Raw genomic sequence first — 104,020 nt, 5'->3', positions numbered from 1 at the left:
TCAATTAAAACAGTTGAAACGGAAAACAAACAAATATGACGATTCAAAGTTTATTTCAGAAAGCAATCGATCACATATGAAAACATTAATATTCACATTTATAATTATAGGATAAACACATATTTCGTTCATTATTATTCAAATTATTATAATATTTTATTAAAATACATTGATGTTTAACATTGGAATTTCCTGGATTTTTCAGTTACATTAAAGATAATTTTCATACTGAGCACTAATATTCAAGTATTTATTAACAAATTTAAGACCAGTGAGTGAATAAATTGAAAAAAAAATGTTTAAAAACATTATAAATGATGGTCCGTAAGTTTCTGAAGATGGTCCGTAATGTACCTAAATCTGGTCCGTAGTGTCCCTAAATCTGGTCCGTAATGTCTGGTCCGTAATGTCCATGGTCCGTAGTGTCCGTGACCCTTGTGAACAACACTTATAGATAGTCAGTTAATGTAGATCTCTTTTTTCTTTTTTATTAGAAGTCTTTAAACTAAGTTGGCCTTTTTAATAACATGTACTGTTTCCGTGGCCTAGTGGTAAAGCATCCGCCTACGTTGCGAGAGGTCTTTGGTTCGATCCCCTGCCGCGTCATACGTTGTCCAGATTATTTAACAGCCGTTGAACAAAAGGGAGAGCACTGCGGTATTGGTTCAGAGTTTGGTCGAAAACGCCTCAGCAAAACTGTTGGCTGTCCCTTAATGAAAGCAGTGGTATAGAAGTAAAGGACTTTCTTTGCTTTGGATCTCAGGCATTTGTGTAAGACACATTAGAATATTACTATCTTGCCAGTGATGAAGAAAATTAATTACTGTCCAACCTTCAAACTTACAAGTTTATGGCATTGCCAATGACTTCACTTCGACATTACATTAGACTCTAAAATAATTCACCAGTCAATTGTAAACACGGCCTCCCAAAGTCCAGGGAATAGCGGGGACTTTGACTGTCGGCCCAGCCAAGGCCCAAGCCCGGGTAAAATCCCAGCACTGTGGAGACGAACTGATAGTAAAATCTGCGCCAAATGTCCTCGTACCCCAGGAACCCTAGGTGAATTCTCCGCTATATTTCGCGCGAAGACAAAACCACCGCATTCACCCGGCACTGCGGGGCCACCCGGAAGGTAAAAACATGGCACGTTTCCCCGGCTATCCCCGGTATACTGCCGGACCTGGGGGAGCCATGGTTACGATTGACAGGTGCATAATAGATTGTGTTATACGGGATTCTTCAAATCCACAAGATTCTTCAAATCCCTAACAGAAGGATTTGCCATATCGAAAATCGTAAAAAAGATCTGTAAACGTACAATTATTGAAACTATATTCAACAGCAACTGAATGTTTTTTGTATTTATTGCGCAAAAGTCATACTTGTACAGAAATGCACAATAATGAATATTATATTTTTCAAATTCAAGTACATGTAGATTTTGGTCATGCCCTAAATGTGAAAGTCTCCCAGGTTGAGCAAGACCTGGGACAACACTTTATTGACAATAGTGTTAATTAAAATTCATTGTTAAAGCTTAATTTTCTTTTTGACTTCCAAGAAATTTAGTTAGGTTGAGCTCCTTGTCACTTACTACAGATTCAGGCATTTTCTAGTATTTCCATAGAGTTCTGAGCATTCAAAAAATAAAATAAAATGGTTCTTGTTAATATAACTTTATAAATGATGATTCTTCTTAATGGTTAGGTGCAAGTCTTATTTCAGAAGAACGCTAGGTACACATTGGTACTGTTTTTAGCGCGCTGAAGCAATTATATTGATTTTGCCTTTTTTTAGACACAGAAAAAAAGACTCTTAAATACAGTGCCTTACCACATTTTTTTTTTTAAAAATCATAAAAAAATCATTTTTAGTTGGATCTTTCTTAAATAAAAGTTTTTGTATTCTAAAGCCTTGAATAATATGATGCATCAAATTGGTTGATGAATTGTTTAAGAAAATCATTGGTCCATGCTATCAATAGTTCAACTTATAACCTTTACTGTAAGTTTAAGAACATGTGTTTTGGTTGTTTAACTGTACACATACAATTCAACATACCAAAAAATGTTTGTTTCTAGTTTCCTGACTACATAATTGTTTTATTGTCATCAGACAATATTCGCGAGAGCCTTATTAAATTGAGGTGAAGTGTGACCCTAGTTCCAATAATTGTACATGCATGTAGTTCTGCCTTCCATTTAACTTTAATGTAGATATTTATTTTTTTGATGTTTACTACAAACCCAAATGATAATATATAACGTGTTCACTCATTTTCTTTAGCTACATGCATGTGGATATTTTTTTTTAACGATTCTTATTTGGTGAATCCCTCAGGGATAAGAAGAATCCCATTTTGAACATCTATTATTTTAGACTAAGTGCAGGAAATGTACTCTTAACAGCTTAATGTAAGGTAAGGTGCAACTAAATTGTTTTGTGACCAAATTGTCAATCTAAACTTCTTATATGTTCTCATGTTGTTTCTGTGTGTAACTGTTGAATTTCTGTTGTCATATTGTCTATTTATGATTTTGTCGCTGTCAAATAAAGCCTCTAAGGAGAGCAAGATCTTCACAATGTTGGAGCTCAGGGGATCAGAACATTTGTGTTAAACATCATATTGTTCATTTCTTTTCTGTTTCAGAATAATGTTGTAGAAAAGCAGGTAGCTTAAACCCCTACTAATAGGAAGTGATCTCTGATGGAGAACCAGAGTCGTGAGGTAGAGGTTGTCATTATCGGGGCTGGGATATCGGGGCTGACTGCCGCATACCGCCTAAAGAAGAAGGATCCACACCTAGATGTTTTGGTTCTGGAGGCTAAAGGTATAATATTGATGGACTCGTTAATTTTGTGACTGATAATGTCAAATTATGTGCATTTTCCATTGTTTCTATTTGGGTCTTCTGTGCTTATTAAAATGAGTTTATTTTATATAACTTATAAATAGTGTTTCCCCAAAGATTTATTTAAAAGTTCACTGATGCTGCATTTTGACATACTGTATATTTCAAGTTCTTTGATGGTCATTAAGACTAGTGTAAGTAAATCACACTCCACATGATAAGAAACACAATGAATGCAAAGTAATGACAAATTTAATGACTTTTGATAAAAGTTTCAAAGTTAGATTATTTCTCCATAATATGGACATATACAGATGAAATAAAATCTAAACACAATACATCAGTAAACACATAACCACGATATTTTTAAGTACACAGGTAACATAAAAGTCACAAAGAAAGTCGCTTGGTTCCCACCGTGTTATAGTTGAATCAAGCTCTGCCTGTGAAAGGATGTCAGTACTCGGACACCTGATATGGCCCTGAAGGAAATACTGCTTATAAATATATAAGGCAATATGATGTTGCTCTGACTGTCTAGCTATTCATTTAACTTAAAGCTGAGTGGACAGCCCAGTAACATAGTCTTGTTAGAAAAGATATCATGTTTAACTCACATCGATAAAAAATATAAATGATATTTTGGCTCCCTTTTAATTTGGGAATTCGTGGCCACGTAGCTGTGAAAAAACATAGTTTGATTTATTTTTATCTGTATCTAAATCATGTGCTGTTTTTAGCTTTTTATGTTTTAAGTGAATTAAAATTTATAAAGCAAAATTGCATTAACTTTTATTGTGCGCCTTTAAATGGTTAATAATTGAAAGCAATATAACTTTATTTATTATGTTTTCATAAGGCCAAAAAAAACAAATTGTTTGTTTAGGGTAACCTTCCCCAAATTTCTAGCTAGGGTAGGTAGGGATTTTTATTTTTTTTTCAAAATCTGTCATAAGTTCACAGTGTTTTCTTGCACATGGCAGTCTTTCCTACATTACTGTCATTGCCTGACTTTGTTTTATCATATAAACAATAATTCTGATTAAAATCTGCCTTTATCCACCCTCCGTAACTCTCTATTCGCTAACAAATATTTGTTTTGCTCAGAAACAGAAAAAATAATTAGGGTCGGCGCATTTTTATAGGTAGGGTCGGGTTACCCGAAACAGACATAAATTTTTTGAGGCCTAATGGCAAAATGACAATGAAGCGAAATATGTTTTACTTTGATAAGAATGAATTCTTTTTATCAGCTTGTTCAACTTCAGAGCGTGTTGGTGGTCGCACACTGACAGTCGAGATGAAGAGTGCTGATGGCTCTGATCACTGGGATCTTGGTGGACAGTGGGTTGGCAGGTGGGTCATGTGTTATTGTTTCTTTAAACCTTGGACAAACAAGCTTGGACAAACAATCAAACTCTTTAGTGTGGCTAAGAACTGTTAGGTGCATAGTTAATTGTCCCAGCTCTGGTTCTTCTCAGCATAAAACTGTTTTACCGCATAGTAATTGTGTAAATGCAGGAAAAGGAAGATGTAGCACCATTCTAAAACTTTTTGTCGGGTAACATTGTTGTATATTTACGTCTAGATTAATAAACACAACAAACTACAACAACAACCCATTTGTGTACTATTTGTCTTTGCTTAGGTGCCAGCCTCAGATTATGGCTCTACTCGAAGAGCTGGGCCTTGAAGTTTACCCCCAGTATATTAGAGGCCTCAAGTTCCTGCAGGTCGGGCGACTCTCCAACATTGCCAGCTATTCCTCTGACATACCAACTCTGCCTCTCATGGGGCTCTATGATCTACACAGGCTGCTCAGTATGGTACTAAAAAACTGTAGACTATTATTTTAAACCTGCTAGCTTTTGATTTTTGCAATTTTATATGAATTTATTATGTCGTAAATTTAATAACTATATTAAAAAAACAGTGCGTTTGGCATGATCAGTACATGACCCCTACATGATCTTGAGGAATCAGGTGAGAGGTCAAGGTCACAGTGACCTTGAATTCAAAAAGGTTGTCCGAGTGATATCTTGACCGCACTTTCACCTAAGACCCTTAAACTTGACATGAAGGTTGGGCATGACCAGTAGATGACCCTATTGAATTTGAGGTAATCTGGTTAAAGGTCAAAATCATATTGACCTTGAATGCAAAAAGCCTGTCTGAGTGATATATTGACAATGCTTGCACACATGACCCTCAAACTAAATATGAAGGTTGGGCATGTTTAGAAGAGGACCTTTCTTGACTTTGAAGCTATCAGTTCAAAGGTCAAGGTCACAGTGACTTTGAATACGTAAAGTGAATGGAAGTTGAACTGATTTTAAGGTAATCAGATCAAAGGTCAAGGTCACAATGGCTCTAAATGTGTAAAGCTTGTCCAAGTGGTAACTAGACAATGCATTGACCTATGGTCCTCAGACTCAACATGGATGTTGTCATTTTGGGGTCATTTGATTTGGCATGACCAGTAATGGTTATTGACCCATTATGTCCAAAGGTCAAAGTCATAATGACCTTAAAGGTGAAAATATTGTCCAAGTGGTAACTTGACAATGCCTGTATTGATGGTCCTTAAACTTGACATGGAGGTTGGGCTTGACCAGGAGATAACCCCTATTGATTTTAAGTTCATCAGGTAAAATCAGCTGGCATTTTGGTCCATGCAAATTTTGACCAAATATTCCGGAAAAAATGGCACTATTAAAGAAGGGCATAATGTTTGGCCAACATCTCTTGTTATAGTTAGTTTTTAGTTAACTTTTGTAATGCATTTTATAAATCTTTTTTATTAATAAATGCAGTATGCTCTTAATTTCGAAAAATAAAATTGAAAAATATTGCAAAAATATTTTTTTTAGACGGATAAGATGGCACTTGAAGTGAACCCGAATGATCCCTTTTCTTGCCCAAAAGCTGCTCGCTGGGACTGTGAGACCTTGGAAACCTTCATAGACTCAAAAATCTGGACAGAAGGTATAAAACACCTATCACAGTCATTAATACATGCCTATCACTGTGTAAAAAAAAATGTTTAACAATTTAGCTGTATCTTAGAAATTAATTTAAAAACAGATTCTAGGGAGCACTTTGCAGCTGGTCTTTCAAAGAAATTCAAGATGGTACGATTTTTGAATATGATGTCTGCATCGACATTTCGACATGATGTGTTTCGAAAATGCTAACACAGAATCTGTGTATGAACGCTGAAGCGCCTAACTAACAAAGATTGCTTATCTGCTCCGGATCCCCAGTGAATGCTTGATTCAAAGTAATATTTTAATCGCTGTCCATTTCAAGCGTCTATGTAATACAACAAAGTTGAACAAACACTGATGTATTCCAGAAGTAAAAAAAGCAGGCTTAAATAATTAACAAAGTTTGTTTTACGCTTTGGAAATAATTTGTCTGAATTAAAAAGGTTTGGTGTCACCTATCAGGGGAGTGTTCAGGGTAATTAATCATATTCTTTGGCAGCTATATTTTTTGTGTGTATTTTAAACATCAGTTTTGATGGCCTCCGAAGTCATTCTATACCCTTAAATGTTTTGTTTGCATTTCTGCATGTTTAGCTGTAAAAGACCTTTTGCGAGCCTGTATGCGGACAATGTTCGGGGTTGAGCTCTCCCAGATATCCCTCCTGTATTTCCTCACCTATGTTGCCTCGGCTGGAAATATGAAAAACCTCATAGAAGCAACAGAAAATACTGCACAGGAATATAAAATAAAGGTTTGTCTTGAAAATGACAGCTCAAATTACCCACTATGTTGCATTTGCAACACAATCCTATGACAGACATTCCAAAATGATGTTAATCAAGTTTCTAAACCTTAGTGGTGTTGTTATTTAAAACTTGTTTAAATTTTAGTCTCAATTTTTCATGATTTTATCAAGTTTGTTGCAAATTAGTCTTGTAACTGCAGTTGCTATCTTTCATATTGATTCTTGAATACATTTTTGTTTGTTTAAACATTACAGGCAGGGCCCAGATCTACAGTTTGTTTAAACATTACAGGCAGGGCCCAGATCTACAGTTTGTTTAAACATTACAGGCGGGCCCCAGATCTACAGTTTGTTTAAACATTACAGGAAGGGCCCAGATCTACAGTTTGTTTAAACATTACAGGAAGGGCCCAGATCTACAGTTTGTTTGAATATTACAGACAGGGGCTCAGATCTACAGTTTGTTTAAACATTACAGGAAGGGCCCAGATCTACAGTTTGTGTAAACATTACAGGCAGGGCCCAGATCTACAGTTTGTTTGAACATTACAGACCGGGCCAAGATCTACAGTTTGTTTAAACATTACAGGAAGGGCCCAGATCTACAGTTTGTTTAAACATTACAGGAAGGGCCCAGATCTACAGTTTGTTTAAACATTACAGGAAGGGCCCAGATCTACAGTTTGTTTGAATATTACAGACAGGGGCTCAGATCTACAGTTTGTTTAAACATTACAGGAAGGGCCCAGATCTACAGTTTGTTTAAACATTACAGGCAGGGCCCAGATCTACAGTTTGTTTGAACATTACAGGCAGGGCCCAGATCTACAGTTTGTTTAAACATTACAGGCAGGGCCCAGATCTACAGTTTGTTTGAACATTACAGGCAGGGGCCCAGATCTACAGTTTGTTTAAACATTACAGGCAGGGGCCCAGATGTACAGTTTGTTTGAACATTACAGGCAGGGGCCCAGATCTACAGTTTGTTTGAACATTACAGGCAGGGGCCCAGATGTACAGTTTGTTTAAACATTACAGGAAGGGCCCAGATCTACAGTTTGTTTAAACATTACAGGCAGGGCCAAGATATACAGTTTGTTTGAACATTACAGGCAGGGGCCCAGATATCCAGTTTGTTTAAACATTAAAGGCAGGGGCCCAGATCTACAGTTTGTTTAAACATTACAGGCAGGGGCCCAGATCAACAGTTTGTTTAAACATTACAGGCAGGGCCCAGATCTACAGTGTGTTTGAACCTTACAGGCAGGGGCCCAGATCTACAGTTTGTTTAAACATTTAAGGGTAGAGTCCAGATCTACAGTTTGTTTAAACATTTAAGGGTGGAGCCCAGATCTGCAATTTGTTAAAACATTTAAGGGTGGAGCCCAGCAGATAAGTGAGAAGCTGGTCAAGCATATCAGCAAGGAGAATGTGTTGCTAGGGGAACCAGTTTCCATGGTAACTCAGGCTGGGGACAGTGTAGAAGTCATTTCAAAGAAGGGGAACAAGTACCGATGCAAGAAAGTCATACTTGCTGTTCCTCCTAGTCAGATAGGTATGCTAGAACATTAAGCTTTTACAGATTAAATATTCGATTGAAATATTTTGAAATAGCATAAGTGATAAATCCCATTTTCTTTTGTTTTTCTATATAAAGTATATACAATGACTTTGGTATACTTGATCCTGGAATTATGCAATCAATTTTATCAATGTAAATAACTGAATCACGTTTGAACCCTTTTTATGTCTACATTTTCTTAAACGGTATACACTCCAGTAACATTACTTGATACAAATTAAATCATTGCAAGATTGAAAATCAATATTAATGTTGCTTGTATGTCTCTTATGTCTGTATTAAAAGCATTATTACTTTAAGATTAAGATTATACTTGTAACTTTAATACAGTGTGCATGTTTTTTGATACACTTAATCATGAAAAGGGACATAATCAAGTTCTACCTATGGCATATGGGTGGGCGGGCATCTTTGTATGTGCAGAATATCTCTGCAGCCATGTCACTTAAGTGACTACAAAGTGATGACCCTTTAATTGGCAATTACTGTACAGATTTTTCTTGTCGGATCAATAACTTTGAAATCCTGTGTTCAATCATCACCAAATGTGTATGATTATTATAACTCTGTCTGGTTTGATAACCAAGGCGCTATAGTCACTCCACTGTTATGACTCTTGAAGTGGGAAAAACTACTTTTATAGTGTCCGCACTTTAAATTAGGGAGGCTAATGTAGGACAAGTTATCCCCAAACTTTATTATATTTTACGACTGTAAGCGCTGTTGTTATTTTATTTGTTTTCTTTATTGCGATATGGTTTAGTTATAATCTCTCTTTGTTACAGGAAGGATGGAATTCAATCCAACTTTACCTGTGGAAACAAGGGAGATAATCAAAAGAATGCCTCCATCCAATGTCATAAAGTTTACAATTACATTTCCCACGGTATGTTTTGACATGTTAGTTAATGTTGTTGTGCAGAATGTCTATACTGGTTGATGGCCATAATCCGTACACTGTAGGAGGTTTTTTACAATTATCTTGGATAGTTTTTGTTGTTGTATGTTAAAATTTTGAATGGAACATCTACGGCTAATGTGTTAACACCTGTCAAACTACCGGTACAAGTAAACAGTCTTATTTATTGTATATCAAGAATAATTCATTTTTAGCTCGACTATTCGAAGAATAGGTGGGCTATACTACTCGCCCCAGCGTCGGCGTCAGTGTCGGCGTCGCGTCTGGTTAAAGTTTTAGGGCAAGTTGGGATTTTCACTTATAAGTCAAATACCCTACATTCAAATTTCAATTGACTTAATACTTCACACAGTTGTTCAGGGCCATCACATGATGAGGTTAGATAACCCATATTATTCTTTACACAGATTATGGCCCCTGATTGACTATGGAACTTAGGTTAAAGTTTTAGGGCAAGTTGGAATATTTATTAATAACTTCTATATCCTTTGTCCAATTGACTTAATACTTCACACAGTTGTTCAGGACCATCACACAATGAGGTTACATAACTCCATATTATCCTAAATACAAGTTATGGCCCCTGATTGACTTAGGTTAAAGTTTTAGGGCAGGTTAAAGTTTTAGGGCAAGTTGGGATTTTCACTTAAAACTCCAATACCATTCATTCAATTGACTTAATACTTCACACAGATGTTCAGAGCCATCACATAATGAGGTTAGATAACTCCATATTATCTTTTATACAAATCATGGCCCCTGATTGACTATGGAACTTAGATAAAGTTTTAGGGCAGGTTGGGATATTGTTTAAAAACTTCTATACCCTTCATTCAATTGACTTAATACTTCACACAATTGTTCAGGACCATCACCCAATGAGGTTACATAACTCCATATCCTTAATACAAGTTATGGCCCCTGATTAACTTAGGTTAAATGTTTAGGCTAGTAAAAGTTAAGGGCAAGTTGAGATTTTAATAAAAAAACTTCTATACTGTTCATTAAATGCACTTAATAAAATTCAAAATTATTTGCGACCAACTTACAACAAGAAACATAACTCCGTTTTAAGCCTAAATACAAATTAGGGGCCTTGAATTTATTTATTTTTAATTTTTTTTTTTTTAATTTCCTTTGAAAGGCATATTTGTATATTCTAAACAACATTTTCATAATGGGAAATCAAGTTATTTGAATGACTTGCGTCATTGTTTGGGCGGGCTGGTGGGAGGGCAACATCAAAGTCACCTTATGTATCGAATAATTTTAGTTAGGTTTGACATAAAGAGACCAAACTTGGTATTATTACATCCTTATTGTATTCTAAGTCAAAGCGGCGTAGTCGAGGGCGCTGTCTTAAGATGGCTCTTGTTAATATTGAAATTTAATCACCCTTTAATTTATGGACACGAATCCCAAACACTTAAAAAAAATGTAGTTTTTTCTAAAAGAATACAGTCACCATTTTAAATAAGTTTTGCTAAATTTTGACAAAAGGATGTAGAAACAGATGAGAGTTTTAGTTTAAACCAAGATGAAATTTTGATTACTGGTAATAATTGTTTGCTATCTTGTATCACCACTTATCTGCCAAACTATGTTTTGTTTACACTGTTTTTCAAATCACCCTATTCACAAATGTAAAGTGTTAGTTTTAAATAAAACAAAAAAATATGAAATGTAGGTTTAATAAAATAACCTTCTACATTTTGACCTTTAGAACAATGAATGGCATATTTTAGAAAAACACTCAATGACACAAGAAGAAAATTGTTGCTTTAGCAATCGTCTGTATTGATCTAGAATATTGAATAATTGATCACCTTAAGAATAAATGCATCTTTTAACAGGTTTTCATGATTTGGATACTGTTTTGCAGTATAGTTCAAACTCATATCAATATCAAGTATGTGTATCGCACTTGCAAGATCTTGAATTGCTCCACTGATGTCAGAAATTTACTTAGTCCTGTATATTTGCTCTCTCTGTGCAGGCATTTTGGCGTGTGGCGGGGAGTTCTGGAGAGGTTGTGAGTAACGGTGGTGCGAGTATGCTGCCTAGCTGTGATATGGGGCCACTTGGAGTGGTGTATGACGCCACCTCAAGTAACGCCCAGCCTGCCCTCTTGGGCTTCATGGGAGGGCTCCAAGCTGTACAGTGGCAGAAGATGGAGGTGACTGTTCAAAAATAATCCTTATACATGTATAAATAATATGATAGGGCAAAACTTGTAATTACCACTGAATGCTAAATTCTAGGTTTAAGAAGTTTGAAAGATATTGTGGTGCAATAGACATGATGCTATTATCATGTCATCTCAATTCTCAATTAATTTATTGTAAAGTTGGTTCAGAAAAAGCAAAACAGCCTTTAAAATTTCCTGGTCTTAGTGCTCTTGGTGGTTTCTTTTTATTGGGTTAACATCAGAGCGGCTCAGTGTCATATTAATTGGTGGGAGTTATACTTGTAATGAACTGCAACTACAATATGATTATGTAATTAAGGATGAAAAAATGTCAGAAATAATCAAATTTTATGAAAATGTTTTATCCTAAGACATCCTTAGATTTCTTTATGTAAATAAATTGTTTGCTGAAATTTCAGCTTGAGACCCGAAGATCAGCAGTATTAAAGTCCTTGTCTGAGTTTTTTTGGTACCGAAGTGTACAAGTATATAGAGTACAGGGACTTGGTTTGGGACACTGAGCCATACAATGAGGGGGCTCCAGTGAGCTGTGTGGGCCCAGGAGCCATGAGGTTCTACGCCAAAGGGCTGAGGGAGCCCTTCGATAAGTGAGTTCAAATACTGTGTGCTATGACATGTCTGTATGTTGTTTAATGCTTTAGACATTTTGTAAAGATTGAAGTTGGTGATACCAGTGAGGAAGAAAATCATGAAAATAAATATATTTTGAATTTGTGTATTGTTTAAGCCATTAATCAAGTGGAAATGAAGAAAATATTTTTCAAAGCAAGATGCCAGTTTAATTTGTAATACTGATTTTTACTGGCATATTCATTTTGTGTGAACAATATGAATACAAACTTGATATAGGTTTATAATTTATCACTTTTCTATCATGTAGAATCCACTTTGCTGGTACAGAGTCAGCCACCATTTGGTGCGGATTTATGAATGGTGCTGTGCAGGCGGGCAGCAGGGCTGCCTTGGAAGTCTTATATGACCTTCGACCCCAGTTGGTGGCTGCATCAGATATCCAGGTCATTGGAGGTCATAGAAGTGGACACAAACAAGGTCAAGGTCAAAGTCTCAGTGGAAAGGTTGTGAAATGGAGCCTAGGCCTTGGGATTGCTTTAGCGGTCATCTTCACGGCAAGAAAGTTCTATAATAGCATGTCCCCTGCATGAGAGACATGCTTTGTTTACTTTGTGTTCATTATTGGAGTAGTTTCACCTATTCCAAGTTCAACATTGTAGATTGTTCAAATTTCACCATGTTTTTTTGCATTTTTTTTTAATCTAATTTACAAATTCATTCTACAATTTAAATTCATTAGTACGATAATGTTTTCCTTTATTTTTTATATTAACGAAATAAATTATTTATAGGAAAAAAATGTAACTTAAACCCTTGTGAAATTTAAGCAATCTGCATGTTCAATAATTATAATGATGAAAACAAAGTATTTGCAATGCTTTGAATACCTCCCCAAGGAAGTGTTAAATTACTTACTTATGTATTAAAGCCATTGACTTACTATCTGAAGGTGGTGTTTTTTAACTGAAAACATATATTTGTATTCAGACCTGATCATGAAATTGTACAGATTCACATTGTTTTTTTTTATGTTACCAATGATAGTCTGTGATCTCTATTTGCGATTTCTGTGATAAGTTGACATTGTGTTTGATTTCTGATATGAGGAAATGCTTTCTGGCAATGTAGGTTTAATGTAATTAACATTCTTGCAATATTTTCATTAAGCAGTTAAATAAGTATTATATTATTCTCCTCAAGTGGCAACCATAAATGAACCTTAATTTCTGCAGTACAGTTGTATAATTGTTTTCGGAAGTGCTGTACATTGAGAGTGGTGGTCCTAGTGCTTACAAGGAAGCCTAGGATGGAAGGTACTGGGGATTGAAGTTGGGACCAAAACTGATTTGGAAATAATAAAACAGTTTTTATTATTTTAATTAATCAGTTTCATAATCAGAAGTAGAGATATGCATGAAAAGGAGCCGTTGCCAAATTTTATTTTAAACTGATAATTATGTATTTACTTATAAATAGAAAACGACATTGGGCTCATCATTAATCTCATATTGCATTTGCTTTGAAAACATCACTCAGACTTTCCCTTCAGTCTGAATATCAGATGCCATTAATATTACTAATAATGATGATGGTGTCTTGATTTGGGATATACAGTTCTCCAGACCAGTAAACCTCAATAGTTAGCCAGTGTTTTTCACCTCTTTGGGAACATTTCCTGATTGTTTTTTCGTGAAAACCAGCAAATTGGGGAAAGTGTGAAACATGGTCATTGGGAAATATTATTGTACTTGCATACAGTGACTAAAGGACATGGTCATTGGGAAATATTATTGTACTTGTATACAGTGACTAAAGGACATGGTCATTGGGAAATATTATTGTACTTGTATACAGTGACTAAAGGACATGGTCATTGGGAAATATTATTGTACTTGTATACAGTGACTAAAGGACATGGTCATTGGGAAATATTATTGTACTTGTATACAGTGACTAAAGGACATGGTCATTGGGAAATATTATTGTACTTGTATACAGTAACTAAAGGACATGGTCATTGGGAAATAGTATTGTACTTGTATACAGTAACTAACGGACATGGTCTTTGGGAAATATTATTGTACTTGTATACAGTAACTAACGGACATGGTCATTGGGAAATATTATTGTACTTGCACACAGTGAAGTAAGGACATGGTCATTGGGATTTTTAGCTCACCTGCGCACAAATGGCTCAGCGTGAGCTATGGTGGGCTGTCTGTCATCAACATTTTTCTTAAAAAACGTCTCATCCTTAACCACTGGGACAATTTTAACCAAACTTCACAAGGATGTTCCCTGGGTTTTACTCTTCCAGATTCCTTTAATAAAAGTGGTTACATGCAGAACTTATGGCAATGTAAAGGAAAAACTTGGAATTTTCTTTCTTTTTCTTTTTATGCTTTTATCTTTTTATGATTGGAAAAGTTTTAAATGAAGAACAGATTGAAAAATTTATTCTTATCATCTATCATATTTCAACATCAATGAAATACATTTACATGTGGAAACAACTTCAGTAGACATAGAACAGTATCAGAACAGGGTCTTTCCCAGAAAATATTTCAGGCTTAAAGGGGCTATACACCGTATGATAAAATAGCCCCCAAAAAAGAAAATTTTCGAAACCTGAAGTAAACTTGACATTGATGTGTACAATGCATTGAAACTTACTAACTGAAGTACCACATAGTTTACAATTTATTTAAGTTTAGCAGTTATTTCATATTTTCCATTAAAAAAAATACTGGGTATGTCTACCAGGTAAAATTCATTCCTAATGCGTGATTGGCTAGTCGGTGTTATCACGTGATATTACCGAGGTAGGTGTATAGCTTTATTATGTCACCCAGAAAGCCGTCGTAGCTCAGTGGATAAGATGCTGGACTGCAATTTTGGCGACATGGGTTCGAACCCGGTCTCCGACACAATATTTTTTTTTACATTTTGGTACTTTTTTTGCAATTATCATATCAAAGTGTAACACATTCTATTAAATAATTGTCCCGAGATTCTTTTTTTTGGTGCCAATCTAGTGTACAGTCCCTTTAAGTCCTGGGCTTAGCAATTGGCAGGGGTGGGTGCAGGATGGTGGGTACTCCCGTCCACATGTCAATTTTTTGTTATAATTTCAATGCCAAATGGCACATTTTGGTGCACTCTAAAAAAAAATATTATTCAATAAAGACAAGCATACAAAATCATTATTATCATATTTATTTCCTTGTTATAAGACATAAATAAAATGATATGAATAAATATAATAAAAAGGTCAACACATTATATATCAATAAATACTAGGGATGGCAACGAGTACCCGAGTAATCGATCGAACGTCCGAGTACTCGAGTACCAAATCACTACTCGAGTACTCGGAAAAAAAATCTATTAAAATCACCAAATACACGATTTACAGATAAAATATCAGATCTGGTTAGTTGCCAAGAGGACAATTTACGGTCCCTCTAATCCCCGCTGTGTATTTTAGTCATTTATTTATATTTATATCATTTATTGTTAAAATACGTAATGAAAGTTTACTTAAAAAGTGAAAATGAACAAAAGTATGACCAACGCACAATATACGTCATTAACGATACATGTATATACACAATCATGTCTTCGCGAACACATATTCAATTTTTCCGAGTACTCGATCGAAAGATCGTCCGAGTACTCGAGTATTAATTTTACTACTCGTTGCCATCCCTAATAAATACACAATACATATTAATCATGAATCAATATATTTAAGAATAGATATAATGTGAATAGATATTAAAAAAATCAATAAATAGCATGATGTAATGTCTTCAGAGTTGTGAGGAATCACTCTAGGACGATACATTTTAATACTTCTAGAATTACATGTTTGCTATGGTGCTATCAGCAGAGAACTGAACTCAATTATACATTTTGTAATATTTGTAGGTGGTGCCAATAAAGCTAGGCATGCTTGACAGGTTGACATTTAAATGACAGATAACAAATAATAATAAATAACAAAAAGTAATTGCCTTTTTTAAATTCAAAGATCAACCTTTTCTTTTGGGTGCTGACAGTAGTTTCGTGTTCATGGGTCATCCAAAGAAAAGCTCATATGGAGTTTGCTTTGTACTTGTATGCGGTGTTGCGGGGTAATTTCTCAGATATGAGTGCATCGCCTGGTTCGATGGAATTTCTTCTGTAGTTGCTGCTGGTATGGCTTTGCAGATGGATTTATTAAACCATTCAACTTCTGCATTAAATTTTTGCTTGCGGCCACATTGGAGTTATCTTTCTGTGTTTAAAACCAATATATAAAGTGAAATGTGTAAATTCATTCCCATTCCTTGGTGGATTGTTGTCCATTTTGAGTACTTTTTTTTTTCCATATTCAGACATTCTTTTATATAAGATAGGTAATATTGTCTTTGCTGAAAGTGACTTTAACTATTGGGTATCTGGAGTATTCGTCAATATATATCAATAGATAATCTCCATGTATATATCGAACACTATGAGGAATTAATGAGCAGTTCTCGAGTATTTGTATTGGTAGATGCCAGACATGAGTGGCAGCTTTTTCATTTTAGTTCAACTTGCTTATCTTTGCCCTGACAATACTCCTTATCTTGTAACAACTGATTTTCACTTTAATGATCTTGGTATCAAAAGTTTTGAATCATGAAGTAATGTGTCTAAACGCCACAGACTCTCAACAGTTCAACACAAAGACACTGTTTATCGAGTTCCATGTTTTTATTCAGTGATAACAACATACATAATTCAAGTAAGACTTAACATACGCGATCTGGCTAACTCCAGCTCGCCCCAAAATCTCACTACGTAGCCCATGTCCATATGATACGGCTATAAGGTTGCCTACCATGCCGTATGATATAACAAATATTTGGAGGAATTCTCAACATAATTTCAAGTCCAAAAACAAGTGCAAGAATTATGTTTCATTCTTCATGTCTAAACACAATAGCATCTCACACTGCATTGTATATTGAAAGATTTTTCTTGGATAATGTCACAGTTATGCTCAACAAGCATTTGGTGTTGCCTGCAAAGATATGGGCGTATGGTCAAAGTAAATCAAGTAGTCTTTCATGAAACATTTTATTCTACAAGATCTAAAGGTATTCAGCAAGAAGCATAACATAAAGCAGGGTTTGGAGCATGTGCACATTTTGTTAAGTGATTGTATTTCCTGTAACGTTTCTGTTGCTTTCTTATTAAACACTGATGATCGAATGTTCGTTCAGTCCTGTAGTGATACTTCCCTTTGTGGAAATTAACTGTATATTTCTCTCCCAACACAGAGCGGACATATATATATAATGACATAAAACAACTCACCAGGATATGATACAATATACTATGCTTAAAATATATAACAGTTTTGTGTTAAACTGTGTGTTATTCAACAAATTGAAAGTATCACCAAACTTTACAGTTTTGACGTTCAGATTATGAATGGTTAGAGGAAAATAGAAAGTTAATCTAGTGCGATGAAGATATACATATCGACCAATGAAACTGTAAATTAAAGATATAAAACCCGTTTAAGACATCATACCCGTACAGAACATTGTACATACATGAGGATTACATGGACTAAACGAATGAAAAGTTCATGGACAGCACAAATGACAAAACAAAACGAAATGCTGGGGTGGAGTTGACCTGTTTACACACTCCCCCACTTTATTGAAAATGTCTCTGACATTTCTGGCTGTAAGTTACGAATACACATGTTATGTAAAGTGTATCATATTCTCAAAATATCTGAAGTATCTGAAAACTGATAATAAGGAATGCATAAAACCCTGAAAGTAATGGTGTTATTTTTTAAAAATAGCATGTTAATTAAAAGCACAATCGTATGTTGCAACTACTATACTATGTTTGTTTTTTGTACATTTTGTGTATTTTGGGGCGGTGGCCTTTATTTACTTGAATAAAATGAATTGAATTGAATTGAAATTGAATTGTATATGACAACAACTAAATGAGAAAATAGTTTCTCACTGAAATAAATGTTGCATCATAAATTATTTTGCAATAATTAATGAATACATAAAGTACTTTAATAATTCCATCGAAGGGTTGTCAGGCCTAAAATAAACCACTGCTCAGGATTTCTGAAAATCACCAAAGAAATAGCAAAATTGTTGCACAAGAGGTTAGAAAAAAACAAATTAAAAGACAATAAATTATGGATTAAGAAAGTACTACTAGTTTAAATAAACCTTATACAATAATGACATGACTATAACAAGATTAGGCTACTTAAAATACAGCAATTTGAAATAACGCTTAAATATAAAATATAACGTCTTTAGCGAGCTGGGATTATACCCACTCACCGAAACATTCGGGGGAACGTTTTGAACACCTCGGTCTGGGAGTAGGAGTAGGCATTGATGGTGTCACGGGAATATGAAGAGGAACTTATGAGCTGTGTTGGCGAGTATGGAAAGAAATAGGAGACTGAAAAGAAACAGGTGAATGAATTTGAAAAGAAGGAGAATTGCCATTACTGTTTGTGGGTGGTTCAGGAGCTGGTGAATTGGGATTTTGCCTACGGCTCAGTGGCCCTCTGTTGAATGATATATATTGCAGACAAAGATGAATCGGAGGAATTCGTGTCTCCATCGTACTCAGACTCAGAGGCCTGAGGAGGTACTGACCGCATTCTGATCTTTCGAAAAGGTTTGGGTTTTTGATCACCAACTTCGGCATCTTCTGGCTCTGGCACGGAGATAATAGGAAGCAGGAGATTTTGGTGCAAAGTACGCATTGGTCCCTTGCGAGACTGGAGTTGCACTTTGTTCTGACCTTCATATGGAATATTTAGTACTACATATGTGTCTTTCTCCCAGCCAGTTACTGTCGCCCTTGTCCATTTACTTTACGTACAAAAACGATATCGCCTTCTGCAATTCTGTTTTCTCTGACTTTCTGGTCGTACTGAACTGTTGCTCTGCTCTCTTCCTTGCTGCTTCTTCAGCTTTCCTGTAAGCGTATTATAGGCGTTCCTGCAGCTGTGATACATAAGAAGCATGGTTTTCACCATCCCCATTCACCGATGCAGTGCCTAAGTATGCATCTACAGAGAGAGTCGTGGGTGCCACCGGAACATTAGGAAACGGGGGCTAAACCCTGTTTAACTGCTCTTCGTTGCGTTGTAAGACTAGACTATAGAGAAGGAATAAACACAGCCCAATGTGATTTTGGTCGTCAGCCAAGGTACCCAACATACAAAGGCGAGTGTAGTATAATCTCTCAGCCGAAGGATTTCCCATAGAATGGAAGGGGGTTGTTCCGGTCTTTCTCACATTGTCAAGCTTACAGAGTTCTTTAAAGACGTCGGTCTTGAAGTTGCGTCCCTGGTCTGAGTGGAGCTGCTCTGGAAAGGAGTAATGGACTATGAAGTTTTCATAAAGAGCTTTAGCAGTCGTGGTAGCTTTCTGATTCATACAGGGAATAGCTTTGGCATATTGTGTAAAGTGATCGGTGATTACCAAAACGTCTTCATATCCATCTTTTGACCTCTCAAGTTTGAGATAGTCAATACAGACAAGCTGCATAGGTCTCGAGGTTTCAATGCGAACAAGATTAGCCATGGGAAAAACTGGGGTCTTGCTACAAACACACAGACGACAGGATGAAATACGACTGCCTGGCCAGTAGAAACACTGACGTGCGAGCCAAAGGGATTTCTCACGACCAGGATGACATACATCGTCGTGAACACCACAGAAAGCAATAGTCCAGTAAAAAGGTGCAATGGAAGCAGAGACACCAAGACAAACAGCTTTTATCTCCTCCCCATTATGTAAATTGGTTAAAATATAACATTCAATGAACAAAAAATGAAATATACGATTCCCCTTTGAGTCCAAACAGCTTATGAAAATCTGTAAACAAGATGTGCTCCTAAGTTTATGTTTATTATGCTGATGTCATTTTGGTATTACCTATTTATTTATTTACACATATCACAACCTTTTGCCATTATATACACTTGAAAACTTAAAACCAGGCTAAATGCCAATTATTAGATGGCGGTCATGAAACCCGCTTTCTTTCTGGCTCAAGTGTGACTATATTTGTTGCTGTCGGTTAAAGTTACATACCCATATTTATACACAATTTTCAAAAACAGACAAGCTCAAAATGTAATTGACTGTTTGGACTTTCCACAGCATGTAACTGATGTTGATTGCCTAGATATTGGTTCAAGCTCATTCTCGACCACACCACTAGCAACCGAAGCATAAAGGTTTAAAACACTTGAACTCTCGTTGTTTTTTCTTTGCACGAACAGGTGATCCAAGAAAACCCTCAAATGCATTAAATGTCTCTTGAGTAGCCACTTCAGTGGCATGTTGGCTCTCTCCCGTTGATCCACATGTAGACTCGGAACTTTCAGTCCCCTCCATGATGGTCAACCAAGGCTTTAATACAGTAGACGTCACGACGGGGATATCAATAGGGTAAATGCATGAGCTCTTGAAGCTTTTGATGACAGTAAGAGGCCGGTAGAAGATATGCTTCTTTCAGAAGTTTGCCAAAGTTATCCTTGCTTACTGGGGTTGATGGATTTTCAATGGAGTGTGGCGTCTCAGGATCTGTTACCACCATCTGTTTTTTAATGGCCCGAACACTCCTTTATCTAGAGGCTGCATTTTGTCAATACAGACAAGCTGCATAGGTTTCGAGGTTTCAATGCGAACAAGATTAGCCATGGGAAAAACTGGGGTCTTGCTACAAACACACAGACGACAGGATGAAATACGGAGTGGCATTCGGAACTAATCTATACAACTATATTCCCTTTTACATGGCAAACTCAAAGGCTCCCATGTTAACATGGCTACTTATGCTGTCAATCAGCAGTATTATAGCCCTGTCCCTGCCACAGTATTTGTTGAATTGTTCAAGAAATCCCTTGTATGCTACATAATCCATCCATTCCTTCGATTTATAGGCAATGCCACTGTTCTCAATGGATTGAAGCTTCATGGACAGCGTGCTGGGTACACAAATTAGGGAGGTAGCATGGTACCATCTGATGACCCTTAGAACATCACATTGATCCTCTATTTACTGTGGCCTCCTGTCATATGTGGCACTTGAAAACTCTCTGTTTAGCTCATTTGATTCTTTGAAAAAAGATGCGCTATTGTCGTCACTTGATTGTCGTCATTGTCGTCGTCAGCGTTGGTTCAGTTTTGCGGGTCACTTACATGGAAACTATCAAAACTGTCACTTTGAAACTTTGGAAACTTGTTCATATAATACCCTTCTTCACATTGTACCCTAAAGACGGTGAGTTTTGCCTGTTTTTTTGGGGGGGGGGGGGGATGAATTTTGATGGATTTTGGTTGATTTGGAGAATTGGACATAGCTTATTCAATTTTTGTTAGACTGATTTCAATTTTATTCACAGACAATAAATGGATAATGCCTTCAATAGATCAAATGGTTTTTGAGTCATACATTTAGAAGGGGATGGGGGATATTTTAGTATTTTTGGACTGTGTAATTTTTAGCAAATATTTCTTTTTTTAAGTTAAGTTTTGCATTTAGGTCACTTACATGGGAACTATCAAAGCTATCACTTTTATAATACCTGTAATATTAAGTGTGCTGTACGACTACAAGTTTAATACTGACGACTTTTAACAGTATATGCAATGATTGGGTATGCGAATGAAACAGGTCTGTTCCAATAAACATATTCTGTTTCAACAAATGTATTACATTTCCCTTCTTTTGAAAATATTAAAATGCAATATAAAATTCATTGTTTAAGACTTATACATGGGTGAAAGTTACAAATTTTCAAAATACTGAAAAATTAAGCTAATTTCCCTCAATACTTAAATTCTTGCTCATTAATCAAGAACTCATTTAACTCTGTAACTCATTCAATAAAAGTTAAAAAATGAAAAACAGAGTAAAATATAAGAATCATATTAAATTGTGTTTTGTATTTTTATCAAGTTAAACAGCACATTAAATAACTTGTACATACACTGTACATACATATATAAAATATATACAACAATATTGCTAAGAAAATATTTACAAAATATTATATAAAGTCTCTAAACTAAATGTTCACTGGTCTGCCCATATTAATTACATTCTTTTCCACTTGGTGTCCCAACAGAATCACTAGTGGATATAAAATATATACAATATATCGCTATGGAAGTATTTACAAAATATTACAAAGTTCCTAATAATTTAATTCTTTTCCACTGGCGTCCACCACTAGAACCACTAGTGGCTTTCCTTTTGCTGTTTGCTATTCTGTTTTTCAACTTCACAAACTTGTCAATTATTCTGGCTTTCTCCTATTTCAGCATTTGAATAGAGGTGTTCAATTTCTCTGTCCTTTTCTCTTCCACTTCTTCCCTTTTTTTATGCCCCCACAAAGTGGCGGCATATAGGGTTGCCCTTGTCCGTACGTACGTCTGTCTGTCTGTACGTACGTACGTCCCGAAGATTGTTTCCGATCTAATTCTTGAAAACCGTTTGTCCAATCCTCACCAAACTTTAAACACATCTTTGTGACCATAATATCTTGATCAAGTTCGATAGTCATGGAAATCGCTTTAGTCATTTAGGAGTTACGGCCCTTTTTTGCCAAAAATACTTCAAAAATATATGTTTCCAATCTAATTCTTGAAAAGTATGTGTCCAATCCTCACCAAACTTTACATACATGATTGTGACCATAATATCTTGATCAAGTTCGATAGCCATGGAAATCGCTTTTGTCATTTAGGAGTTACGGCCCTTTATTTGCAAAAAAAGACTTGAAAAATACGTCCCGAAGATTGTTTCCGATCTAATTCTTGAAAACTGTTTGTCCAATCCTCACCAAACTTTTAACACATGTTTGTGACCATAATACCTTGATCAAGTTCGATAGCCATGGAAATCGCTTTAATCATTTAGGAGTTAGGGCCCTTTATTTCCCAACAATACTTAAAAAATATCTTATCCGATCTAATTTTTGAAAAGGATTTGCCCTTGTGCAGATTATCCTGAATAATCATTATGGCTTATTTTCTGTGACAAAAAATCGAAGTGGGGGCATCCGTGTCCTATGGACACATTTCTAGTTTCAGAAAGTCTTGATATTAAAAATGAGTATACATTTATGCAAGCTTTTGTCATTCTCCTACTAGCTGTTATTTTTGTGCATTTTTCAGCTCTTATCTTTAGGGAAGTCTTGACAATGGCCACAGCTTCATGGTTGACCACTGTTAGCTGGGTCCTGTCTTTTTCTATGATGTCATCCATGATATTGAATGTGGGTTCAATCAGAGGTCCGCTAAAGATGGTCAGTAGAGCCATCACAAGCTTCTTCAGCATTTGGGTAGCAGACCTCTGTGAAAGTTTTTAATTGAAACACTTTGGTCCAGAAGCCAGTATCAATTCTGTCCTCCTCATTGAACTCCCACCTCACATCCTTCACATGTGGATCAACACAGTACCTGTCAATCTCTTCAGCTAGTTGCCCATTCTGTTTGTCAGTGAACACATTTGGCAAGCAACTAGCTAATCGCTTTAAGACACTAGAGGTTTGATTGTGGTTGACTAAGTCTGGGTCCAAGGCAGTCATCAAACGGAGTATTCTGTTGCAAGTGGCATTTTGAGCATTTTTTGGCAGCCATGACATATCCATTTCGGAGGTTAGTATACAGATTTTCAGCCCAGTGCCTGCATGATTTGTCTAGATTTGTCTATTCTTGCTTTGTTGAGTTCAGTATATGCATACTTCCCTACACCAATACCTCTGTCCGGTTTTTGGAGAGTTCTGTCTGTGACATCTCATTTCATCAACTTAGTGATACTGTCTGGAATTTGCTCAGGTTTCATAAACATTCTAAACAGTTCTGTGGCCACCTCTGTCATTCTAGTGTGAAGAGTGTGAATCAAGGGTTTTTCACTCTGGAACTGTTTCACAAACCCTCGAAACATATCCAATAGGACCCTTAACAGATTGATCTTAACCAGTGTTTCCCACCCATTATGGAAAAGACTGCCTTGCGCTCATTGCTGGTGACCGACTTGTGCTGCCTCTCCTGTGACAGCTGAAGAAGGATGATGGCTGTCTGTGCTTGGTCGGAGACAAATTTGAGTTGATTTTCTATGTTCTTAATAGTATTAAGAACATAGTTAATTAACTCAAACTTGTATGTACTATAACTAGTAAATATATGATAATTAATGATAAACATTCGTTTACAAATATCTTCCAAATTAAAAGTCAAAACAAATATATAACTAAAACACAATATTATTAGACCATCACCGTATTTAATGTTCATCTAATCTGCTAATTATTCAGATAACAATTTCACAGAAGCGTGTGATTATCTGTTTATACTATGTGCCTGTCAAGTACTGATCATTCTGATAACGAGTGCTTGGCTTCATAACTCTCCCTGACCATGTTACAAGGACTTTCAATAGAGTATTGGCTAACGACCTACAATTGTAAAAAGGGAGCTGCTTGTTTGCCGGTTTGTCAGTACTATGTCATATCTGGGGCACTTGTTTGCTAAGATATTTGGTTCAAAATCGGACAGTGTTTCTTTTGTCTTGATTAACAATTGTCTATTTCGGCGATTAATTACACTGTTCTGTGTTTGTACATTGTATGACCTCACACCTTGCTTTGAAACAATTTTACCTGGAACACATTTCTTTCCAGATTGAATTGTTACTGCATCATTTATCTGAAGTGGTGTGAGTTGCTTAGTGGTCTGTCAAAATAGTGTTTAGCTTTGATTTGAAGTCGTGCTTTGGCAATACAATGGACTTTGTTCTTTGTCCCATAAAAAGTTGTGATGGTAAATATCCACACTCTAATGGTGTATTCCTGTACTCCAAAAGAAATATGTGCGGGTCTTTGCCTGTTTCATTGGCTTAAGTCAGGAGTTTCTTTGCGATCGGAACACCTTTCTCTGCCATGCCGTTTGACCTACTGTGATATGGAGATGAGGTAACATGTTCAAATCCCCAATCGTTTGCAAATTCATTAAACTCAGTTGATAAAAACTGCGGTCCATCGTCGCTCATACAAGTATCAACCAAATTTTATCACAGGGGGAAGGGGGCGAAATTACTAATTTTAGGGGCCGAAATGATCAAAATGGAGACTAAATGACTTGACTGAAAATCTAAATACTGTATAATTCTAATGCTCACCATCGAGCTACAGTAAAAGCCATGTATTGGATAAAACAAAACATTGAGAATGCAAAATAAAATCATTTCACTATGTATAAATATCTGTAACACGTATACAAATATGGATTTGATGAATTACCATTGCAAAATATAAGTGAAAATAACCACGTGTTTCCGCAAAGTTTTCACACATGTATCATACTCATCGTCCCCATCTACCTCGGTTAGAGTAAAATAATTGTCCTGAACAGCTAGTCCTGCACTATGCAACAATAAGGCTCTTTCTGCTTTGCATCAGTTATCCCTTTCATCGTTGCAAATAAATCGAAAGCACGCTCCCATCTAACCCAAGCTTGACTTAAGTGGGTGGGGTTTACATTTGGATCAAATTTGTCCACTCCTAGAACATCAACCGTCGCCATTTTCCTGTTCTGTATTTAAACATAGGTTTGCCGTATTTAATCATTGGTTCTGCTCCTCGTCGCCAGTTGTTGCGTTGGGTTATGGTGCGTTGAAGTACAATTCGAAAACAGTTTAACTTTTAATCAACTACATATTTTAGGTTCCAGACAACATACATCCATAATGATGCAGTGATGAAACATACTCTGGTGTGATTTTCTTTGACCCTTCTACTGTTCAATGTACTGAGTCGCATTCCATTTGCGAGTGTCCTGACAATTAAAATTCCTGGCTGATAATTTGCAAATTTGAACGTGTACAGCAATGATGCAGTTACTGTTTTGTTTTCCTTTTGTTTTGTGTGCGTGTGTTCAATGTTCACTAATGTGAAATAATAACTAAGAAACACAAGTGTGCTCTAACTATTTACTATGAACTACGCTAAGCAATGTAAACCAACAGACTGACCAAGAATACTCAGCATGCAAGAAGATAAAGATATAAAGTGTTGTCTGTTTGTAGAATCTGCAACAGTTACATACTGATTTCGATTCTGTCCTCCACAAGAGCATGAAGAAAGTTGCTATTTCGCATGATCCTCTTTTGCATTGTGTTTCATCCCAAACATGACAAACAACTTGTTTGTCACCAAGATAATATATGGTCAAGTTGAAACAACATAGTTTCCTTGAATAGTAAAGTTCATTGACTAAAGAACATGGTGTTGTAAGTACAGCCTGTAGTTCAAATGTAGCAACATAAATGCCTCTGTCTGCCCTGGCTCTATCTTTGTCTTTAGATCTCTCTTCGCACGCTCTATCTTTCATCTTTTGATGTTCGTCATATTCATGCTGCACCGAGACATCAATTGTCCCAGCCTGCTTTCTTCTTTCGAAGATTGTACACAAAGAACACTGATCCTTTTCATGCCCCCGAAGGTGGGCATATTAAAATCGCACCGTCCGTCCGTCTGTCCGTCCGTCAGTCCGTCCGTCCGACTCAATAACTCAGAATATTATGGACATATTTTAAAATAACTTGCCACATGTGTTCGGCATACCAAGACGACGTGTCGCGTGCAATAACCGTGTCCCTACCTCTAAGGTCAAGGTCACACTTAGGTGTTTATTCCCAATGGAATGCTGCATATAAGGACATAGAGTATAGGTTGTCGTGTCCGGGCTGTAACTTTCCCTTGTATGGACAGATTTTAAATTAACTTGCCACATGTGTTCGGCATACCAAGACGACGTGTCGCGTGCAAGAACCGTGTCCCTACCTCTTAGGTCAAGGTCACACTTAGGTGTTTATTCACAATGGAATGCTGCATATAAGGACATAGAGTATAGGTTGTCGTGTCCGGGCTGTAACTTTCCCTTGTATGGACAGATTTTAAAATAACTTGCCACATGCGTTCGGCATACCAAGACGACGTGTCGCATTCAAGAACCGTGTCCCTACCTCCAAGGTCAAGGTCACACTTAGGTATTTATTCACAATGGAATGCTGCATATAAGGACATAGAGTATAGGTTGTCGTGTCCGGGCTGTAACTTTCCCTTGTATGGACAGATTTTAAAATAACTTGCCACATGTGTTCGGCATACCAAGACGACGTGTCGCGTGCAAGAACTGTGTCCCTACCTCTTAGGTCAAGGTCACACTTAGGTGTTTATTCACAATGGAATGCTGCATATAAGGATATAGAGTATAGGTTGTCGTGTCCGGGCTGTAACTTTCCCTTATATGGACAGATTTTAAAATAACTTGCCACATGTGTTCAGCATACCAAGACAATGTGTCGCGTGCAATAACCGTGTCCCTACCTCCAAGGTCAAGGTCACACTTAGGTGTTTATTCACAATGGAATGCTGCATATAAGGACATAAGAGTATAGGTTGTCGTGTCCGGGCTGTAACTTTCCCTTGTATGGACAGATTTTAAAAATTACTTGCCACATGTGTTCGGCATACCAAGACAATGTGTCGCGTGCAAGACCCGTGTCCCTACCTCTTAGGTCGAGGTCACACTTAGTGTTTATTCACAATGGATTTCTGCATATAAGGACATAGAGTATAGGTTGTCGTGTCCTGGCTGTAACTTTCCCTTGTATGGACATATTTTAAAATAACTTGCCACATGTGTTCAGCATACGAAGATGAGGTGTCGCGTGCAATAGCCGTGTCCCTACCTCCAAGGTCAAGGTCACACTTAGGTGTTTATTCACAATGGAATGCTGCATATAAGGACATAAGAGTATAGGTTGTCGTGTCCGGGCTGTAACTTTCCCTTGTATGGACATATTTTAAAAATTACTTGCCACATGTGTTCGGCATACCAAGACAATGTGTCGCGTGCAAGACCCGTGTCCCTACCTCTTAGGTCGAGGTCTCACTTAGTGTTTATTCACAATGGATTTCTGCATATAAGGACATAGAGTATAGGTTGTCGTGTCCTGGCTGTAACTTTCCCTTGTATGGACAGATTTTAAAATAACTTGCCACATGTGTTTAGCATACCAAGATGAGGTGTTGCGTGCAATAGCCGTGTCCCTACCTCCAAGGTCAAGGTCACACTTAGGTGTTTATTCACAATGGAATGCTGCATATAAGGACATAAGAGTATAGGTTGTCGTGTCCGGGCTGTAACTTTCCCTTGTATGGACAGATTTTGAAATAACTTGCCACATGTGTTCAGCATACGAAGATGAGGTGTCGCGTGCAATAGCCGTGTCCCTACCTCCAAGGTCAAGGTCACACTTAGGTGTTTATTCACAATGGAATGCTGCATATAAGGACATGGAGTATAGGTTGTCGTGTCCGGGCTGTAACTTTCCCTTGTATGGACAGATTTGAAAATAACTTGCCACATGTGTTCGGCATACCAAGACAATGTGTCGCGTGCAAGACCCGTGTCCCTACCTCTTAGGTCGAGGTCACACTTAGGTGTTTATTCACAATGGAATTCTGCATATAAGGACATAGAGTATAGGTTGTCGTGTCCTGGCTGTAACTTTCCCTTGTATGGACAGATTTTAAAATTACTTGCCACATGTGTTCGACATACCAGATGATGTGTCACATGCAAGACCCATGTCCCTACCTCTAAGGTGAAAGATACACTTTGTGTTTATTCACAATGAAATGCTGAATATAAGGACATAAGAATGTAGGTTGTTAAGTACGGGTGGTATTTTTTTATGTTCAGAGGCAATTTAAAATAACTTGCCATATGTATTTGTTTCATCTTTAACTTTTCATGTACTGACCTTGTTCATAGGTCAATGTCACATTCGGGGGCATTCGTCACATACTGTGACAGCTCTTGGTTGGTTTGTAAAAGGAGATATTGTATTTTCACATTCTTTTGTGTATAGATCCCACATCTTCTTTATGTTTAGTTCATGCGATAAGTAGTCTTTTCTGGATGATTTGCGTTTGTAGTGGGATTCCATCGTTGGGAAAGATTCAATGTGTTTTTTGACAAAGGTGACTCTTTCAAAATCTAGCTTGTTGGCTGAACTTGAGGTCCCTCTTCTATCACTCTCAGCGAATGAACCATGTTTTTTCATTGCTAGAGTGTAGTATATTACTTTCCTATTTATATCTAGTGTTCTGGTAAAAAAAGTCCTTGCAAACACGTTCTTTTCTGTCATTATGTGTGAGAAAGAATTTCTGTGATACTGTTTTCTTTCCTTTGCCTTTCCAGCTTGGTGTGCCTCTTTCAACCATTTCACAAATGAACTGCTTTTGACGCTCATAACTATCCAAAGTGTTATACAGTGTAAAAATGCCTTCCCTTTGTTCCTCTGTAAATTTATCACCACATTTGAGCGTACATTTTATACAGTTATGAGCCTGAACCTTTTTAGCTGCGAATCTTTTTCTAGTTGCAGATAATTATTCTTTCCCTTTATTATTTTTTTTTTCTCAGGTTTCTTTTCCATTTTTCATTTTATCTTTCTGCTTGAAATTCTTTTCTGGACTTTGGTATGATGCCTGTTTGTGTGGGGTGGTTTCAATATGCATAGTCGAACTGTGTGACTCATCATGATTGATATATGAGTCTGATTCAACAAGAGGTGAAATTATGTTTATTTATAGAATGTCAACATGATCCCTGTCGTCATTTGAATAAGATTTTACTCCATCGTAGTGTTTCTGTCCACGAAGTGCTAAATAAGCGAGGCAAATGATTTTGTTCATTGCTTGCTCAGGTTTGATCTCATTGACTGGTGTTGATACTGAAGTTTAATACATTCTTACAGTGCTTTCTGTAATGTTTGCCACTGCCAATGGAGCAAAATCTGCTATATCTAAATCCCACTGACCATTTGTCTTCAACAAATCAACGTCTCTAAGAAGCGCTTCTTTAGAATTGCCAATATGTTTGGCCAAAAATGACATGTATTTATCAGCATTTTCAACTGACCGTTTAGATTCTTCATTCTGCGAACAAATTGGTAACACATACTAACTATCTTGTCAAGAAACTAAAAGTTAAAGATGAGCACTTTTAGATGAAATCGGAAGAATACAAGTTACCAAACTATATTGAATATAAACATATTTGTATTAATATTGTGCTTATTTTGTTTCAAGCATGTTTCATCAGCTATCGCTGTATTGGTATAATAGCATTTAAAATGTTGAGCATAATAAGAAAAACATACTTTTATTTACAGGTGTAGCCATTATGAATATATCACGTGGAGCTTGTTTTCTTCCTCAAACTGATATGAAAGTAATTAACTGCATCTTACGTTGTTAACACTTTCTTTGCTTGTTATCTCTAAATGGAGGAAACAACTGGCCATAATTAGATATTTGATACTTGATATAAGCATCTGGATTGTGTATTCATTCTGGTGCAAAAATGTACCAAGTAAACAATTTTTATTTATAAATACTTTTGAGTACGTTCTCTTTCAAAATACAAAAAGGCACCATGTGTCAAATGGCGCTTTGTTGCATGACATTTTTTAAATTTTTATTTCATAACGTATGTGCAAAAAGGTACCATGTGTCATATGGTACATTTTTGCATAGATTATTCATCACTTTGTACCTTTTTGTAAACAGAAAATGAAAGATATTCACTTGATACCTTAATGTTTGTTTTCTTTATATCTTTACACTGATAGTAATGTATATATAATATTTTCACATTATGAAGATTTCATAAATTTACAATGAAATATGCCTGACTAGGGTTAATGAAATGTCAACGGGCTAGTGTCTCGAAATCGTTCAAATACAGTTAACCTGCAGCCCAGCGCATTTTAACATCATGAAACACCCTCGAAATGTTAAAATAATATATTTCACTGAAAAAATAAATCGAACCACAACCACGTTTATTTCTGTATATCGATATGAGGATGCTCACTTGCCCATTTCTTAATTGCTGTACGCAATTATTTGCACGTTCCCAATTAAACAATCCTAATATTTTCCCGTCTTACCCTCTTATAAATCAATTCATCACTGAACTCAGAGAATCTTATTTTTGATTGTTGTACTCACCGAAGTCCACTTTTAGCATTTTCCGACATTTTGGAACACTGATGACTCTCGGTCGAAGCAGGGTTGAAAATGGTCAGGGTCAAAAGGTTAAATGACGTCACCAGAGTTAAAGCTCTTGCCGTTCATGAGGAACCCGTATGACTCTAGTCGGAACTCGGGTTCGTCGTGAACTTAGCCAAAAGCATGTAAGTGAAGAGTAACGTTTGTATAGATTTGAAATGCGACGTTTTAGACGGCGCCCTGTTGGACCGATTTGTATGCAGGTGGCAGAATAAAACATACTACATATTTCCCCCTGTAAGAGCATCTAGTGTTTATGTGAAACTAAAATAAACCAGGGTTGTTCGTTGCCTGAAGAGCATGACCAACACATAGAGATTACTTTGACCGATGGCATTATACACATTAACAATGTTAGCGTTGTCGTTGGTAATCAATAGTTTTGATGCCTTGTAGGCTGAGTCTTTAAATATTGTTTGCACATCGATCATGATTTTTACATGAATCCTATTGATTTTTGGGTGTGTATATCAAAGGTCAAGACCACACATCTCAGTCTCCGTATTCTTCTTTTCGTTTAAGGTTGCCACTATAAGACTAATTACATAGTGTGAACACCAACGGCAATATTCCACGAGTATCTGGTGAAATATTAACTTTAGGGGTTCACGAGGTGAAATATATTGAGATCTTACACTATAGCAAACATTTTTTTCCTTTTGTTATATACCTAAAATGTGTGTAAAATAATTTTTAATTGTATGTTTTGAGAAAAGCGCGCAAATTTGTATGCAAAAGTAACATCATTTCGGAAATGACTTGGTTGATAAGGACATGAGAATAGGCTTAAATTAAATTAAACCAGTCAATGATATCAAATTGACTGATTGAAACAGTGCAATACCAATTTTATTTCAACGATATTTTTTTTTATAAACTACCTTTAATAAATTAAAATCTTGTATAGCTCGAAACAGTTGTCATTTGTACCGCACTGAAGTGCATGTCCTATTATTGGATGCGTTTACTTATTTATAAGCGGCTCTAATTAAACTTTTTTTTCAGAAGAACAATGATAAATTGTAATGATTGTTATAATTAGATTTGTAATAACCTTACTTTAATTTATTTCACCTCTCAGTGACTGGACCAATATGTTATTTAAATGAAATGTCGTTTATTTCCAAATTACATTATGATTGTTATTATAAAATTGAAAATAAAAGAAATATGAATGGTAATGAATTTGTTGTCAATGTATATAGTGACAGTGCTATACTCAATAATGTATGAAATCATCAGCTGCTTCTACAACGTGTAAGGTCTGCCCGCGCATCTGTACAGTGTGTAAGGCCTGCCCGCGCATCTGTACAGTGTGTAAGGCCTGCCCGCGCATCTGTACAGTGTGTTAGGCCTGCCCGCGCATCTGTACAGTGTGTAAGGCCTGCCCGCGCATCTATACAGTGTGTTGGGCCTGCCCGCGCATCTATACAGTGTGTAAGGCCTGCCCACGCATCTATACAGTGTGTAAGGCCTGCCCGCGCATCTGTACAGTGTGTAAGGCATGCCCGCGCATCTATACAGTGTGTAGGGCCTGCCCGCGCATCTATACAGTGTGTTGGGCCTGCCCGCGCATCTATACAGTGTGTAAGGCCTGCCCACGCATCTATACAGTGTGTAAGGCATGCCCGCGCATCTATACAGTGTGTAGGGCCTGCCCGCGCATCTATACAGTGTGTTGGACCTGCCCGCGCATCTATACAGTGTGTAAGGCCTGCCCACGCATCTATACAGTGTGTAAGGCCTGCCCGGGCATCTATACAGTGTGTTGGGCCTGCCCGCGCATCTATACAGTGTGTTGGGCCTGCCCGCGCATCTATACAGTGTGTAAGGCCTGCCCGGGCATCTATACAGTGTGTAAAGCCTGCCCGGGCATCTATACAGTGTGTAAAGCCTGCCCGCGCATCTATACAGTGTGTAATGCCTGCCCGCGCATCTATACAGTGTGTAAGGCCTGCCCGCGCATCTATACAGTGTGTAAGGCCTGCCCGCGCGTCTATACAGTGTTTAAGGCCTTCCCGCGCATCTATACAGTGTTTAAGGCCTGCCCGCGCATCAATACATGTGTAAGGTATGCCCTTGCATCTATATATAGTGTGTACGGTCTACCCTTGCATCTATATATAGTGTGTAAGGTCTACCCGTGCATCTATATAGTGTGTAAGGTCTACCCTTGCATCTATATATAGTGTGTACGGTCTACCCTTGCATCTATATATAGTGTGTAAGGTCTACCCTTGCATCTATATAGTGTGTAATGTCTACCCTTGCATCTGTATAGTGTGTAAGGTATGCCCTTGCATCTATATATATTGTGTGTAAGGTATGCCCTTGCATCTATATATATTGTGTGTAAGGTCTACCCTTGCATCTATATATAGTGTGTAAGGTCTACCCGTGCATCTATATAGTGTGTAAGGTCTACCCGTGCATCTATATTGTGTGTAAGGTCTACCCTTGCATCTATATATAGTGTGTACGGTCTACCCTTGCATCTATATAGTGTGTTAGGCCTGCCCGCGCATCTGTACAGTGTGTAAGGCCTGCCCGCGCATCTGTACAGTGTGTAAGGTATGCCCTTGCATCGTTATAGTGTGTAAGGTCTGCCCTTGCATCTGTATAGCTTGTAAGGTCTGCCCTTGCATCTATACAGCTTGTAAGGTCTGCCCTTGCATCATTATAGTGTGTAAGGTCTGCCCTTGCATCTATCTATACAGCTTGTAAGGTCTGCCCTTGCATCTATACAGCTTGTAAGGTCTGCCCACGCATTCATACAATTTGTAAGGTCTGCCTGTGTATCTTTACAGTTTGTAAGGTTTGCCCATGTATCTTTACAGTTTGTAAGGTCTGCCCATGTATTTATACAAGTTTGTAAGATTAAAATATTAAGGTGCAAATATACAGTGTGTTAGGTCTGCCTATGCATCCCATGTTGTTTGTAAGGTCTGCCCGTGTATCTATACAGTTTGTAAGGTCTGCCCTTGTACTATATATGTAGATTGTAAGGTATTCCCATGCATATAGAGCGCAAGTGTTGAGAATATTGGTCAGTGCATACTAATGATGAAAGGAAGAGACAGATGGCACAAACGTTCACCACCTTTGAATTATGAAAGATAACTCTTATAAGATAAGAGTACTATATTTTGTTTTGTATCTCCCTTTAAAGCTTGTAAATTCTACATGTGTATTAAACCTTGACCCTTGTACTTTCAGTTTAGAATTAAGTTAGCAATGCACTATCTTGTGTAGAATATGATAAATATTAATGTTATCTTGAAATAAACAATAAGGTTATTTTCCTACATATGGATAATTAAAGGGAAATTGATCTGCGATTCACTATCTTTCTTTCTGAATGTGCTGAATATCATAATATACATATAAAGTTACTTGTTTCTGATGATCTTGTAATATCTATCAAGTTGAACGCAAAGGCCAAGGTTTAAAGCACATGTTTTGGACCTGCGGCTATTAAAGGCCTAACTATAGAACATGTCAACAAAAGAGGTTGATGTGGTGATAGTGGGTGCAGGTATAGCGGGACTGTCGTGTGCCAGGTACCTGCTGAAGAAGGATGAAACACTCAACATTGTCATCTTGGAAGGCAAGGGTAAGTTTTTCTCGGCTAAGATCAATTTTGCTGGTAGAGCATTAATACTGCCAGACTTTTTATTGGTGCATAATAATAATAATAATTTCTTCCATCGTTCGGGATGTTTAACCTTAGAGTATGATTGCCAACTTATAGAAATTATGTTTTGATACTGTTTAGGTGAGGTACTCATGTAATTATTTTTTAAATTATAAAATGTACTCATGATTTGCTTACCTTATTTTATAGTTTAAAGTGTTGAAAAAGGATCGTACATATACTTACTATGAATAGAGATATCTCAATTAATAACAAATCGATCATGTTTCCTTTTCATGTAAGACATACATATATTATGAAACAGTTCTTAATTATGAAATTGCGTGTCTCGCTTGTCATTTCTGATCGAGTTGGTGGGCGGACCTTGTCAGTTCCCCTGAAGACTGATGATGGCACGAACACCTGGGATCTTGGTGCTCATTGGGTTGGCAGGTATGCTCTCGATGCTAGGCAGAACAGTTCTTAAAAATGTTCCTTGTAGTTTACTTCATTAAATGCAGTCACATAATAAAGGCATTATTGTATAGTTTCAATTTTGAGAGTAGTGGGTGACGTAACTGTGTTGAACCATGTTGTCAATGACAACGTTAAATAACTAGCACGAGTATGAGTGAAAAGCACTGTAATTGTTCCGCACTACAGTAAAGGCATGGTGTAGCTCCGCAGTTAATGTATAAACACAAAAACACACTCTCGAACATGGTACAAGCCCTTGTATTGTTATCTACATTTGAATGTTCTGCCTTTGGTCTGCCAGGTGCCAACCACATATAATGAGGCTCGTTGGGGAGCTTGGGTTGAAGACCCACGAGCAGTGTATCCAGGGGAGGAAATTCCTGCAAATAGGAAAAGACAACTCTGTCAGGAGTTATGCGTCAGATATTCCCACATTACCTCTTTTGGACCTGCTAGATCTTGACAGAACCATGAAAAAGGTTAGTTATTTAAGAATTCAATAAAAGATTTACATGGTCTTGCATTATTATCCTAATACTCTTTGACATTCATGTCAAATCTGATCAAATGTGTGGAGAGCAAGGTTTGCAAAACGCTATGTATGTGTAGAATATATGTTAGAAGATATATGGTTAGAAGACTTGTATGTCATTTTCTTACGTTTTGGTTAAGTTTGTTTTTGTCTGTACTGTTTATTAAACCTAACAGTTAGACAGCCTAGCTCGAGAGGTTGACCAAAATGACCCATACAGCCACAAACGTGGGCCAGAGTTTGACCAAATGACCCTCCAAACCTACCTGAACAACACATGTTGGAGGGCTGGTGAGTAGAAACTTTAGTGTGTACAGTCCGCCAAAGATAATTTAAGGTTAACAAACACCAATTACAAAAAAAAACAGCAAATTAGGAAAATTTAAGGATGACACCATTGCAAAAGTCAACCTTTTATTTTAAGTATTTAAGGAAACCATTACGAAACTTAATAACAAAATATGAAGGAATTTCATAACATTCATATGCAGTGTAAATGAAATGTTAACACTGCTTGTAAATTCGTGTTATATCTTCATGTAGTCTCTATATTACAGAATCGAAAGAGTTGATGTGCATAGCAGTACGAAGTACCCTTGGTGTAGAGGCACATGATATCTCAATGCTCTACTTTCTGACATACGTGTCCTCTGCTGGGGGTCTCAAACAGCTCACCGAGGCCACACCCTATACTGCACAAGAATACACTATACAGGTAGCTCTTGGTTGGTATAGTAGTGGACAGACAATATAAAACAAGTAAAAGGTTGAAATTCTAAGCTTGCTTGAAGTGTATTCTATGACATGCGAGGCAGTCTTTATTGCGCAATACTTTGCCTTTGCCGTAATGTATATGTTGAAACTTGATCTTGTCCCATGTGTGTCATCTATGATTATTGTTTTAACATATCCTTTATGAATTGTATTGATTGGAGGTATCCCTGCTGATGGCCCTTAGACACTTTGTGAGACTGAGTGAGCCGGTGACCAGTAAGTAACTAGTGTGGATTTTTTTTCCGCGAAAATCGAGCGTGGAGAAATAGCGACTCGTTAAATATCGAGCCATCCGATCGAATTTTATGTAAACATATAATAAAAAAATTGGTCCTTTTATCCAGTTCGAGCCAACGAGGATATCAAGCCATGCGATGTGAAGCCGGCAAGTTTTGACTGTACTTATATTTACCATGTGACAGGGTGGTACTCAGCAGATACTGATGGCGGATGCACTAGGAAACCGTGAGCGAGTGAATGAGCTGGTGACCAGTATCATCCAGGGGCAAGATACCTTACATTGTAACTACTTATATTTACCATGTGACAGGGTGGTACTCAGCAGATATCCCTAAAGATGGCGGGCGCCCTAGGAAACAGTGTGAGACTGGGTGAGCCGGTGACCAGTATCAGCCAGGCTGTAGACACCGTAACAGTGGAGACAGGTCATGGCAATGTTTATATCTGCAAGAAGGTTGTCCTGGCTGTGCCACCTAACCAGATTGGTAACTTCATCATTGCTTTTTTGAGATAGTTAACCCACTGGTAAATGCAGCCTTGGGATAATATTTATTTACAAAAAATTATTGTGGTATTTCTCAACAGATTATTTCTATGGAGAAATGAGTACTTAGGATGTGAGGCCTTAAAAAGGTATCGAGTAAACAGGGTACAAGAGCTTAAGAATTGGCCTCAAAACTTAAACTATTCCTTATCTTAATATCCTTACATCATTTTATAATGTCCAATTTAACTGTACTAGAAAACAATCTAAAGAATTACTGATGTTGTTGTTGTTTTTCTAGGAAAACTGACATTGGAGCCACCTTTGCCAACTATAAAAAGGGAACTTTACAAACGAATGCCTATGGCAAATTATGTGAAAATCATTTTCACATACAAAATGGTATGAGAAAGCATTGCAGCAAATCTTCTCCATTTCCATTAGAGTAATTATGTCTCCCCCATTCCTGTGGGAGACTTTTTTGCCCTGTGACAGTGTCTCTCCATTTGTTCGTACATCACACTTTGTTTTATGCTCAACAACTATAGACCGCCTGAACAGGTATGCTGATTGGTCATGACCAGTGGATGGCCCCTATTGATTTTGAGATCATGTTTTCGCTCAATAATTGAAGATCCTTTAGATTTAGGAATTTCATAATTGGTTTGTCAGTTGGTCATGACAGGTAGATGAGGCCTATTGATTTTGAGATCAGTAGGTCAAAGATCAAGGTCATGGTGACATTAACATGTTAGTGATGAGGATTCATTGGCTGTCATTACGCCATCAAAAATGGTGCCTGCTCAATAACTTAAGAGTGCTTGCATCCATGAACTTCATACTTGGATCGGCAGGTTACTGTCCTGACTAGTAAATGACTCCTATTGATTTTGATATCAGTAGGTCAAAGGTGATCCAGTGACCATGAGGTGAAAAAGCAGTGGTTTCCGCTTAATAATATACAATCCTTTGGTTCCAGGAACTTCAAACTTGTTGTTTGAGATTTTAATGACTAGTGGATGACCCCTTTTTCAGATCAGTAGGTCAAAAGTTAAGTCCGCGGTAACCTTTATTTAAAAAACTGATTTTAGGTGGCGACCTTAGGCTGAAAAATGGTTTCGCACAAGATAGTATGCCAGATTTTAAGATCAGTAGGTCAAAGATCTAGGTCACTGTTGGTTCGTCTGCTGTCTAAAATTATAAAATTCTTCTCAATCATTGATTATTCCTCAGCATCGACCACACAATGGGGGAGACAAACGTTTTTTTAAGCATTCTCTAGTTTACGGTTGTAAGCCTTTTTATCTCCCTTTACTCTGTTAAAAAAAAATCCATTTTTAAAATATTTATGTTATAAATTAAAATGAAAACTTCCAATGAACGTATGTCATTTGACAGGCGTTCTGGCGGGAGGAAGGGTACTCTGGTGAGAGTGTGACGAGTGGTGGCCCCTGGACAGCGGGGGCAGGCTGCATTTGCGGCCCCTTGTGCTTTACATTTGATGACACTTCAGCCAATGGTGACCCAGCATTGGTGACTTTTGTTACAGGGGCTCAGGCTGTTGAATGGAGGCAGCAAACAGTTAGTTATTTAAAATAAATCAGTTCATTTTATCAATAGTTTATCAATAGTGCTAAATAATGCTATAAATAGAAATGATATATTCTTATAGTTCTTATATATTCTCACTTATCGGTGAGAAAATGTTGATTCAGCTGGAATTGATGTAGAAGCAGCTCTTTTTATGCAATAACAACAGCATTTGGACTAGTACATTGTGGATTTTTGTAAAATGGTGCATAAGTTGATTACAATTTCCAACTGAAAAATAGTAATACTGGCATTTACATCCAAACTTTAAGGCAGAGGTTCGCCACAAAGCCATACTGGAGACATTGTCCCAGTTTTTCGGTTCCCGGGTTAATGAGTATGTAGACTGTCGAGAGAAGGACTGGGACGAGGAACCGTTCTGTGAGGGGGGACCAGTCTGCACCGCTGCACCAGGGGCCATGAAGTATTACGCTGATTGTTTGAGGAAACCAATGGGAAAGTAAGGAACAGCACATGCCATCATTACTTTTGTAGAATCTGAACTTTTAATCATGCTTTGAGTGTATTATTATAAAATGTAATCACGGCAAAATGGAGTTCTATTTCCTCATTAAAAAATGTTAATTCATGAAGTGATAGTCAGTTACATGAAATGCTGTGTTGTAAGTCCAATATTTTAGGTGAATATGAAAACATAGTTCTCGCCATTTCTATATTCAGAAAACATGTTCATGTACGTTGCATAACACATGTAAAAAGAAGGTGTTTGTCTCCTTTTTTCTGTTGCACTACAAATTATTTTAGTATCCACTTGGCTGGTACGGAGACTGCGACCGTATGGGCTGGCTACATGTCAGGGGCCGTGCAGTCAGGATACAGGGCCGCTATTGAGATACTGGCCAATATAAGACCTGGCACCGTATCCCAGGAGGACATTGATGAAAATGATAAACCATTTAAACGGAGCAACTCGTGAAATTTACGTTTAATAGGTGCCATGACAGTACATGTGTAAGTGTTAAGAGTGTTGTAGTATAAAATGTATTAAACAATTTTATTCATAATTGTTTGTAGTTTGATTTATTATAGACATACAAATGGAACCAAAATGTACAAAATATACATTTGAATTATTCATGTAGAGATTTTGTCGGTGACGGAACTTAAAATTATAATGAAAAAAATGAAAGTTCCCTACCCAGCAAATCTTATATTCTGCTTTTAAAGTTATACCCCTTGGGTTATACTGACAATGAAGGCGATAAGTTGGAATTGCTGTTGCTGATCTTTTTATCTATCTGTCTGTCTGAGTAAATGATACCCTAGTCTTGAGCCTCAAATGGTTTTATTACTGGAACAACTGCATGCTGGATACAGTTGCCATGGGGCAAGCCATAGAAGTACATGAAAGATCGTAGTTGGCATCTACTTTTCAGTTGCAATCACCATTGTGTCACTCAACAGTAGTCTGTAGAAACTTGTTGAGTTTGAGCTCAGCAAAACTATTGTTCATCTTGCTATTACAGTGTTCAACAATTTTATATAGAAACTCATTATTTAGTACATGTATGTATGTGCATCTTTTGTTAGGAAAGTACTTTGTCCTTTGAAGTGTATGCAGTTTATGTGAATGACTGTCTTTTCAGAGCATGGTATTTTTTTTAACTAGGTCACAGGGTCAAAAATAGGAAGCCTTCTTAAGATGCTACATGTTCCACTATAGTCAACTGTTTGTTTATCCAAAGGGCAATTTTTATGAACGTGTGCACTGTCTATATCAAGATTTTGGGGGCTTTGGAATGCCCTGTAGTTTCTTTGACATTTTCACCACTTGTTACTCAATCAGCAATATTGTCCGCCGTATTATACACTTTAACTCTTGTGTTTTAGATTGACTCGCGTGCCCTACTGCCTCCCTACATCTTAAACGCGAGAAAACATGTGATCAATCCTTAATAATGTACGGCCTCAAGAGGGAAGCGCCGGTTCTTGTGTTTTCCAATATTTAACCTAGAGTCCTTTCATAGCACATTAATTTAAGTCGAACTAGATTTAAAATTGTCGTAATCTTTTAGAACGGAATGTAAGCCATATTCCGTACAGAAGATAAGCAGCATCTTCATTGATCTAATGGCATGGCCAGACAAGAATCCCAACCAGACTTGACCTGTGTTTTAGAAAGGTTTAAATAATATGTGGTCAAATAAAAGTCAACAGAAGAACACACGACAAACAACAACAATAGGTCATTTTTGTACCTAAAAGTAAAATTGATCATAACCAATCATAAACATGACAGTCCATGGTCACAAGGTATGTTATACCCTTGGGCAAAGAACTATATTGGTTTTACCGGACCAGGTGGGAGTGGTCTAGTGATATATATGTCCGCCTGTCATCCAAGAGGTTGTGGGCTCGATCCCCACCAGGGGTCCTTTCTTACGACCACTCGAAATGGGCACTAGTAATGGTTTCTGCACAGAGTGGGATTCTATAATCGATCTGCTTTCGTCATTCTCGAGATAGAATAATTTCGTATAAACTAACGTTTTTCAACGTTCACTTTTGCGTTGAATGTTAACCATGGACCATGTACACCTTTCTTGTAAATCCTTCATGTTGACCTATGTTCACTTTTCATGTCCACCCTTTATGGCTGAATTGTTATTGCGTTAGAAGAAATGTTCCGCACAATGCGGACTTTTGTACAGCATAAGTAGTTGACATTGCTCCTGGCACCTCCTTATTGTCACGTTTTGCATACGACGAGCCCAGTTCGTGATTTGGGATGTCGGATGTCCGCAATCTTTTATGACTGAAGCACATGATAAAATTAGATTAACCGTTACAGCTAGGAAACAACATCACGTTGAATTGTACTTTGATGGTCGATCACTATTAGATAATAAACGTTCCATGAGGTTGCTATTTCCCATTTTCTTTCAGCTCATATGTACACAAAGTCATAATGTGGAGGTATTCTGATCGGTAACTGTCCGCCGCGGGTTATTAACGTGCGCTTATGGACACCAGATGACGCGTCTTTACCTAGTCTTCGTGGAACTTAATTAGAATGTTTGTTCCATGACGTCTAGGTCAAAATATGTTTAGTCAGATATTTTATTAATGGGTAAGTATTCGAAACACTTATCAAACTCCAGAGGCTACATTTTTATCCAGTGTTAATGAAACTTGTTATTCATATATGTAGCTCTAGGTTGATCTTAAATTTGTGTCATGCCAGGTTAAGAAAAATTGCAGTGTGTTAGTTTTTTGAGAAAATGCTGACACTCCAATCCCACAATTTATTAGTACACATCCTACGTTAAACTTTGTCGCAAAATTGCCTTCTAAAGTTAATGTTTAGTTCAATTACGATTACAATCAAGAGGTAGTCAATACAATGAATTTTAAAAGTAGCTCTAAAAGTTGATATTTTCACACCTTAATTTGCAGTGAAAATATCAATTTGATTGTTATTTAACTGATAAAACTATCACTATATTTCATCGGAAAGCGTGTAAGAAAACCTTATAGGCGGAAAAGGTCACGTTTTCTTTCCAATTTACTTCAAACCTTGGCACGAGATTCGCATTTATGAAATCTAGAGAGATCATGTTTGATAATCGTTCTGTCAGGTAAAAAGCTAGATAATTAGCATAAGGGTGATATTTTCGATCCAATCTTAAAAGCAGTCTTATTGGATTTAGGTCAATACGAAGTAAAAAATGCTTAATATATTTGTCAATTTTTTTCAACATTAGAATCGTGTCCAATCAGTCGAATCTTAGAATAAAACTTGTTGGGTAGGTCCGTTATTTTCAATGCTGCGAAGTAAACAAAATATTCTTAAAACGAAAAACAGAAGTGTTTGCGAGTGTTTGGGTGACTTGACCATTACACTTTACCAGAACATTACATCATACACCGACTCCATTTGCTACAACTATGACCCCAAAACAGACATGTAGGGCATTCATTTCATATTCTATTGTTTGTTAAAGTTCCAAATTTCTGATCACTGTTGTGTTTATGTTGTCCTAGTTATCTACCATTTAAATTGAGTTGTCCTTTTATTCCATGTTATGCTGACTCACCTACGTAGAATTCGTTACGAGTCACAGTTTCTTACCCTCTATTTGAGGCATAGTTTATGGGGGGGGGGGCGGGTCGCCAATCCCCTTCTAATAGGGCTAACGTCCTGTTGCTGTAATTCATATGACGAAACTCCTGGGGCCATGATTACGAACAGTCTTAAGTCCAAGTCTAGACTAAGGCTCAGAAATGCACTTCGATTAAATTAAGAATAATCATCTTTATTACATTCGTTTTAATAAGATAGAAGTGAATTATTGAACAACTTCGAATAGTAGTAATACAATTCAGTATACATCATCACCAAAACTCAACTAGAAGGAAAGTTGCAATGAAATGAAGATTAGCAGTTTTGCCACTTCCGTCTGAACCTAGACTTGTGACTGTACGTAAACATGGCCCCTGACCGGCGCTGTTGCGGGGACATCTCCCTTGTAGCGCTTTACGAGCGGGGTAATCAAAGCCCGGGTCGGTCGTTCCATCGTTAACTTGTTCAGCTGACCGTATTAACCATTCTAAGTTTATCATTTTTAAATATTAAATGTTGTTGCATGTAAATTTGTTTGTAAATAAGTACATAAGTTCACAATAAACTATACGGTTCAATAGCCGTGTATTTGCCATTGCCATGCTGTAAAAATGCTGTACAGGACATGTGTATAACATTAACAACAGAAGCAATACACGGACCTTTTCTTGTCCTTGTTCAATTTCCCCCTCGAACGTTTGAAGACGTACGGACACTTATGGTTTATGAAGATTTCCCTTCCTTACAAACTAGATCATATAGGTGTTTTTATGAAACATAAACATATATTAATATAAAGTTTTTCATAAAGAAAACTATGCAAAAAGCCCCTAACCCTGATGCCAATAAAACCCATAAGCCCCGAATGTCGTGACACCGTAAATAACTGATCATGATTGATAACAGCAGCACCTGTCCATAGAGAGGTAGGTAGATGTTGATGAACCTGTTGGCTGTTCGATTACACTAGCTGCAATAGACGGTGCGGAAACAGATCTAAACCACAATTAACGCTCTAATGCAAGAACGCCGTAAGTGCATATGCATACAGGAAACGTTATGTGGTTCTTGCAACTAGTCAACATTTACTTGTTTATACCATTGTAAGCGTATTGTCTCACAAATGTCATTAAGTAAACACAACGCTTCAATTTTTTATAATCAATATTATAGTTTACTTGATTTCAATATCAATAAAGAGTTTGGATCTGAAGCAAACCATGTACAAATCTTACAGATATGCCATAATCAGGGGCATGGGGAGGTCTCGCACAAAATGAAATGTAATGAAAGTCTCGTATAACCAAAACATGAGCAAAAATGAATGCATGTACAGTGTGCATACTGAGACATATAAATGGATTTTTACTTTAATAAATAAGCGAAAACACAGAACTTTTTCCTTCCACTAACATGCGTCTAATAGCCAGTAGAGTTGTTTTTACAGACAGCTTATAAGACCCCTTCGTTACATACCACTATAAATTAATCTTCAATTGCAATTTACTTAATGTAGAAAAGTTGTTGTTTGCATGTTACTTTCCTATTTAATCGTTTAAATCAATATCATATTTTTATGTATTTTGATGTTGCTCTGTTTAATCCACGTACCGAAAATATAATAAAAAATATAAAACGATGGGTTTAGTATAAAGGTAATTCCAACCTCAGCCGTTGTAAAAATCGCAAATATCTAAGTCAATTATGTTTCTTTTGAACCCGATTATTCATAGTATGCGAAAACAAAATAAAGCTAACTCATGCATAATCCGGAGGTCGGTGGCTCGAAACACTCGGCACATCTTTTTATTCAGGTTAACATTGAAACCCATTTGAATTTTTTCTTGTGTTCTTGTGTGAACTTCCATGGCAAGTTTTTTTGAGAATCCTATAATGCATAGTCAAGATACAGCCCAGATAAAGATCAGATCAAACATTTGACCTCTAACCTTGACCTTTACCTTTGATGTATAGACATTGGTCTTCTGAAAAACAACTCAATATATCGAGAACCTATGAACGGTTTATAGGTCCGTGACTTTGATAACATGACTAAGCAATTGAGACAAAAGTTTGTATAGCAAACAAGCAACAATTCCTTGACATGTTTTAATTATCAAAACATTGTGATTGATGTACAGAAAGGTTTCGAGAAAAATAATTTTGTCAGAAATTTCCATTTAGACCACTTTTTGACAGAAATATAAATTACTTAACTTGTGAAAATTCACTTAAACATGATATAGTATGTTTTATACATAAAAGTAGTTCTTGCAATAATTATTTGATCCATATGAAGAGATATTCATAAATTGTAGAAATAAATCGGATATTACACTATTTTATGTTCATCACCCAAGCGGGAAATTGTATAAAATTAACCAAGATTTCCTTTTTTTAATTCCTTCAAAATCTTAGTGCTGTTCTATGAACATTAAAGGTTTTAATCTCTCCTTAACTACGGTTGGAATTACCTTTAAACGGTGAACACATCATACAAGTGTCAATCTATTGACTTTTTCATTCTCATTTTAACTGTTTTTATAGTGCATTATTCGAATTTCTTTATTTTAAAAATACTTTTACTAGTCATTATCGATGTGGAACAAAATACTATAAAGGTCTGCAATTTAAATCAAAATAATTATTAACATACATTTCTGAAAAAATAACGACACGGTTCCTTTATGTACAACACTAAACTAATTCACTTTCTTATACATAACAAAATATTGCATGTTACATAATAATTAATAAAGCATCACTACCAATACTTGGTGTATACAAGAAAATAGTTCTCGTGGAAATGTGGATGACGTGTGAACAGATATTCATAACTATCTTTTGGCGAAAATACAAAAAGCGATTTTGGCAAGGACTAGAATGAAGTTCATACACTAACAATGACAAATGTTACAATTGTATCTATATGGCACATTCTGTTTATACCTAAATATATCAATCTCTGTAGAACATTGACGTGTTCGCTATTCAAAAATTTAAGGGAATAAAAAAGTACAACACTAAAATGAGCCTCCTCAAATTAACATTAACACAAATCAAAAAAGTATTTGAAAATCTGAAAATTAACAAAGCAAAACACCAATAAATAGACTAAAATGCTATTTACATTTATACAACCTTACCTAAATTTATATTGCTATTAGATATTCATATCTACTATAAAAAATCATGATAATGTCTCTAATCAAATCAATAAATCATGTGGTTATTTTTAAGCACTCCCTAAACGTACCAAGCACTACACACATTTACATTCACATGCGTTCAGAAACCCAAGTTTTGAACTTTTATATGATGGCACCAAGTTTGAACTATATCATTGTTTCATAGAAACACTGTCATTATACGGGCGTCGTCTTCCTAAGGTAGTCTGCTGATGAAGAATACAGGTTTTCCCTAGGCGCATGAGTTTCAGCTATAGTGGTCGTTGACAAAGCATTCCTAGATGTATCATTTGGAAATGAGTAGTTTGATAGCTCATGCGATGCACATGTAGTTTCAGAAATAGGTGTATATGTGTAGTAACTTTCAGATCTACTCAGTGAGGTGTCTCGTGATCTCTCACGTGACTGAGATCGATCACGTGATTGTGGGCGCGAACGTTTGTGACGCCAGTGTTGGTTGTTTCTGTCATTCGCATTTGCCTCAGACTTAAGTGCTTGTAGTCTTTTCTTCTTTTGGGCGTTTTTGTACCTAGTTATATACAGGTATACAGAAAACACACCCGACATCTCAGTCAAAGCAAACGAGCCCACTGCCATCATAAACGAAGATCCGTAATTATATAGAAATTGCACGTCCTCTAAAGAAACTTTTGGCTTGTTTCCCACTTCTTCTGTAATACTGCCTATGTAAAGAATTATCCCAACTAGAGTGCACAACCCTGAAACACAAAGTTGCACACAGTGAGGGTTAAACGTATATTGTATATTATTAAGGGCTGGCAGCGATGCAAAAGTCGTTTAAAGGACCAACATTTTAAATGTTAAAGCAATCAATTTCTATTTAGATTTGAGGTTCACTATTGAACAAGTATGATTCATATATATCCATTGCAACATGTGACGCTGTAATTAGTAGTTTTTTACGAAAGAACATTTTATCAGATTTCAAATCAAAAGGCATTTACGGTTTCCCGGAAATGTCTTCATACAAAAAGAATATGTACATGAGTCAAATTTATCGGAACTGCCCAATCAACATTGTCTTGGGGCTTTGTGTTGATTGCAGCTATTTTAAAAAGATATATGCATTTTTGTAACCCGAAAATAAATTTCATCTACTTTTTAAAATATTTTTTCTGTATAACTTTCTTATTTGCCAAGATATCATCAAGAACGCTCAGAACAGTGTTAAGTATGTAGTCTGGGGTATTTTGATATAAAAACGAAGAAAAAATGTCGACAGACTCTTCCGAAATAATGTGCATGCTTTTTGATCCAAAATCTGATAAAATCTTCTTTTGTAAAAGTTGTTCAACTCCTTACTACCCCAAAACATGACACCAAAGATCGTTTCTCAAAACTGAATTAAACATGAACTTTTTAAACGTTTCAGTTTTTGACCTTCCCCACCCACTTTTGCATTGTGACCGGCCCTTAAAACATGCTTAACTATTATCTATTAACTGGATCAATGTAAGTTCTGTGGAAAGGAAATCACATGTACACGTATATATGCTGCTACAACGAATGACATACAAATTTAAATAACCTATAACTTTCCAGTTAACCATTCGTTCCAAAAACATAATTTTAAAACATGATATACATTATAGACGTACCTGCTAAAACAAATAAGATACCACTGACGAAGGTAAGGTTTTTCTTGCCGGACTCGCAGTGTCCTACGAAGCAGACTGTCCCCGCAATAAGCAGTATGACCAGGCTCGACAGGGGAAACCAGGTAGAGCGTCGCATTGTCACTGTAAACAACAACAACATGATTTGATAACCTTTGCATTATCTGTGTAAATCCATTCAGCCGTGACCTCGGATTTTGATGATTCTTGAAAATCGGATATTGCTTTAACAAGTGCATTGGGTCTTGACGAATTACGACTGGTCTGGCTTCCGACATTTGCGAATAAACTTAGCCAAATGTGATCGTCAATCTATCAAACTAAGTCTGGTTGTAATGCCATTTTGCACCGAAGAGACCATAATTTTTACCGTCTTAACAACGGCTTCGACGATTTGAACTTTTCATAGAGTTTCGTTTGTAACCTGGCTATTCTTGTGAGCGTAGTTGAAGTTAACCCATGCAAACAGTATATGTATGGATGTTTTGCGGGTTAGTATTAGTTAGTTTTATGCCGAAAGGTACGCCAAATCGCTGCATTCGGCACTCGCTTTCTATGATATGTGATATATTGCACCTGATTCAAAATTCAGTTGGCGGATTGGTGCGGAGTTAAAGCAACGTCCATTTAATGATTCAATGCCTTCAAACGCTAAGTTTATTTTCAAACGTTATATTAATTATGATATATGTTCTTTTATTGTGGCAGACGAAAGGATAAATCGTCCCTATAATTCTATTTCAGCTCGTTAACTGAGATTATTAGTTTTCAAATACCACTCCCCTAATAGTGTTCTCTGTTTTATTGTGTCTGAAGACCAATCATTGGCTGCATAGTTAACTTGATAAAAAATCCGAGCTTCGTCAACATTTCCTTGTTCATACACTAGCCGCCAAATTGATTGATAAAAAAACCAACTGCCAGGGCCTCGTTGATGGTCTTTGACATTGCCAACGTTTCGATATTGTTTACCTGGTATTTATAATCGGAAAAACATATATCTTATATCGTTCATACATAGACAGGAAATTGTGTCAATTGCAATATATCACCGAAAAGGTACCAAAGGTTATATTTCACGATGGTGCACTTATAAACTTGTTATGTTCATTGCATTTTGTAATCTGAAACGATTTTTTCTCTGTTATTGTATGCATTTAAAGACTCTATAAAATGATATTTACTTTTGAAATGAATATTTGCCAAACAGCATTCGGTTTATGTAAAATCAAAACCTAGTTCGCGGGGTCAAATGATTCAAACAAGTTGTTTATAATTGGTTTTATATTCTACAACTTGGTCAGAATGAGGTCCTATATGTTACGAAATGAAGGTAAAATTTATGTGTTCCTTTTATTTCAGACCAAACACTAGACCAGATGAAACGATATAATTTTGACACTTTCTTACTCTAAGTAGCGCGTCTATCTTTCAATATCTGTTAGCCTTGAGCATTGTGTCTTTATCCAAGATCATAGTTATAATTATGGCTATAAGGATTGTCCCTGAACTTTCAATTTTATTTTTGCTATAAATTTAAACTTGAGAGACACAGGAGAAGCAAACTCCTGCTTCAGTGTTCTTGTTTATCCCCAAGATCAAATAAGCACCACATGAACATGATAAAATGTGTGCCTGGAAAAACTCGCTAATATCGGCCACAACGAATCAAAATTGAGCCAAAGGAATATAATACACTGTCAATGCCAAAACAAAATCGCAGTCAAATTGCTTGTAATGAATTCCAGGTACGATTGTTGGACCATAATTTAGTTTCTACGCAATAGTGTGACTATGGCAATTTTGTGTGGGATTAAATGTTTCCTTCAAAGTCTGTTCAGTTTTACAAAAGGTAATTTAGTGTGAAAATTAGGTCAAATTAGATCATGGGTCAATTTAAGTTGACAGACTGTTACTGGGTCAAATTATATACAACGTCCTTTGATGTTATACCTTTATATTTAAAGCTTCACTCTCACAAATTTACCGATTTTACAACTTTTTTATTTTTTGTCTTGGAATGAGCAAATTTTTGCGTAAATGTTTGAAAACCAATGATGAAAGACTGCTGACAAAAAAAACAGATCGTAGATTTTCATATTTCCGTTCGAAAATTAATGTTACTAACGGTTTCAGAAAAATGCATAAAACATCAATATTTGAACTTAGATATAAAAATCTGCGGTCTGATTTTTTGTCAACAGTCTTATATAACTGGTTTCTATGGATTTTCGCAAAAATTGGCTCGTTCCAAGACAAAAAAATAAAAAAGTTGTCAAAACGTTCAATCTGTGAGAGTGCAGCTTTAAAGCACATGTGTGATCAGTGAGCCATATTCTTTGTTTCGTTCGTTCATAGAAGAATGCTCCCAAAAACTGACAAGCGTTAAGGCAAACTAAATACTATATCGGTCAATTTCATCCTCCGATCGGAAACGTGATTAATGAAAGCTATAATTCACAAACAGAAATGTTAGTACATATCCCCTATTGTCGACAAAAAGAGGTCAGGATGATATAGATTTTGTGGCAAGAATATTAAGTTTCCATGAACACTAGTGAATCAATTTCATAAAAGATCCGAGACAACGTAATCTCTGCATACTAGGAAAGTTGAAAAGACTTTTGTTTCGTCTGCAAAAATATTCTTCAGGGAAAATGGATGAATTGTCAGCGGCCGGGAAATATTGGTATATGAGATAATTAAGCATTTACATTAGACAAATTACATCCTAGCTATGGCCTGTGTCATGCAATCACTGGGTAACGGTTCATGGTAAGTGGTTTGAAGGACAAGACACAAAACGTACCGAAAGTTGTGGTTGTATATGGTTCGATGTTATGCCAGTACAATACATACATTCCTTTCAACAAATTCAGTTGTTTTAAAAAGCTTTTCAATATTAACGAAAAACACATTTTATAGCTTGTTTTGAATGAAATCGTTTGCAACAATTTATCCAGTCAACCATGTTTTGTGACTTTATGGTGATATTATGCTTCTATTTTAACACAGCGTTTTTGGATTTTTGTAACTAGGAAGTCAATTTAAGTCATTTGTATAAACTTATTTTTTAATAATATTTTATTCGAATCTATACCATGAAGACAACCTTATAAATTGTTGATTGGATGACCTGAAACATTTGATACAAACATATTGCTCTACCCTTTATTGTACCAAGACATTTTGGAAGTGTTTGTTTGACTCTTAGAAAAGACTATCTCAAAACTAAATTAAAATTCACAATTTTGAAACATTCCAATGGTTTGCCTTCAACAGCCACCTTGGTTTTGTGGGAGAACTTTTGGTGAACGTGACGTTTGCTAATTGAATGCTTCCAAAAAAATCCGAATTTTAAAATAAGGTGATTTTCTTTTCGAGATCTGCTATTTTCTGCATCATCGGATACAAAGGTTCATTATATTCATATATGGATCGAGAGAATCAAAATTCAGAACGGATCGACCATGCGTGGGTTCCTCAAAGGTGTTTCAGTTGATGTGTGATTACAAATGTTCCTGTGAAATGTTAAGCAACTCCTACCCTAGAACGGCAATACGAGTACGACTTCCATTGTAGTTGATAATGGTGATTGCATTGTGAACATTGACTGTAACGTGTTCATTGCCTTTACTATTCTGATCAAGTTTAATAATTGTCACAGGCATTCGAAAACATTTTTCGCAATTCCCATTCGATAATTAAATTACAGATAATATAACAAACGTCTACATAGATGTATTATTAAAACATCAACGAAAATATACACTTTGTCATCTCAAGGGTTTTGAAATAATTCAAAATGGACATGTATTGGGTATATATGTATTGGGTATATATGTATTGGGTATATATGTATTGGGTATATATGTATTGGGTATATATGTATTGGGTATATATGTATTGGGTATATATGTATTGGGTATATATGTATATATGTATTGGGTATATATGTATTGGGTATATATGTATTGGGTATATATGTATTGGGTATATATGTATTGGGTATATATGTATTGGGTATATATGTATTGGGTATATATGTATTGGGTATATATGTATTGGGTATATATGTATTGGGTATATATGTATTGGGTATATATGTATTGGGTATATATGCATACATACAACTACCTACGTCCGGTTAAAGTCTTCAGAATCGAATGGTCATCAGCCTGATAAATTTAATAACTAGAAGTCCCGCGATGCGCCGAAACGCGGTTTTTCATATAGGCAATGAGAAATTATAGCAAACTAATTTCTTGTATTAGTAAGAAAAAACAGCAAATTTTCTCTTTTTTAACTTCTATGAAAAAGTTACATAACTGAAAATTACTCTCGACAAGTGTTTAGTTTCTCTGCAACATTCATGCTTAGTGTTATGACCTTGACCTTGACTCTGACCCCACATATGTATTCACTTTCTTAACTAAAATTTTGGGCGGAACTCATTTTCTTATTCGAAGCATCAATGACCTTGACTTTGATCTAGCCCCCTTCAAAATTACCTACACACCAAGTTTATTCACAATTCATCATTTCTAACTGAAGTTATTGGTCGGAAACCATTTGTCTACTTTAAGTAACCTTGACCTTTCCCCCAACCCCTCAAAAGCAGATCATTTGGTATTTCCAAAATAAAACTATTAATAAATAATTTAACGATAAATGTTGGAATTGACATGTACTCAGTGAGTGCTAAGCTTAGACAGCGTGATATTAATAGGTATTATCTTGTCCGTTATTATTACCAAATAAGTAGATGAAAATATTAACTTACATAATATTGCATCGGTTTGTGGTATCCCATCTCTGTCGTCGTTGACGGTGAAGTACTTTATATATGTGCAGTTCATTTTACTGGTGTCTTTTGCTGAAATAAAAAGAAAATGTAACATTAATTAGGATAAATAAGTTAAATAAATAAATAATAAATCATGAGTTTATGATTCTCGTTGTTTTTTGCCAGTTTTCTTTTCCTTATTGTATTTGTAACGTTCTGCTTGTTTATTCATCTGATATAAGGTATTTATGTTTGGATTGCTTCAAACATTTGTCCTGTCTTGAAGGATGTCGTTTGTAAACATTGTTTGTTTTCATTTTCAACGGAAAACCAGAAATACTTTGTAAATCCAGTTCTGCGAATAATTATAACTGAGGAAAGATTACATTTAATGCACGAACAATATACCAGACAGCACTATATGTTTTTTTTTATCCTCGCAATGTTAATGCTGTGTTACATTCAATTCTAGTATTAGAAAGTTTCTGTCTATAATCTGCAAACAAAGAAAGGCAAACGTGGCTCATCTTCTTCCAAGGATCATTTATATTTAAGGAGGAAGTGAATAAAACGGTTTGAACGAGTGCAAATCCGCTGACGATAAAGAACTAGAGCACGTCCCGCGACACTGATTACAACATTATATTTTCCAGCTCGCTATCTCGTCTTAATTCAATGAAAGATTGATTAGTTTAAAACATGGCATCAGTAAGGATGTTTAATTTGATTTCAAACGATGTCTGCTATTGATTCATAACGTTTCACATCGACACTGACTGTTCATACAATTGGTCGTATAATGTAAATATTCTTGGTTTTGAAGAAAAACTTGAGAACTTAGAGACATTTAACGATCACTTAGGGTATAGAGTAAAAGAAGGCATTCTAAATTGTAAATAAACGCAATAAAGACGGGATCTTTACTAGTTTCTTGTCAATCCCGTTCCGATCATGATTAAAGAATACGTAAATATTTATTTTCATGTGATATTTCACTTAATATGTTTAAACCATGTGGTAGTGTCTTTAAGCTTCATTTCATCCGCTGTTGACTTTGAATTCATTAACTGTCACTGGTGACAGCAATCCAATATATATGACCAAATTACTTTTAGTAACTCGCGAGAGTATTCCCTTTTCAGAACAGCTGGTGTTTTTAAAAGCATTTTGGATGTTTTTTGCAGGCCGTTGTTTAACACATATCGAAGTTGAAATTTTCTGTATATCAAGCATTACAACTTCTAACGTTTCTTTTACACAATTCTTCCTTTGGTGTACACTAACTGCTTTGTTGCCAAGTTTAGGCACTGACATTCAAACAATTCACCATAAGACTACCAACAAAGCAGATTTAGAAATGCATGTGACTGCAGTGTGCAGTCTCAATGTACCATACAAATAGCGTTTCCTTTCCTTTTTAGTGTGGTTACAATGTATAAGAACATGTCGATGGATATAAACATCTTGTATCATATTTTACAAAGAGTGGATCAAATGTTGAGACAAAAACAAATCTTGCTGATCAGGCTACAAATGGTACGTTTGCGCTCTTAAAGAAAATAAAGAGACTTTCATTACCGATAATCTAATTGATTTTTTTATAAAACAGTTTTACCAATATCATTTTATGAAAAGTGAAATAGGGGTACATTTTAGAACGAGTTCGATTAAAATTTTATAAATATATATTAGGAATGAAAAAATCGACACCATCATACATGATATTTGGTGAACTTAATGTGTTTTTTCCTTGTATATGTTTATACTAAAACCAGAACAATTTCATACTGGACAAGAATGATTAAAAATAATAATGACAATTAAACATCTACTAATTTAAACTCCAAAATTTATTTACTTCAAAATGACTTGGTTTCAAAAAGTTAAAATCTGTCTGGATTGACAAATATATATGTCTTCTTAATGTGAACATGTTTTTTTCTGGCAAATGGTCATTCAAAGCTTTCTAAGGGTAACTGGTTGATTAAGGCTTTACATCAAAAACTAAAATATGTATATACTCAATAATAGCATTATACCTTAGAAATATCATTTGTTAACAACTTCTATAAACATATGATAATTAATTTTCCTCAATGAAGCTATATTCAGTCGTTACCGTCTCACTTGACAAAATATTTGATACTTTTCATATCACGAGACCAGTTACTGCCAACTGCAGTTGGTCGATGGCGGAATTTACAAATTCATGAAAGAAAATGTCCAGTTTGTTCAGATGAATTTCCCTTTCTTTTCGTGTGTCTTTCATTTGACAATGTAAGAAATAGATACTAATCGCTGACAAGCTGGGTCATTCTTTACAGAAAATGTAAATTTGTAACAAGATATATTATTAGCATATTACAATTTAAGGCTTAAACAAAGATTGAAAGGTCCAAATATACTTATACACCAACAAAAACATCTATATTTGCAAACTATCCTTATTAGGATAACATTTGGATACAATTGGCGGATGATTATGATTTATATTATTCTGTAAGGGTTTCAGTTTAATAAGTCCCGTCAGTACTGATTCAAATCTTTTTTGCTAAAAACCATTTTACATTTCACAATCCTGAACCGTTTTAGTGGATGCACAGATGGACTAAGTAGCCTTATGAAGCACGCAGTTGACCTTCTCTTCATTTTCTGGAGTTACACACAGTGTTAGAATTGATTCATCATTTTTCATGGAAACGCATAGCTTTATTGAATATTGAAAACATATCCCTCCATGTTATGGTACAGAGCGATAATAGTACATTTCCCCAATAATGTAGTTAAAGAACATTTAGAGACGAGCTTTGTCCAAAAGAGAAATGGGTGCTATAAATAGGTAAGCTGTCAGCGATTCTCAGACAAAAGTGCTATATTTGAACTATATCAGGTGGGCGGTCGCAAATTTGCAAGGTTTATGACGTCACTGGAACAATTTCCAAAAACAGATTCGCCATCATTTCTCTGGCCGGGGTTGAATCAATACAAACATTATAATGGTTGATACGAAATGTTTACAATGAACCAACATACAAGAACTATCTTGTCCTCCTTCTAAAACTAAGATTATAAGACGCAAATATGGATTATCACGATATTTCATTGAAAAATAACTGAGGGACAAAACTGAAGTAGCGAAATGACCAACAATGAGTAAATGGCATCAAGAGCAAACTTAATGACCACCATAACAGAACGACAGAAACACAATCTTACAGAACAGCGCATTAGCATTGAACATATCTGAATGGTCATATTGGTTTATAATGAAAATGGCAACACATGACATATTAACATACCTTTAAAGACATTTATTAAGAAAACCGAAGGAGAAAGGTCACGAAACAGCTAAGACTAGAAAGTAGTTTCCCGCCTAAAATCCTATAATTATATAGGACAGTAATCAGTATAATCCAATCAGGTGATCGAAAAGTATTTGCTTAGTTTGTTATGGGATTAAAGTTTTTTTGTGAAACCAATCCATGGTCAACATGACTTATCATCAAACGTCTCAATGAATAGCATGCAAGTAATACATTTGGGGTACAAGATTACTCTTTTGGCGAGTATCCCTTCCACCGGTGGGGGGTGAAATTCCCTCTTTGGATTCAACATTTTGCCACACTTGAGGATGTGACGTGGTCACGCCATAATGTAGCCATTATAAGACGCGGGCAGACCTTTATAAACTCAACAACGTAATACATTGAATAGACTAAGAACGCAGCTTGCAACAATTGTAAACATTTGACATTTCTTGCAAAAACGACCGTTCCAGAACATTCTTTAAACTCAACAGAAAAAAAATAGTAATTTTCTGTTGTCATGGAAATCTGAAATATAATTTGATGTCACTCCTGAAGTGACATTTCTTCATTATTCCCGATACAATTGGCTGATTGTATGACAGAAGTAGAACGCTATGCACTGATAGCACGAGTATACTGATCTATGAATTGTACGCATTTCTTGACAATACTTGTCCCGATATGATATTGAACGCAGATAACTACATTTTTCGAACCTTTGATATGCTTAATGGACATACCTTAATCATGTGTTCGTATAAAGTGCAAATTTAAGGAGACTTAATCGACTAAAATTCAATCACGGCTAACAGTACGTCCAAGTTACCCAGTACGTCTTAGTAACGCAGTACGTAAAAGGTACTCAGTGTGCCCAAGTTACCCAGTGCGTCCAAGTTACCCAGTGCATCCAAGTAACAATGTGCGTCCAAGTTACCCAGTACGTCCAAGTAACAATGTGCGTCCAAGTTACCCAGTGCGTCCAAGTAACAATGTGCGTCCAAGTTACCCAGTGCGTCCAAGTAACAATGTGCGTCCAAGTTACCCAGTACGTCCAGGTTACCCAGTGCGTCCAAGTTACCCAGTGCATCCAAGTAACCCAGTGCGTCCAAGTAACCCAGTGCGTCCAAGTTACCCAGTGCGTCCAAGTAACCCAGTGCGTCCAAGTTACCCAGTGCGTCCAAGTAACCCAGTGCGTCCAAGTAACCCAGTGCGTCCAAGTAACCCAGTGCGTCCAAGTAACCCAGTACGTCCAAGTAACCCAGTGCGTCCAAGTAACCCAGTGCGTCCAAGTTACCCAGTGCGTCCAAGTTACCCATTGCGTCCAAGTTACCCAGTACGTCCAAGTTACCCAGTACGTCCAAGTTACCCAGTGCGTCCAAGTAACCCAGTGCGTCCAAGTAACCCAGTGCGTCCAAGTTACCCATTGCGTCCAAGTTACCCAGTGCGTCCAAGTTACCCAGTACGTCCAAGTAACCCAGTGCGTCCAAGTAACCCAGTGCGTCCAAGTTACCCATTGCGTCCAAGTTACCCAGTACGTCCAAGTTACCCAGTGCATCCAAGTTACCCAGTACGTCCAAGTTACCCAGTACGTCCAAGTTACATAGTGCATCCAAGTTACCCAGTGCATCCAAGTAACCCAGTGCGTCCAAGTTACATAGTGCGTCCAAGTTACCCAGTGCGTATAAAGTACTCAGTGCGTCCAAGTTACCCAGTGCGTCCAAGTTACCCAGTGCGTCCAAGTAACCCAGTGCGTCCAAGTTACCTAGTGCGTCCACGTAACACAGTACGTCCAAGTTACCCAGTACTTCCAAGTTACCCAGTTCGTCCAAGTTACCCAGTACGTCCAAGTTACCCTGTTCGTCCAAGTTACCCAATACGTCCAAGTTACCCAGTTCGTCCAAGTTACCCAGTACGTCCAAGTTACCCAGTGCGTTCCCTATATGCACTAATGGTTGGGCACACAATTAAGGAAGACTTTTAAGCCCTAAATGTGGCAACCATCGACGTTATGTACTTGAAGAAAATATATGCATGTACATACACGTCTTCAGTTTTCCAGGCATAGTATTTGTTCGTATACACTTCATTTACTTGGTTTCTCATTTGAGTTGGTATATTCCCTTTACACGACCACCAAGTACGAGACTATTCTAAATGCAAAAACATGAACGGTGGTGATTTTTTCAATCAAAAAAGACAAATATTTCTCAAGCAGAAGCCAATTTCCTTACAGCTATCACTTATGTTAATGCATCTTTTGTGTTTGCCTTTCCATTAGGCGAAAGCTGAAGATTGTTTGTGTATTGATACAGTGTTCAAGGTGCAATTTCCATGTCAGTTTGATGATGAATGAGGTTTTGAAGATTCTTGTCTGACCTAGATGGAAATCGTTCCTACTGCTGCATGCGTGAACTTTATTTATGTATTGCTACTGAATAAGGAGGGGCTAAGAGTTCAACTAAGAGGGAGACGTGAATAATAAACCACAGTCAGTGAAAAGGACATTTATTCAAAGTCAAAACTAAATAATAAATACGAGTTTGACATCCTCGTAACATATTATTCACGACTAGCACATTGGGCGTCCAGATAACCGCCCAATAATGAAAAACCGTGTAAAATAAAACCAAAATATACTAGAACAAATGCCTAAACATGTATATGTTCAAAGAAATGACGTATAAAACAATACACAAACAATTTAGAAATGAGTTGATTGCACTACAAATATACAACATAAAGAAGTGCATAAAATAATATATACATAGATTATTTGAATATGTATGGAGGTGGATTGGGAGGTGGAGGAAAATTATGCAATCTATTTTGCTCAAAATATGCAACCACGTATCTCAGAAGATTTTTCTAGAATGGCTGACGAGGGAGGCTAGCGATACGCTGACACCCACCACGTGACCAATGGTCACGGCTTGGAACGCTGATAAGCCAAGCACACACCATGTGACCACTGGTCACGGCGTGGAACGCTGATAAGCCACGCATTAGATGTAACCGGTTAAACCCGCACATTTAGCAAGGGGTGATTCAGTTCAACCCGCAGATCCATAAAACATTTTATGTCGACATAAAATTATATTTTATTGCTACTGAATAAGGAGGGGCTGGCCATGACAAGTTCAACTAAGAGGGAGACGTGAATAATAAACCACAGTCAGTGAAAAGGACATTTATTCAATGTCAAAACTAAATAATAAATACGAGTTTGACATCCTCGTAACATATTATTCACGACTAGCACATTGGGCGTCCAAATAACCGCCACAAGTGTAACCACACGACGCCCAAAGAGAGGAACGTTGGCATGGCACTGCGCCGTAGATGCTGTTAAGGATGATTAGCTTATGAGACTGGGAACCTAATCTGTGTGAATTCAATTTTAACAGATACGAAAACAATTTAATTTATGTTTTCCTATATAACGTGAAAAAAAAGAAAATGAAATAAAAATCTATCAAAAGAAAAACACTTTGACAACGTACTTGTTACAAAAGCTACGGCATAGGCACGTCTGCCCTAACATCTCTCCTGCCCCCATAATCTCTCCTGTCTCAAAATCTATCTTGCCCCAACATCTCTCTGCCCTAACATATCCCCTGCCCCCCCCATCATCTCTCCTGTCCCAACATCCCTCTGCCCGAACATCTCTCCTGCCCCCCATCATCGCTCCTGCCTCAACATCTATCTTGCCTCAACATCTCTCTGCTCTAACATCTCTCCTGCCCCCCCCCCCCCATCATCGCTCCTGCCTTAAACATCTATCTTGCCTCAACATCTCTCTGCCCTAACATCCCTCTGCCCAACATCTCTCCTGCCCTCATCATCTCTCCTGCCCAACATCTCTCCTGCCCAAACAGCTCTCTGCCCCGACATTTCTCCTGCCCCCACCATCTCTCCTTCCCCAACATCTCTTCTTCCCAAACAGCTCTCAGCACCGACATTTCTCATCCCCCATCAACTCTGCTACCCTAACATCACTCCGGCCCAAACAGCTCTCTGCCACGACATTCCCCCCCCCCATCATCTCTCCTGCCCCTAACATCTCTCCTGCCCCCATCATCTCTCCTGCCCCCAACATCTCTCTGTCCCAACATCTCTCTGTCCCAACAACTCTCTTGGCCAAACATTTATCAGTAGGTTCAAATTTGAGGATATTAGAGCTGGCATCAATTTAAAGGCAATGAAATATATATTTAAGTTAAACTTAAAAAGTTAAATAATTATGTTCAGAAGCGCACATCTTCAATTGTTCAACAAATATTTTGCGATTATAGTGTGCTTGTTTGCAAAACATGTAGATACTACTAAGAAATGTTGTATTTTACATTGTCAGTTATCTTTCGAAGCATTTTATAACATTAACTATTTAGTATTTTATTTCAAATACATGACATAGGTGAATATAGGATTTACTTCTGACCATATTATGGTAAAAACCCTGCTCGTAATGCCAGAGTCACTCGCAATTTCGATTCTCCTCATCACATCTAATAAGCATGCATCGTCCAGGACAACACATAAACAATTGAAATGAAAACTACAGGTACTGATTAAGCTAAGGGCCTAACAGACAATCATTGAGACATACAAGGTCACAAAACAAAATGCGTATGAACTATTACTAGTAATATTAAGATTTTAGGTTATCACATTGGAACGGTCTTTGAAAAAAGGTTTCCTTGGGTTAAGGCTGGTTTCCGAGTGCTAACCACTCGTCCAACATTGATCATCTGTAGCAAAATGCTTGCTTAAAGCCACAAAGGAGTCAGGGTCAACTTGAAAACAATGTTGACTTTAATCAAGTACCACGCTTTATCTTCTATGTTTAAACTTACATGGCGCCATTATTAAAACCATTGTCTGCTGAAATCACGTTAGAATCATTATAACGGTTATTTAAAACATAATACTTTCTATGTAAAATTGGTCTGCTCTCCTTAAAACACACACACACGTACAAATATAAATTATATGATACTGAATTACAGATAGGAAAACGACTGGGATTTAATAAACATGCACACAGAAGATAACACAGATGCGAACGAATGTCTATCAAATGTAAAACTTCCACAATTGTGTATCACACATATTTGCTTTGTGTCTAGTTAAATTCATTGACAGAACTTGAATTGTGTAAGTCAATCCTATGGGAAATTATTTACACATGGAGATCTCTCATCCCGAAAGCTTATTCAAACACTCTGGAATGTAACTGAAATGTCATTCTGTCCATGGAGAAGTGTTAGTAGTAGAATAAGTAGTGTTAGTGGTGGTGGTGGTGGTGGTGGTAGGTGTAGCGGTGTCATGTGACCTCAGAAACATGGCTGATTTCTAATATGTAGCATTAATGACCCAAATTACCTTTACATAACGATATACAGCTTGTAAATTTGCTCTTTATTCCAGATGGAATCAGACGTTCAGTGGTGCAGTTTGAGGCCTAAAACCCCATTTATATACTCCCTAAGCCCTTATCATTAACGTGCAAAATATGTCTACAGGTTTTATGCTATATTTTAGACGCAATGGGCCAATTGTTTAGAACTTGGTAACAGTCATTAACGACATCGCTGTTAATTTTAAACGATGATGTGCTCACACAATTTAAATATTAACAAGTACAGCTGAAACAATGGTCTCATCTCCAGTTAGAAATACAGCAGATCACAAGTGTCCATTTAAACTTCCAGGACAGTACATAAGTTTTTTTGTCTGTTGTAATATTTTTGTATGATATAGTTTAACGAACATATTTATATTGAAGCTACTGTTTTATGTGTTACCACGTGTATTGTAAGTGTGCAAGTTTAAACCTAAATAAACATCAATTAATCAATCAATCGGTCAATAAACAAATCAATAAAAAATACAAAATTCGGGCAATTGGATTTGTATGGTTGGTTTCACAATTAGAAATGAACTACGGTGTTGATATTGTATGTAGCCAGCTAATATAAAAGATGCAAGGACTTTACGGACAAGCCCAGATGTCGAATATTCAAAACTAAACCCTGTTTAGAGGCATAAGAGAAATGACCAAACGACAATGAACTAGAGACGCAAACGACAATGAACTAGAGACGCAAACGACAATGATCTAGAGACGCAAACGACAATGAACTAGAGACGCAAACGACAATGAACTAGAGACGCAAACGACAATGAACTAGAGACGCAAACGACAATGAACTAGAGACGCAAACGACAATGAACTAGAGACGCAAACGTATAAACATCAACGCACAAGCATCAAGATAGCCTTACCGATAGGTGATGGGATTACAACCGAAACACCGGTTCACTTTACACGAGTCTACTGGGAGCTTAGACTACTTTGTATGGTCATAAGCTCATACTTGTCCCAACATTGAAGTATTTAGACATGAATACGATAGTAATTAACCTAGGGTAATTTATTAATTGTGCCAAAATTAATAATACAAGCCTCGACGTACATTGTGATTGCATTAAGGGTCGTTGTGATCAAGGTAAGGTCGCTGATTATGAACACAGAAGAAAAAAAAACATGTTATCGCTCAATAACGTTGTTTTACTGACTGGAAGTGATAACGCATGATGTGTATTAAGAATATGTAAGGACGTATCATGGGATTAATTTTGGGGTCAAAAAGTTAATGCCAATGTCGTTGTTTCTAAAATAACAAAATAAAACTGAAAATAGAAAAGAATCGCTTAATAACTTCTGTTAGAAAGGATGTATTCTGGAAAGAAGCATTGGTGAAGACATACCTTGGCACTGCTTTTTGGGTGTGTGGGGTCAAGGTCAAAATCTCGGTTGCTAATAACAAACAATATGTTTTGCCCAATTGCTCAAACAACAGTTTCGACTTAATGGCTTGATTTTGGAATGATATTTTGTAATAACACGATGTGCATATATGTTCCTTTGGAAAATGGCATTTGGTGTTAGCTGGGTCAAGGCTAGGGTCAATCTTACAAGACTTGTTTTGGGTCAACAACTTTGGTATTTAGCAAGTTTAAGTTGTTAGGATTTAGAGATTGGTAGCAACAAGGCGAAGGTCACTGCTTATATTAAGAAACCCAAAACTTATATTTGCCAAATATCATCCTTGCACAAATTAAGAACAAGGTTTCATCGCATGCCGGCGTTTCTAGTATAATTGTTGTCTTTTCGGTTGTATTTATTTGTCTCGGTCGTAATTTCATCTCAATTCTTCTCAATGAGTTCCTTTTCAAACAACTTTTAAGGAGCGTGTTTTTTGTTGAGATGGCAATCTTGTCTAAAGTTAAGTGATTTTAAAAGTCGTCTTGCATAACCTATCAAAATTGCTCGTTTTTAAATGCGTTTTCTGACAGCTTTGTGATTGGTTTATGTGGTACAGATCTTAACTGCTCTATACTTAGTTTTGGTTGTTTGTTTAAAGGAAAAAACTCACAGAGTATATACTGCCAAGACTTGCTTCCAACTCATACTATTATATAAAAAATACCTTTATTCGTATCGCATCATTCAGATTCAAGGTTTCATATACACAATTTTATTAATTATGAGTGCCTATTGATGCCATATTAGTGTGGTGTCATTTGAAATGTGTTATGCGGTGGAAAAGAAGTATGTAGATATCATTTTAAAACTGACTGGCTTTGAAAGGATAGTTCATGCACGATTTCAGTTGAAATAAAGAAACACATACAAACCACAGTTCCTTTATATTTGATGTTTTTCGACCATTTATTTCACATATTGCTAATCAAGATTGTTTTTTTTGAAAATAGCCTTATTTAAAAAAAAAAGCCGAGAGAGGCAAGAGGAAATTGACTTTATATAGCTAAAACATTGTACAGCAATAAATGATGACATGAGCTCTTTTCCTACGGATACGACAAATCGCCCTGGGAAGCGACGCAACTCTCGATGCTTTGGTGGAAGCTTAATACAACAGAAAAGACTTAAAGGGACTGTACAACAGATTGGCACCAAAAAAAGTGTTTTTTTTTCTGTAACGAATCTCAGGACAATTATTTAATAAAATGTTTTACTCTTTGATATCATAATTGAAAAAAAAAATCCAAAATGTCAAAAAAAAAATTGAGTCGGAGACCGGGTTCGAACCCGTATCGCCAAAATTACATTCTAGTGTTGTATCCATTGTGCTACGAAGGCTTACCAAAAATGAGTGGTATATTTAAGCAAATATACCTAACTTGGTAATATCACGGGATAACATCGACCATTGTGTATTTTTCAAAGTATTTTCGCTACGTTATACCCCATGTAATCTGTATAGGTTTTGTGTAATTGTCATTTATTTGTTTGTTAACATTCACACAGTAACTTCAAGTGAATCAAGTATTCCTATGAGCACATAGATACATATTAACTATAAGTGCACCTCTGTATGTCTGCATAATGATGCATTTATTTTATTTTATTTTTGCATACATTTTGTTTATTGTGTAATAGCTGCTCTCTATCCCCATTGTATGTGTACATGTTTTGCCCGATGGGTCTATGACCTTCGTTGTTAATAGATGCTCTGTTCTGTATAACGCCTCGGTCGGAGGAAGGACACGACAATACCTACTGAAGTTGTCAATGAGAATGACACAAGTACAACTGATAAAAAAACACTAGTTTATGAGAGCATTGGAAGTGATTTTCAGCGACTATACAAGAGTGAGGACAGGAATTACTTTGATCAGAATTTCTATAATTGTGAAAGAAAATCATAAAGTTTTCTTCAAAATGAACATTACTGACCCACTGTTTAACGCTTAAGATATTCTAAACCACCAATTCTCGTCGGAAATAGTAGCGAATGTTGTTAAAATCAAACAAAGCGTGTGGTCTTGGCTCTATCCCATACGCGGTTCTAAAACATACACTGATCATTGCAACATTTTTCAGTTGATATTTGACAAGTTTTGTGCCCAGTGATAGAAGAAAAGCCATGATCCGTAAGGATCCTAGCTAGGACAAAAATACGCCGTTATATTACCGCGGGATCAGCCTCATCTCTTGCCTCAGCGTCATTGTGAATAAAAGACCTACCTATAACTTGAAGAAAACAAAATACTCGTCGACGAACAAAATAGGTCTAAAAAGGACAGTTTATGTGAGAACCAGATTTTCACCAGTAACAACACTATCAAGAATAACATCAATGAGTACACCGCCTACATCGACCTTAAGAAGGCCTTTGATTTTGTTGACAGGGACTTGATGCTCTACAAACTATTGCTTCTTGGTGTGGACGGTAACATATACATCAGCAATAATTCTACTTATAATCAAACGAGGTCCATCATTACACAAACGAGGTCCATCATTACACAAACGAGGTCCATCATTACACAAACGAGGTCCATCATTACATACACGAGTCTAGAATAGCAAAAGGAAATAAGTTGTCACCTACAATTTTTGTCGCATTTGTTTATGATCTCGTAACTGAAATCAATAACTTTTGTGTCTATGCGCAAGTTGGTGACCTTCCTGTGTCCATATTTCTACTCTATGCTGATAATATGGTTCTACTTGCCAAAACAGAAAAAAAACCTTGCAAACAATGCTCAATACTCTTCTCGTTTGGCGCAAGAAATAGGGAGTCTTTATGCACACTTTACACACTTAAGTGTAATTGCATGCATTTCCGGCGTCCACGGACGAGACAAACATACTCTCGTTTCTAGATCGGTGACAACGTGCTCAAAACAGTTCCCGAATACAGATATCTCGGAGTTATCCTCACAAACAAAGGTAACTTTGCACCTCACGCTGAAGTGCTACCAGTGGAGCAGGGAGAGCTATAGGTAAAACACTTGGGTTTCAATCACGTGAAAAGTTATACAACAGTTGCTTCGAACCAATATTGGACAACTGCGAAATACTCTCTTTGCCGATACGTCAACGAGCCCGTGGACAAACGGATATGTATCATGTGCAACACCAGACATATTGAGTCAGAGATTCACGCTATGCTCTTATAACGACCTTAGACGAGATATTTACGACAACTTATTAATTGAAAATTACGTTGAGTATGAAATCAACTCATGAAAGGTTGAAATAACTTTTGAATGAGAGACCTATGCTCTTAGATGTATAGAAATGTGTAAAATGTATTAAATAGCACAACATTTACCATGTACATGTAGTATCTGATATCTTGCTTTTTGGATGACAATGCCATATTATCTTATCAACTGCATTATGTATAATGATTGTGATTATAAAAGCTGTGTGAAGTTAGCTAAACATACGACATTGGACATTGGACATTCAAAAGTGAATAACTTATACAAGGTTTGCATACTTTTGGTGACCGATCAAAAAACATGATATTAAAAAGGAATCGGCCATTTTGTGATCAGATCTAAGTAAACAACACTGCACAACATTCGATTTTGAATGTCCAATGTCCAATGTCGTGCCAGCACGACTTTCACTTTTGAATGTCCAATGTCCAAGGTCGTGCCAGCACAACATTCGATTTTGAATGTCCAATATCGTGCCAGCACAACATTCGATTTTGAATGTCCAATGTCCAATGTCGTGCCAGCACGACTTTCACTTTTGAATGTCCAATGTCCAAGGTCGTGCCAGCACAACATTCGATTTTGAATGTCCAATATCGTGCCAGCACAACATTCGATTTTGAATGTCCAATGTCCAATGTCGTGCCAGCACGACTTTCACTTTCGAATGTCCAATTTCCAATGTCCTGCCAGCACAACATTCGATTTTGAATGTCCAATGTCCAATGTCCAATGTCGTGCCAGCACAACATTCGATTTTCAATGTCCATTGTCTAATGTCGTGCTAGCACGACTTTCACTTTTGAATGTCCAATGTCCAATGTCGTGCCAGCACAACATTCGATTTTCAATGTCCATTGTCTAATGTCGTGCTAGCACGACTTTCACTTTTGAATGTCCAATGTCCAATGTCGTGCCAGCACAACATTCTATTTTGAATGTCCAATGTCCAATGTCGTGCTAGCACGACTTTCACTTTTGAATGTCCAATGTCCAATGTCGTGCCAGCACAACATTCGATTTTGAATGTCCAATGTCCAATGTCGTGCTAGCACGACTTTCACTTTTGAATGTCCAATGTCCAATGTCGTGCCAGCACAACATTCGATTTTGAATGTCCAGTGTCGTACTAGCACGACTTTCACTTTTGAATGTCCAATGTCCAATGTCGTGCCAGCACAACATTCGATTTTGAATGTCCAGTGTCGTACTAGCACGACTTTCACTTTTGAATGTCAAATGTCCAATGTCGTGCCAGCACAACATTCGATTTTGAATGTCCAATGTCCAATGTCGTATGTTTAGCTAACTTCACACAGCCTTATAAATGCATATGTTGCTTACTTTGTATAATGATGACATTTAGAACAATGGGGCCGGATGTCCTCCTTTTCTTTCTTATGCCGTTTACTAGTTTATATAACACATGTCACGGTAATACACAATTGACTTACTAACCTACTTACTTATATCAATATATAGAGTTACGCGGCCTCACAATTTAACAGTATCCCAATGACAATGGTTTTTTCTTCACAGTATGATGCTTTAAATAAAAACTTTTTATGGAGTTGAGATGCACTCAGACAACACTTGCAAATCATGTGGTATTATATTTTTTATTATATACACGTAACCTAATATTTGTTTTATTATTTTTAAGTGATACTCGTTTTTATAATCAATCTAACAAATATAAGTTTGAGTGATCATAGCCTTTAACTGCTTCCTTAATACTAGAAATGCGTTTTTGAAAACATTAATTGCTAGTTTAATTATTAGCTGCAAACGCATAAATAATTAATTAATAAATGACTGGTAGAGCTTCATAGATTTACAGTGATCATCGACCGTCTTAAAATACTGTGATTTCTGCAGGCATTCATTCAAATTAAAAATTGTATCTTTAATAAGAACCGGACATCTTTTTCGGTAAATTTAAAACAATTGTATTATTTGAACACTGAATACTATAGGATAATCAAGATTTGTACAAGGAAAACAATCTTCATTGTACACGTCGATGTCAGTAAGCACAGCCTGCAAATAACGAGACAATGGTGTCGTCGTTGCAGGACTAGATTCCGGGCAAATTATCACAGACTGTAACCAGCATCTCTTGTCGCAGATATTGATCAGCCAAATCCAGAAGTGATAAACCTTTCATCGGGATCAGTTACACTCCCCCGCTCATTTTTTTCTAGGCTGCTTTATGCATTTAGCGTTTACGAATTGGAGACATCCCCTCAAGGGTTTTGCACGGACTCATCCCCCGTATATTTCCTACGCTGTTTCAAAGCATGTTTTTATTTGTTTCGCCTTTTACTATCTTCATATTAGAGGAGCGCAGTACTTTCGGAAGCATTTAGCAATGAAATCATTACTTGCAAACCATTAATTTCTTTTAAAACACTGAGCATGAAGAGAAATGATTAAACTAGATTAGTTTTTACTCTCTACTTGATTCCTGTGCTAGCTCAATGTTTATATGAGTTAAACCATTTATTTTGATCCAATAAACAAACGGGTCGCTGACATATTGAATCAATGATATCTTGTTCATGTTCTACTTTATGGCACTCATTTTGTCAATGGTTGCAATAACAGAACTAATAACGAAATGCCATTTATTCCATTGAAAACGCACGGCCATCAACAATAGCCATTGTATATTTATTAACTATCAATATAGCAGCCATTAGCCCGACATCTAATGCTCATGTAACGCCCAGACCGCATTTCATATCACCAAATGCTTTTTCCGATTATTCATTTACGAGTTATTTCGTTGACTGGGCCTCTTATTAGGCGACCGCTCAGCTAAATGTGCTTGGTCTGGTTGAGGCTTTGCCCCTTCTCAGACTAAGTTCCAGATAATTGACCATTGTTCAAACACAAATCAATAGTTGCTGTACACATCTGGACGAAACAAATATGAATTTAATAATCCGCTTGTCATTGAAAACACTGAGACAAACTGCATATGTAAATGTACTAATATTGAGTTTGATTGCTATATCTTAGGGCAATACTTTGTATTAAGATTCGAGTGCAGCGTTCTTGTTTGTGTCACCATTTCTGGGTAGCCCACTTCCTCCCTCTCATACGTCCTCCTGAATGCAGAGTAACCCCCTCCCTCTCATACGTCATCCAGAATGCAGAGTAACCCCCTCCATCTCATACGTCATGCTGAATGCAGGGTAACCCCCGCCCTCTCATACATCATCCAAAATACAGGGTAATCCCCTGCCTCTCATACGTCCTCCAGAATGCAGGGTAACCCCCTCCCTCTCATACGTCATCCTGAATGCAGGGTAGCCCTTAACCTCTCATACGTCATCCTGAATGCAGGGTAGCCCCCTCCCTCCCATACGTCATCCTGAATGCAGGGTAAACCCATCCCTCTCATACGTCATCCTGAATGCAGGGTAGCCCCCTCCCTCTCATACGTCATCCAGATTGCAGGGTAACCCCCTCCCTCTCATACGATTTCCTGAATGCAGGGTAACCCCCTCCCTCTCATACGTCATCCTGAATAGAGGGTAACCCCCTCCCTCTCATACGTCATCCAGGATGCAGGGTAACCCCTTCCCTCTCATACGTCCTCCTGAATGCAGGGTAGCCCCCTCCCTCTCATACGTCATCCAGATTGCAGGGTAGCCCCCTCCCTCTCATACGTCATCCAGAATGCAGGGTAACCCCCTCCCTCTCATATACGTCATCCTGAATGCAGGGTAACCCCCACCCTTTCATACGTCATCCAGGATGCAGGGTAACCCCCTGCCTCTCATACGTCCTCCTGAATGCAGGGTAACCACCTGCCTCTCATACGTCATCCTGAATGCAGGGTAACCCCCTCCCTCTCATAAGTCCTCTTGAATGCAGGGTAGCCGCCTCCCTCTCATACGTCATCCTGAATGCAGGGTAGCCCCCTGCCTCTCATACGTCCTCCTGAATGCAGGGTAGCCCCCTCCCTCTCATACGTCCTCCTGAATGCAGTGTTACCCCTCTGCCTCTCATACGTCCTAATGCAGGGTAACTCACTCCCTCTCATACGTCATCCAGAATACAGGGTAACCCCCTCCCTATCATACGTCATCCAGAATGCAGGGTAACCCCCTCCCTCTCATACGTCATCCAGAATGCAGGGTAACAACCCTATCCATCTCATACGTCATCCAGAATGCAGGGTAAAACCCACCATCTCATACGTCATCCAAAATGCAGGGTAACAACCCTATCCATCTCATACGTCATCCAGAATGCAGGGTAATACCCACCATCTCATACGTCATCCAGAATGCCCGGTAACTCCCTCCATCGCATACGTCCTCCTGAATGCAGGGTAACCCCCTCCCTCTCATACGTCCTCCAGAATGCTGGGTAACCCCTTGCCTCTCATACCTCCTCCTGAATGCAGGGTAGCCCCCCTGCTTCTCATACGTCCTCCTGAATGCAGGGAAACCCCTCTGTCTCTCATACGTCCTCCTGAATGCAGGGTACCCCCCGCCTCTCATACGTCATCCTGAATGCAGGGTAGCCCCCTCCCTCTCATTCATCATCCAGAATGCAGGGTAACCCCCTCCCTCTCATGCGTCCTCCTGAATGCAGGGAAACCCCTTGCCTCTCATACGTCCTAATGCAGGGTAACCCTATCCCTCTCATACGACCTCCTGAATGCAGGGTAGCTCTATCCCTCTCATACTTCAACCAGAATGCAGGGAACCTATCCCTCTCATACGTCAACCAGAATGCAGGGTAACCCCCTGCCTCTTATACGTCATCCTGAATGCAGGGTAACCACCTCCCTCTCATACGTCATCCTGAATGCAGGGTAACCACCTCCCTCTCATACGTCCTCCTGAATGCAGGGTAACCCCTCTGTCTCACATACGTCATCCTGAATGCAGGGTAACCACCTGCCTCTCATACGTCCTCCGGAATGCAGGGTAACCACCTCCCTCTCATACGTCATCCTGAATGCAGGGTAACCCCCTCCCTCTCATACGTCATCCTGAATGTAGGGTAACCACCTCCCTCTCATACGTCATCCTGAATGCAGGGTAGCCCCCCTGTCTCTCATACGTCCTCCTGAATGCAGGGTAACCCCCCTGTCTCTCATACGGCCTCCTGAATGCAGTGTACCCCCCCCCCCTGCCTCTCATACGTCATCCTGAATTCAGGGTAGCCCCCTCCCAATCATACGTCATCCAGTATGCAGGGTTACCCTAACCCCCTCATACGTCATCCAGAATGCAGGGTAGCCCCCTCCCTCTCATTCGTCATCCAGGATGCAGGGTAACCTAACCCCTCATACGTCATCCAGAATGCAGGTTAACCCTAACCCTCTCATACGTCATCCAGAATGCATGGTAGCCCCCTCTCATACGTCATCCAGTATGCAGGGTAGCCCCCCCCCCCTCTCACACGTCATCCAGATTGCAGGGTAGCCCCCTCCCTCTCATACGTCATCCAGATTGCAGGGTAGCCCCCCCCCTCTCACACGTCATCCAGATTGCAGGGTAGCCCCTTCCTCCCATACGTCCTCCTGAATGCAGGGTAACCCTTTCCCTCTCATACAGCATCCAGAATGCAGTGTAACCCCCCTCCCTCTCATACGTTATTCCGATTGCAGGGTAGCCCTAAACCTCTCATACGTGCTCCTGAATGCAAGATAACTCCCTCCCTCTCATACGTCATCCAGATTGCAGGGTAGGCCTAACCTCCTCATATCTTTCTAAACGCAGAGTAGCTCACTCCCTTTTCTATACGCGGAAATCTACGGTGCGAAACCATGTATGAAGAACGCCGGTCAGCAAAACACAGTTCAAACATGACTTGTAAAAGTAAGTGTTTCAAACGTATAGTCTTATAAATTGCTTTCAAAACATTTGTTCCTTATTTGGAAGGCATGATTTACCGAGAAGATCTAAAAGAATTCAGTAAAAAAATGAGGGGGATTTTTCCACGGCCAAGATGATTGATACAATTAAACTAATCATTGTAGGCACTTTTCTTTTGCGGCTACTTTTTGTCTCCGTTTTAAAAAAAAACCTTATATGAACGTTCGGTTTCTCGGTAAATCCGCAACTGTATAGCTACTGGGCTTGTCCCGGTAGTTTTCATTATATTATTGAAACTGTAAACAATCCAAATCTAATCATTGAAAAGGAAAAGAATTAACGTCAAGTTAGAGTATCTCGTACTCGGCTGATATGTACAAAAACAAATTTATTGACAATACCAGATGGCAATATGAAACTACTATTCACAGTCTCTGTCCAGGAATGAAGCGGAAACGTACAAAAGGTGATCTATGTTTATGGAAGAAACGTGTGTGATATTATACACAATGTAACTAAGGCTGTTTTATATTCGTTTTACAACATGTGTATTTGTTGTGACAGTTTTAAATGAAGTTTTAAAACCATCTCTATCTTCTGTTGTTGTTTTTTTAAACTACCGGAGGCGGTTAAGTCGGTTCGTTCTATCTGAAAACAAGCCCACTTTAGAAAGCAAAACAACATAGCGGACAGCGATCCAACACGTGTGTTGAAACAATAGTTAGTTAAAACAGGCAAAAAAACATCTAGTGTATTATTGTTTTGAAAAAAAAAAGAAAAAAATAGAAATAATGGCTATATGCAGAAGCTCCATCTTGGTGTTTAAGCTGTACACAACACCATGCATCCGTTACATCAAGGAAAACTTCCGAAACAGGTTTCCAAACCGCCGAAACCCTTAAAACGAAAACTGAAACTAGTTTGGTACCAACAAAAATGCCCTGAAGAGTCAACTGCAGTGTCTAACTAAATACCATCCGAGCAGAGATGTACTTTCTACTTTGATATTAAACTATACAATTATCATTGATTACTGTCAAATAAGAAGTCGATGGCGTGCAACCGGAGAAATGTTTTGCTTTAATGTGAAATTTGCGTGACCCATAAAACGGTTGACACAGAAGACCATAACATGGCGTTTGTTGAACGGATGATAGATAACCTTTCAAGAAACTCTGTTCGTGTCTCTGTGTGGAATGAGAATCGTTCAATTAGGATTCTGTGCTTTTTCCCCTACGATGAGACTTATTAATTACTAATAATAGTGCGGTTGTTTGACAGTTATACTGAGTGATTTATCACTGATATTCTGTTTCGTTAGGTCTTTTTCCTAGTGTACAGGGTTGTTTTTTTGCATAATTTCAAACAAGGTGTTTGAGTGAGCAACAACACGATAATTTAAGAAATCAAAAACATAGAAAATCACGATCCTCACGATCACGATAGAGATAGAGATAGAGATTGGATATGCACTTTGTATTCATTTGTATAATGTCAATATTGTTTTATAAAACTAAAGGCCCGTTGAATTAAAAACTTTGTGGCAACGTAGTGTCAGGTTATAATTATATCATTTAATACTATGTCAGTGTTAATTTCACTATTTAATTTATTTGGCAAACAACTTCACTTTAAATATATTTGAAACAATGTTAAGGAAGAATATCCTTCAAGTGTTACCAAAGTTATTTTTCTGATGTTAAATTGATCTTCACTTCCCATAAAAAAATTCTAAAAGTTCGTTAGTTTTAATGAATCATTCTGATAGATCAATATTCCTCGACAAGATCTTTATATAGTTCATGTTGTCGTCAAAATGATTCGGAAGTTTGGTTATGTCTCGTTGAAATATTTGTCTGTTACAATTTTAGTCTTCAGACAAACTGATTTAAAAATATGATGCCGAAATCGGGAAGCATTATTGGGTCACTAGGTTTATTAAAGTTCTGAACGCAGACGGGCAGGTCAGCCTTAGAGGCAGGTCTATTCCGGAGTTTGTACTTTTGTTAAATTGTGTAGCCAATATTCTTTGGACGATGTTTTTGAGAAAAAGAATCCATTGTTGCAAATGTTTATTCTCTCTTAAATCATTCATTGCAAATAACAAACACAAAAGCAGCCATAAATCAACTGCAGATGAAATATGCCTTTTTGTTATTAAAATGGAACACTCTAGCTCAGCGGGTACATGTTGGAACACTCTAGCGCAGCAGGTACATGTTGGAACACTCTAGCGCAGCAGGTACATGTTGGAACACTCTAGCGCAGCAGGTACATGTTGGAACACTCTAGCGCAGCGGGTACATGTTGGAACACTCTAGCTCAGCGGGTATATGTTGGAACACTCTAGCGCAGCGGGTACATGTTGGAACACTCTAGCGCAGCAGGTACATGTTCCAACACTCTAGTTCAGCGGGTACATGTTGGAACACTCTAGCTCAGCGGGTACATGTTCCAACACTCTAGCTCAGCGGGTACATGTTGGAACACTCTAGCTCAGCGGGTACATGTTGGAACACTCTAGCTCAGCGGGTACATGTTCCAACACTCTAGCTCAGCGGGTACATGTTGGAACACTCTAGCTCAGCGGGTACATGTTCCAACACTCTAGCTCAGCGGGTACATGTTGGAACACTCTAGCTCAGCGGGTACATGTTGGAACACTCTAGCTCAGCGGGTACATGTTCCAACACTCTAGCTCAGCGGGTACATGTTCCAACGTTCTAGCTCAGCGGGTACATGTTCCAACACTCTAGCTCAGCGGGTACATGTTCCAACACATTGAAGAATATCAACTTTCATGAAATGAATTGGCATTTTGCTAAATATGATATTCTGAAAGTGAAAATAACAATTCTGTTTGCGACGTGAAATATTTCGAGAAAATACATTGAGTTTAAGACATCGCACTCAATATGAAATGTTTTAAATGATGAAATCATTTATAGATTTCTATCTTTATAATGGATATTTCTTGTTGTGGCTATTTGAAAAATGTTACAAAAGAAATACCTTGAGCTCTCGTTTTCATTTCACAATCAAATTTTGCACTTTTGATTCTTCGGTCTGACACTGTAAACCAAGATATCCGACACACGTATAAGCTAGTACTTTGATAACTCCATTAACCATCATGTTGAATGTTGACGCCTGGTGACCCCATTTGATATAGGGATTACTATAGGGAACCGCTTGTTGATTATGTATATGTCAATTGTATGACCAAAACACACAGTAGATAAAGTTATTGTTGTTTGTGTCTTTTGTCCTTAATTTCAACTGAAAATGCATGTGATTGACCTATTTTGCAATTTAAGGTCAACACAGCCGTTGTTTTGCTTTATAATAACGTTTTATTTTCCTTTAAAAACATATCAAAATACAATGGGGTTACCGAACATAAATAAGATGTACCACACTTAATACAATTGTTTTAATTTAACGAAAAATATGACTTAATACTGAAATCATTGGTTCTTATGAAACATTCTGTGATTAATTATACAGAAAGGTGCAGAATACACGGTTTTTCTACCTTATGAGACGAAAGTTGATCACTGTAATATATTTAGGATGATAGTTAATCACTGTTAATATTTTAGGATCCACCAGTCATTTTATATGTGTGCGTTTTCAGCTATTAAAGTACACGGTTCCAATCTTGCTATCAGTAATTATATTTTCCATAAATGCTAGAGCGTGAAACGTGGGTCGTTTTAGCAAGCTACTTCCAAATCTTATATAATTTCAATGTACAAATCCAATCAACATCAAGTCATTTCAAAAACACGATGACTAATATATTTTAGAGTGTTTTAAGTGTTTATTGGTAAAAGCCCATTTTGGAATTAGTACCAAACTGACCAAGCGTTATTGTTCCGAATTATTCTAGTCTCCTCGACGCATTTATCTAAACAGCGACGACATTGAATGTACAAATTTATGAAAACGAATCAATTTATGAATACATGACTAGTTCATTAAATAAAAAGTGCCTGCTCTAACTTAATTCTCAATAGCATCTACATTGAGCATTCCATTAAGAGATGTGCTTTGAAACAATTACACGATCTAATCTGAACGTGATAGTCAATATCACATGGAGACAATGTGTGAATGGCTGTGCACACATACCGTTCACATAGTCCAACTATCGGCATCTAATTTCCCCCAGGCCCTCATCGTTCCTCCGCACTCGGTTCTTCCCACGTCATATATCAAACTACCAACTACTAGACTAAACACACCAAACCAACGTTAAACATGTACCACCAGAGTTAACCCAGGAACTAAACGTAAAACTACCAAACTCCAGAGTTAACCAAGGAACCAAACGTAACACTTCCAATCTCCAGAGTTAACCAAGGAACCAAACGTAAAACTTCCAAACTCCAGAGTTAACCAAGGAACCAAACGTAAAACTTCCAAACTCCAGAGTTAACCAAGGAACCAAACGTAAAACTTCCAACCTCCAGAGTTAACCAAGGAACCAAACGTAAAATTTTTAAACTCCAGGTTAACCAAGGAACCAAACGTAAAACTTCCAAACTCCAGAGTTAACCAAGGAACCAAACGTAAAACTTCCAAACTCCAGAGTTAACCAAGGAACCAAACGTAAAACTTCCAAACTCCAGAGTTAACCAAGGAACCAAACGTAAAACTACCAACCTCCAGAGTTAACCAATGAACCAAACGTAAAACTTCCAACCTCCAGAGTTAACCAATGAACCAAACGTAAAACTTCCAACCTCCAGAGTTAACCAAGGAACCAAACGTAAAACTTCCAACCTCCAGAGTTAACCAAGGAACCAAACGTAAAACTTCCAACCTCCAGAGTTAACCAATGAACCAAACGTAAAACTACCAAACTCCAGAGTTAACCAAGGAACCAAACGTAAAACTTCCAAACTCCAAAGTTAACCAATGAACCAAACGTAAAACTTCCAACCTCCAGAGTTAACCAATGAACCAAACGTAAAACTTCCAACCTCCAGAGTTAACCAATGAACCAAACGTAAAACTTCCAAACTCCAGAGTTAACCAAGGAACCAAACGTAAAACTTCCAACCTCCAGAGTAAACCAATGAACCAAACGTAAAACTACCAACCACAATACTACACCAAATAACCCAACGTAATACTACTCACCGCAAGACTACACCCAAGAACCCAACGTAAAACTACCAACCTACAGACTACACCCAAGAACCCAACGTTAAACTACCATCCACCAGACTAAACCCAAGAACCCAAAGTAAAACTACCAAGCTACAGACTACACCCAAGAACCCAACGTTAAACAACCATCCACCAGACTAAACCCAAGAACCCAACGTAAAACTACCAACCTACAGACTACACCCAAGAACCCAACGTTAAACTTCCATCCATGAGACTAAACCCAAGAACCCAACGTAAAACTACCAAGCCACAGACTACACACAAGAACCTAACGTTAAACTACCATCCACCAGACTTAACCCAAGAACCCAACGTAAAACTACCAAGCCACAGACTACACACAAGAACCCAACGTTAAACTACCATCCATGAGACTAAACCCAAGAACCCAACGTAAAACTATCAAGCTACAGACTACACACAGGAACCCAACGTTAAACTACCATCCACCAGACTAAACCCAAGAACACAACGTTAAACTACCACCCACCAGACTAAACCCAACTACCAACCACCAGAGTTAACCCAAGAACCCAACGTAAAACTACCAACCACCAGAGTTAACCCAAGATGTTAACGTAAAACTATCAACCTCCAGAGTTAACCCAGGAACCCAGCGTAAAACTACCAACCACCTGAGTTAAGCCAAGATGTTAACGTAAAACTATCAACCTCCAGAGTTAACCCAAGAACCCAGCGTAAAACTACCAACCACCTGAGTTAACCCAAGATGTTAACGTAAAACTACCAACCTCCAGAGTTAACCCAGGAACCCAGCGTAAAACTACCAACCACCTGAGTTAACCCAAGATGTTAACGTAAAACTACCAACCTCCAGAGTTAACCCAGGAACCCAAAGTAAAACTCCAAACCACCAAAGTTAACCCAAGATGTTAACGTAAAACTACCAACCGCAAGACTAAACCGAAAACCCAACGTAAAACTACCACCCACCAGACTAAACCCAAGAACCGAACGTAAAACTACCAACAACCAGACTAAACCCAAGAACCGAACGTAAAACTACCACCCACCAGACTAAACCCCAAAACCGAACGTAAAACTACCAACCGCAAGACTAAACCAAAGAGCCGAACGTCAAACTACCACCCACCAGACTAAACCCAAAAACCCAACGTAAAACTACCAACCGCAAGACTAAACCCAAGAACCGAACGTAAAACTACCACCCACCAGACTAAACCCAAGAACCGAACGTAAAACTACCACCCACCAGATTAAACCCAAGAACCCAACGTAAAACTACCATCCACCAGACTAAACCCAAGAATCGAACGTAAAACTACCACCCACCAGACTAAACCCAAGAACCGAACGTAAAACTACCACCCACCAGACTAAACCCAAGAACCGAACGTAAAACTACCACCCACCAGACTAAACCCAAGAACCGAACGTAAAACTACCACCCACAAGACTAAACCCAAGAACCCAACGTAAAACTACCAACCGCAAGACTAAACCCAAGAACCGAACGTAAAACTACCAACCGCAAGACTAAACCCAAGAACCGAACGTAAAACTACCAACCGCAAGACTAAACCCAATAATCAAACGTATAACATGTGAACAGCATTACCTTCACTTTTTTCATGTTCTGTTTCAGGCGATGCTTGTATATTACACTTTTCTATATGTTCAGGATTAGATTTGATGAGGCGGAGAGACACTAAAGGTATAATTTTAGTTTGGTCACTTGCTACATTTTTCATTTAGACTGATAGTGTCCAGTGTGTTTTGTAGCAAGTCTAAGGACATTCATAACCCTAGTATGCATAAATACAACTTTCTTCAATTTAATTGTTGGTTCATAATTGTGTATAATGAATGTTAATCTAAAGACAAAAGTAAAACTTAAGTTTAACATAATCAGATGTATGATAATGACGACTATACTTCTCAATAATATTAAACTCTTTTTTGAAACAAAGTCATGCTTTTATAAAAAAATTATTTACTTAACTTAAATGTTATTACTTAATGTTATGCACTTATAATGCAATTTCAATGATAATGAGAAGCGGTCACAGAAAATGTGTCTATAATGCTTGTTTTTGTGTGTTTACGTGTATTACATTACATGTATGTTTTGATCTCTTATAATGATGTGAAACACATCCTAAATTAATATGGTTAAAGAATGTTTGTAACGTACAACATAACTATAGAAATATTGTCATAATGATATTTTATTTGCAAAATTTAGAATACTTTCAGTGGTTGTCATGGAGAAAATACTGCCGTTTTGCCATGTTACCACTATAAAGGATATTGACTCTAAACTGGCCCTATTTCCCCTCTAAAACCCGCATGTCCTGGGTAACAACCTGCGATTAAACAAATCATTAACGATTTCAGATGATTGCTTCTGTTATCAATGAAAATATCTCCACTCGCGCAGCAAAAACGACTTGTCAATCCGTCAATCGGAATTAATTTTAACAACGTGATTTTGGATATTAACAACATTATCTCATAATCATGTTATTAATCCAACTGAAAACCATCACAGACACATACAATTACTCATGCGTCGTAATGACAAATCCGCCATAATCTAGTTAAATGCATACAATAATACAATAAACCGCTAACATATCAAGTGATACACAGGCATTTGAGCTACTGTTGTATGTGTCTAACCAATCGCTTTATATGCAACAGTTCCACGTACATTTAAATTCCCTTAAAAGGTTTAAAAGCTGCATTCTCACAGATTTAGCGTTTTGACCAACGTTTTTGTCTTGGAATAAAACAAATTTTGCATAAATGACTTGTTATAGTGATATTAAACTGCTGACAAAAGATCAGATCGCTGTTTCTCTTATTTACGTTAAAGGTGCACTCTTACTACCAAAAAAGATTTACCACAAATTATAATATTGTTTTAATATTCTCAAAAGGATGAATAAATGTCGAAAACAATGGTTCCTATGAAGGATAACCGAATTTAATTTGAAAGAAATGAGCATAAAACACGGTATTTCTACCTAATGAGACTACAGTAGACCACAGTAAATCTTTTAGCATTGACCAATCATTTAATATTGTTGCGCTTTCTGCTATTAAATTCGCGGTTACAATATTGTTATCAGTAGTTAATATTTTTCATAAATGCATTATTTAGTAAGTAGTTGAGGGTTTATTTCTCAAAAATGATGTTTGTTATATATGTGTATGCATTGATTTTGAATAAGAGTGTCACTTTAAAAAAATGGATGTTTTATGCCGAAATATTTTTTTCTTAAAACGTTAGTATCGCTTTTAGCCATCAAAGCTAAGCTGGTGTTTTGTCAGCGGTTTTATACAACTGGTTTTCAGACTTTTAGGCAAAAAGTGGCTCATTCCCCCAAAAAGCTGACAATACGGTCAATCTGAAAGAGTGCAGCTTTAAAAGTTACGTCAGGGGCATCTTACATCGCTGACATATTTGACGCATGGTTTGCGATCAACGTAAACTCGACGGAATTGGCATATCACCTTGCACTATTGATCACGCACACAAGAACGATTAGGACTTTTGTCTTAGACTTGTTAAGTTACTGTGCCTGGATATGGCTTATAGTAAATAACATTTCTTGACACAATAGATAATGAACTAGCATAGAAACAATGGCTTAGGCGGACTCAGAGAGAAAGCTATTCATCACTAGGCCATCTACTGTTATCAGACATCGAGTGAGCTATGTTGGCTGGGAAACTAATGGCAATGGATTCAAGACTGTGTGTGTCGTTTTTTGACTTTAATATTGTAGAGATTGGATCACCATGAATTATAGACCTGGGAGTCAATTGTATGCCACACAAAACCTCATTACACTGAGCCAGTCTTTAATTCGAGGAAAATTTTATTCCTCATAGCTGGAATTGCTGGAAACGAAGATTCAAATATTACTGGTGTGTTCACAATAATGGTTTTCTTAAATGTATTAAGAAGACTTTTTGGATATGACCTGCTTTTAAAATAAAACCCTGTTCAACTGTTAAAATGATGGAAGGTGTTGCCGTCAGTATATAGCGTTCTTTATTACACACAATCCAATCACTTCCGATCAGCTAGGGTGTTAAGTATTGAAAACTGTGGCCTTTGTTGTTGATTTTTTGGCAAATAATCTTCAAATACAGGTTAGTAGCACATGTTGACTGCATGTAAGGGCAGCTCCTCTTAATATCAACTGATATCGGAGTCCTTGACAAGTATGTGAATTCAGTCAGTTCGTTTTCCCAAGTATAAAAAAATGCAGCGTATCTGTAGCAAGATACCTTAATTATATATATATATATATATATATATATATATATATATATATATATATATATATATATATATATATATATATATATATATATAAATATAAGCCCATAACTGGCATAAGCTGGAATACATTATGAAAATTATATCAAAGTGAATTTAACATTATTGTTTTTATTAATTCATTAAAACTTGTAACAGGATCCTCAGACGCGGGTCATGTCCATCACACCACGGTACACCGTTTCTCCAAGAAATTTCAATGTAAGAAAAAACAACGAAATTTGCCAATATTTGTATGTTTATTGCTTCTTGTTTGGAAACTGTTGTTGGGAAGTTACGTATATGTCTGTCGGCACCTTTTTGCTTTCAGGTGATAAAAAGCTCTCGGGAGGACTAATTCAATCGCTTATTTATTTTCTGTATTCCATCTTCATTTTATTTGTAAATAAATACTAGATGCCCTTCGTCTGTCGTCAAAATACTCTTAAAACAGACTCTTCTCTGGCGTGTAGTTTAACGGTATTAAAGATAAAATCCCTAAGGGGGGGGGGGGGGGGTCAGCGGTACACATATAATGCGCCCCGTGGCAAGAGTTCAACAAACTGCATAGACAACCACGTAACTATCAAATATCTAAGGCATGTACCATGCGGTTATGGAAATAATTTGTCCATGATCCCTTTTGTTCGCGCGGGCAAACATAGTTCTGCTTAGAATAGCTTGCACTGAACAACTTAAACAGACTGAACAAGAAACTATTGACTAAAACAAGTTTTGTTCAGTCTGGTTGAAACTGCTAGGATTCGAGGTTCTAGGGTGCCACCGTGTTCCTTGTTGTAATTACTATGTGTTAATTCTATTGTCGACAACTTTAACATCACATAATTAATCAATCGAAAATAATTTCCATCTAGGCGTTTAAACATTGTTGTTTTCGTCTTGTTGTATAACACCACGGCGCGCGTGCAATTGTTCGTAATGGAGAAGTGGAGAGGTTTCAGATGCTCTCATTGTCAACGTTGTCTAGGGACCGATTTTCAGGATATAACTATTAACATTGGACACACATGAAAGCATTTCGTTTCAGTTAAGCATGTTATCATATTGTTTATTGAATCAATACAAGAACGTTTAGCCTGATAACTTTAAATACTGACTGCTTGAGTCTCTGACATGTGCGATACGTTATAAAAGCAACAGCATGTACATTTTTATTCTATATTTGTTTTACTGTGAACGTTTCTTTGTTAACGTAAGTAAAGACCTTAAACGTTTACTTTTATCTTGCTTGAATGCTCATTATTAATAATGTTGCTTAGAAGCTTTGATGGTTTAAAACATGTTCATATTACAATTCAAAAACAGTGTTTCCAATTTAAAACGGCGTATAAAATAAACGACGCAAATAAAAGACTAGACTGAGCTCCTGAGAAAACAAATCAACTGACAGACACAAATTTAATAGGATGTTGGAATGACCACTTGTCTCATAAAACCGTCTTGAATGAAAACATGTGAAAAGCCTCGACGCCAGATAAAACATTGACCTAATAGAGAAGTAGTAATATTGCTCCAGAATCAGTTAGGAACAGTAGCAATCATCCGCAGATTTCGACATTTATTGTTCTGCCTTGGAAAACAACATATATGATATCACTCGGGGGATATGTTGCTTTTGTTGAAATGTACCGCGCTCGTTAAACCGTGACGGGCTATGACACACCGACCAGCAAGCAAACAATGCTCTGATTATTATAAGATATGATGATATTCTTAGTCGAACCGTGGGGTAATGCTATTGCACTAAAGGTAACGCACACAGAGCCTGGTCGACCCCTCTCCTAATTCAAATGAAGCTGATTCTTTTTTTCTCTCTCCTGTAACGTTATAGTTGTGATGCATCCTTGTTACACAACCACATCTTTAGGGCTTTATTTATTTTCGTTTAGTCTTTATGTCCCATTCATTGATGAGAGTAAATCCCTGTTAAAGCTGTTAAAAACTTCTTTAAACTGCACAAGGATGCGGCGGTGTCAAGTCATAATACAGCCAATAGCAGCGGGCAGAAACGAGGGAGGGGCTAACCTTTAAAAACCGTCTGACCATCCTTTTAAGAAATGCTAGCATTCAAAAGTGTGGTATAATTTAGTTTTCAGATAGAAACACGCTGCATACTAGATAAATAGATTTCAGATTGAAGCACGCTGTATACTTGATATATAGTTTTCAGACTGAAGCACGCTGTATACTTGATATAAGGTTTTCATGCTGAAGCACGCTGTATACTAGATAAATAGATTTCAGATTGAAGCACACTGTATACTTGATATATAGTTTTCAGACTGAAGCACGCTGTATACTTGATATAAGGTTTTCAGACTGAAGCACGCTGTATACTTGATACATAGTTTCCAGACTGAAGCACGCTGTAAACTTGATATATAGTTTTCAGACTGAAGCACGCTGTAAACTAGATAATTATATAGTTTTCAGTTTGAATCATCTTGGACTGTAACGGTGTAATGTAAATATATATTTTAATGAGAGTGTGTGTATATATATGCGAGCATTTCTGTCTGGCCTATAACCGATTCATCCCAAGTCGCTTTGTGTTTTCATAGCTTAGTCTGTGACAGAGGATTTTATTATTGGCGATTTCTTTTAAGAAACGACTTTGGATCATGACCTTGAAATCTGTCTAGAATTAGTCTGGAAAAGGTTGATGTATGTATGAGGCATTGTCTACTTTGTCCAGATATCATCAGAACTTCGTAGACCAAACACCGAGATCTATAGGCTAAAATCCAATTAGCACACATTTTAAAAATGTTGAAAAATAATGTAATGGGACGGTTAATTCAGATAACACATAAGCGTATGTTGTACAGACTTTTTACGATATGAAACAAACATAAATTTCAAAAAAATCCAATTCTACGCTTGAAACAGATACCTCCGTTTAATGGCTGCACAAAGTACTAGAAGAAACCACAAAACAATGGTGACGCAATATAAATGTACCAGGTAAGGAAGAACGGCTTCAACTCGTTATTTATTTTCAGTTTTAGCGAGTTGTAGATATTAGATATTAAATAGAATCGTCACATTAAACCAGTGAGTCTTGTAATACTTAATATGCAACAGTGTACTTTTTGCACTATTTAAAATGGGGGTTGTAGCAAAATATTTAGAACAGAACATTTATTTGACTTCAATTCCATCGTCACAACAATGTGTATAGAAACAAAACATGGCATGTCACAATCTTATCATAAGTAATAGTGATGCAATTTATAACCTTTATAAAATATCTAGATAGTACAACCACAAGGTTCATGTTAAGTGTTACCATGGTTAAGTACACTTAGATTCAGCGGTTAACTGGGTATAAGAATGTTATTGATTTAAATATATATATATATATATATGATGATAAGCGTATTATTTACTAAAATATTTCTATACTTTGTTTTTTTCTCGTGATATGAGAAATGTTCAGAACTTGTCTTCATTTCTTTGTATACATTTAGCATACATTTAGAGCAGATGCCATTTACTAAATTATTGTTTAATACTGATGGATCAAACCGTCAGAAGTTATTTGACATTCGGTGTTTTTGTTTCAAGAGAAATCTGCATACTTGCTAGGAGACCAAACATGTCATTAGCACGTGTCATGTTGATGTATTAGAAATGTGGAAATAAAATAGTTGGTGTTAGGACATACAGATTTGTAGCCGTTTATTCTTGGAGCACCATGTCATTCCATCACTTGAACCAACAGACGGAGTAGTTCATCACTGTCCCACAATAAAATGAGCGTGATTTGTGAGCTAGTCACGTGACTAAGGCGATCCATTAGGCGCTGCAAAAGAAGCTAAGACGTTAAGCCAATATCCGAAAATTCCGTTACACCGTTGCGCATAGAAAATCCCCTTGTGGCACTTATCAATGACATTATCGATCGTTTATGAGACTGCTGAAGCGAAAAGAAATAACTTCCCGATAAACTTCTTGCTTAGATACTTGTAGTACGGAAAATTAGTTTCGTGTTATAATAACTAATGGATGTTCTCTCGGTTTCCCGTAAAATACTTTGACACGCGCCGCGCAGCGTTTGTACCGTTTGATCAATGCATTTCTATGATTGCCACTACGGTTTCAGTATCATGTGATGCTTGATTGCCAGCCATGACAAAAGCTCTCAAGGAGACAAGACAATTACATATCCCATGTTGGCACATGTATATTGACGATGACAGTGACTTCGTCTTTCATGACACGCTAAGTGAAATCACCGGAAAGAATTATACAAGAAGTAAGAATGTTTAGAAGCAAAATAAAAACATTCATTACGAGACAAAACATATAAAAATTAACGACTTTCAAATACCTTCGATACAAGGGTCGGTTAAAGGATAAAAACATGTGACATAAAAAAGCCACACACTCGGAAGTGTTTGAATTGGTATCACAAAATTTACTAATGGGCACATGTTCATGTCATTGTACACAAGCAATGCTTTGTCCCGAGCAATATAGGCAATGCTTTGTCCCGAGCAATATAGGCATTTAATGAGTCTTGATCATATATAACTTGAGCTTGCCCCGGATTTCGATCAAATATTATCCAGTCTGGTATAGACATTGGTCAGAAAAAGCAACACTGATTGCTCTACAACCTTGAATTAGCTTGTATGTGCCGAGTGCAAGTTCTACTTCCACATTAATCTATATACTATTCAAATGGTCCAAAACTTATCTGTGATTTCTACACAATGTACTAATTGCTGATTTGCGCCAAGTGTTGCTCATGACTTCCACCAAAATCTAGGTATTTCTAAAGTGGGTAAAGTGTTAATTTTGCTTTCTACACAATCCAGATATTGTTCGAATGAACAAAGAGTTCAATGTGATTTCACTTCAATCCAAATATTGCTCGAATAAGCAAAGTGTTTATTTTGATTTCTCTATAATCCAGATATTGCTCAAATGAGATAAGTATTAATTCTAATTTCTCTACAATCCAAATAGTGCTCGAATGAGAAACGTATTTATTTTGATTTCTCTACAATCTAGATATTGCTCGAATGAGAAAAGTATTTATTTTGATTTCTCTACAATCCAGACATTGCTCGAATGAGCAAAGTGTTTAATCTGATTTCTCTACAATCCAGATATTGCTCGAATGAGCCAGGTGTTTATTCTGATTTCTCTACAATGCAGATATTGCTCGAATGAGCCAGGTGTTTATTCTGATTTCTCTACAATGCAGATATTGCTCGAATGAGAAAAGTGTTTAATCTGATTTCTCTACAATCCAAATATTGCTCGAATGAGCAAAGTGTTGATTCTGATTTCTCTACAATCCAGATATTGCTCGAATGAGCAAAGTGTTGATTCTGACTTCTCTACAATCCAGATATTGCTCGAATGAGCAAAGTGTTGATTCTGATTTCTCTACAATCCAGATATTGCTCGAATGAGCAAAGTGTTGATTCTGATTTCTCTACAATCCAGATATTGCTCGAATGAGCAGAGTGTAGATTCTGATTTCTCTACAATCCAGATATTGCTCGAATGAGCCAAGCGTTTATTCTGATTTCTCTACAATCCAGATATTGCTCGAATGAGCCAAGCGTTTATTCTGATTTCTCTACAATCCAGATATTGCTCGAATGAGCCAAGCGTTTATTCTGATTTCTCTACAATCCAGATATTGCTCGAATGAGCCAAGCGTTTATTCTGATTTCTCTACAATCCAGATATTGCTCGAATGAGCCAAGCGTTTATTCTGATTTCTCTACAATCCAGATATTGCTCGAATGAGCCAAGCGTTTATTCTGATTTCTCTACAATCCAGATATTGCTCGAATGAGCCAAGTGTTTATTCTGATTTCTCTACAATCCAGATATTGCTCGAATGAGCCAAGTGTTTATTCTGATTTCTCTACAATCCAGATATTGCTCGAATGAGCCAAGCGTTTATTCTGATTTCTCTACAATCCAGATATTGCTCGAATGAGCCAAGCGTTTATTCTGATTTCTCTACAATCCAGATATTGCTCGAATGAGCCAAGCGTTTATTCTGATTTCTCTACAATCCATATATTGCTCGAATGAGCCAAGCGTTTATTCTGATTTCTCTACAATCCATATATTGCTCGAATGAGCCAGGTGTTTATTCTGATTTCTCTACAATCCAGATATTGCTCGAATGAGCCAAGTGTTTATTCTGATTTCTCTACAATCCATATATTGCTCGAATGAGCCAAGTGTAGATTCTGATTTCTCTACAATCCAGATATTGCTCGAATGAGCAAAGTGTTTAATATGATTTCTCTACAATCCATATTTTGCTCGAATAAGCCAGGTGTTAATTCTGATTACTACATATTCCCAGATATTGCTCGATATTACTTAAATCTGCGAAAAGTCAATTCTGATTCCACCCCATTTCATTCAATGCTAAAACTTACCAAACGTTTATAATGGTTCTATTGTAATCCAGATATCGTTAAAGTGTACCGAGTATTCATTTATATCGTGTAGTCTGAAATTGTTCACTAAAATGGGCACTAAAACTATGAAAAAATGAGTGCCCTTGATTTAAAGAAAATTTAAATATGGATCAAGTTTTTTCCCGTCTATGAACAGCTGCCTTCAACAGCACACTTTGAGAAACTAAGACCTGTATGGAAGACATATTTATTCGAAAATATATCTGTTCTGTAAAATTGCAAAATTGAAACAGATTGTGAAACACATTCAGTCAATGAAAACTGGTAAATAAGGTATTTGCATGCTGTTATCATCGATATTTTTTAATTATATTGTTTAAAAACCCTATTGTTTTATTATGTTATACTGATATATGTTGTATTCGAGTTGTGTTAGATATGGTAGCTATATAAAAGATCTCTGGCCGTTTCATCAGGAATTCTAGGAATAATTGTGTATTTAAACAGTAGAGTACTGTCGCGACCGCCTATAACAAACTCTTTGTAAATTTAATGAAACGGCCGCGGATACATGAGATGCACACACCAATATGTGGAGTGTAATAATTTGAGATAGGAGAATCGAGCGAAAAATGAAAGTTAATCAAGACCAGACAAATGTATTAAGAACAAAGCGTGTCTGCTATTAGATTTGGTAAAACGTCTGAATGTGTCAGGAAAGATATTTTGAAAATGACAAACAAATTTACTTTTGTGATGTTTCAGATGTATCGAGATATTTTTTGAAGCTTCGTACAAATCATATCAATGTTTAGACATTCCATACCCATTGTTACATTTACATAGGGTGTTCCTTAGCCATCAAGGTATTTTCCTTGAATATGCTGTACCATTTGGTCTTGAATACGTTGATGATGACACTCTTTCATATACAAAACTCAACATGGTTTCAAGCTATTCAAATAAAAAAAAATACTACAGAAGGAGATGTTGCCATTGACAATACGCACATGCGTATCAATGCACACAACACGGGCTTTGATAGTAATAATCTTGAGCATATTTTACAGTCTATGTGGTTATGTTTTTACTTAAGCTTACTCAGGTTTTTACTGAAATATTATCCAGTTCAGGATACCCATTGGTCAAAAGGGCGAAACTGATTCGTCTAGAACCTAGACATGTTTAGCATGTGCCAAGAGCCAATTCTAGTTAAACAAAACACAAGATATAATTTGAATCTTAAAAACCTTCTTTCTGATTTCTACATTATTTACATGCTACCGATTTGTGCCGAGTGTTCATAAAGATTCCTCCACAATGTTTGCATTGTTTGAATTGGTCGATACGTGCTCTTCAACAATTCAGATGTTGCTAATTAAACCTAGTGTATATTCTGATTTCTTCTACACACTCTAGATATTTCTCAAATGACCCAAGTGTTAATTCAGAATCGTCCAAAACTCAGATATTTCATAAATGACCAAAGTATTAATTCAGAATCGTCCACAATCAGATATTGCACAAATGGCCCAAGTGTTCATTCAGAATCGTCCACAATCAGGTATTGTACAAATGGCCCTAGTGTTAATTCAGAATCGTCCACAATCAGATATTGCACAAATTGCCAAAGTGTTAATTCAGAATCGTCCACAATCAGATATTGCACAAATGGCCCAAGTGTTAATTCAGAATCGTCCACAATCAGGTATTGCACAAATGACCCTAGTGTTAATTCAGAATCGTCCACAATCAGGTATTGTGCAAATGGCCCAAGTGTTAAATCAGAATCGTCGACAATCAGGTATTGTACAAATGGCCCAAGTGTTAAATCAGAATCGTCCACAATCAGGTATTGTACAAATGGCCCAAGTGTTAAATCAGAATCGTCCACAATCAGGTATTGTACAAATGGCCCAAGTGTTAAATCAGAATCGTCCACAATCAGGTATTGCATAAATGTGTCAGGTGTTAATCAGAATCGTCCACAATTAGGTATTGTACAAATGGCCCAAGTGTTAAATCAGAATCGTCCACAATCAGGTATTGTACAAATGGCCCAGGTGTTAAATCAGAATCGTCCACAATAAGGTATTGCACAAATGGCCCAAGTGTTAAATCAGAATCGTCCACAATAAGGTATTGCATAAATGTGTCAGGTGTTAATCAGAATCGTCCACAATTAGGTATTGTACAAATGGCCCAGGTGTTAAATCAGAATCTTCCACAATAAGGTATTGCATATATGTGTCAGGTGTTAATCAGAATCGTCCACAATTAGGTATTGCACAAAAGACCCAAGTGTTAAATCAGAATCGTCCACAATCAGGTATTGCATAAATGACCCAAGTGTTTAATTCAGAATCGTCCTTAATATATGCAATGCTCAAATAGGTCAAGTATTAATTCAGATTCGTCTACACTCCAGATATTGCTCAAATTGTGTCACATGTTTATTCTGATTATTCTACAGTCCAGATATAGTTCTTTTTTTCCGTAATCTACATATTACTGAAATGTGCCAAATGCCATTACTGATTCCACGTTTATACTGGTTGCAATAGAATCCAGTTAGTGCAAAATGTTTTATAAGTTTTAATTCTGATTATTTATGACGAATGTTCTAAAAGCGTTGTCTATTGACCTACACTAAAACTACGACACAAAAAGGGAGTCAACCTGATCGTAGAGAAAAGTTTAAGAAGGATCTAGATTTTTCGTCGATTAATAACTGCCTTCAACATCTCTCTTTGACAAACTTAAATAAGTCTTGTAAGGAAGATATATTTATCCGTTCTCTATGTGTCCCGCATAGTTGCATTACAAAATAGTTGAAGCAGATTAAAAGCAATGTCTTCCTAATCGTTAAATAATGCGATTTTTCAACAGAACGTGTGTCTGTGCACCCAATTCAGTCAATGCAAACTGTTTAATAAATCTCTAACTTGAATATTGTGTTCAACAATATCTGATAATATAATATTTTTTATTATAAAGTTTAAAAAGCGTATTGTTTATACTATGCTATATCAGCTGTATTCGAATTGTGTTAAATATAAGTAAAATTGAATGTTTCTATTCAATAATTAACGATTAAATCAAAGATCTAGGGCCGTTTATCATCAAAAAATTGTTGGAGTTATTTTGTAACTTAAACAGTATACTACTGCGGAAAGGTCCTTTAAGACTCGAAACCGCCTTTGTTACTTAGATGAAACGGCCGCGGATGCATGAGATTCAAAGACCAATATGTAAAGTGTTATGATTTGTAGGAGTCATGTGTGGATAAAATATCAGTGTAGATTATTACCACAAACAAAAATGCCAGATTGTATGTTTTTTCGCCTCTATAAATGCCAAGCTAGGAGAAACGAGCGAAAATGGAAGTTTATCAAGATCAGACAACTTTATTAATAACAAAGCGTGTCTGCTGCTAGAATTGGTAAAACGCCTGAATGTGTCAGGAAAGAGATCTATCCATCACGAAGCACGTCTTATCATTGCCGTTTTCAAGTGCAGCATTTGATGTATCATAAACGTTATATTGTTTGCAACAAAGAGTGATTTCACAACTACTAATGCAATGTTAGCACTAAAAAAGTCCAAATATTATATCAGTATCAGATTCTGTGACAAGTAACATTATTTCTATTAAATCGACGTCTGATTTTTCATTTTGTGCAGACATTTGGCATTTTAGCCCCGATAAGTGCCGAAGCATTAAATACGTAGTATAAGTGTGTTTTTTTGTTAATGCACACTTTTATCAGTCTACATAATGTATAAAAAACATTGTTCTAAAAGAAATGAAACGGCGACTTTACATGATTAATGTGTTTTGTGTTTGTGTTTTCTGTTTAACAAACATTTTGATAATGACACTAACACATTTACTTTTGTGATATTTGGAACAATGACATCTCAAACATAGTCTCCTTTAAGTATACTTGCACAAATGTCTTGTTTTGTGCTTTTGTGTCTTTTACTTGTACTAGTAAACACATTATTCATGAGTATATATAAAGGAACAACTCATTAGCTCTGGATTGTTTTTATTTAAATCTGCGTCTTCAGGCACCATGACAAAGTACAGTGTCATCTTGCCGACCGTTCCCTGCACTACTTACAGTTCTTATTAGTTTGATCGCACGAGCACGCGTCTGGTAGTCTCAATAATTGATTTCTCCAGAATTTGAGAGATAATTTGCTTTCAAATCTTTAAACTAGTGTTAACGTTTTTATTTTTACACAAGTTACAAATGTTTCAAATGTACTTGGATATAAATAAGTATCAAATTTTATAAACGTGGAAAACAAATGTATATTTGGACGAAAACACTGAAAACAGTAACAGAAACAGTTATGGTCAATAAAGATGATATACTTTCTTGGAAACGGCTCTATCTTTATTCAAAATGCGATTATGAAAGCCTCGGTGGGTTGGGCAGACATTCTGAATAAATTCGCTAGTATGATGTTTTACATGTGTAATTTGCCAAAGGTCTGCAGCTATAACTTTTAGATAGCAAAGTATGCGTAACGTATCTTCCCTTTCACAACACCAATGCCATTGTCCGTTAGTTTGAAGTCGATTGAAGTCGATGCACTAGAAGAGCTACATTATAGCCAGAAATTGAACGTTCTTAATACGAAGTTCTTTAAAAGTGTGTTGCTTATTCAATAACATGATTGATAATGAAACACACTTGTGTTTGTATGTGTTTTGCTCCAACTCTTATATGTGTGTTGGTGTATTTATTTCTGTTTTTATAAACATCTTTTTTTGAAAATTCAATTTTTCAAACATAAGCAATCATAATATGTCACATGATTTGGACTACATGCATGAAGTTTACATCTGATTTATATCAAGTGTCCATGAACGTTTTGGACACAACTCCTACATCCAAATTGTTGCTTTGTTTTTGTAAAAATGTTACTATTTGGTGTTATTTCATCAATGGAATGTTGATTTACAGTCACTACCACAAATTACCAAAGACTCGAGATATTTAAGACATGATAAAACATTAAATCGAATTTAAACTATTATTATTTAATATTGTATTTTCATATGTATATATTGACAGAATGATGTTATCAAAGCCAGTTATTATATGCCTTACGAAGCCAAAGCATTGTCTAGTTTGGCTTCTTCATAAATACTGGTGTCTGGCTCAATGCGATCTAAGTAAAATCACACCAAATGCGCTCGAATAACAAATATCTTTGTCTAGCCGTAGAGACATATTCGAGCAATTATTGATTATCTAAAAAAAAAATGTATATGCCTATTAATCTATTTCAATTCTTGGGCCCTTGTCGAAGACTCAAAGTCGTCGAGATTTATTTCACAAGAAGAACACGAGTCCACTGGGATATTCTGTGATATTAAACAGTGTGATGTGTGAAACCGGGTTTTTGATTAACTAGGCTTCGGCTAATAGATGTATTATATACGGGGAACGAATAGAAATTGTCAGACAATGGCAAATTGCAATGGCAACATTACGTGCAAACTGAATGAATTTTATATGTAATAGACATGTTTTTCTTTTGTAATTACGTCTCTTATTGGTATTCATCCGATCGCCGTGTACACCTGAAAGAATAGTCATGATATATTGTTCATCATAGAACTTTGTCATAATTCAAACCGACACGCCAATTTTCGCTCTAAGAGAACCTAAGATCTCCTTGTATGTTCCACATCAATAAAGCTCCCAGGATTAACTGAAAACGTCATGTGTGCCAGCTAGTATTTTATCTTAGAAAATAGTTGTTTTAGATTGGTCTGGGTCTGATCCACAGCGTCTTTTAAATCAACCATTGTGCAAGAAAAAATGAGTATTTGTCCATTCAGACTATTGTTAAGTAAATTATCTGGAGGAATTATTTTAAGTGACTGAATAGAAGACAAACTCTTATCGTAGCTTAAGTTTGCACTTTAACATAAACGTTTAATTCACATCAACTCAAACGCACAGCTCTTTACACATATTATTCCCCTCGACTCACATATAATTCAGTTCGACTAAGAATACACATGGAATTAACTTAGACACAAATATAAGTGATTCACAAGTACTCAAACATACCTATATTGTTCATATTGACTAAAACATACATACATTATGTATAAGGATTGTAATGTAGACATATCAATCACATGGACGCCAATCGAAAACATCGATTCAACCATACACATCGTTCTACATCGATTAAAACATACACATATCATTCACAATGACTCAAACATGCACATATCATTCACAATGACTCAAACATACACATATCATTCACAATTACTCAAACATGCACATATCATTCACAATGACTCAAACATGCACATATCATTCACAATGACTCAAACATACACATATCATTCACAATGACTCAAACATGCACATATCATTCACAATGACTCAAACATACACATATCATTCACAATGACTCAAACATGCACATATCATTCACAATGACTCAAACATGCACATATCATTCACAATGACTCAAACATGCACATATCATTCACAATGACTCAAACATGCACATATCATTCACAATGACTCAAACATGCACATATCATTCACAATGACTCAAACATGCACATATCATTCACAATGACTCAAACATGCACATATCATTCACAATGACTCAAACATGCACATATTATTCACAATGACTCAAACATACACATATCATTCACAATGACTCAAACATGCACATATCATTCACAATGAGTCAAACATGCACATATTATTCACAATGACTCAAACATGCACATATCATTCACAATGAGTCAAACATACACATATCATTCACAATGACTCAAACATACACATATCATTCACAATGACTCAAACATACACATATCATTCACAATGACTCAAACATCCACATATCATTCACAATGACTCAAACATGCACATATCATTCACAATGACTCAAACATACACATATCATTCACAATGACTCAAACATGCACATATCATTCACAATGACTCAAACATGCACATATCATTCACAATGACTCAAACATACATGCATTATTTACACTAACTCAAATATACACATGTAATTCACATGGACTCAAACATACATACATTATTTACACTGACTCAAACATACACATCTACTTAACATGGACTCAAACATATGCAGTGTATTATTGTTCAAACGGACTCACACATACATACATCAGTTACATGGACTTTAACATGCACATATTATCCACATGGACTAACATACCCATGTAATTGACATGTACTTAAGCATATATATTAGTGTTTACATGAAAACAAGCATACATACATTATTAACATAAACTTAAACATACACATATAATTCACATGGACTCAAACATAGCCATGTAATTCACCTGGACTCAAACCACATGTAATTCACATGGACTCAAACCACATGTAATTTATATGGACTCAAACCACATGTAATTTACATGGACTCAAACCACATGTAATTCACCTGGACTCAACCCACATGTAATTTACATGGACTCAAACCACATGTAATTCACCTGGACTCAACCCACATGTAATTTACATGGACTCAAACCACATGTAATTCACATGGACTCAAATCACATGTAATTTACATGGACTCAAATCACATGTAATTCACATGGACTCAAATCACATGTAATTTATATGGACTCAAACCACATGTAATTCACATGGACTCAAACCACATGCGATTCACATGGACTCAAATCACATGTAATTCACATGGACTGAAACCACATGCGATTCACATGGACTCAAATCACATGTAATTCACATGGACTCAAACCACATGCGATTCACATGGACTCAAATCACATGTAATTCACCTGGACTCAAACCACATGTAATTCACCTGGACTCAACCCACATGTAATTTACATGGACTCAAATCACATGTAATTTACATGGACTCAAACCACATGTAATTCACCTGGACTCAACCCACATGTAATTTACATGGACTCAAACCACATGTAATTCACATGGACTCAAACCACATGTAATTCACATGGACTCAAACCACATGCGATTCACATGGACTCAAATCACATGTAATTCACATGGACTCAAACCACATGTATTTCACATGGACTCAAACCACATGTTATTCACATGGACTCAAACCACATGCGATTCACATGGACTCAAACCACATGCGATTCACATGGACTCAAACCACGTGCGATTCACATGGACTCAAACCACATGTAATTCACATGGACTCAAACCGCATGCAATTCACATGGACTCAAACCACATGTATTTCACATGGACTCACATTTTCCCCGGAATCGAAATGTACATAACCTGTTCGATTCGACCACATGGGGGTCGGGTTCCCCCGACCCTAGATACGCGTGTGCATGCATGTTAGTTCTGGAACTGTAAACTACTTATCGTTAGTGGACTTCATTCATTGGGGGAGCTTTCGGGATCTGCTAAAACATTTGCCAGGAAGTAACAATATATGTCAACGTGTAACGCTTACAGCAGATGGTTTTTTCCATTTGGTTATTTTTTAAAGGCCTTTAATGTTTAGTTTTGGTAGTTTTGATTGACAAGTTATGGGCTAAAATAAAAAAGGAAACTATTTATTGCTCGAACCGTGCTGTTACAATCAGTTACCAAAGCACACAGAGACTATATTCATAACAGAAACTTCGAGTATCAGTAAAACGGTTGACAGCGTACGAATATTTCCAAGCAAAAAAACATAGGGTATATGCCATGAATATGTATTTTCAAAGAGATTATAGTCATATATCTATGATTCATAGTTAAGTGACATGTGAACCACTGGAAGCTTAATTCCAAGAAAATGACGTCTCTAAAACATTCTGGTAAAAACTGTAGTGTTATATTGAGCCGATTGTTCAGAACTTTGTTAAAGTCAACAATGTGATTAACGATAGCTTTGTTAACTTTTAAACGTGAGCTGTTTGATGGTGTGCTGTTACATTCAAATGAAACAAGTACAAATGAAACAGTCGTCTCAAGTATTGTTAGGAACATTGCAGATGTGCTCTAGTGTATCCACTAAACATTCAGAGCAGTAACGATCTAGGAGAAAAAAACAATGTGGTTAATCAGTTCGTTAACTTTAAAGTCCCCAGTAAACATTCGGGCCAATTGTGCACCCATGAATTTCACTTTTGCACGTGCTGGATAAAAAATGGAATAAATAAAATATGATAAGATTAATATCAATGCTAACTATTACTAAATTATGACATAATTTCTACATTTGCATGTACTACCGAAACTATATAACTGTGTGCCTGAGTGTTCCCTCCAGGAGGCTAGGGCTAATGATTCTGATCGGGATTTGATGATCCAGAAGTCCCGCTTTGCTTGTACAGTACTGTGATTGATAAGACCACAGTCTGTATTGACATTTTAATTAGGCTACTTGCAGTAATTAATTTAGTGGTGATTTCATTGACTGTATGTCTATTTATTGGTAATAGTTGATGGCTAATCAAGCTATGGCTCTGAAAAGATCATATTAGACGCTGCTATTGCCTTCACGTGGAACTAAATTGTGTATATTAAAATCAGGTTCTTCTGTTCATTTCCTTCCAACATGCAATTAAAGTTTGCATTTGAAGATATTCGGACCCGTGAAACGTTCACAACACATATACATTCAAAATTGAAAACTTATAATTTAAATCCTCGTGTATCCGATAAAAGAATTAAAATGTGCATTTAGTGTTCTACTTTAAACAACTGTTCTGTAAAAAGGGATAACCTAAATTGGTATATATACAAACATTATTATTTGAGATGAATGTTGATGGCTAAGCCTGTGTGTACAAACAAATTTTCAACTTTTGGGAGCTTTGTTTGGCTTGGCTGCCTTGGCCTTCTTTGGTGACTTTGTTGCGTCCTTCTAAAAACTGTATAGGCGTGTTTGGACTGTCTTTATCGTAATGTGTGCTTCAAGAAATAAAGTTTGATGGAGATTTAAGTACTTTTCCTACAAAAAAGTCAATTATTAGAGAACATCAGTCGAATATTCCGACCATGTTCTTAGTTAGCTATAGTTATCTGGCTTCGTATTACCAACCAGGGATAAAGAACTCATCTGGGAAACCCCAAGTGTATATTTTGCTAATGTTATTTGCCTTTCAAAACGCACCATCAGTTGATTCCCGATAATTACTTGCAGCACACCATACCAAGTCAAATAGTACAAATGTTTTAGAAAGAAAATAAATACGTTTAACTAAATTAAGACAAGCTTAAGCTATCTTTATTCCTGAATTAATCGTGCGATACAGGCTTTAGATTTATATTGTACCAGACCTATTCTTCAACTGAAAATACTTCATTTGCATTACAATTTGAATTTAAATACGTAAAAGCAATTTCAAGCTTTTTTTGCATCAAGATTAATTATAGTTGTCCCATACTCTTCCGGAAATCAACACACATTATGTTTCTGAATAGGTAAGAAAGGTACTCGACTCTTTATAAATTAGTGAATTTGAAATACATGAAACATGCGAGAATGCGCATTTATTACTTTATTTTTTACAGAAATATAAATTCATTTAGCTGAGAGAAAAAATGTGAAATTGAATTGTGTTTATATTTTTATCAATGGTGCATTCGTTTATAATGCCCAAAGGAAGCGATTGTACTTTTATACATGTGAGATTGGTTCGTGGTAACCAACCCGGACAAGTGGGTTCTCTCTTGGTCTCCAATTATCCCAATAAAACATAACCACACACTCGCGAAACATTCTGATGCCAACGAGAGCGACTCTTCTTCACAACCGTTGTAAACTAAAATAGTTTGAAATAGTTTAAAATGCGTTAATAGTGTTAATGGTAGAATAACGGTTAAATTAAAGGATTTTTGGGTGAAATGGATAACGAGATAGATCATCTGTAGATAGAGAATGCCACTGAAACAACAAAGGTTGAAACTTCAAAAGTACATGACCATACTGTGTTTCTCAATAACGCTACATGTTATTAAGCGAGTATCGTCTCACGGGCCATTAAACAAAACGTATCGCCTCAACATACAATTTGTACGCATATTAGGAAGAGTTCGAACATTATTCCAGGAATCATGGATATTGGTAAACTTCTTTTCTTTTCGAAACGGAGTTTTTTTTAGCCTCATACATGTCATGTATCACAGAGTACTAAAATATATCGCTGAGTACTAAAAGTACAGTGTTAGCTACATCTCATAGCTCGCCGGGTGTTGCGTCATAGAATATTTTCTACCCAAATATTACGAAAAGAATGGAAAAATATTGTATATGTTACAAACCCGAATATTCCAGCAAATGTGGACCATTTTGTAACTCATTTTCTTTCGACAAGGTATGGTCAATGTATTCGCTGGAATTGGTCCCAGAAGAGATACACTGAACATGCCGTTTTAACCGAAGGCACATATTTTAATATGCCCATTCGGAACATCTCGGCCATTTTCCATCGAAAACAATAGATCAATAGAAGTAGTTTGTAAAATTTTGAATAATAATAGAAAAGTCATTTAGTTTAACTGCTAAATTGAAATTACTACGTGATCTACTTGCAGCGTATCTTTGATGATAATATGCCCAGTGGCTGTTGGATTGGTTGTATTACTATTTTTTAAACTGCAGTTTATTGTATCAAAGCCTATCATTTCGACAAGCTATCTCAACATTAGTAATTGCACTAAATTTAATCTGCAACTTGAATCTTAAGCTAGATAAATACGATGGTAAGTATGGTTGTGTTCAGTTTCCTTCTAATGGTGTTTCTTTCTATATGAGACAATGAAGGGATATAAGTTATTGCTACATGTAATACGTTTGTTTTATTAGTGTTGCACAGATGGATGTAATAAAAATGGGGAAATGATTTCTGCATTCATTGAACAAAAAATGTTGTTGTTTTTTTACGTAGTCGATGTTCTTGTCAACATATATTAGTCACGTCGTTTGCTTAATCGTTTCCACTCGCTACCAAATTTGGCACGTGGTTTCCTTCTATTAAATAACCCAGCACAGTTACAAGACGGCTTTCCCTCTAGGGTCTCAATGAAAGCATCGAACAAATATCAATTCCGGTTGATTTTTCTTGATTCTCTCGATTATAGTCAACTTGGAATCGTCAGATATCTTTCACAGATTTATATTATACACACATGCAATCTTTCTATTCGGGGCAACATTGTTTCTTACAAAATCATCATCTCATTGATGAACATTATAAATAAACTGGAAAACGGTGAATCGGAAATTATAGAATAAAATATTGATTTGCGGCTGTTTGTGTTTGGAGTTGCTCCATAAACCCATCTACTTAGAGGCGTGCATTATCCAGAATTTAAATACAACATGATATTATGTCTCAGTAGAGGCTGTAAGCTTACAAGATTTGGCAATCTCAAAGATTAATTCAAAACGATTGCACAAAAACATTCTAGAAAGTCATGTTCAAAAATTGTTTTAATACAAAAGTTAAAAAAACACTTGATAAATTGAGATTATCATACCTTTAATATTGATAATTTAGAAGATGAGTATTACAGTATTACTATATATTAACCTGTTTTATGACATAAGAAGTAAATACTGTCAAATGTTAATATGTTTTATACTGAGGTATTTAAAGATGAATTCCATTTTCTCTTAGAATGTCCTTTATACCATGAATTAAGAATTGTATACATTAAGCAATATTATTGGCGCAATCCAAATATTCCTAAATTCATCGAACTGATTTCGAGCGAAAATGTAACTACTATTAGAAAACTATTGTTGTTTTGTCTATAAGGGCTTTGAAATGCGTCAGCTTAGACATTAGACACTTTTCTCCACTAACTATTGTTCAGTATTTTAAGCAAATGTGATATAACTTTACTTTGTTTATACATTATGATTGATTTTGAAAGTTGTTCTATCGGAAATGTTTATATACTGTACATGTTTATATTATATGTAACTGATGGGCTGTAAGCTTATTGTTAATAAAATCTTCTTCTTCTTCTTTATTGTTCTTTTGTACTCCACTGGGCCGGTAATCTTAAAGCATCTGAAGTCAATTTCTGAAGTATCGCACTGGTTATATGATATAATAAGTTTACAATATAAGAAATACTTTCATTGAATATAAATATTTGTATGGTAAACAATACTTTAATGAACTTATCGTTTAATTTGACTTTTTATGAAATCGACTTAAGTTAAGAAATGACTTAAGAAGTGTTATCAATACGGCTCCAGGTCCGCGTCAAACCATATTTTATGTTTTGTTTTGATTAACAATGTCATACATCGTTTAGATCGGACAGTTGTACTTTTGGATGTGCCACATACTTTGTAAACTCCAGTATACGACCAGTCCATCGTTCCAAATTGTCAGACCCTTCGAATATTTTCCCCGTTTATTGAAGAATCTTCCACGTGATTTGCATAATGTTTCTTTGACACTGTTAAGTCAACAGCTCTGGGGATTTGGTTGTATCTCTTGACAAGGATGGGACGATATTGGCCATATTAGTCGGCCTTCCAATGAAAAACGTACAAATGAAACCTTTAACTTCTTGCTTCTTGGCCCAAAATGAATCCAATATGCGCGAAGTATTGAATAATTGCACGTTAGTTACGGTGTGGTTATTTTTCAATCAGCAGTAAACGCGAATCGATGAATGTATAAACGTGCATTCTATTTTGTTACGTTTTTTATTTTATTAATATTTTCCTTCAACTGAATTAGTTCATGCCAAATCATCCATATTTATATAATAACATGTTTGTAAAATTGTGAATACATTTGAATGTAAATTATAGTATTTTGCCTACTTTTATCTTAAATTATTGGTTTTGCAATCAATGACAGCCACTTTTTAGTCACCTGGATTGTAATTAGTTCGATATTCATAAAGTTCAGTCTACTTAATGTTTAACGGGGACGTTATATATTTTACTCGTTAAATCAAAAATTGTTTCTTTATTATAAATACTGAGTCTGAGACGTCAGTGGTGGGTGGTCAGTGGTGTGTGGTCAGTGGTGGGTGGTCAGTGGTGTGTAGTCAGTGGTGGGTGGTCGGTGGTAGGTGGTCAGTGGTAGGTGGTCAGTGGTGGGTGGTCAGATTGTTGGAATTGTTTTGTCTGAGACACTTTAAATCTATTCCAGTTTCCGAAACCACTATTTGAATTTCTCATTTTCAAATTGTCAGATTATTATTTAACCAATGTCAACTGTGTTCCTTAACAGAAAGAAGCTTAAAGCTTCCTGAAACACTGATTTACAGGGGAGATTGTCCCCGTCGTGCCAATTATCTTACCATCAATTTTACATTTCCTGAAGAGCCCCGACCAGAAGCGATTGTAGGTGGTTCCGTTGACGCCTTCCTCCAGTTTCTCCATAGTATACAGCCAGTAGTCCGTTGCCACGGCGATACATAGAAGCCCGAAGGCGGCACAGGCACATGCACTTGTCATTACCATGAGCAGCCGCTTCCGGTCGCAACAGTCCATGTTATACAGAGGCCTGGGATCCGGTCCGATATAAACTGGAGACTGTCAGTTGTACAATAATGATATAACAATTGCACGTCTACGGATCTACAAACATGGGTTTCAAAGTAGTTCTCGTCGATTTCATCGACTTTGTATGGCGTGTCTCCGTTTCTACAAATGGTTGAAATGGACTGACGATGAACTTTGGAAGGTGTAACAGGTTCGTGACGTCTCGTGATATCACATTCACAGTTCGCACGCAATGGTCGACTTCTGAGGGGTGACACAAGTGTATTAGTCACCATCACATTAGATATAGTGTCCTAATGCCCTGATTCAGTTTTGTCTGGACAATTGTTTCACAACAGTTTTAATACCATACATAATCAGGTAATATGTTTAAGTTCTACCTTACTATTCAACAAATCAGCTCTGGTATCGTTTGAAGTAAGTAAATGTTCATTATATACTCCCAGTGATCAATTTAAAGTCACAGACAGGAATTAGAAAATTAAGTGCGAGGCAAAGTTGGATTAGAAAACGAAATATCCATGGTGCTCCTCTGTAAATACCAATCCCGTGAATTGCCAGAACGCTCAACCCAGACGAGATGTTTGCAATCCAAGGGAACAATAAATCTCTAATCCAAATAATTGATCCGTGTGACAGTGCCTTTTTCCGGTTCCCTGTTCCCCGAGAGTTGACACAGTCATATAGTTGTATCAGAAAATAATCCAACTTCCATGCTTTCATGGACTACACAGCCCTCGTGTCAGCTGAAGCAGACGTTTAGATGACTCTCGTATCGATCCGAAAGCGGAAAAGGCAAATACACGTCGAGCCTAGCACTGCCTTCTCACTTACTGAGAAATGCCGAAAAACGATGGAACGAATTCTGCTCTAGACTTCCCGTACAAGGCAATGGACGGCAGCTGCCGGGCTACAACTACAAATGACAGTATTGGAATAATGTAGATTCCATCTTGCTTCCAGTGGTAAAATTATAGCAACGCTAGCCAGCTCCTAAACTAATTAAAAGTATAAGTTATTCAATGTTTTGTCACAAGCTATTTCAAAGACTGTATTACTCTAATTTTCAAATGTTGGTTATTCTTACATGCCATGGCAAGAGCACAGCCATAATCGTGTTTCATGAACTTATGTCTCGTTTTCATAGATACGATGATTAAAGCAGGAGCACGCATTTGTTTGGTAATAAAAGTGTATCTTCTTTAATAACAAAGCATTAAGTTCATTATCTATTTTAATATTAATTTTGTTTTCACTTGAGCTTATTGAACAACGTTGTAAGTTTTAAACATGATATACAATTACGTTAAGTTTAAGGATTTGCTATTCCGTGAACATGTCAAGGCAACCATGATAAACAGTATGTCTGATGCTATCAAGTTCCGAGAGAAACAACTCCGAACACTGGCTGCTTCCTCGTCATGGTTTTCTTGAATTGTTCATATATAACATATTTAGTTATTATATTAATTAATCTTTTCGAGGTTTTATACGTTTTATGCATTGCTCATTCTCAGTTAAATGTTTGTATTTTGGCCAAATAAGTAGTTATACCAAGTGAATTGCCAAAGGCAAGATGCCGATTTGCCAATAAATTTCGTTGTAAACTACCAGAGCTGTCCTACTCTGGGCACACTTATGAGATCTGCACTATTTCTAATCAGATTTGAGACAACTGTTTCAGCTGCAGTTATTTCATTTCAATATAAAGGCACATCATAAACCAGCTTACTACAATTGTGCCTTTACATTTTATCATACAATATCTTGGATTTTGTTCAGTGATAAAATATTAACATTATATTATTATTCTTAGTTTCGAAACTGGTGTTACCTTTGATGTGTCTGTTGTTTGATTTTATTCTTAAATCTTTTTCGTAAGAGCA

The 104,020-nt window shown here is 36.7% G+C and overlaps 3 protein-coding genes and 1 pseudogene across 3 annotated transcripts; 2 read left to right on the top strand and 2 right to left on the bottom strand.

The window, feature by feature from the left end:
* Positions 1-726: 726 nt before the first annotated feature.
* LOC128242995 (probable flavin-containing monoamine oxidase A) lies at positions 727-13,356 on the top strand. Its single transcript, XM_052960465.1, is given in 12 exon segments — positions 727-1,135; positions 2,654-2,834; positions 4,124-4,211; positions 4,504-4,681; positions 5,726-5,840; positions 6,437-6,594; positions 7,966-8,143; positions 8,956-9,056; positions 11,086-11,265; positions 11,697-11,738; positions 11,740-11,885; positions 12,179-13,356. Coding segments are annotated over 11 exon segments (1,593 nt in total). The 5' UTR covers positions 727-1,135; positions 2,654-2,710; the 3' UTR covers positions 12,462-13,356.
* A 15,385-nt stretch (positions 13,357-28,741) lies between these two features.
* Positions 28,742-39,822, top strand: LOC128202685 (probable flavin-containing monoamine oxidase A). Its single transcript, XM_052903739.1, has 11 exons — positions 28,742-31,191; positions 34,492-34,678; positions 35,065-35,153; positions 35,479-35,656; positions 35,886-36,000; positions 36,267-36,424; positions 37,034-37,208; positions 37,509-37,609; positions 38,606-38,788; positions 39,070-39,257; positions 39,563-39,822. The coding sequence occupies exons 2-11, from the start codon at positions 34,562-34,564 to the stop codon at positions 39,732-39,734; spliced, it is 1,476 nt and encodes a 491-aa protein (XP_052759699.1). The 5' UTR covers positions 28,742-31,191; positions 34,492-34,561; the 3' UTR covers positions 39,735-39,822.
* LOC128202678 (uncharacterized) lies at positions 28,768-29,887 on the bottom strand (annotated as a pseudogene).
* A 4,279-nt stretch (positions 39,823-44,101) lies between the features above and the next one.
* Positions 44,102-102,950, bottom strand: LOC128221032 (voltage-dependent calcium channel gamma-5 subunit-like). The gene is made up of 4 exons (XM_052929438.1): positions 101,930-102,950; positions 52,490-52,582; positions 47,689-47,829; positions 44,102-46,788 (listed from the first exon to the last, which is right to left on the bottom strand). Exons 1-4 carry the CDS (start codon positions 102,120-102,122, stop codon positions 46,247-46,249), a joined length of 969 nt encoding a protein of 322 aa, XP_052785398.1. The 5' UTR covers positions 102,123-102,950; the 3' UTR covers positions 44,102-46,246.
* Between the last annotated feature and the right edge of the window lie 1,070 nt (positions 102,951-104,020).

This window comes from Mya arenaria, chromosome 2 (genome assembly GCF_026914265.1).
Source record: "Mya arenaria isolate MELC-2E11 chromosome 2, ASM2691426v1".
Classification (NCBI taxonomy): Eukaryota; Metazoa; Mollusca; class Bivalvia; order Myida; family Myidae; genus Mya; species Mya arenaria.
The sequence above is the reverse complement of the archived record's forward strand: the minus strand, read 5'-3'. Positions and strand labels throughout refer to the sequence as shown.

Bases quoted from the DNA above. Each gene is read 5' to 3' on its own strand.
- LOC128221032 (XM_052929438.1), bottom strand. From the start codon at position 102,122: ATGGACTGTTGCGACCGGAAGCGGCTGCTCATGGTAATGACAAGTGCA. The intron at 52,583-101,929 runs GTAAGATAATTG...TTTTTATTTCAG, and splicing joins CAGGAAATGTAAAATTGATG to CAAAAGACACCAGTAAAATG. The intron at 47,830-52,489 runs GTAAGTTAATAT...TGTTGTTTACAG, and splicing joins ACAAACCGATGCAATATTAT to TGACAATGCGACGCTCTACC.
- LOC128202685 (XM_052903739.1), top strand. From the start codon at position 34,562: ATGTCAACAAAAGAGGTTGATGTGGTGATAGTGGGTGCAGGTATAGCG. The intron at 36,001-36,266 runs GTGAGTAGAAAC...TCTATATTACAG, and splicing joins CAACACATGTTGGAGGGCTG to AATCGAAAGAGTTGATGTGC. The intron at 39,258-39,562 runs GTAAGGAACAGC...AAATTATTTTAG, and splicing joins TTGAGGAAACCAATGGGAAA to TATCCACTTGGCTGGTACGG.